This window comes from Sinohyriopsis cumingii, unplaced genomic scaffold (assembly GCF_028554795.1).
Source record: "Sinohyriopsis cumingii isolate HCF-2022 unplaced genomic scaffold, ASM2855479v2 utg001176l, whole genome shotgun sequence".
NCBI lineage: Eukaryota > Metazoa > Mollusca > Bivalvia > Unionida > Unionidae > Sinohyriopsis > Sinohyriopsis cumingii.
In genome coordinates this window covers 244928-389106 of record NW_028315968.1, presented here as the reverse complement: position 1 = coordinate 389106, position 144179 = coordinate 244928, and the positions used below count along the sequence as shown (strand labels likewise).

The 144179-nt window shown below is 35.7% G+C and overlaps 1 protein-coding gene across 2 annotated transcripts; it reads left to right on the top strand.

Moving 5' to 3' along the window:
- Positions 1-32591: 32591 nt before the first annotated feature.
- LOC149772749 (caspase-3-like) lies at positions 32592-126809 on the top strand. Of its 2 annotated transcripts, none has more exons than XM_089947288.1 (9): positions 32592-32863; positions 46698-46863; positions 52743-52905; positions 66059-66153; positions 79108-79314; positions 93323-93542; positions 106838-107002; positions 108856-108965; positions 121108-126809. In XM_089947288.1, exons 2-9 carry the CDS (start codon positions 46729-46731, stop codon positions 121231-121233), a joined length of 1221 nt encoding a protein of 406 aa, XP_089803414.1. In that variant the 5' UTR covers positions 32592-32863; positions 46698-46728; the 3' UTR covers positions 121234-126809. The 2 variants fall into 2 exon arrangements, with proteins under 2 accessions (XP_089803414.1, XP_089803413.1); XM_089947287.1 differs by having other exon boundaries at positions 32593-32863; positions 46725-46863.
- Positions 126810-144179: the final 17370 nt, after the last annotated feature.

Genomic DNA, 144179 nt, shown 5'->3' with positions numbered 1-144179 from the left:
AGGGCGGCCACCTGGGGCTGCCACTACTTGTATTAGGACTGTAATTAGTTTTTTCATTGTTCTTGAAGACAGCAATAAAAATAACAGCTATGGATTAGGTGCTAAAAGAAAGGTATCAGCAGCAAACAAGGCTATTGTTTTTCAAAGCTTTTGTCTTTTCCCAAAACTGAGTTTCACCCTCTCCACCATCACCATGCCACTGAGACAGTGGTCAAAAGCAGGAAACTTGAAAAGAAGTAGCACTCTTTGATGTTTTCAAAGCACATGGTGAGGAGAAGGTGCCATCTCATTTAAGAGAAAATTTCATCATACCACTGCATCATGCAGTTAGATATCAGATGCATGCCTGTTCTTGATTTATATCACATGACTTAAATTATTGCTCAGGTAATTGAATAGTGGACAGCATAGATGTACTATAAGATAGGGTGACAATCAATACATGCAAAGTAAAGAGGATCTGATGGCAAAGTGTAACCCCTAGACATACATGACTAAGATGATCTTTGGGAAAAGGGACTATTGCACAGATTGTTTAGTCAGCAGTTAGTTGTATCTGTGTAATGTGTCAGTAATAAAAATGTGCACTATTGTTTCATATGTACAGTAGAAATGTGAATAATTCCTGTGATCAAAGAAATTAAAGCTGTACTGAAAACATTTATTCACAAAATGACTGATATTTGAATCACACATGGTGTAGTAGTTGCTTACACACACATACATACATACATGCATACATAAATACATTCATACATATATGGAAAAGGAGATAAAACAGTGTACATGAGCTATTCATTATGTGTGATATATTCACAGATTAACAGGGACAAAAGGCACAAATACTGACATTTAATTTATTAGCCATAATCTAATTAGCTCTATATACCACTCAGCTGTTCTTGGCAGTAATAATCAACAGATATTCCACACTGGATTAGAACTGGTATGTAGCAGGTTTATGTTGTGCCTCGGGTTTAAGTTCTGTGAGAACAATACTGTCAGGTGGCAGTCTTGTCTTACCATCACAACTGTAATGATGACTTGTTATTAAGAAAAAGTTTAGATTGCCAATCGTGTAATGCTGCAATAAGAAATAACATTACCTGGTGTTGGTATTAAAAGAATCACACAAATTAGTGAATGCTTTACTTTCAGATATTGGATTCAGCCAATGTGTGTATGTGAGAAAGCTTGCTAGGAGCTTCTCATGGGTTGGTGGTTCTTTGCAGGGTTTTCCCGTCTTCCTCCACCATTTATACTGGCCACCATGTATAGCATATCTTGTGCTGAAAATGGTATTAATCCCTGCAACAACAACAACAAGAGCCTTCAAATATAGTAGCAGTGTGGGGGTGAAAGGGCACCATTAGTATTCGCTTGCAAATATCTTATTGTAACTTTAAATTCATTATCTAGTTTAAATATGAAAACCACAAGAAATTAATAATAATAATGATAATAATAATAGTAATTGTGTATGTGTGAAGATGCATGTTATTGAGTCATCCTGGTTCAAGGCTATTGGGTTTGGACGTTCTTGGCTGGCAGATCTAGTAGGTTTCTTTTACAATCCTAGCTTCTTGACTTAATTTGAGGTTGTAAGCAATTCCAATGAAAATGATGTCACTGAAAGTGCCTCCACTGAACAAGAAATATTCTGCCAACAGAATTTTCCAATTTTTTGGTAATCCAGTCAGATTGGTTCAAGATCATTCTTTTTTGAAGTTTTTCCTCTCCATCATACTAGAAGGGAAAAAAATAACTCAACAGGTGCGCCTGGTTACTCTAGTCACATCTCTAATTAATTATATAGACCTATCACAACCACATTTTTATCCTTGAATGTCCATGTGCTACTGAAGGTCTTGCTCTTAATATCATAAGTCTGGTTTACTACAAAAGTTGGACATACTGTAACTACGTGATCGAAAAAAACTTTTTATTCAGTTGCGAACAAATTTAGTCCAAATATTTTCTAACATGTTATAGGGTTCATTCAACTGCATTATTGATAGCTGAAGAAGTAAAATAACCCATTGATTTGGGTTGATTGTTTTGTACATGGTTCATTCAACTGCATTTATAAATGCCTGAAGAAGAAGAAAATATCGGGTTGATTACTTTGTATGTGGTTTGTTCAAACTATATTTATTGATGTCTGAAGAAGAAAAGAAAATGCTTTGGATTGATTGTTTTGTATGTGGGTCATTAAGCTACATTTATTGATGCCTGAAGAGCAAAAAAGAAATGAATTGGTTATTTTGTTTTGATTATTAACCAGACCATTTCAAAAGTAGTTGTATGATATTAGCAGTTTTGTATTTTCTTATTGCTCTAGATAAGAGTCTTCTACCCCAACACCCCATCTTTGTCCTCAGTAATTGTGCATACCCACATGGGAGTACCCACAGGTGTCCCTGCAAGAGAAAACTCATTGGGAGATGGCAGAAGGCTGTGACCTAGATCATTGAACAACATGACCACTATTATCATACTACTACATAGATGGTCTACAAGCCCACAGTTTTTGACCAGAACAAGTACATACATGATTTGCATCAATGCTAGCATGGTACACCATCTTGGGATAAGAGTATGAAAATTTATCACAGACACAATCTTTGAACATGTGTAGTTTTTTGTGCAGACTGATCAATATTTGCACACAGTGTTTTTTTTTTAGTATAGTGGGACTTGGTCTTGTATAAGGCTGTATTACCGGTACATTCTGGGTTTTTCCCCATGTGTTACAACTCTATGGTCTTAAACTAAGTAGCAGAAAAGAGTGAAAACCAACAAGTTTTGTAAACATTCAACTAATTTATTTTCATAGAAGACAAAGTGAAAAATTAAAATAACTTAGTATGGTGAATGAAATCCTAAATTTCTATCACAAGTCCAAAAGTATCGAGTATTCCAAATGAGTTGGGTTCCAAATGATGTCCAATTTATTGTGCTGATTTGTCAGTGGTCTGGAATAGGTTGATGAGATAAACAGTTTTGATGTATCACAATGAAATTTTCAAAAATGTTTTTAAATGAATTCACAGAAATTCCAAATAGTTTCTTTTTCCTTAGATTTATGAACACATTGTAATTAAAATGAATAATTTAAGCTATTACTCTCAAATAAAAATTGAATGCAACTAAAATAACTTATTCTTCCTTGGATGTTAGACAAGGAATAAATAATTATATGGTAAATAACTTTTTTTTTATAAAATGCTACAACACAGTTTTAGAACCAGGATGAGAGCCAAATATTCATTTACAAATCGGGGCCTCGGGTGGCCCAGTGGTCTAAAGTGCTTGCCTTTACCATTCTCTGCCATTTCACCTCTGTCCTCACGAGTCTTGGGCTTGGCCAATGTTAGTATGAGAGAAAGCTGGCAGTAGATTCACATGGATTGGTCATTTTTACTGGGGTTTCCCAGGTGCTTCTTCCACCAATTATAATGGCCGCCATGTATAGTCTGTCTTATGCTGAGAAATGGCATTAAACCCAGCAATAACAATATTTCCAAATCATTATAATGTGATAGCAAGGACATGTCCTTTAACAGGCAATGAATCAGAAATCAGGTGAGATAGAATTTCCAATGGGAAGACCAATGATCTAAACTCAAATTGCATCACTTTCGGTCAACAAGATTACTTCGACACCTTCCAAGGTCAAAAGGCCACAGTAACATGTGTACCAAACAAAATGATATTAATTATCCTATAGAACAAACCCACAATGGACCGAAGTAGCCATATTTAAAAAAAATTGGGGGGGGGGGGTAACTTACAAACAGACCCTTACAATATATAATCATAAAATTATCATATTATATATGGATATAGATATATGCCACTCAATTCTCAAAGAAAAATAAACTTATTCAAGAAATATATTATTTTTTGGTGTGCCAATATATCACAGCAAAATTATAAAATATTTTGGTCCGTATATAAGAGACAGTCAAATCAATAATTAGCAGTTTTGAAAGCTACTCAAATTATTGGCTGTGTCAAGTGCTAGCAATTATATACTTACCATAATACGGGGCCATGTTTGAGTGTGTGTGTGTATATATATATATATATATATATATATATATATATATATATATATGACCTTTGGGATGTTTCTAACTTTACAGAAAAGGATAAATGACTAATTCTCTAAAATGTATCGTACATATTTGTCACAGATGCTCAATAAATGTACGATTTTTTAAATGTGTATCCGGGACATCTTGATAAATTAATTACTTTACGAATTATATTTGAAGCTCATTTATGTAAATTTGGCGCAGAATATAATAAAACACTGTAAAAGTCATTATTTTATATTGTGCAAGAAACCTAAAAACTGTTGACGCTAGCCGAGTCACCACTGAGTGAATCTTTCGAGCAAGACACTAAGTATGCCACCAGTGATAATGAATATAGCAATGATCATCACATTTGAAAGATACTTTCAGTGTTACTATAATGATATATTTCATTGGGGGAGATTTTTTAAACCTCTTTTTCAAATCCAGAGTAGCATGATGTTATACAGTCAATCCAAAACGTGTATAATTAATGGATTTGACGCTGCTAACGGCATTATGAGGATTGGTGCAGTGCCAAATGATGAATCAGTTGAGTTGATATTGGACCAACATCGACTTAAGGCACATTTTACACAAGTTTAATGATTCGTTTATTACACATTATTCAGACAGTGTTCCTGTATATTTACATGACTCTCGTATAGTATATTGCAGACTACTATAAATAAAGATAACGGCACTGTTAAATCAAAACACACACACACACACACACACACACATATATATATACATATATATATATATATATATATATATATATATATATATATATATATATATATATATATATATATATATATATATATATGAATGGCATTAGGACGCAATTACAGTAATGTTGTATGCCTTGAAAAACGTAAACTATGCGGCAGAACCTTCCACCATGAATACTGTAAAGCACATTTGCTAGCATTTCATGTTGGACATGTATTAAATGTGATATCCAAGTAAAGTCACAAATTCAGATTGCGCTCCATATGGCACTATTTGCGACTATTATCTCGGAGGCACACCTAGCTTAAATAATATAAACCTGTGAAATATTTAATTCTTATGGATGTCATAATGACATCTTGTAATTCGTTTTGTAAAATGCGCAAGTTGTTCATTAGAATAATGTTGCTGTACAATGAAGTTGGCATGGGAATTACATTAAAAAAAATCATTTGAAATCTGAGCAGCTGTTTTCTAATCATTGTTTTCCAACTCTTTGTAGTCCAGTTTTTACCGGTTATCTCTTTATATGTTCCGTTTGTAATTGTTATGTTCAATTCCTGTTTGTATTCATCAAGTTTAGGTACCGTTTCAGGATACATGTAACTATTTTAGTCCACGGTGAATACCTATTTTTTCCGAATGTGATTTATCCATAATCTTTATTGTTTAAATCCACCAAAAATTACCGGAATGGTGGAATGTAAAAATGTTTGCATATCAGAAATATACGTATTTGAATTTATGTTGTTGTCATTTGATTTGATCGCATCGTCATCTGACATTGGTATCTTACAGTTGTGCACCCCTGGTTTAGGGTGATTTTGCCATACTTGCTTGTCAGACTGTGATCTTTATCGTTTCATTGATTCATCACTGTTAAATTTTAGTGTGAAATTTTCAAAAATGTTCAATGGTCTATACGTGATTTGTGTTTTGTTTAATGTTTTCGAAATATCCTGGTTCACCGGAGAGTTAAACTGAGTTGCGGGACAAGGGTATGGTGCTCTACTGGGTTTGTATTAAATCTGAAAACCCTAACATAAAAAATTGAATGTTGAATTGGCTTCTATTATGAAAATACATTCATCAACTATTTAATCTTTCTCCTTGTTCTTGTGTAATATCTCATGGTATATTCTTTATTATTTTCATTTGCTTCATCGTAATACCATCTTAATTTTGTATGATTTATGCAATCTCTTGTAAGCTGTATTTCCTCTGTCCATTTCATCCAGCAACCTTTCTGTGTGAATACCTGTACCATTTTACAATTTTGATACTTATAACTGTTCCTTTCACTACTGGTTATCTATGAAAACTTCAGCTTCCAATTATGTGCATGAGCACACTATGAAACTTGTACTGGATTTGATTGCACGATGTGACAGTTCTTGAGTTTGGTCAACTTCGGGGTAATTATTTTTGATTGAAGGTATGATAAATAATCTAAAATTGTTCGTGGCAAACATGTTCTTCAGAAAAATGCATAGTTGATTTAGCGATTTAACGAGTCTCTGCTATTCCTTCCTTGAATGAATTTGAAAGATGTTTGAATGCCCTGATGACTGTTTGAGCGTCTGTTCGAATTCCACTTCTTCTACTTGGTTCAAAATCTCGTAGGCCAACTTGTAATCTTTCAAGCTGCATTTGTCTTGAAGATTTGTTTAATTAAAAAATGCAGCTTGAATTATACGCTCGAATTTTTATTATTTTAATATCTTCTGTTTTGCTTTTAACTTAATTAACTACTTTCTTAGGATATTACATACATTGTATTCGCCTTATCAAAACTTTATGTGTATAATTTTCTTCTTTAACTGCAATATTTTTGGACATAGTTTATTTTCCAATATGATCCTGTGATCAATAGAAATCTGTTTACCATGCAGGTTTTATCTCATTCATTTTCTAACACGCCGTTCTTACCACATACGTCACACTCGTTAGGTTGATTTTAAGAAAAACTAATAAATAAAAAATCATATTACTGTTATTACCATTCTTCAAAATGGCTGACTGGCATGGATATGATAATATAATGGTATTATATATAAAACTAATAATATTTTTGTTAGCTAACTATATATGGTATTGTTTAAAATTTACATGATATCACTTGATAATCATCGTTTAATATACTATCATTAATTATAGTTTTACACGCATATTACTGAACCATTTTAAACGTGTATAGTTTATGCTATATTCATATACAAGTGTTGTTGCTTTAACATATTATAACGGTGCATGCATGATACAGAATACTGATAAAACTATAAGGTCTGCATAATTAGGTCATAAAGCAATAACAGAGACATGTCAAACAGTGGTATATGCTGTAGAGCTTGGCTGTCGCGGACAAATTAAAAAGTCACAAACAGGACGATCAGAATTGTATACCTATTAAACATAATTTATATATGCTGTATATGTGATATTTTAAGGTCGATTGTGGAACATAGTAATTGACCGTGGTAAATCATGATGCCCAAATTGTTTTACATTCATAAATTTAAATCAGATCTTATATGCCAGAGTTGCAGTAGAGCCATTAAATATTTACGATGTACGATTTTTTTAAATGTTATATTACATGGAATATTTATAGTTAACCCAAACCACTGCAAACGTAAATTGTATGCCAAATGTTCTGAAAGTACCCTTTTTTTAATTTAAAGGTATGACAGGTCTATAACATGCTTTTATGCTGTTAATCTAAGAACACGCACTGAAACGAAACACACAAGGTGCATTACACCTTAATGCGTCCCCAGCAAGGTACGTAATATTCTTTTTATCGACGAGTGTAAGTCAACAGTTCTGGATGTATTGTCTAAATTGTGAAACGGACGATTTCTTGACATTATGCTCGGCACTATTATATGAATGAAGAGTACAAAATAGTGATTGGGTTTGGATATGGTGAGAATGGAATTAGATCACTTACTTAAATGTGTGCATGTAAGGGAAGTTATTTTTTATTTTTAAAAAAAGGAATCAAATATATCTTTCAACTGTCAATTTAGACGGCTATGTGAACTACTTAAGAACAGGTTTACACCTTCAACGACTATTAGATTTTAAAATGTGCGCAAGATCGTGTTGTTTGTTGCTCAACATAATTACAAATAACAACTCGTCAATGGTTAATACCATATAGTATTTGTTCACACTTATTTTACATGTTCACTTCCACTATACTGGTTTTACAGCTACAATAAAACGCATCTCAAAATAAATAATTACTTTTCCCAATTATTCTATGGTAAAAGTCAGACCCGGTCATGAACATTGCACAGTGAATGACACAGTCAAACAAACTTCTAACTTTAAATATGAACTCAATAGCTCCATCAACCCGGAAGCATTTTTTTCTGGTATGACCCCTTTCAGCCGTATGAAATGTGACAAGTTACACTGATAGCACACCATTACAATGCACATTATCAACAAGGGAACATTTTCAGTTACGTCAGTCCATATATTCTTCGGTTACAAACCAAGCTTTAATCGTACACGAAGATGAACCATGAATGTTTCGGTGTCAGCTATGAGAGCACAGTATTTCAAATTGTAATGGAAATAAATCAATTAAAGATTTTCATCGCAAATAAGAAAGTTATATATTTGAGTTATCTTAGTCATAAACCAAACATATATGCCAAGTATGTTGCCACTTACGTATTTCATAAAATTTTAGCAAACAATTTGAAGTTTAAAGGTATTATCTGAAGTCATTTCAAATTGTAATTTGCCAAACGTTATGCAAGAAGAAACTAACTTAAGTCACCTAGACAACTCTAGCATAGATCTCTCTCAAATGTGCACGTACATTGTACTTGAAATACATATATGTAGCCTATGGGGAGTAAGTCAGAAACTGGAATCCCCCACCCCACCCCGTTACTTAGGACTCCACATTCCGATTCTCGGTCTGACTGATCTGGACATCGATAGTTGAATGTAGAGAAATCTAGAGTTTCTAACTAAATTACAAATTGAACCCGACACATATAATTTTGTCCGTAGGCTTACAAAATGGAGTCCCAAACCCATCAGAAACACAACCATTTTTGTTTTATCCGCTACCATGAAAGGTGCAACAAAAAAAAACTACACGCTTCTAGAAGAAACACGTCCTATATAAGAATGTGTGAAAAGTTCTGAAGTCCAAGACTCTAAAATAAATCATGTAAAGTTAACGGCATCATCACTCCGACCTGTTACATGCAAAAACGGATAGCAATATGATGACAGGCAATCCTCATTCTGATACAGAGGAGCTCGGCTTAACATCTAGATGCAATTATTCGAATATTTTCTTCCTCATTTTACAGGGAATGCGACTATTACACCACACAAAAGTGGTAAATATGATCAACTAGATGTCTAAACAATATCACGAGGGAGCTACAAATGCACGAATGGAGGTATACTACGTACACCATGAAGTTAAGTGGGGCTTGGGCGGGATGATGATCTTAAAATGTTTGAAACGTGGTTTCATCTCACCTAAATTCAAGTTCTATAAAGAGGTTCCATCCAGACAACCAGGATCCAGTGCTGCTTCATTCAACTTGGGATTCAGAGTGGGATCTCCGGAGATATCAATGGGAAAAACAAAGGATATATTCTTTACTTACAGCAATAGGCATTCCTCCTCCTCCTCCTCTTCCAGCTCGAAGCAGCATGCAAATAACTGAAAATAGAGTACCAAAAGTTACAACTTGACTAAATAAGGACATGTTTAAACTAACACTGGCAACTAAGATCGTGGAAGCACAGACGCTCAGAATATCAACTTTGCGTTTGATGCACGTTACAATTCCATTCACATCGTTAATGCAGAAAACCAGGACAAGCATATTCACAAGGTGGTGGAATAACTTATGAAACAATGACTGATCGTAAGTACTTCACTGCGGCTGTGTAAGAAAACAATATTTGACTGGAGCTTGGTATAATGTTTTATGTTACCTAAAGTTCTAGATGCAACAGTGCGTTGGTATGATGATGACTGCGTTTGATGCCGAAGATAATCTGTGGTCTGTGGTGGTGATCATAAAATAACTGGAAGCTTAATTCCAAATATTTCGGCGGAAGCAAAGTCACTAATCTGCAAATGGATGAGAACGAGAAGCACTGTAAGAAATCTGAAAATGAAGTTGGTTGAGAAATATAACAACAACAACAACTATATTTTATATCGGGGAAATGTCTATCATGTGTCATGTACTGTGACATTCGCTATCACCACCTGGATCAAAATACTTCGGATGTCTTTAATATACATATATAGAAGTACACTGCAAGAAACCTTACCATAACATAGATAAATTATGTTTCTGAAATCATCATTACTGGTACATTCTAATTTAAAAATGAATTGAATTTGTACAATGAGTAAAACATTTCTTTTCACTAAGAGAACAATTTCTAGAACATTTGCCTAGTTTCTTTCCAAACATAAATGGATGTACTAATGAATAACATATTATGGCACAGATGGCTATATTATGTGTACATGTATCTTTTTCCATTGTTGTGTACTGGATCTTTAGATGAAAGTAAGCTACATTTCACATTGGTGTTTGGCCACCATTTAATAGTAAGGCATTTCCAATTGGAGCCAGGACAAAAGTTTCATTACGGTTCCATGTCAGAATCTGAAAAATCCCCCATGCTAACTTTTGCATCAGGAAATCGGTTTCTTAATACAATGAAACCACAAGTAGCAGTAAATGGTGGCTGTGGACAGTGGTTACTGATATAGGTCACGGCGTTCTACCAATCATGAATTTGTGCCTATATCGTGTATGCATATGAATTCATGGATAGTAATCCGTGAAATGTATGAGCAGAGTCCAATACAAGAGGATAGTCATGGAATAACCGACAAACCGACCATTTCACTAGTACTATGTAAAACGTCTTTTGGATTGTGACATAAGAAATACATTGCTTGTTTTTGTATTGATATACTTTTTGTCTTTAAAGGAACTTGCTCGACTTTTAACAAACTAGTCAGCAGCAGAATGGATAATAACCCTTGATGAGCTTATATGCAAAATCTCTTGATAAAAAGACACGAAGAACAAACCTCTCGATATCACCTTAGTAATACAATCGATTCCAATTCCATCAATGACGAAAAGCTGACGGAAACCGACAATTTTCATTGTTCAGAAATAATAGATATTTTGAGAACACAATGGATACCTGGGAGATTCATTAACTTCTGACTCAGGTATAAACAGGTTCTTGGAGTCCAGTGGTCTATGCTAAAGATGAATTTCCACATTGAGAACCTAAAGATGTTCCAGCCTATGTCATCATTAAAGACCATTGTCACTCAGCGGAGAACCAATTGGGTAGCTGTCTACTTTCCCAACGGACTACAGTATGGAATATTTTGATTCGCATGGATTACCTCCTCTGAAAGACAATATTATCAACTTTATTAGAAGAAATGTTGTTTCGACTCGATTCAATAATGTGAGATTCCAGGATCAAATTCCAAAGCGTGTAGACAATATTGTGCGTAATTTCTTCATCAACATAGTCTTGGATTTCCCTTAGAACATTTATTGACTTGTTTTGCTCGTTACAAGTCATCTACTTTCCTAATGAACATAGTATGGAATATTTTTATTTCCTATTGATTACTTCCTCTGGAAGATGACATCATTGGTTTTATGAGAACAAAAATACGGTGCCTATCGATTCATTAATGTGAGATTACGAAGATCAGAATCGATTATGTGAAGACGATATTGTAGGTATTTTCTAAATAAATGCAGTATTGGATTTCCATTCTAATAATTAGTGACTTGCTTCAATTGCAAATACTCAAGAAATGATGATAAAATAGAAAGATGGTCTGTGAACATTATGGCTATCTTTTTTTATAGTTCAGAAGCGTAGTGTGTATTGATCGCAAAATTACATCGTATTAGATCATTCATAGTCAAGTCTGACTCCACAGTGTTAACTTTGCTAATACATTGAAGCTTAATTTGTTAGTTTATATAGTTTTTTATGTTTGAGTCAGAGAAGCGTATTGTTTTTATTATGTTCATTTTGAGATAAATGTTTTGTTTATTTTCACCCAAAACGTGTGTTAACATACTCAATCACATTCTCTCTATTGATGGCTGTAAACGAAATAATGTCGTTTATCACATTCAAGTATCATACTTAAGCATTGGTGTGAAAAGATGATATGTTTGTGTGGGATCATCCTTTTCTTTTTAGATCCAACCCTTTTTAATAGATAGTAGATGTTTGGGTTTTGGTCACGAAACAAGGTGTTTTGGATAGTGATCAAAAAGTTGGTGTTGGATATTAGGGTGTTGGGGCCAAGAGTGGCCGAGTGGTCTAAAGCGCTCTCCGTTACGGATAACTGCCATCTCACCTCTGTCTGCGTGGGTTCGAATCTAGGACTCGGCCATTGTGGGTATGTGAGAAAGCTGGCATTAACTTCTCGTTGGTCGGTGGTTCTTCCGGGTTTTTTCCCGGGTTCGTTCTTCACCATTAATACTGGCCGCCGTGCCTAGCCTATCGTGTGCTGAAAAATGGCGTTAAACCCGACAACAACAACATATTAGGATGTTGCATAGCACTCAGAAAGGTTGTGTTAGGTAGTAGGAGCTTTGATGTGTATCTGGAATATGCCTTGATGTATAATACAAAGTGTTCTGGTGTACTGTGTAATTCTTGCATGGATGTTGCTATTAGTGGTAACAGGAACTACATCATATATTTTGTGAAAATCCTATTCAGGATATTAAATTGTTCTCAGCAAGTGTTTTATCGGTTTGTAGTTCACACGAAGAAGCATTACATGTTCATAATGCTCACCTCCATCACTGGTGTCAGTATAGGCTGGCAATTGTTTGCCATTTATTTGAACCAATATTACCAACTAAAATTAAAGAATTTCAGATCACTTTGAAAGTTTTATGATGCATTGCAACATACCATTAGAGCATATTTGCAGACTAGGTAACCCCTATCTACACCTTGGCGTATCGGTCAGATATTTCTGTGCTTCGGGTCTGTGAATTTCATTGCCGCAGCATCTAATGAAAAATAAGTTGTCAAATTTGAACATTGTTCCTACACGATCGAGACAATGGGAGCACATCACTTGAATGAACTAATAAATAAGACATTTTCCACTGCCGGTCTGTGTTTATACAAATACTTTGCACTCACATATACCTGTAATGGCTTGCCAGTGGCATGTAGAGATACGTTCGATGTTAAAGTTAGCAAAGTATCCTTTTTAAGTCAATTGTCTTCACCATTTTTGGCCGATTGCAATGCACCGCTGGTACACGCTATTGGTTAGTTGTCATTATTTCCTAAGGGAGGCAACGGATGAAATGCAATATATGTCGCTAGGACAAAGCACTAAAATATCTGTTCGATCTGCCAATGTGTAGATAGGGTTATCGTATCGGAACCTTGGCTAGCGATGATGACCATTAGAGGTAATTCATCAAATTAAAGTTAGCATCTTCCCAGTTTCGTTACAGATTGGTCTAAGCTTTGCCAAACCACTTTATAAATGTTCGCTTTGTCATTATTGAAGCACCTATCTCACACACAATTAAATTCATGTCAAAGAGAGTCAGGAATGAACTTTTAAATTAATACAAATTAAAAACAAACTGGTTTTAATAAAAACTAATCTGAATTCTTAATAGTATGCGGTATGTTGGTGAGACAGCATGTGACAGATGTAATAAGATGGGCTAGCAGACACTTGCAAATGTAATACTAGTATATATATATATATATATATATATATATATATATATATATATATATATATATATATATATATATATATATATAAAGAATAGATTAAATTATGTTATGAATATAATATACAACAATGAAACAGTCTATATTTTGTGACAGATTAAACACAAAAGGTGGGTCATTCTATTTAGATGCAGCATTTCATAGTTCATTCTCTCCTGTGAAGGGATTGGCCCCCACTACTACTTACAGAACAACCATGTGGTGATGTTGAATTGTTCTACCTTAAATTGATTATTTTATTGCTAATTATAGTTTGTGATTTATTATAATACCTTAACTGTGCTCAATTTCTTATTATTTGTCACCTGGCAATTTCCAATGCTTCTTTTCGGAAACTTTTAAAAAAAAGATCTTTTCTCAGCGTTGTTGTTAAGAGATATTACCTAGAAAAAACAAGATCGTAATACCCACCTCTTCCAAAAATTTAAATATCATTTTATTCCAAAATTCTATAGAACACAAAACATGTTTTAAAGCAAATTTTACAGTTCTCTATCAAGGAGAGGCAGTATAATTCGAATTGATACACCCACCCCATTCTACAGTCCACAACAAGACCATCGCACTCTGGAACGCCGGTGGGGTTTTGCTGCCTGCTCAAAATAATATATTACTGAGTGTAACATGTCAGAAATAAATGGACAACTTACAATTTGTCCTAATTAAATCTATTAAGTCCATAATGCTTGACTTTTTCAATGCATTGTAATATTAAATCCATGAATTCAGTTATAGGTTACATACATGTACCTGCATAAAAATAGTAGTTCCGAATGATTTGACTCGGATTATCTTTTTAATGTGTTAATTCCACACATCTTGCAAACAAACAATGCATGTTATATCCATATTTTTGTGTGATTCACAGTATCTTATAAATGTTACTAACAAATGTCAAAGTTGAAAAATTTCTGATAAAGTTCTTAAATCTAGTCATTTTGATTTTGACCGATCCGTTTCCTCGACTTCGGTGTTACATACAGGTCCTGATAAAGAGACTGATCTTGGTCTCTGTAAGTAATCCTTTGATCGTGCAGTCTGTGAAATATATTAAAAGTTGAAACAGAACATGTGTCATTTGCATAGGAAGATGACAGGGAGTTAAAAGACACCGTCTGTTACTTGGCAATGAGCAAATACCAAAATTGTGGCTCGATCAAAGAAAAGTCACATGGATACACAGTGTGCTGCCAATACAACCTGAAGGAGTAAGGTCCAACATAACACAGACAGTTATAGAACTTTACTTGTCACTGAGCAAGTACATGTATTCATTTCACGGATTGATCGAAAAGATTGTCAGCTAGAAAACAATGCGAATGCTGCCTTCACAAGCAATGACCTATCGAGCTACACGCACTGGCAGAAAACTTGTGAAACATCGCTTGGGAATTAAACATATGGAAAAGGAAAATATAAAGGAAATAAAACTTTTTATTGCATGAAACACGGTGATTATACAGCGAAACACAAATGATAAGACAAACAGATTGTTAGGACAAAAATTGAAGCAATATACTTGTAAGTTAACACATATGGTACACACCATTGACAGACACTTCACTTTACAGCAGACAATATTTAACTTACCATGAAATGGATAAACACACTGCATAACGTTTACACATTTCTCAGTGGGAATGGTGACATGAAAACGTAAAAAATATTTGAATTGAAAGTAATTATGTGTACTGCAAACATCTTGAGTTTCCATCATTACTCTAGATTTACGAAAAAGATTTTTGTTTGTCATGCTTATAAGATGGCCTCTGCTCTGCTTGAATCAAATTTCTAGCAACAGAAATGTTGACTTTTAGACAAGTATATATAATAACTGGGCTATGCTGTTATGTACATCTATAATGTGTGCTTAATTTTTGTCCATGGTTGAGGGTTGGGGTTATGCCTACCCGACTTTTGTCATACTTGTAAGAAGTAAACAATATGTTTACCTGAATTTAGGTTCAAGACCTGGACTTGTTTACAGATTAGTGGGTTTTTACATAGGAAATCAATTACATTACAGGTCAAGTGAAGCTTGTACATAAAGTGGTTTAGTAAACAATTATTCATTCCTGTTTCATATCAGTGTTTCAGAATATATGATCTGAGTTTGTATTTTTTTATAGACAGAATTAGAGAAGAATTCTTTAAATTATTTATTGGAATCACAAAGTGCTATTGACATTTTGGACAAAACACAACTTTGGAATTATTGAGAACTCATTCAAAAACATTGTATATTATATCAATATGTTAAACCAGGACATTCAAGACTCTTGGTACATCAGGACATTCAAGATGATTGTAATTGATTCTGAATATTCCATGCTTTTGGACTTGTGACAAAGCATTTGGGGTTGTTTGTGATTTAATCACAAGACTGTGTCTTTTTGAATTTTCGTTTTGTATTCTAGGGAAATAATTATTAGTTAATTTTTATAAACTTGTAGGTTTTCTCTTTTTTCTGTTGCATAATTTAAGACCTTGCATCATAACAGAAATTAGGGGCTCCTCCGAAATAAGAAGTTCTTTGAAACATTAAAGACTTTAAAAATTGTCCTTATAATTTAATTGACCTTTTTCTGAATTTTCATTATCCCTAGTAAAGATTTTAATTTCACACATTTGAGAAATCATCGTGAAACCAGAAACCATTCACAATGTCATCTAAAGTAGAGAAATTCATTTTAAATCCTACCTAATAGCGATCAGAATCTATCAAATTGGAAGAGTTCATCAAGATTGCCAGACAATATGATCTTTCTGAAATGAAAGCATCTTTAACAAAGAATAGATAAAAAATATCTTGACTCCGTATTTGGTAGAACAGAAATTGCAAATGGAGAGAGAGAGAGAGAGAGAGAGAGAGAGAGAGAGAGAGAGAGAAATGCACATTTAAAGAGAGGAAAAGCAAGTGCAAATGCAGAGAGAGAGAGAGAGAGAGAGAGAACTGGCAGGCAGAGTGCGCTTCTCCCCTATACACAAAAGCTCCAGTTTTGATGTCAGCAGAACTTTCAGGTTAGTACCCCCTTTTTGAAAGAATCAGAAGCAGATCCAATATTTTACTCATTTTGAAAAATGGCTGAAAATTTTAAATAACCAAGAGACTATTGGACTTTATTATTACAAAGTGTAATTATTGACAAATACTTCATTGTCGGTACAACAAAGTGCTGATTCGGGTCTGGTTAGGGAATGTATTTTGAAAGGTGATGAGTTGATACCTGATGTATATCAACAGACGTTTAGGAATTTTAGGAAAGAAAGAGGACAAACCCATGTTGAATTTGCAGTTGAAAAAGAACAACTATTTGATAGGGACTGCTCCGGTGGTCTAGTGGTTAGATCGTCCACCTCGGATGTGGAAGGTTGTCATGATAATGTGACTGGGTGGAACATCATGCTACATGTGTGTTGCATGATGTCCCAGTGCTAGACATCACTATAAACTGCCACACTGCAGACATCCTAGCAATACGTCTGAAAAAAGCTTCATTAAAAAAATCCAAATCGCACAAATCACACAGGCTTTTTTTTATAATTTTGTTAATTTGAACACTGAATACAATAAGCGGAGAAGGAGCTGAACTAACCTGCACTTCAAAATGTTGAAAAACTAATATTAAACCAAACATTCCTTCTTCATTGTGGAATAATGTATCTGGTGCTTGTTTAGTTGTTTCAAAAAGAACATAGTGAATGATCCACCCCATTTTTATCTTCTTTATGCAATATTCCACCAACCACTACATCATTTGCATTAATAGACGTTTAAAAAGATTGAATGAAATTTGAAGCTGCTGAAAAATACTAATGCACTCTTAAGATAGGCCTTTAAGTTGCCAAAAGATTCCTGACATTTATCAGACCAATTAAACTTTCTTACTCAAAAAAAGTTTGTCAGAGGCTCTTCAGTTATGGAACAATTTGAACAAAAGTTCTGATAATATTTAAACATATGCATGACGACTGTTACTGTATTATTGAACAAGCTTTGGTAAGACGGCAACTTATTTTCTGGTTTCATTTAGAGTGAATTACGTCTGCAATTCTAGTCTTCAGATTTTTCTTGATCTTCTCCACTACAGATACGTAATGGAGTTAGTTGACAAACTCGCATTATTTTCCTATCGAAATAATATGCAACTCTTTAGTTGTAAGCTCTTTCTCCTCATGAAACTTTATCTTGTCAGACGTTCCTCTGTTGAGGCAGTCTTTGAAAACTTCGTCTTTTGTCATATCCCTTCGTTGCATTTACTTTCTCGGTCCAGGTATATTTTAAAGAAGACACAACAACAACAACAAAATTTAAAAAAAAAAATAAAATAAAATTCAAATTAAAAAAAAAATACCAATATTTCTGTCAAGCCGAATTTTTATCTGTTGTCGTATGTTAATATTCTTACATGTAAACACTGTCCGCCACCACTGGTAATTTGTGTAACATAGGCTTATGTGGATGAGAACGTGTAACGTGTATGTATATTGCGCAGTTAATCATTCTTTCAGTTATCATATTTTATTCAATTTGTGTAAGCGATTGTTCTTTCATGATCTTAATAAGGGTGTGTTAAAATTGTTCACTGTCTTACTCTAAAAGATCAGCTTTTGGCTAGTCTGCGACGTCTCAGTGCTTTACGCTTGGCAAACTGTCCTTTTGACGTGATCAACAAGCCAATAGAACTTGCATGGGCAACGGATACTTTTAGTTTCAACAATTTGCAACATTTTCTCCACATCCTTTCAAACATATGAATGATTTCAGGTCGATTTTAAATCTTTACATTTCTATGGTTGATTAAAAAACCCAGCAACTTTATACACAAATTTATCATAATCTGGTTTGAACCTCTTTTCCCCACAAATTGTATTTCTGTTTTCAGGAATCGTGTTATATTAACCTGGCAGTGCTGATGAATTATGTAAGTTGTGCCGTAAATTTAGCAGAACACAAATTTTGGTTAAATTTTCACATGAAATATGTAAGGGGCCATCCATTTAGTACGTACGCCAAAATCTGGCAAAGCTTTACCCCTCCCTGTACACATGCGTACTCTTCTACACACCCCCCACCTGCGTACGTACGCTTGACGCACCCCCACCCCGATTCTATAGAACTGCCTATACTTACTCCATGCAGAAACCTTAAAGAATTAATAATATTAACGTGTTTAATAAAACCGATAGTCCACCGATGTTGAATGTGTGGCTGCATAAAAAAAAAAGCTACGTAACTTTAAACAGTTTGTCTAATGTTTGCTAAAATTCAAACGCCGACTGAACCCAGTCGAACAGGTTACGTATCAGACAAATCATTAGACAGCTCAACTGGATTCGTATTTAGTGAACACTGGATGTTTCCTAAATTCGTCACTGTCTAGGTCAACTGAATCACTGTCCTGATTAACTGAATCACAAACTTGTTCAACAGATTTCTCATAAATTTTATTATTTTATTTTTTTTTACACAACGGTCAATATAAACTTGCTCATTTTTTATTTTTACATCATCTGAAGCATCTGTTATATCAAAATATCGCTCGATTGATTTATATTTTTTCCTCCACACACTACACATAACTGGGTCTTGCCTTTAATCCCAACTCCACCAACCAAGCAAGGTCTCGGTCCAGCGTTTCTTCGTCGAATACTATATGCGTGAATTCGACAATAATCACCACGACAGGACTTTTCACATGATGTTGCTGATCCAATCATCAACCATTTACAAGTGATTTTTGTTGGAGACATTTACATAGCATCAACTATTGTTTAAATGAAAACGTTCTTTTCAAGGAATTGGAATTGCATAGTATGGGCCAGTGTGACGAAGCTAGAATACTACAGCAACAATAACAGGATCACACAGGGAACAAGATCATATTACCAAAATCGAAAACATATTTAAATCTCATCAAAATATATACAATATCACTAGAAGCACCAGAGTTTGTAAGGTTGTCTATGACTGAGCCGTCAACATAAATATTTGAATCAAAGAGATTAACCGAGGATAAGAAATAAATACCATTTATAGAACCAACAATGAATAAAACATTTGCTCATAAAATAATACATCATCTGCAGGGCAAGAAGATGTATTTGTTCAGGATAAAAGTTATAGCTGAGCCACAAACACCATATGGATCACAGTGGATCATACGTGATAAACTGGATCCGGTAAAACAATCAACACCAGCATCAGTAGTCATACTGGACAAAAATACCAAACCAGGCACATTTATCAAGATAGATAACACCTACAACACGAACGTTTATCCTGCTACAGCTGTTGTTTATGCAATTTATCGTTTGAATGAACCAGACATAGCTGCTCTTGCTTCGATGAAAACAGGCTCGCTAAATTGCGTGGCTGAACGTGTCAGAGAACATTTTGTAAACTCCAAACGTGAAAATGGACTTACAGAAAGAAGAATTAAAATAATAGCACAGTGGGGAAAACTATATTATCAACGAACTTAAGATAGACGATGTGGTTATTTTAGAGAAAAAACATTGAGTTTCCAATAATTATAAAAACAATCATAAACAAGATTTTGTGCAATTATGATGAATACCGGAGTAAGGGTGTTCCAATAATTTTATATTATCACAGTTTATATGCTAGGACCGGCTCGGTGACAAAATTTCCAAGGAAGAGGATTTTATGACGATGATATCTACGAAGACATCTATAACATAAGTAAGCTTGACCCTGTATCAGTCTGGTCATTTCAGGGGGATTATTCTGAGTCTGCTGAATCAACATTTGATATGTTTATGTTACCGTCTGAAGTTATTTATCGAAATGAATCACTCCAACAAAATATGAAATAAATTTTTGTAAAAAGATATAACAATAACAACGATGAATTACCTAAAAACTGTTTTTCTACGTCGTCTGTTGCTGTGCATATACGTACTCCCCCGAAAAAAATCAGGCCGACCAACTCCAAAAGAATTTCTTGATGTATCAAAATCTTACTTAGCGCTTTGCAGTGGTTGTCTCTGGAACACAAACTATAATCCATTCGATATGATTTCTGTTGACAACATCGCTGCTTATCCGAAGGTTTTTCTTGGACTTGGCAAGTGTCATCGTTATTTTGAACGATTCGTCTACCCAACACACGGAATGACTAGAGTTGCAATAAACAGTCCGATACCAAATTTCGATCCTACTGAATTTTCCGAGATTGAATAATTCGAGTGTGCAGCGAGTATTTGTCCGGTTATACCAATTTGGTTTGGTAGACACTTTAATAAACCGGATACAAATGCGAATCTCAACGACTTTTGCGCAAAATATCAGCGTGGTTGGGCTCCAATAGTGTTATTACGATACGTGCTCGATGCTAAGATTCTCACATCGTTAACGGTAACCTCTGCGATAATTTCGTACAAACGTTAGAAACAAGTTTGGTTACATCAAGACAATAAATATATTTGCAGAATTTTTTTGGGGGGGATAAATTTACTCAGTGTTCATCACGTCGTTGTACAAGATTAATCAAGGGGCCCCGAGTGGCCGAGTGGTCTAAAGCGCTGTCCGTTACGGATCACTGCCATCTCACCTCTGTCTGCGTGGGTTCGAGTCTCGGTGGGTATGTGAGAAAGCTTGCCAGTAGCTTCTCGTGGGTCGGTGGTTCTTTCCGGGGTTTTCCTGGGTTCTTCCTCCACTATTAATACTGGCCGCCATGTATAGCCTATCGTGTGCTGAAAAAATGGCGTTAAACCCTACAACAACAACAACAACAAGATTAATCATGGATTTAGCATATTTAGATTTTGTCATCAAGGACACAGTGGCAGAAGGTATATTGATGTCACGGTGAAATTCAACAATAGACGATGGTATATGTATTGGCACGATCATTAGCTACTGCGACGGGAATTCTCCTCAGTTTACTCATTTGAGAAAATCAATGCTCGCATACTCATCAATAAACCTATTATCGATAATAAACATATTTCCGAATGACGTTGTTAGAGTCGCCACGGATTCTTTTTATAATAGTCGTTGTAAAATGGAGCTTCTTGAGTCATTTATCAAAGAATACACCTGTGGTGGCAACTGGGGATCTTGACGAATAAAAGTCCAACAAATGAGTAAACATTCTGCATCCGCTGACGTAAAACACCTACAGTTTATTATCGCATCGATAATTTATCACAGATTTCATCGGCTCCGTCACTAAACGATCCAATCATGAGACATCGTACAGTCTACCTGAATGCTCCAGGTGATTCTGTTATAGGCATCGTCGAGTGCGTTATTAGATTTACAGAAATCGTCTACGTGATATTGACAATACACTGTGATACATGACGACCACCACCTGTTGGATTGTTATTATGTCGGAGAATATATATAGGGCTTTTATTTTTTCTCATGCCTCAACAATCTTCGGAAGATATTCGTCAGCTATATCAATGATAGCTTGCTTCATCTTATTAGAATCATGCCCGGATATTCTGAGAATACTCTCATCTTCTAAGGTAATCTTAAACTGATCATAAAATATTTTTGAGGAGCGAGGTTGTTCTCAAATATGGTTGCTTCATGAATATAGGTTGCTAACTGTAAAGCATTGACACTCACACTTCTTAGACAATTCATTTCAAAATCGATCCTTGATCAAGGAGATTATTTAGGATTGTGCCAGTGCAATTTCAAGTGACCGACCTTTCAGAGCTGGAAAACCAATACCAAATTCTGGCTGTGTTGATGTTGCTGATATTGTAGTAGTCAACGGTGTTGTGTTAACGATGATCTGTGTCATTCATGTGGTTATTTCTTCGGTCATTATTATCTATACGGCGGATTCTAAATGTGACGTTGGCATCGTTGGCAACGGTGTGTTGTGGTTCTTGTGATACCGATAATAAATAACCCTTATCTTAGCAAATTCATTGTCTGATATTGCACCGTCGTTTAACCCCACTGGCTGTATCGATGGTATATTTATACACGCATATGTCGCAGTATAAGTTATTTCCGTGTGCTCGTTCAATTTTTTTTTACTGGCACCTGTAGATATTTTTTCGCGATAATATTGAGTATAACAGCTACACCGACAACAACAGCGACGCCGATTCCAACCAAGGGCGATATCATGTGGTCGCTGATAACGTACCGATTAATGTCGTTGTTACAGCGACTGACGTGGAAACGACATATACAATATTGTTCATGATGATGATTCGTCTGCGATACTATTTTTTGTTTTTGTTTTATCATGTGCTCGTCTATGATTTCTTGCAGCAATTCCATGCACACGCTTGATAATACCGAAAGGATTGTGTGGAATTCAGTATGTGTTACACTAAGAATCAATTTAGATGTCTTCGCGATGAATTTCAGACAGTAGTAGTATACCTCTGGCTCAAAGATATTATCCTTTGGTCCCAATATGAATATTGCCTCATTATTCTGTTCTGTCATGAATGTCATATTTCCGGAAGAAGGTTCGGAGCCATAACTCAAAGAAAAGTTTGGAACTACCATAAATTGCTTAGGGCTAAGCAGGGTTAACCTGTACATCCCAGAAACATCAGTAGTATGTTTGATGGATTTGTTATCTTTTGTCCATATTCCTGATCCAGACGCCACTGTGTCTTCCACGTTGATGATCGGAGTCGGGTGAATTACACCATCGGCAATGTTTTTGATTTTTTCGAGTTAGTATTAAACGAAATGATTCTTGAGTTGATGTTGGTGAGCTTATTATTAATAATTTCGACTGTTGTTTTAACGTTAACTTGATGAACAAGTTGTGTGTGAATTTCAGAGAACTTGAAGTTGATGACCGTTGGATTTCCAAAGAAATTATCTAAGGTTCAATTTATGTTTCTACGAAAATTTGCAAAAGCTGTTACAAGATTAGTATAAGCAGATCTGAACAGTGTCATTCCATCATTGATTGTCATTAAAAGGTCATTATCGGGATGCTGCTGTTGTCTACGTATTTCTTCATTGCAGCGTCATCGTTTGATTCTGGATCTCTCCAATAAGCAATTACATTTCCGCTCATGTTGAGATTGCCAGTCATTGCATCGCCGGCTTTAGCAACGCATCTCCTGATCTCAGTTCTGATCTGGCGTTGTTGTTTCCATGTTTTGTTTTTTTTTTTGTTTGTTGCCACGTCATCGTTTGATTTTGGTTCTCTCACATTGATAATTGTATTTCTCCTCATATTGAGATCGCCATACATTGTCTCCAATTCGTCGAATACGTCAAGAAATCTCTCCAAAGATTGGTAATACTGAATTCCTCGATTCTTGAATTTTACCGGTTTTAGTAAACACTATTAAATTATCTTCGGTCGCGCCTGGAACTCGGAAAATGATATCTGTCAACGGGATATTGCTCATCTTTAACCGTCTTTGCTGATCCTGATAAACAACAACGTCATTTGTGTCAACATCGGCGAGACGTAAAGAACAGCAAGTTCCTCTCGTGTTCCGATTTGGATACATCAATGTCATCCTTGGACATGGTTTTAGCAGATCTTCTGTAAATATCTACCATTATTAACCATTAACCTGTTTGAAACTACGTGAGGTATACTTATGCACAACTTTATGCGCCAGTGCTGATGACATCTGACATGGTGTTAAGTACAGCAAGTATTTCTGGACCGCATATTGTTGGATCCATTATTGTCTGTGTTGGTAATGTTGACTAAAAGATTGATATGTCACCGGCCGTGCCACTATAGCGTAATAATTCTGTTGGTGGTGCCAATATATACGAATCAAATTAAACAGCTTCACGTGGGTCAGCTGCGTATGCAACCTAGTGAGTACCAGGGATGAATCTTCCATCGAAATTTATGATACCTGTTTCAACACGATTTGGTTTTACAGGTAATTGATCATGCATGAAAACACCTCTGAACAGCATCAAGTAAATCCATATTGGACATGGGAAACTTTAGTGAAACATTCCCGGCTGTCTCAGACTTTGCCCATATCGCGTTCCTGGTAATCTTAGGCGGCTTTCCTTCTTTGGAGGTGTTTATGCCGTGTCTTGTTGATTGTTTCACTGCGATACCGTTAGCTGTCCCAACGGCACCTAGCGCAGCTGCTTTTGCAACAACTTAAGCAGCTTCTGAAATTAACGCTGTTACTGCCGCTTGAAACGGAAATATACCCCCGGTTTTTGTTGTGTGGTTGATTGTATTCGCATAAAAATCAACTCTCACACCAGTGATTGATTTCTTGGTGTTGTTGTAGTGTTTAAGTTGACCTTCAGTCAACGATAATGTATTTATGCCCTGTAACACCGCTGATTTCTGAATTATTTTTGCCCCAGAATTCTTCTTCGATGTTGACTGAAGTTTCTTTAATATGACCATATGTCAGAGTAACACTGGCTTTATATGACATTATAACATCATTAATGATCTAATTACATCTTTTCTACGGGCACATCAATGACTCTCATTCGTCCACCTTCAAGCAACATTGTTTTGTCTGACAGTAAAACAGCGATTGCTTTGTAACCATGAGGATCAGCAGGTATATCATTAACACTTGCTCGCACTTGAATATCAACGATATATTGACTGAACAAATCCAGATATTCCAGTGAGAAATAATAGATTGGATATAGCTTTGAGAAATCACGCTGAGATATCTGCAAACCAGAATCAACATTCTGATAAAGCCCCATAAATCACATCAATGATATGCCTGTGCTACTTTGTTTTGCTTAAAATTCAGTATTCATTCTTCGGATGGTTCCTGATGTCCATTTATCCTCAGAGAAATCGTAGACACAGCTAATCTATCAAACATCATCGGGTTTCTTTTTCGATTTTCTAATCTTATGTTACCTTGTTACCTTGCTTCGGCGGGCAGGAAATACCTGGATGTGTATTGGACTTGTTCGATTCGCCCTTGGTTTAGACCAACGAGCAAAGACAATTATTAAATATCTCGACGAACAAAGACATGTTCTTATAATAAAAGTTATCGTTGAGGTAGACGACGGTGACGTAACCTGGATTATCCGTGACAAAAACGACCCTGTTCGAGAATCACATCACGCTGGAGCTGTTGTAAGTTAAGTAAAAATTCCAAACCAGGAATACTGACTGGTATTGACAAACCCTATTATAAATGAGCATATCCTCTGACAGCAGTTACTTATGCGATATATCTAGTGAATGATAATCCTAGCATTAATAATCTTTTACCAATGAAAATTTCTCGTTTAAATTGTGTAGATGAAAGAGTTACAGAACAGTTCACAAATGCGAAACGTAGAAATGGTTTAACTGATCTGAGACACACAAAAAATAAATGAGTGGGCGGATTGTGTCCTTAAAAATGGAGCTACGATGAGTTGGAAAAGAAATTTAAATTTCCAATAAGGTTGAAGACACTAACCGGAGAGATTTTGTACGAATCAAAATATAAATCAAATGTAGCTTCGATATAGATCATTGATCATAACGCACAGACGTGGACTTCGGACATAACAATATATCCACGAAATCGAACTGTTCAATTTTATGACGATTATAATGATCGATTTTATCAAAATATCAATAAGAGCGACCATGTATCTGTGCGGTTGTTTCAAAGTTCCAAATATGATTATTATGATCAGTTTGTACTACCTAATGGAGATATTTATCCTGTAGAATCTTTTCATGACGAAATGAAAAATCTTGCGTTGAAATATACCGATGATGTTGAACGATTCCTTGGTAATTGTTTTACTGTTCCATTAGTTGCTCGTCAGTTTGCTCAGGAGAAAAATTCATGGAAACCGACAAGATCGGAATTTCTTGAAGATATACAACGCAGTTGTGTCGAATACGGACACGGCGGGTTGTGGAATACTAAATACGATTATAGGGATGTTATCTCCGTTGATATGGTTGCTATTATCTTGGAAGCTTTCTTGGAATGGGAGAGCGTTCTGAGTATTTTAAGCGATTTGGATATCCAACACAAGAAAGGACCAGAGTTGCAATAAATAGATCTTAACCAAATTTCGATTTAACTGGATTTGAATCTATTGAATCGTTGAAATTTGCATTGTGCCTTCATCCGATTGTCTTTGTTTGGTTTGGTCGTCATTTTGGCGAACGCGGTTGGGCTCCATTGATGGCTCCAATAAGCGCAATCCTGATGCGGAAATTTTAACATCGTTAACCGTAAGTGAAGCAATAATATTGTATCGTCCACAGAAACAAGTCTGGTTGCTTGCCGTTGAGAGATATATTCTCGGTGAGATCTTTGAGCGCAATCCTGATGCTGTAGAATACGAAACTAAACTTGCAAAAGATCTTGGCAGAAACATAATTGGTAAATTTACCCAAGGAGGTTCATGTGATCACAAACTACATTGCACAAGATTAATCATCGATGATGCTGCACTTGATTTCATAACTGCTAATACAACAGAGAAAGGCACATTTATTAAGTCGGAACAATGCTTACTTATCGGATGGAACTAAATCTGGAACAAGTGTTAGCTATGTTGATAGCGATTCACCACAGTTTGCTCATTTAAGATCTTTGATGCTCGCGTACGTTTCTATAAATTTATTATCGATGATAAACAGATTTCCTGATACCTCTATTAGAGTTACCACAGATTCATTTTATATGAATGCAAAACATGCGGATTTGTTAAAGATTGGTACCGATGCAACATGGAGCGAATGAAGAATAAAAAGAGAATAAATACTCAGTTATTATGAATCCGCCGACGTTGAATCTAAGGATATATATCATAAAAATAGTCGAATGTCACAACCATCATCAGCACCGTCGGCATATGATCCTGTGGCCAGACATAAAACCGTTTATCTTAACGGGTGTGGTCGTTGTGGTAAAACAACACGTGCAATGGAATTATTCCTAAACCATGGTTCAGGGAATCATGACATGGTTGTTTTGACGCCCACACATAGTCCCGCCAGAAAAATGAATGAGCGAAAAGTTAAATCTCATACTTTCACAGCTTCTTTAGATGGAAAGGAGATGCATGGACTCTTGAATGAATGGGTGAGAAATATATCCCTAAGATCATTATTTGGCATGAAATATGCACGGTATCTCGGGATGTATTAAAAATGTTATTTGATTGGTTATTGGCTTGAAATACTGCTGTTATCACGTGTGGCGATCATGGTCAACCACCAAATTTTGTTGGATCATCTCCGCATGAATGACTGAAAACATTCTTAGATTATTATAAGGAGATAATTGATGATCACCGGGCGCTTGATTCAACGCTGAAAGAGTTCAAGAAGTTAATCAGACTACAACCAGATAAAATTCAATATTAAAAAAATGCGTGAAGTAATTCCAGAAACTCAAATGAATGATTTTTGGAATATGTAGAGACCAAGTGATGTGATGGTTGCAAGTAGAAAGATAGCTCGTGATACACTTCAACAGTAATTATTTATGTTACATAAAGAAATGTTTTCAGATTTACCTGTGCCATTTTGTTATCGCCCAGCAGATACACATAAATAAAATATTGATGTTGAGATTTCTGGAATTAATGAGAAACAAAAACTTGTATTAAATGATATTGTTTTAATTCTGATTGATGCTGTTGAGAAAGCATTTGACGCCAAACAATCGTGCTTAACTTTAGGATATGCAAAAATGATTGATTCATTGCAAGGATTAACAATCAGCCATACAAATATTTGGATTGTCGATGATCGTATTGAATGGTCGAACCTAGCTTATTTAGCAGTATCGAGAGTCAGGAGAATGTCCCAGCTACGGAATTTTTTTTCTGAAGTTATTCACGATAACTGCGATATTGTAGATAATAATCCAATTACAAAAAATTTGGCTAATTATCAGCGGTGTGATAGAAAAAAATAATCGCAAATTCGATATTGATGTTGAATTTATCATGACGGTGAAACAACGACAAAATAATCATTGTGCGAGCTGCAACAGAATAACGTTGTGGAAGTATTCTCCTAGTGACGTAAACAATTGACCGTGGATAGAATTATTAGCAGTCTCGGCCACACACGAGAAAATGTGATGCTGACCTGTCTTGTGTGTAATCGACGTAGAGGCTCTGGAGACCTTCTAGTGAATCATCCTTCACAAAGTGAAGGCGGCGGTAGTTGAGTATCTTCAGGGATTACTTGTAGCTGTTCACGTACAAATCGACGTTGAGGAGCGGTTGAATCTAATCTGTAGATTTCAGGTCTATCCGTGGATCTTTTCTGGGTTACCGGTTCAAGAAGGTCATTGAGCGGGTCTTCATGTTTACATTTAGAAATCACATTTTGATGCGCATTTCGAGTCGAAATGTGGGATATTATTGTACACTTTATGAATATCACTTTCCTTGATTAAAATGCACATGAAAATGTGATTTTTAAATGTCAACATTAAGACCCACTACTTAACCTTCTTGTACCAGTAACCCAGAAAATCCGATTTACCATGTATCTTATAGAATCATACAAATACATACATCATATAAAAGATGGAAATGTATACTTTAAAACAATACAGCATTTTAATCCAAGTTTCCAATTTTGCAAGCAGTTGTCCCACACATACAAAATCGTCTAAGAACATAAATTCTCAATAAATTCCCCGGCGTATAGTCCATTTCTAAATTCATCATCAACAAAACGTTGTAAACACATTACATCCAATTCATTGTTGTTTCTCTTCCACGTATTAGCTTTTTTTTAAAAATCAGATGTTGAACTTCACTCTTTTACAAGATCGGTTTAGTTTGCTTAATATCTCTTGCCATTTATTGGCAGTTTTACCTTGAAGTTTTACATCCAGTTATAAACCTGACCTAATTATTCGACTAAACTGCTGACAGAAAGTCCAAAGCAATGCGTTTCGATTCTATAGCCCGATGGATAAATATTACATCTTTTCAATGCTGTGTGCAGAATAGGCCGACATATCGCGAGTCAGGAAAACACGGGGGTGGTATCCCCTGTGTCCAAAAGTAATATTATTTTGAACAGAATATTTTGGTGGCAATTGCCTCTTTTCAAATGGTAAACATTGCTGTATTTTATTTTCGTCAATCGGTCGAATTCTGTTTGCGTTTTGCTTCAATATTGGAGAGGGAAATCTTAGGTGCGCAGAAATGCCCGACAGCATTGTATATTACATACGTAACAGTACTCCTAATAAATATAATATTGTTTTATGATTAATTAACAGATTTATCTAAGATCATGTGGTACGATTTAACCAAATACACCCAAATATAACCAAATACTGCCCAAATACACCAAAATACTGCCAAAACTACGCTCAAATACTGTCCAGAAACAAGCACGTGATACATTTACTACGAAATAATGTTTTTAATTCATTGCAAAGTTAAATTCTGGGTTAATATGATGTACGTTAAATTACTAAAGCAATTATAAATTCTTTGTACGAAACGTAAGGAACATCTCCAGTTACTATTTGCTCGGAAATTATTACCTATTTGCACCGAACACTGTAACGAATTATCTTGACTATTCAATAAAGCAGTTTGTCAAAACAGTGGAATAGGATCATTATTTGTATTTTAAAAAATTACCTCATTTAAAACATCTGCAGAAAGTTCCTTGTCATTATACATTTTATATGTTCATATGACAAGTACTAGAAAAACTAAATGCGCAAAGGCAGTGCAGAGACGTTATATATTTACAATACTGGAAACTATTTACAGCTGACACAAAAGTAAGACATAGAAATGTTTGATTTGTCTATATGTTGATCGTTATAGTTCTTTTCTTTACTTATTTAAATATTTGCAAATGGGGAAATTACTTTTCTCTTCTTTTTTCGTATTGACCATGAAATCTCCTCTTCATTCTAAACATATATAATTAAATGTTGAAAGAATGAATAGGACACACAAAGATATTGAATTTATACCAATAAAAACTGTTTACTGTTGATACAACAATAAAGGTATAGGGTAGTAAAGTGCTACTGTAATCAGATTGACACGTGTTATCGCGTGTTACAATCGCAAGTAGCCGAGTACATACGCGCTACCTCAGTTAGCATTGCGACACTTCAAAGACAGTTCAAATGATTTTCAACAATAAATATGTAAAAATGTAAGCTGTCTCATGCTGTTAGTTTGGCAAAATGGTCTTGCGAGACAGCCTAACCAATATACTCGTTGAAAAGCCACGAGGTTGACTCTAAAGCTCTTCGGACGGGGCAGCGCACATTTGTCGACTGATTTGTATATAAACTGAATATGTATCGTATTTAGATGCAAAGAAAAGAAAATTAAACTAATTCTATTATATCCTTTTTTATAATCAATTTATCTTTTATCATGTTAGTGCCATGTGTAAATGTTGAAAGAAAAGAATTAAAGAGATTTTAATTTTTTTTTTATTCACTTTGTTTATATGTAAACAATAGTTTTGATATTCTGTATCAATTTATTCATTTGTCATCTCTTTATACTTACGCATTTTAAATTATGGATTCTTGTATTAATATCTAAATAATATGCATTGGGAAATCAAAAGTACTTTCATGCATGTAAGACAGATAGGTATTAATTTCAAAATTGAGTGACTTTAAAAGTAGGGTCCACGTACCTAATCCCGGGTAGACAAACGTGTAGCAAATTCTTAACAAGCTATACTAAAGAAAATAGTCCGGTATAATACTATCCGATAACCTTTTTGAATTTTCTTTGCATGTCTTTGCATGTGTTTACTTTTATGACCAATATTGCTCTAATTGATCACATCTTTCTTTTAGAATTAGAATCAATTTTCTGCACACACACACACACACACACACACACACACACACATATATATATATATATATATATATATATATATATATATATATATATATATTCTGCTGAAGCAATTAAGCGAAACCGGTCACATTCTACGTGTTGGTGTTTTTTTAATATATTTTACTTTATCATTGAACATTATGTGTGTGTGTGTGTGTGTGTGTGATCAAATTCTAATTCTTTTTTGGAGAAATAGACATCAAAAAACTAAAATAAAAAATTTGACCACACAAACGCCAGTCTAGACACAGAAACTATATAGCAGACAAAACATAGCATATACATAGCAAACATGGAAGATCGTTGGCCACGATCACTGGAAATAGGAATCATCTAATGTAATTAACCACATACATAGTTCAAAGCATATAACAAGTTATAAATTTTACAAAACAAAGTTATCAAGTACTGGGAGAGGAGGAAATAAGGGTCCTGTATATACAGGAACCTCAGAGAACGACTCATCCAAGCAAGTAGCAAATTAAGAGAAACCATCGCAACAAAAAACGTTCATATAAATACTTTTTTTTTTCTTCAAACAACCTTTAGATTGTTTACGGGAAGAAAAAACCTACATAAATATCAGAGGGTGGGAACACGAAGAAATAAAAGTCTTTGAATGTTTCGAACAAAGAACCATGGGGGGGGGGGGGGGCACTCGAGGCCAATAGCTAATTTATCTAGATGTCGAAGCTGTGCCCACAAATAAAAATTAAAATCATTCTAGAATATAGATGTCTGTAATTAAGTATGAAATTTAAGGACATACACGTCATCCCGGACTCTGTCGATATTTTCCAGGTAAATGGCAATTAGAAATGTTCGTTACGTTTCAAATTGCTTTAGTAATTCAGCGTATTTCATTTTGATCCAGAACTTAAATTTGCAATCAATTTAAAAATCCCTTTAGTTGTAAATGTATCACGTGTTTGTTTCTGGACAGTATTTGAAAGTATTTGGGCAGTATTTGGGTATATTTGGGTGTATTTTGGTAAATCGTGCCGCCGAAGATCATGTGTTTTGGATACGGGGATATTTGGTACTGGTACGGGTTACACTTCTGTAGTCATGCAAGCAGCGGTGTAGTGTTAAATTTTGACCCTCGTTGAATTAAATAAATATGTCAATTGAATTACTACTAAAATTTAGTTAGTGTAGACTTTTTGTTCTCATAAAGTATTTGTGTCAATTTGTATCAAAGGACGATAATACCGTATATGTGTTGACTGTATATCAATTCTTTTCAAAAAGACCATCTATTCAGTTTAATTTTCGAATGTGTGGATGAAACCAGACATGGGATATATACTTCCTGTTTCGATTTAGAAGTCAAGAAAACCAAGGGGATTCACCTCCAAAGTTCCCCCTTCGTATGCGCTTCAAAAATAGATCAGTTGTAAGTGTCTTCCTAGCTATTAGCTTTTGCTATACACTGTTCTGATTAGAATAAAAAGATTTAGCTATTTGGGTATGATACATACCTGTTTACTGGCGTTTCAAACGCACTCGTTTATGAAATAAGAATAACTATTGACAACACGAGTCTCATTTATGGTGAAAGTCATGCAGATCATGTACGCGTTCGGTACAGGGGTGGATGAAGGCTCACTGGTGCCCTAAACACTAACAAATCTTGGTGCCCTCCTCCTTTCCACGTACACCTGGGAAGATAACCCTAGGGTGCACCATGATCAAGAAACAGAACATAAATCATTATGATCAATTTGCACTAGTTTTATCAATTTTTTTTTTACAAATCTTCATTCGTTTTTTTTCTTCTTTTCACCCTTTTCTCAACTTTGTGGTGCCCCCTTTGGCCCTGGTGCCCTAAGCACGTGCTTAGTCTGCTTAATGGTTAATACGCCCCTGGTTCGGTACAAGCTATTTCAGTAACGGGTGTACTTTTTAAGAATTTTATTATACATACTTTTAAATGGCGTTTATTCACTTTATTTAGATTCTTCCTTTTCCTTTCGAAGGCCATTGGTTAAACACGTACAGCAGAACTCAATAAAGTACATGGACATTTTTGGACAAAGCGAACTTAAAGGTGTGATCAGACCCGATTGAATGTCAAGCACTGTAATGCCACAATGAAAACTAAGCATTTTGAAAATAATGTCATGTTGACAGGTGTGAAACAATTCATTGATATATTGATGCATCAATACTTTTCTGTAACGATTCACGTATGGATACAAGAGACGGATAATCGATAAAAAAATGACATACCATATGCAAGTTATTTTAGTCTTCAGCAGTCTTGAATAATTATTATTAGTTTGCTTTATTAATTTTGAAAATTAGAATTTATCTGAAACAGCAACTGCAGTCACAGGCACTCATTTTTATTAATAAAAATGAAAAAAAATACTATTGAGAATACTCGCTGCCATCTATAAATTAACACAAAATGACATGGTTCATAATTAGTGCCCCCCCCATTCCAGGCTAATTATCTTAACTCAGCTGCATGTTCAGCATATACTGTACATTCCAAACTTGTTCCACATGTATAATGAAGCACTTTACAGATCATTTAATAACCAATTTTACGCGATTTTTCAGCCTTGAATTATATTATGTCTCAGATCTAGGAGATGCTTAATTACGCATATTTGGACAGAACCTTTTTTATCTGGATTGCGGAAAATCACCCATGCAGGAGTTCTCCATATGGACCTTATTTTGTTGCAACAGAAAACTTTTGCGGCACAATAAATATGTTCTAATCACTATGAAAAATGGAATGATACTTTTATTTAAGTTTGCTGCTGACTTCCTTTGATCAAAGTTCGTTGGCTTGCTTTGTTGAGGTGCATGTGTTATTGAAGGTGCTGCTAAAGGCTCTCTTTGAAGGACCAAGCAAATACTTATTTATTACTGCTGTGGCAACATTAAATAATTAAACAACATTGAGACAGACTTTGTTTTTATTTGCTTGTTTTATTTATCAGTGCTTCAAAGTTAATCGGTTTTCTTTGAAGTTGCAAGAAAACTATTTTTTCTGGTACATTTGTTTATAAAACTGCAGTCGTCTGGTTGACTGTAGTCATTTCCTATTCCCACCGTCAGAGATGGTTGATTATAGCTAGTCAGTTACATGGCTATTTTGGTTGTATTACAGCATACAGTACGAAGGCTAAACATTAGCACAGGCAGATTATGATATAACAGTGCAATGTTATGGTGGTTTGTCAATATGAAGCAAGGATTTGTTTATGCAACAATTAATTCCAGTGCATTTTTATATCCAAGTTTGCGGGTACCTTTCATTGTACCTTTGCATTTCTCCACTCCAAATCCAAGGCTGTATATACAGGTTTTATCAGCCAAAAATGTTGTCACCAAAACTATCACCAGCTAGTATATTTGTTGCTAAAAAGGAAAAAAATCACAATTTGTGACATTGGCAAAGCCCGGCGCAATCCCTGTTATTGTGTTCATTTCTGATTGTAGCCAAATAAATATTGCATGTGACCTCAAAATCAAGACATGTCGAGAATTGGACAAAATGCCTTTTGCAAATTTGGATAATAATTTGGAGTTCAAAGAAAAGCTGATGAAGATTTTAATGAGATTCATAACTGTGCTAAAGTTGATAGAACTGATATTTTGGATGGGATAGTAACCAAGCGTAAGAAAGTGCATGACGCCTGGCTTAGTGTTTGGAATAAAAACTTTACATGGATTTACAAAATTCATTCTGATGGACAAACAAGAGTTAAATGCCAGTGGTGTAAAGAATGTGGAAAATTAAACTCAATGGCAACCACTGGTTCTTCTGATCTGCAAAGTTCCACATTTTCTAGGCATGAGACATCTTGAGACCACCTATTTGCTAGGTAGTTATAAAATCATTGAAATTCACACTGACAGATGCCTGTACAACTCTGCTTCAAGAGTATATAGATTTCCAGACTTTGCAGTCCAGGCTGTGATTGTGTTGGTGTCACCAGTGACATCCATGGCATGCAGGAGAGGCTTCAGTCTGCAGAACAAAATCAAGATGAAGGGAAGGTCCAGAATAAAACATGAGACTTTAACACAAATGATGCGAGTCAAAGAAGAGGGACCCGGTGTGGAGGAATATGATCCAAAGCCAAGCATCAGAAAATTTTGTGAAATGTGACATAGACAAAAGCGAACTTTATTGTAGTTAAAGAATATGATAATTGTACATGATATAAATTTTAATATATATTTTTTGTATAGAATAATAAATAATTGCAAATAAATAAAACTGACAAAGTTGGTCTATTTATTCCTGGCATTTTAATGGACATTTAGCCATTTCAACATGCTTCTGGGAGGGGACTGCAACTTTTGCTGGTGGGACTCCTATTTTTACCAAGTTAGGAGTCCTGGACTCCTAGTTTTAAAATCCTAGTGAGACCTCTGATGTCTGCTTGGGCTGATTTGAAAGCTGCACTACCTGTGTGTCGCAAAGTGAAATCTGTCACAGTGAATTCTCATTGGTGGTTATTGCTTGTTCCAGTTTAAGTTAAACAATAACCACCAATCAGAAATTAGTGTAGCTTATTCCCTGTGTGACAAATGGGAAGTATTGGTAAAGCGACAGAAACTTTGTGCAGAAGTCATTAATTGATATGTAAAGTACTTTAAACAGAGATGGTGTCATGTGTGTGAATAGGTGAATCATGCAAAATTTGAAAGAATTTGCAAACTTGGAGAACATTGATGTTTGAGAACTCCCACAAATTAATTGAAAGCCCTGCATATGAAAATGTGCTCAGAGAAGTATACAACATTTTTTTAGGCTAACCATTCTTGTTGGGACATCTATTTTTCAGGTAGGCAACTGTTTATACATCTGGGTTCTTCAAGCATGACATTAATGGTTGTTACACTAAATTTGATTGGCACATGGTCAGCCCAGGAATAAGCATTATTATGGAGTAGTGTGAACCTTTCATGAAGGCTGTTTAACAAATGTGTGTTGGAAAATACAGGCTACCTAGAAAACCCAAAATGTCTGATTCCTGGTGTGGTTCATTATGATTTCGTTTGGCAGATACTGGCTGATGGTAGGGATGAAAGCAATAATTTTAAAGTTATGAGGCATATCAGATTATTGGAGCTGAGAAAGTGTTAATGGAGATACCAGAGAGTGATTTTTAACCTGAAAATGGTATTAAATACAAGTCAGATTTACATGTTTGATGGACAAAAAAAACTGGCATGATGGTCATTCTCTCTTTCAGCAGCATTTCGAAATGTAGAAAGGGCAGAATACTGAGCCTAATTAAAATACAAACAATTTGAAAGTATAAAAATCAGTTTTTACTTTTTATCAATAAATTTAGCCCTGAAGAGCATATGCTACAAAACCATTTGTTAATATGAAGGTTAAAATAAACCGAATAAATAAGGGTAAAAAAATGAAATTAACAAGTAAAGATATTTGAATACCTCTGTCTGCACAAGCATTGACTATGGCTTTGAAAGACTAAAAACCCAAATAGATCATTATGGAATAGATAAGAAATCTGGCATAACAGTCATTAAACTACTGATTCAACAAAGTTTATGTTAGTGAAAAATCCTACTTTGGAGCAGATCTATGCACAATAATATCTATGAGCACTGGAAAATTGTACATAACAGTTATAAACTCACACAATTCATTCAGGGGTCCCTCAAGGCTCAGTTTTGGGCCCTCTCATCTTCCTTATCTATATCAATGATCTACCATTAAATAATAAATCCACAAATGCAGATTTGTTTGCAGATGATGTAACCTTGTATACATCTAGTTCTGATACTGAAGTTATCCAAATGAGATTGAACTCAGACCTTATTAGAGTCCAAAACTGGGCACCACAAAATAGGATGGTAATTAATGAAGGTGAAACAAAATGTATGACGTTGGGGATGTCACAAAAGCTACACAAGTCAGGGAAACCAGAACTATCTCTTGCAATAAATAATCATCCATTAGAAAATGTCAAACATGAAAAGCTGTATGTGTGTCTGTAGAAAATAATTTATTATGGGATGATGATATTGATAAACTTTGTAAAACACTGTCATCCAAAATTACCCTACTCAGCTGAATCAAGAAATATTTACCTATGGAAACTCAAAATCTATACTACAGGTCATATATTCTTCCAACAATGGATTATTGCTCAAATGTATGGGAAAACTGTGCTAAATCTGAGCTTGACAGGATTTATGAACTTCAGAAACGAGCAGCACGTGTAATTTTAGATGCATCTATTGATCATCCCTCAAAAGCATTATTTACAGAACTCAAATGCTTCACACTATATGACAGGATAGATTTTCACAGGGCAGTTCTTTTATATAAATGTCTACATGGAACTGCACCAGGGTATCTTTAGGACTTATTCAGGCCTTTTTCAACACAATACCAGTTGAGATCAATATCACATGGAAACCTTCTAGCACCAGAACTAAGAACAGAGCAATTTAAAAAGAGCTTCCAATACCCTGGTACAGTTCAGTGGAACAAGTTTCCACTACATGTAAAATCTGCTGACAGTATTAGAGTATTTAAGAAGAGATATCATGAGCATGTATGTGTTTCTAATAGATAATGGAATTTATTATTTTAATATTAAACATGTTAAAATAAAGAGTAATTATTGCTATCTTCATATAATGTACATTGTTATACTCTCCTTAAGAGGGCTCAAGGGAGAATAGTCCTTGACTAATAAGTCACCCTCTATAAATAAAGCATTATGATTATTATTATTATATAAATCCAGCTGTTGTTAGTCCACATTGGAAAATGTTACACAATGATGTTATTTAGGCAGGATGACCTCAACTCCTAAAACAAATATCAGGGTTGATATCTTACATTGTAGGACTAACAAAGTTGCAGCATGTTTATAATTTCACAATGTAGCATTGTCCCATATGTTTCTGACCTACATGATTACATTACATTACATTTTTAAGCTAAATCTATTATCACACAATATTTAGACTTTGCTTTCTAAGAATTGTATTTTTTCGTTAATCTGTTTGCCAAATTTTTTATGAAAACAGACAGTCTATTGAAGTTTTATTTCCTAGACACATCAATGTCTGTCTTTATATGTTTACTTACAGTTTCAAACTGATTTTATAAAGAAAATAACACAAACACATCAGTTAAAATCTGTCACAACTTCTTGGCTACAGTGAGGGAGCAGCTGAAAAGTCATAAACTACTGTCACTAATTGTACATCTAAAAAAAAATCACATGGCAAAGTTGTGTTTGCTTTTCTAACAGAAAAAGGTGAAGTTTACATTTTTTAGGCAACTTGGTCACTCACCTAGCCTGGTAGTGCCACCCCTGAGAAAGAATGTTCTATGTAAGTAATTGGTAAATTTCCCATGGGGGATATTTAGCAGCTACCTATATAGTAACCAAATTTACCCTGCCAAGTTCACTATACCTATCACATGTACTTTGTTCCAAATTCTTATTTTTAGAACTTCACCTCCAAAATTTTAAAAAAATCTCATTTTTTAATATGGACTGCCCTACAAAGAAACCCTTTTCCCAGAAAAATTTCCCTTTGTATGAACTATATTTTTCTATGCAGAAAGAATGTTCTGTATAGGTAATTGGAAATATTTACCAAGTACCTGTATTGTACCTTCTGTCTCCATATATGAACTTGATAGTCAGCTTAAAAGGAAGTTTTTTCTGGGTATAGACATTTTCCAGGAAGTTGAATCTGGGTTTTTCCACTCCAATATTTAACGCATGCGCAATCAACGTAGGGCAACTTTTAATAATAATGACCTTATTTAAAGAGGGTAACACAATTAGCTAAGAACTATCTACCTTGAGGCCCTCATACAAAGGAATTTATTTATTTTAGCGATTGTCATGAACATAGTGTATGTCATGAAGAAAGTTTCAAATAAATTTTTTAAGGTTTGACATCTGTTGTTGTTGTTGTTGGGCTTAATGCCATTTTTCAGCACATGATAGGCAGCCAGTATTAATGGTGGAGGAAGAACCAGGGAAAACCCTGGAAAGAACCACCGACCCACAAGAAGCTACTGGCAAGCTTTCTCACATACCCACATTGGCTGAATCCGAGACTTGAAACACCGCAGACAGAGGTGAGATGGCAGTGATCCGTAATGGAGAGCGCTTTAGACCACTCAGCCACTTGGGGCCCCTTCGACATCTGTACACCCTTCACAGAAATAGTGTTTAAAAATCATGAATAAATAGTTCAGTAACCTGCCTAAAACAGAAAAGTAGACATGAGCACAAAAAGCATCACAGAGGACCAGGGCAGCGAAAAGGATTTGTGGGCCCTAGGAAAAATTATCCAATAGGCCCCAATGAATCATAAATATAAACAACGGTGGACCCCCTGACCATTGTGGTCTTGAGGAATTTGTTCTACTCTGTCCGTGGTCCTGGATAGGACTTACAAAGTTGTATGACCATTTCTGAAAGGAAAGGGGTTGGTGGACAAATTTTTGCATGTGACCAGAATTACAATTTGTACAAATCTACGTGTATTTAGATGACTCTTCAAGACCATATACTTGCGAAAACATGAGGACTTACAACTCTCTTTGTTACATATAATTAATTTCATAGCGAATGCATACAGGTGAACACAGCATTATCAATGCTAGCATAATCAGATCCCAAGCCCAATCCGGGAAGCGACACGAGTTACACATAGCTGATAGTACTGTAGGAACTGGCCATTGCAAATGTATCGCAGGATGAGTTAACTCATCATTATCATCCATATTTTTTCACGGAATTAGCAAACTAAGGAAAGAGAGAGAGAGAAAAAATAAATTTCTTAGCCAGTCGAATGTATCATAAGCAGTTTTGGGATTCACATTCATTCCCATTTAATTTATTAACTAAACGGCAAATCTTTGAGGAATCGGCTTAATATGTGATGTGCTGCCTTTGGTGTTCATTGTTTGCTGCTAATTAGACAAGTTAACTTGTTTATTTTGGGATTATTCGTTACCATGCATTCATATGAGGGGGGGACGGAGTTTAGATGAGAATCACGATGCAGTAACATAAAGCAATAGATACTCATTCATTGTTAAAAATACTTGATGAAAACATGCAGTTCAACTCTTATACTTGTGTACTGGCACATTATTGTTTACTACTATTTGTGGCGATCTATAATGACAAATGTTCTATTCATGCAAGAAGTGTTGGTCACTCAAGTTGCCCTACGTCAAATGTGCATGACCGTTCCGGATGTGGCTATTGGATAGGTTTGGCCAGCTAAAAATAGTATTTGAAAATGATCTATAAGGTTTTTTTGGTTGGGAGGAATGGGTGGTACATAAGAATATGAGGCTTGGTATTTAGGGGGGTGGGGGAGGTTCTAACAATTTTGGACTTTTAACTAACTGACTGATTTCAGTTACAATTAGCTCATGGATGAATCTCCAGATATACATGTCAGCACTGTACATATGGTGGTCTCCAAGCAATGCAGTGATTTTCTTGTAATAGCCATTGGCCTTGCTGATGAGAATAATTTTACCTGGCACTATCCATAAAACTAAAAAAAACAAACAAAAATCAAGTGTTAATCAGAATAATCAGTATATCAGTGCATGGATACTTTTTCTATATTGATGTCCATATCAATGCAAAAAGTGAAGAATCAATACAAAGTCACTTACCCCTCTGTTGAAGTTACTTTAATCTCAATCAGTCATGAATGATTATTAGTTGTTTGTTCTTTTTATCCTTTAAGCTGAGAATTCATCTGAGACAGCTGTCACAGGCATATGCATTCATTTTTGTTGAATAAAAAAAAACAAAAGCAATTGATTATACCCACTTGCCTTCTACAATAAAAACAGGTCATTATTTGCTCCCCCTGCCAATTGCATGCTAATTATTTCATTCTATCAACATAGCAGGTAATAACATTTCAATATAATCAAGACAATGCTGATTTGTTCTTCATGTATTATTTGCATATTTTGCTGATCATTTGATAGCCAGTTTTATGCAAAGCTTCTTACTTGCTTCATATCTTGTCTACTTGGAGTGAATGTCATGGCTACACTTTCTGTGTGTGATGCAGTGAAACATGTTAATTTCAATTCTGATTGGTGGTTACTCTTTGATTAATTCCAGAGAATAACAATAACCATCAAGGAGAACTAAGTGTAGCTTATTCACTGCGTGATACAATGGAAGCATTGCATCAAAACTAGACTCAAATAGATGCAAAGCAACAGATACTCTTCACACAAAAGTGGCTATTAAAGGGTCTGTAAAGTACTTAAGTTGTCAATGGCAGCAAGTTGGAATTTCTCCTTTAAGATTGATATATGTAATAAGGTGGAGCTCTACAGTTTTGTATTTTGCATAGGGTTAGGATTTTAAAGAAAAGAATTTCCCCAGCTTTCTTCACTGGTTATACTTGTTATTTAAAAAAGACCTTGTATATCTTAGGTATAATGCAAAGAACCTTTAATTCCCTTTATTTTGGTGTATGATTGATGGGTGTACTATGGGTTATAGAGTATACAGCTTGGCCTTACTTCAGATGTGCACCTTTCAAAAAAGTGCTAGCTCTACTTGGTCATTTTCACTTCCTGAACTTCAGAGGTAAATTGTATAAAAAAGAGAAGATAACATTTTTTTACATTTTATATATTTGGTAATTCATTCATTGCACTTTCAGCAGCTGGTATTGTCTGGTCTGGCAAAATTCATTTTCCCTATTTTAATAGCTGCTATGTATAGTGTACTTTAGACTAATTCAGGCTGATTTTTTAACACAAGGGAGCAGTCATTTTAGTTAGCAGTGTGCTTAAATCATGTAAAATTTCCAAAAGTACAGTATCCAGAAGAAATATCATCCACATTACATTAATGTAGCATAGAGGTATGCCAACATTCTCTCCACTGTGCATGTTTTAAATGCGAACTACTTCACCTTACATACGTCACTCTCTCAAAAGTACATATTATCTGGTGAGTGCCCCCTAAGCAACTTGCCATGTTGATGAGATAAAACAAAATAGCAAGGGAGCCGATTCCAAACAGCATGAGCTATTGTCACCTTGTCAATTTGTAGAAGACAAGTGGGTATAGTCAATAAATTCCTTTTTCACTGAGAAATGAGTTCCTATGGCCATGGTATTTGATTGGCATCTACAATGTGAAAGACCTGGTTGTTAGACACCTCGGTTCCTACTCATGGATTTGGTCTAGATAAGAGTTTCCTTGCACAAAGAAATTGTACTGTTTCTTCTGTTTTGATTCGATAAGACTGTAATGCCTTCCAGATTTAAGTCAAGACATGAACAATAAGATGTTTTTAAAGCATTCATGCAGTGCAAAGCAATGGGCATGATGACCCAGAGAAGTCATGCATCTGATCAAATGGAGTAGCCTGATGTATTACCTAAAAGGTTGAATTAAAGCCACGGACAAAAAACGGGTAGTCTGTATTGAAGTACTATTTTCTGCTTGTCAGTGATGAGTATGGCTTAAATATAGATAAGTCTTTGCCAGTAATTTGCATATTTGCAATACAGCCAAGGTGTCAACGCATATAAAACAGCAACACCCTACAACTGACAGACCTTCATAAGATGAATGACTCTGAGTCTGGAAACACAACTTTAACAAGTTTATTAAAAAGATCTGTCATGAGGAATTGTAAATTGTGCACTGCCACTAAAGTTAACCAAGTCTCTGCAAGTGCCACTCATCCATTTTTGATCCAGTCTCAGACAAGGCCTGCAAAGTGGGAGTGTTTACTATAGAAGTATGCAATGGTGTCTACATGTACGAGGTGATATATTTTTTTAAAATCCACTTTGCATGAAAATCAGGTTCTTTGCTACTTGTTTACACACACTTAAACACAAATTTCCAAGCATTGCTGAACTTGTAATTTTTCGTAGCCAGATGGGTTTTTTTAAATTGAGAGGAAGCACCTGTTTCTGTGTTTTGATATAAATTGATCAAAACAACATAAATCTGCCCTCAAAATATTCCTCTTAAAAAATCATTACAGAGTACCTAAGTGTTTCTGCTAAAATCATATTTTGGTTGGTCTCTCTTTCTTATCTGTCCTCCACCAATGGTCACTCAAGTTTTAATCACGGATTCAAAAGGCATCATGGACTATTTTTTTTACAACAGTAGGCTGATCAATTTACAGCTTGTTATTTAAATTTTTTAAATTGATGACGCAGCTTCATTGATGCACCAGTCACTGCTATGGTGGAATAATTTGTCAGTCCACAGTAGACTTGTTTTTGCTGGATTCTGTAAAGTGTGGATATAATGTATAAAAATAAAAATAAATTCTTCTTCTCTTTTTCAGTTTTGAAAAATCTTTTAATTTTTGACATTGTAGATTTCAACTATAAAATGATACATGCAGTAGATGACCTTTACAACAGTATTTTTTTCCTACCACCAGTAGAATCACATGTAAAGACATACCTAATTCATTACACAGGCTGCTTGTATTAAGATGTGATTTCCTGGATAAAACGAACAGTACAGTAAAAACTGTTATGAGCAACCTCTGCTATGAGCGACCACCTGTCATTTTTGACCACAATCGTGTGGCACAGATCGATTTTATTATTTAAACACTCTTGTGAGTGACCACCTGCTGAACGCCACCAGCAACCACAATGTCTTGGCAAAATATGCATTTTGACACTGCTATGAATGACTGCATTGCAAAAACCTTTATTTAATCTCTGTAACAATGACCAGTCATACCATTCTAAAAAAATTAGCTGGCTACCAGTATCTAAAATTGTGTACTAGGTATTTCTTATAGGGTTTTATAGTTTCATTTGTAAACCAGACCAAAGTACATGCAGATTATTCCCTTGTCTGATTCCATGCTTCATGTGCTCCTCCTATTGTTCTCCGCTATTCGTATATGTTTCTGGATGAGATAATTGTTTCTTTTTATTTCATTAATTGTTAGAATATGCTGAAGCGGTCAATCGGTCATGGGTTTGAACCCCAGCAGAGTCATACCAAAGACTTACAAAAATGGTACTAACAGCTACCTTGCTTGGCACTCAGCATTAAGAGGTTAGTGTTAGGACTGGTTGGCCTGGAGTCATGATAATGTTACTGGGTGGGACATCATGCTACGTGTCTGCGGCATGATGCCCCAGTGCTAGACATCACTATAAACTGCCACACTACAGACATCGTAGCGATATGACTGAATTTTTTTTAAAAGCTATGTTAAAAATCCTAATCACACACACACACACACACACACACACACACACACACACACACACATGTTCTATTATGATAATTATGTTCAACATAATACATATCATGATAGTATTGCATCTTTTATCATGATAATTGTTTTCTATATGTTTCATAAGGATTGAATTCTGTATATGTATCACAATAATTGATTTCAGTGTGATATCTATCACCATAATTGCATTCAATGTCATATCCATCACCAGAGTTGCATTCTATGTAGTATCTATCACCATAATTACATTCTGTGTGATATCTATGACCATAATTGCATTCTATGTGATATCTATCACCATAATTGCATTCAATGTCATATCCATCACCAGAGTTGCATTCTATGTAGTATCTATCACCATAATTGCATTCTGTGTGATATCTGTGACCATAATTGCATTTCTGTGTGATATCTATGACCATAATTGCATTCTGTGTGATATCTATGACCATAATTGCATTTCTGTGTGATATCTATGACCATAATTGCATTCTATGTGATATATATGACCATAATTGCATTCTGTGTGATGTCTATGACCATAATTGCATTCTATGTGATATTGATTATTGTGTTCTAGATGGTATGTATCACAATAAAAGTGTTCAATATGATATAGTCTAGCACTGGGGCATCATACTAGAGACATGAAGCATCATGTCCCACCCATTCATATTATTCTCACACTAGGCCGACCAGTCCTAACACTAACCTCTAATTGGTGAGCACCAAGCAAAGCAGCTGCTAGTACCATTATTATAAGTCTTTGGTATGACTCGGTCAGGGTTCGAAACCAGGACCTTCCGCATCTGAGGTGGATGCTCTATCCACTTAGGCCACTGGAGCAGTGTGTCACATATATAAACAAAAAAATGTGTCCATTTTTGCACAGTAAGCTACACTTGCATCAGTTTGTAAATCCATTGTTGGATATGCTTGATGTCTGGAACAAATGAAAACTTATGTATTTTCCAATTCTTTCTGTCTTTATTTTAAATGTTTACTAGATACTGATTAGAAAATAAAATGCTTTAAAAACACATTTATTATTACAATGCATTAAAAAGGTGTACCCAGCACATGGTAACAAGAAGTGAAACTGGACCCTAAGTATAAGCCCCAGTATTCTGTCATCATAATATTTAACAATTAAAAAATTATTTATGACAGTTTTCTGTCAATATAAAAAATGTGAGCCATTCTGATGATTATATTTAGTATCTGTTACTTACTTTATTTAATGTAATCTTGTTGTATTACGGAGGAAATGTAATCTTGTTGTATTACAGAGGAAATGTAATCTTGTATTACAGAGGACATGTAATCTTGTTGTATTAAAGAGGAAATGTAATCTTCTTGTATTGCAGAGGAAATGTAATCTTGTCATATTACAGAGGAAATGTAATCTTCTCATATTACAGAGGAAATGTAATCTTGTTGTATTACAGAGGAAATGTAATCTTTTTGTATTACAGAGGAAATGTAATCTTGTTGTGTTACAGAGGAAATTTAATCTTTTTGTATTAAAGAGATGTAATCTTGTTGTATTACAGAGGAAATGTAATCTTGTCATATTACAGAGGAAATGTAAGATTGTTGTATTACAGAGGAAATGTAATCTTGTCATATTACAGAGGAAATGTAAGATTATTGTATTACAGAGGAAATGTAATCTTGTTGTATTACAGAGGAAACGTAATATTGTTGTATTAGAGAGGAAATGTAATCTTGTTGTATTACAGAGGAAATGTAATATTGTTGTATTACAGAGGAAACATAATATTGTTGTATTACAGAGGAAATGCAATCTTGTTGTATTACAGAGGAAATGTAATATTGTTGTATTACAGAGGAAATGTAATCTTGTCATATTACAGAGGAAATGTAATCTTGTTGTATTACAGAGGAAATGTAATCTTGTTGTATTACAGAGGAAATGTAATATTGTTGTATTACAGAGGAAACGTAATCTTGTCATATTACAGAGGAATGAATGAACAGGACAGAGAGACCTTAAGGAAGAACAGAGTCAACTTGAGAGATAACATAGCAGATCCAGATTCGGTCAATGAACTTCTTTTTGAGCGAGATGTATTTACAGAGGCCATGAAACAAGAAGTTGAGGTAAGACTGTAATTTTTGCTCTACTTTGCATAGACTAGAAGACCATATGAGATGGCCTATTGTCCATCATCTGTCAGCCATCTATCCATGGGCACAAGTTTGTTATTGCTACTACTCCTAAATTATTGGGAGGATTGCCGTAAATCTTTACAAACACATTCCTGAAAATGTTGCCACTAGGAAATACAATATGGCCACTTCCTTTTTAATGCTACTTCTCCCATATGAGTTGTTTTATTAACATGAGATGTTTTGTTAAAGTCTTCTTGCAATTTAAAATGGTAAACTTGTCTGCATTTGCAACAAGCACAATGAAGGAAATAAAGGCATACCGCTGTGTAACTTGTATGTACTGTGACTGGCGTTGCATTATAAGGGGAAAAGCACACTGTCTAAAAGAAACAGCTGATCTAAATGGCTGCTTCCATGAGCATAAGAAATGAGCTTGAACTAGTCCAAAGCACACTCATTTAAGCAGTTATTAAGACAGGGAAATTAATTTATCTAGAGTAAATGATACTAGCTTCCAAATGTGCAATAAATGAGTTATAAAATATATATAAAATAAATAGAAGAAAAGATACAGGCTAGTGATTATTTTTCCCAATTTACCTCAGATCTCTAGGTAGTGGAGAGAACAACACAGCTAGCAGTCTTTGAAAGGTGCACATCCGAAGTGATGCAAATCTGTATACTCTCCAACCCAAATTGAATCATATACCAGAATAAAGGGGATTAACAACACTTATATACATGGTCCGTGTGTTATTTTTTAAAAGATAACAGGAATACCAGTGGGGAAATTTAGGGAAATTCTTTCTTTTTGTAAATTCAGACCCAGTGCAAATTATGAAACTGTTGAGCATAACCTATTGCTACCCACCCCCAAATGGATGGTCATATCAACATGGGGTTTTCACCAATATGATATCTAATAGGTCCTAAATGAAAGTAGTGCCAATCCTACACACTGGCAGCCATGGGTTCTCAAGCTGTGGTATGCAGACCACGGATGGTCCACAAGCTCCATTCAGGTGGTCCATGGAAAGGCTGCAGTAGTTACCTATCGGGTACACGCAACATTACAGTAGATCATTAAGTAGTCCACCAAGTCTCTAAGCAATGTTAAAATGATCAGCGAAAATAAAAAACTTAACAACCACTGATCTAGAAAACCATTTTTTCTCTTAAGAATATCAGAGATGGTTTCGAAATACAGTATTTAGAATAAAAACATTTTGGATTCTTGCAAATTCTTTGCAGTCAGTAGAGCGTCAGCCAGAGTTATTTTCCCAGAAATTTTGTATCTTATCAGGACAAGCACCTGGCTGGTATGATCGTGATATTTCTTCAGAAACACGTGTTATCATCATAGAGTTAAAGATTTCTAACAACGATGTATAAAAGAAGTACATACATTTATATTAGTGGTTAAGGCAAAGTTTTGTCGCAAAGTATTCGAGATGACTCTGTGTCCATGTTTCTTGACAAACTCTCAATCCTGTTCATTGTAGAAAATTACCTGAAGGTGACCCCAGAAAATTGTAGATAATTTATTACTGGATGTTCAAACAGATGTAAAACTACCCGAATCCTATAATTAGGTAGATTATTGAGGATAGATATTTAATGAGTCAAAACAGTGATGTGTTTTCAATTAATCTTGATGTAATAACTAATATAGTAAATCCATTAAAAATAATATATCAATGTGTTTATAATTTTATTTCTTCATCGAATCAATGTACGAGAGCAAAAGGTTTCTTCAGAAGTTTAAAGTGGTTTTTTTACCTCCTGTAAACACAGTTGACATCAGTGCAGCTTGTCTGTAGGTTGACTGATGAGGGTACAATTCTTCATTGTGGGCTTAATTTTAGTGGGAAATAATAAAAACAATCTAGGCTACAGCTGCCCATGTAGTAATATTACTCTATTTTTAGGTGACATTGTAAAACTGCTTTTGTGATAACCAAAACCTGATGTAATAACTATACTGCATTGCTAATTACCAAACCCATGTAAAACAAATTACTATATTCCCAGAGAACAATTCTTCACTGAGTTTGTGATCTCCAAACCCTGCTGTAATAAGAGCACTACATAATGGTAAACACAAAAATCATGTAGTAATGTTTCCCTATTTCCATGTGAAAATGTACCACTCATTTTGTGACCTCCAAAATCCTGTAGTAACAACACTACATTGGTAATCACAGAACCCATGTAGTAATATTACCCTGTTTCCAAGGTAACAGTGTATTGCTGATTATGCAATCTCCAAACCTGATGTAGTAATAATACTACATTGCCTCAAATCCATGTAGTAGCATGAGTCCTATAATTTTCCAGGCGAGAGTGGAACACTGATTTTGTCTTCACAAAAACCCAATGGAGTAATTTTGCTACAAGGATAAAGTTTAATGATATGCATTAATGATTTTTGTTAATATAGTAACATGATGACATTGTTACTCCTGAAACCCATCTTGTAGTGATATTTCTTGCTGCTTTACTTCTTTGTTAATATCTAACACTTGCAGTAATACTACCGGATTTCAAACGTAATAGTTCAGTACCATTGTTTTGATCTTCAAAACCATTAGTTGGTACTAGATGTATTACTACAAGTCCAAAATTTACTGCTTTGCCATAATATTACTTGTTAAGGAAGCATTTCTACACTGTAGACCTATCCGATCTGCTGTCAAATTTTAAGTTCACACATAAAAGGCATTGGCTTTGTGCCCAAGGTGGATTCTATCAAGGGTGCTGACATGGTTGTGTAGGACACTTTTTTGAACTGCTCTAGAGGGCTTCATTGGTTCACCTCTCATGTAAGACCCGCTTCCTACTCGCATTATTGAAGGCAGGCAGAATTAGCAAGCTGACCTGATCTACCTGCAGTACCAACAGGATCTGACAGCATAAATCATGACTGCCATTGCTTTCATTGCCAAGAACAGGCTTACGTTGAATGGAGTCGGACTTTTGTTGTGAAATCCCTGTCTGCTTTGGACTCTTCATCTCAGGGTTGTCTACTGGACCCTAGTGTGATTTTGAAGTGGTACCTAAAAAGGACTGAGCTGGTGCATCAAGGGATATCATGCCTCTTCTTACCCTACATAGGGAAAGGATGATATATCAGCATAATCAGACACTTTAAAATGGATGACTCATTCTGCATATCGGGAAATAATCTTAAATCAAATGAATTTGCCACTCATTGAGGCCATTGTAGTTTGCAGTTGCCACATGTGTTGCATTTGAGTGGCGCTGTCTAACTGACATTATCCATGCAATCCAGGGATGGAGTTCACTTCCTCCAGCTTTTATTTCAGAGATCTTTCATCCCAAAAGGTTCAGCTCAACCTGTTAGGACCTATAGCTGTGGTCATTTGACAGCTTCATAAGGACATGGCTTCACAACTTAAGCTGGATTTGCAGAAGAGAAAATTTATCCCTTTCAAAGTCACTCACTGACTGATGGAGTCTATTCTATTGTCAGGTTATCTAGAAACTGTCTTACATACTGCAGGGACCAGAGATGGTATGTCTCTCCGGGGTAGGGGCATGTGACTCCCAACACCTTTAACCTATTTCTCCTAAGGTATATTGATCATATAATGATTTTGAAGAAGAAACCAATTATGTTTGCAAAATATGTTTCTTTAGTAATGCTTGCCCGATCATAATACATACACCCTTCCTGCCTAACTGCAGTTATATCCATATGGCAAGATTGCCTGACACTCCAATAGTAACTGAAGTAGTCACAGGATTTGATGCCATGTATGAAGGGTAGATCACCCTAACTCTTACCAATGTGGATAGATAGCTTTTAGCTTTTTACCTAAAATGGCATCGCTTGGGAAGGCTGGATTTCAAGGTAGTAGTAGTTTTTCTAAGGTATTTTCATCAGGTAAGTATTACATGTATTTACTGAACATATTTTACTGGGAAAAAATTGGTTTCTTATAATGTTTTGAAACTAAACTAAAATGGTGCTGATTTGACGGCCAACGTATAGCTGTCTTGAAAATCACATTTTCACTGCTCTTCTTAAATGGAAAGTCATTTTGACATGAAGGTTTTCATCAGAAGAGTTTTATGGTGTCTGCTTGGTCCTAAAAAGAAAATGACTAACCCACAGTATGGTTAGCGTAGTGGTTATCTTGAAAATATTTTGTATCTGTCTCTGTTCCTTTAAAATGAATGGCTGTATCAACATATTTTAGTAGATCCTAAATGAAAATGGTGCTGGTTGTACAACCATTTTGGCCACCACAATAGTTCATCTTGAAAATCTTTTTGTCATTACTCCTGCTGAATGGATGATCAGTTTTCACCAAAAGACTTCTAGTGATGCCTGCAGTATCCTAATTATATGAAAATGGTACCAAGCTGTATCCTAATTATATGAAAATGGTACCAAGCTGTATCCTAATTATATGAAAATGGTACCAAGCTGTATCCTAATTATATAAAAATGGTACCAAGCTGTATCCTAAATATATGAAAATGGTACCAAGCTGTATCCTAAATATATGAAAATGGTACCAAGCTGTATCCTTAATATATGCAAATGGTACCAAGCTGTATCCTAAATATATGAAAATGGTACCAAGCTGTATCCTAAATATATGAAAATGGTACCAAGCTGTATCCTAATTATATGAAAATGGTACCAAGCTGATCAGATACAGTATGTGCACTAAAGCAGCTAGTATGAAAATCTTGTTATTGCTGAAGAGATGGTTTCAACACTCAGCAGTAAAAAGGAAGAAATGGTCTTATCTTGATTTCCTGGAAATTCCTATTGCCAAGTAGAACATCAGTCCATTTGAGGCACTCATGTTTTTGCATTCAGGGCAAATTTGCCCTAAATAATGCCAGTTCTACAATATTGTCTGTTATAGAAACAAGAGCAATACACTGGCTTGTATTGTAAATCTTCTCCTTGTAGTTCTTCAGAAATTACCAGTCTTGTTTGTCTTGCCAGACAATACATGACAGACATTATAGCAGTAACTTTCTTGACAGTAGCATATCTATCACAGCTATCATAGCAGTCACTTTATTGACAGTAGCATATCTATCACAGGCATTAAAGCAGTCACTTTATTGACAGTAGCATATCTATCACAGACATTATAGCAGTCACTTTATTGACAGTAGCATATCTATCACAGCTATCATAGCAGTAACTTTCTTGACAGTAGCATATCTATCACAGCTATCATAGCAGTCACTTTATTGACAGTAGCATATCTATCACAGGCATTATATCAGTCACTTTATTGACAGTAGCATATCTATTACACAGGCATTATAGCAGTCACTTTATTGACAGTAGCATCCTTGGTGCCAAAGGAAATTAAGTTTTGGTCATTCTTTCAAATTTCTAGAGAAATGGGACTTGGAGGGAAACAGTAGTAACAATTAGGGTTGAATCTGGATGATAATACATGTAGCAAAAGTTTTTTTTTACTGCACACAAGGGTCTTGTATATATGATTCAGTAACAAGATGGAGGCACAAGAGTGAAATTGACGTGCATTGAATTAACCTTCATATGATAATGTCTGTTTCAGTGAAAAATTAAATTGCTTCAAATGACATTCAAGAATTTTAGGATGTTCATTGGAAAATGATAGGATTTTTCATGGTTGATCATTCATTTTCCTTCTTCTTCATAAATGAGACTTCTTCCAGACTGGAATATCATGAACTTGAAACATTTACACATAACATGATTGCATGTAAATATCTTATTTGTGTCTAGATATTGTGATTGCATCAGGCATTATTTGTTCATGGTATTGTTTAGCTATAACTTTTTTTTCCATTTTAATATTATCTGATTTTTCTTGCTTCATTAGGCAGAGACAACTAATATTAAGAAGATACAGAAAATACTGGATATTGTTCCCAGGCGAGGCAGACAAGCCTTTGAAAAGTTTTACCAGATTTTAATAGACACAACAAATTATGATGCAGCTGCTTTTCTGAGACCAACCCCAACTGTTGAGGAACTTCCACATGGTAGATTGATTTCTAAATTGTATACACTCACCATAAGGCAGAATATATTTTGTTATGATATTGTTCACCTGTTCACTACTAATTTTGTTTCTTAACATCAGTCTGAGTTGTCTGAACCTTTAGTATTCTCACACCATCCTGTTTCTTTGTACCCCAAATGGATTTGAACAACAGAAGGCATCATGGATATAAATGATGCACAGAACTTTGTCATTTTATTCATTGATTTATAAGTTCTAACCTGATTGTTGCCAGTGGGTCCCAGACTCTGTCAACTTCTTGGTATTCTGAATCCAATGGGAGATGTTTAGCAACAGTCATCATATTTGCATGGGTCAGTCTGTGTTTTCAAGCAACAGATGTGATGTAATTCACCATCTTTGAAAATCTCAATAATTCCATAAATTTTGGATTTATATTTCTTTGAATGCATGTACACAAGAGTTCATCCTATTTATCTGTTCAATTTGTTTAAGAAGTATTAAAACTTGACATTGCAAATATTGGACACAGACAACACCCTTTTAACCGAAATAGGCTATTCTAGAAACAAGAAGTAAACAGTCTGTTTGCTTGTTTACTTCAGGAGCTTCTGTTTGTGTTGAAAGTCCAATAATATGACATTGTTAGGGACCCCTTGACGATAATCTGGTTAGAAATTATAAACCAGTGAATGAAAGGACTAAGTTTTATGCATTTTTGTAGCCTTGATGCTTTCCTTTTTAAAATTGGTAGAGGGGTACAAACAAACAGGAGGTGTGGGAATACTACTCCAAAATTTGTATATGGCATGCACTTGGTGTAAGGAAGAATCCTAAAATTTGTGAAGTCAAAAGGTCAGTGATCAAAGTCACCTTGGCTGAAAAAAGAAAAACTGTTTCCAGACAATAACGTGAGTTGTTCATAACCTATAGTTACCAATCTCTGAGTAAGAAGAAAGCTGTTAATTTGGGGGTTCTGAAGGTTAAAGGACAAACTGAAAGAATGTTCTCACAACAACTCAAGTTCTCCACCAGTGTTTCACCTGGGAACAGCAAACTATGAACAGTGTCTCCCCTTGTCCACAAATAAGGTATGCAAAAACATTTAAAGAAATAAATCATTTTTTCCATTACAAGTAATGATAAAAAAGTGCAATTTGAGGAACATACCAACCTCATGTTGATACAACCTTAGCTGGAAACCATGTTCCACCATTTACATATACCATACTCTGTGGATGACTTACCACATGGATTAATAAGGAACCCTATCAGTTCTGGGTGAAAATGTCAAAGGTCAAATTCATTGTCGCAGAAAGAAGAACTGTTCTGCACAGTAACTTGGGTAAGGTACCATTGAAAGTTACCAGAATTCAAAAGTCAAGAAAGAAAAAAAATGGTTTCTGTCCAAAATTTTCAGTAATTCAGTAATTGACCATGTCCCATCACTGATGTTTGTGGATGACTTGTTCACTTTTTTCAAAATGAAGCCTATTGATTTTGGGTTCAAAAGGTCATGGTCACAATGATTGAAAGATACTCAATCTTGTAACTTAATAGCTTTGGTTTAAGACCATGTACATTGATCAAAATATTTGGGAACAGCATGTACTTAAGGTGTGGAAGATGACTATTGATTTTATGGTCAAAGGTCCAGGCCATTTTGGCTCCAAGAACAATTGATTTTGAAGAATGAATTTTGCTCTGGAGTAAGTTCCTTGGCCAAATTTGTTGTTGATGGCTTGAAATTAGAGTAACAAAGAGTGATAACAAACTAGATTCTGTGGCCAAAGGTCAGAGTTCATGATCATCATAAGTGAAATACAAAAATAATGGATTCTGCACATTGAGTTTAGTTCAAGACCATATACCTTGACCAAATATCATGATCCATGAGACCAACTGGTCAGTAATTTCCAGAGTCAACCGTGCTCTGAGCATGCGGGTATAAAGGACCATTAAACACCATATTTGGGTATATAATGTGCCATTGACAGTGCTCCTGATTAATTTTAACCAACTTTTGACATAGAATCAGATTAGTTTAATTTTGTATGCTAGCCATAAAGGAGAGGATATTATGCTGTCCATCCTTCTGTCCAGGTGTATGTCTATTACCAATTTTGTTTTCACACATTATCTCGGGTTGTCCACCATTCGTAACTTCTAAACAGTGTGGATAGCTAGCACTTGCATTAAGGAAGAACCCAGGTCAAAGGTTATTGTAACTGAAATAAGAAATGTGGTTTTTTCTCAGAAGCATAAGTTCATGCATAACATAACCGTACCAGATATTATGGATAGCTTGAAAAATGGGGTAAGGAAGAAAGTTATTGAATTTGGTATCCTATGGTCTGATTTAAAGGCCAGTGCAAGTAAAACTTGAAAAATATTCTCTGCACAATTATTGACCATTTACCCTATTAATTTTAGAGTATAAAGGTCAATCATTATTGTAGCCCATAGAAAAATTGGTTTTGCAGAAACACCTTTGTTCCAGAGTAAGTTCCTTGAGCAAACTTTGTAAATGGTTTCCACTTATAGTAATAAAGAAATTTATGGATTCTAGGTTTTAGGGTCAGATTTCTTAATCATCACAAGTCAGATCAGAAAATAATTTTTCAATACATTAAGTTTAGTTTAAGTCTCTATACCTTAATCAAATGTCAAGGTCATTGAGACCCACTGGTCAGTGATCTCCAGAATCAACCATATGCTACAAGTACCTACACAGAGGACAGTATAAGCATATATTGTGCCATTCACAATCTTCTTGATTATTTTCTAGTTGAATAAATGGCAGGCTCAGCAAATAAGGAAGTCTCTTGTTTCCATGTCAGAAACATTTTTAATCAGATTTAGATGCTAGATCAGTTTTGTTTTAAAATATGGGTTGTTTTTTATATGCCTTCCATAAGACAGATCATATTATGGTAAGATGCCCTCCTTCATTCATCTGTCAGTTACCAATTTAATTTTTGCACCATTTTTCTGGCAGCCATCTTGAAAATCTTGTTATCGTTTCTTTTCCTGAATAGATTATCTTATCAGTATGGAGTTTTCACTCAGAGACTTCTTATAATGTCTAGCTGATCCTAAATAAAAATGATGCCAATGTGACATACGGTATGGCTACCATGGCAGCCATCTTAAAAATCTTGTTATCACAACTCTACTTGAACAGACAGTTATATTGATAAGGGGTTTCCGCCAGATTTTTCTTATATTGTTCAGTTGATCTTAAATGATAATGGTGCCAGTCTGATGTACAGCAAGACCACTACAGCAGTCATCTATTGTTATTGAATGGAAAGTCATAGCTAGAAAATATTGTTATCTCTGTGCCATTCCAAATGGATGGATATGTCAACATGGGGTTTTAACCAATAGACTTTTTACAATACCTACTTGGTCATTAATGAAAATGGTGCCAGTTGTTCACTTAATATGGCTGCCATGACAACTGTCTTAAAAATCTTGTTGCTACTACTTACCCTGAATGGATGATCATTATGATGGGTTTTTTGCCTATTCCTAAGTGAAAATGGAACTGGCCATTGATCCAGTATGGATCTCATGATGATTGTCTTAAAAATCTTACTACTCTCCTTGAACAGATAATGATTGTGACATTGGAGTTTTCACCAAAAGACTTATAATGATGTCTGCCTAATCTGAAATGAAAATCTTACCAAGCTGATATCCAATATGAGTACCATTTCAGCTAATTTGAAAATCTTGTTATTGCTGAAGAATATTAGAGATGGTTTCAACACTCAACAGTTAAAAGGATGATATAGTCACTTTTTGAATTCTATGAAATTCTTTTCACCCTGTGGAGCATCAGTCCCTTCTAGGTACTCTTGTTTGGAATGTTGAATTATGGTAAAGCAGCTACTAAAGCTCATGGCAGTATTTAAATGTGATCTGAACAGTTAAAACAGGTATTGTTAATATTATTGATGGCAGTACTATTTCCATGGTAATAATATTTGATCAATTGATATTTCAGTCCATTGTTACACCACTGGTCACTGTGACCTACATTTCAAATTTTATTAGCTTTTCTTGAGCTCATGACCATTTTTTTAGCCTACAGTAAACATAATTTTACACAAGAAATCTTTAACTCAATGAGGATATGCATCCTGATGAGTACTACACCCTCACCTCAAAAGTAAGTCACTGTGACCCAATTTCACACTTCACTTACCAATGTTACATTCGTGTTTCAACTGTACATATTTGAATCATTAAACCAAATCATTATATGCAGAAGTCTTTGGTACCACATCAGTACTAAAAACATGTGACCTTTGCACGCATTGGGGTGGGGTTCTTCCAATATAATTTAATTAAATTATGATGAAAGTTCCACCCTGGCTTGTGAGATTAGAAAGTTAAATTAGTGACGAGGTAGATTTACAGCTCTGAGCCCCCAGTCAGCAATGCCGATGGTTAAATTATAGAGAGCATGAAGATGAAATTCAATCAATAACAATTTAATAAATTTGATAATTTAAAACGATAACTTCCAATCACTCGTCTTTCCCTCGACCAAGTGACAGCCTAATTCATCACTTGATTTACAGTGTGAGTTCGATTTTCCCCCTGTCCTTGCATCTACTCATCTCTTTCTTTCCCACTAATTCCTTCCTTCTTTCCATTTCTCTAACTCCTCCTTTGTCTCTGTTTCCCTCTCTACTATCTCCTCCAATTCCGCTCCCAGACTGCAACTTCTCCTGACTTCTCTCCTTTCTTCTCCTTTCCTCTGTCTCTCTATCTGAGACTACGGGACCAAACTGTAACTGGTCTGTCCCTCAAAGCTTCCTGTGAAAAACCACAAGGCGTTAACATACGTTTTATCAAATCTCACCTCACACTATATCAACCATTAATCATCAGATAAGCTATCACGGTTTCGGTCATGCATGTGTACACATCGAAATTCCCACACACTTCTTGCAGGTTAAACAATGGCGTAATAACACAATATCAGCGAATTGTCATACAGACATCAATACATTGCGTCAGACAGTATATACACATATATTTAATCTCATCGTACTACAGTCTGACAACAATCAGATGCATGTCTCTACATTACACAAATATTCAACAATGGCAAAATCTATAATCACATGAACACATGTGTTAGTCTACTATAAAATACCCACATAGCGAATTACAATATTAACTCTTATGATGGCTAGCAAGCTATATAATTCTTTACAAATATCAACTCATTTCTTCAAAATATGCAAACATATTAACAAAACAAAGTAATTCTTCATACTACGATTCTAGTAATAATAAAGTATACATACGACCTACAATTAAAATGCAGTCGCATTCCACAAAGACCGAACAAATATCCCACTGACCTTATTTGAAGCTCTCTGTACTTAGAATTTCCCGCTCTAAGATTTTCATGCCAATAATGAATGGCTATTCGGAGTTACGCTAACCTCTCCTCTGGGTAATTTCTCTCAGCGAACTAATTCTTGCCAGAAGACGCAGAGATATCATTCTACCCAAATCAAGGTCTCTCCCCTATCTCGATTCTGATTGGATGGCGCTGTGACCCTGTCCAATTGTCTTAGCGGCCAGTTCAACCTGTCTGTCTGTCTGCAGGGAAAAGAAGTTAAGACACTCCCACTTCTTCGGGCAACTTTTTTTTATCTTGGAAAAACATTTCCACACCTAGGTGATAATTGGCTATCTGTGACTTCGCAACTCCGAGGTCCGGTTCTCCACTTCTAGCCACAACAATCTTTCGTAATGGATTAGTGGTAGTCTGCGGCAATGTTTAACATCAAACAATGGCTTGTCAGAATTACCTTGATTATACATGTTTCAACTGGGGCTACTCTGAGTCGGGGTAAACATGACAAAACATGTCAGTGATTTACATCTAACTTTTTCTGGCTTAAGTTAAAAGATTTTGCATTTATCTCATTACCAAAAGTGTTTTGCCTGCTATGTACCTGCCTTTATAGAATCATGAAATTTGATCAAGGGATGCATTTTGATGAGCACTACTCCTTCTTTCAGAAGTTGTTTATTATGACCCATATTTTACATTTCAGTGACTTATGTGAATTTTTTGGGGGTGTTCATTTTTGCAGGCACCATTCATACTAGAATCACAAGTTGAGGATGGTATGTATCTCTGTTAGTACCAAATCCCTGCAACAAAAGAGGCCTCACTCGCATGCCAGTATTTAATCTTTTATTGGCTTAGGATGAGTTCTTTAGTACAAAAAAGTGGTCCCTCTGACATATATTTGATACTTCACTGACTTTGTTGAAATTATATATTCAATTGAATTTTTGAGGCATTGTTTATGATAAAATAGATGCATATCTGTTCCTTTCAACCAAAGAAGGTCACTGTGACCTTCATGTTATGTTTTTCTAATAAGGGTTAAGTATTTAACTCAAAATCACATATATTTTTTCATGCTGTATTCAGACTATTCAGATGACCTTTCATGACCAGTACAGTTGGAAGTAGAAATAAATATGTGTATTCAGTGGTGACCATATATTGTATTGTATATAAGGTTACCTTCAACAGTTTATGGTTTCTGTACCCAAATAAGTCATTACACCATTTAGCAAGACCATGTGACTTCAAATGAGCAGAGTTAAAAGTATACATTGTAATTAATTCTGACTACTAATAATACCATTAATTCTAATTCATTTGTTGCTGTTGTTGTTTTAGGGTTTAACGCCATTTTCAGCACATGATAGGCTATACATGGCGGCCAGTATTAATGGTGGAGGAAGAACCCGGGAAATTCCCAGAAAGAACCACCGACCCTCGAGAAGCTACTGGCAAGCATTCTCACATACCCACTTTGGCCGAATCTGAGACTCGAACCTACGCAGACAGAGGTGAGATGGCAGTGATCCATAACAGAGAGTGCTTTAGACCACTCGGCCACTCGGGGCCCCACTCTAATTCATTTGTAAAATCTACTTATTTCAGTATGATCACTTTTGATAAATATCTTAGAAAATATATAAATGAAATATGTGACTCAAGAACAAAATTTATAATGCAAGATATGTGTCTAAATATGAATAAAATACAGGAAATAACTTGACTAACTCATATGGTAGGTAGATTGTCAACAAATTTTTACAGTCTGAGAATTCATATTTCTTTTATTGTGTAAATTTTGGATGACAATAAACATGTATAGTAAGTATCATATGTAAAAATTAGGATGTTAATACAGTGTGTATCGACATAGATACAGGAGTATTTGATGTGTGTTTGATTGTGTGTGTGGATGTGTATGCTTATGTAGGTGTATAAGTAACTGCGGTGTTAGGCAGCCTGTGAGTTTTTGGATTTTTGAATATTGCCTTTATTGAGAGGAACTTGAAGGATAAGTACTGTTTAAATTTGAGACCTTCACCTCATAGATGCTAACACAATTAAAATATTCATGAGCATTTGAGGGGACTTAGTTTAATGGGAGGGGACTTAATATAATGGGAGAGGTTTTAGTATAATGGGAGGAGGCTTAGTATAATGGGAGGGGACTTCGTATAATGGGAGGGGACTTAGTATAATGAGAGGGGACTGTTAATATAATGGGAGGGGACTGTTAATAGAATGGGAGGGGACTTAGTATAATGGAGGTGACTGTTAATATAATTATTTTCATTGGGAGACCTGTACTTTGTGCTTATGTGTATGTTGTGGTGGGGGGACCAGAACATTAAAAATAAAAAGTTACTGTAAAATAAATAAAACAATAGATTTTAGAGCAGTGTGAGTATGGCATGAAAGATAAGCTCTATTTCTTTTGTTTTGTCATAGATTTTTTCCTTAAAAGCTATATCCAGGTATAAACCCTGTGTAGTATTGGAGTTAGTCTTAATTGAAAATATTATCTCCCAGAATTTTACAAATTGCATAATTGCTAATTCTTCTAAGTAGATGGACAGGCCAACATTTAGCAGTGTATAGTTATTCCGTTATTTAAATGACACTGGTCTAACTGTTTAAATGGTTGGCATGATGCCTTTCAGAAAATCTGTGTATAACTACTTCTTTTGAATAAATGGTCTTATTGACTAGGATATTTTCACTGAAAATCTTCATAAATTGCAGTAATATATAGCAGGTTCTAAATGAAACTGGTGGTAATCTTACTCCCAGCATGGCATGATAATGGCAATCAAAAAGTTTGCTATAATGCTGTTCCTCTTGTCAGTAAAAAATTCTTTGCAATATTTAATTGGTTCTGAAATGAAGATGGTACACACCTAACCACTACCCTATCTGCACTTTTGTGAGTGATTTTCAAAAACCAGACATAGTTGACCTTGGGGTCAAGTCAGATGTCATTGATTACATTTTTGTACTTCGCTGAGCTTATGAATACTGACTTATATATATTTAAGTGTGTTTTGACATAACTTTGTATATACTTGCATCCCACGGAACAACTTGATAGTCTGTGTTCTGATATTGATATGAGGTCAAAGGTCTTGACTTAGATATTTTTCTTTTAGATGTACTGGCTTGTGAGTATGATAACAAATGGATTTTTATAAGACCGTTTTGTGGATCTGAATGATGCCAGATAAATAATTTTGTTTTTCCCATCAAATTATTAATAATAGATTTAGTCCAACTTAGCATGCAGGTATATTGTGATATTGCATGAAGCATGTTCAGTGATATAATTTTCAGGGTCAAGGGCCATGTCAAAGAATCTTATACTACACTTACGGGGTTTTTCTTCTGATACATTTACAAACCATAATATATTAAGAGTACATCCACTACCTGACAAATTCAGTCCTTCATGTTTGCTTGTAGCAAGAGGAGTACTAAATGTCATCTGTCCATCTAGGTGGAAGTCAGACAAGACTTGGATAGAAGGATTGGTGCCAAATCCCATTTATACTTAACTTACTACATTTGTGCTAAGAAGCAGACTTCAATTTAGACTTGGCAAAACCAATTTCCACTTCTTCTTTTCATTCAAACACTTTAGTTCAGAATGTACACGCTAAGACAGGTTCACAGCATCATTCAAGTGAGAGATTTCACAATTGGTTTAGACTTTACAATGTTTACCTTCATATTCGAGTCCACAGGTCTTCCAGGAAATTCCTAAGATTCACAATCAATGATAGACCACTCTGGTGGCCAGGTGGTTAGAGCGTCCACGTCGGATGTGGGAGGTTGTGGGTTCAAACCCCGGCTGAGTCATACCAAAGACTTAATAAATTGGTAGTAACAGCAGCCTTGCTGGGCGCTCTACATTAAGAGGTTAGTGTTATGACTGGTCGGCCTGGTGTCAGATAATGTGGCTAGGTGGGACATCATGTTGCATGTCTGCAGCATGATGCCCCAGTGCTAGACATCCCTATAAACTGTCACTTTGCAGAGATCAAAGCGATATGACTAAAAAGTTGTTAAAGCTATGTTAAAAATCCAAATCGCACACAATCAATGATATGTTATACCATTGAGTTCAGGGCATTCCATTTTGGTCTGTACAGCAGTTATGGAAAGAGTTGATGTACATCAGAATCACCTCTAAGACCATGAATCCCAACAATGTGGACAGCAATATGCAAAATCATCATTTTTAAGTTATATTCTAGATCAAGACATGAAATTGTTTTATTTCTGCTCCATCTTGGATTCCTTGTCAATAAAGATACATCTGGTATTGTCCCATTCCAAAATTTTACCCATTTTTTATGAAGATCAGAACACGCATAGATGAGGTCTCTCTGCCTTGAAATCATTTAACTGTTGTCTGCTATTTCTGAAAAAATCATACCTCAACCCAATAATCTTTAATCTGTTTGGTATCAATGCAGCAGCTGATTTCATCATTTTGTGCTGCCTGTTTATGAGACCATTTAAGATGGTTCTCTTGTCCTATTGGCAACCAAAGTATTGCTTACCGGATCAAGTGATCCCAGTTATTCAGGGTCCAATCAGTAAATGGGAGAACCTGACCTGGCTTGCAGTTGATCTAAACTTGCAGATTGAGCCAACAGGAATTATGATATGCATGCATGCCAGCAAGGCAGACTGAGGTGTCCACCTCCTGCCTCATTTTGGGAAGTCAGCCTTGAGTGGCCCCATCAGGAATGTTCATTACACATTAGTCTCTTGGAGATGAAGTCCATAGCAAATGCATTTCAGTTGTGGTAGAAGACATATGAAGAGGCTGTTCTCACCCTATCTAACAATTCTACTTTGTTAGGATGTATCAGAAGGCAAGTGGGAACCAAAATCCCCAGTCCTCTGATTTCTGTTTTGGGATTTTCCCAGATGGTGTCATTAACAAAGCCACATCTAACTCTGCTACATCCAGCAGAATCATTTTTTTAGTAGACTCAGTGTCCCAAGAAAATCAGCTGATTCAAATTTAATGGTCTTTTTGCCTTCTGTATTCAGACAAATATCTGCGCCTCCTAGGATGGTTGACCAATTGTGGATCTATTTGCATCAAGGTGGAATGCTTGGCTACATGCTTTTATCTCTGCAAAAGTCCAGGCATCTTTCACACTTTCCATGAACTGGAATGGTCTAAATGTATGTCTTCCCTCCAACTCTGTTTCCAGCATCTAGGAGAAGGAAAGAAAATCATCATGCCATCTGGTTCTGATTGCTCCATGCAAGTGGGAATAAAAGCATGGTTACATGATCTCTGAAATTTAGCAACAGAAATTCCTAGGAAAATCTTGGTCTTTCTTTACCTTCTTAAGCAACTGCAAATGCAGTTTTATCTAAACATGGAATAGTTCGATCTGTCTGCCATGCTCATGTCAAGAAAGCCATCAGGGGATACAGTTCCTAGAGGTGGACAGTATTGCTGGGGAAAGAAAGGCCACCAGATTGAAAGCTCCAGTGGTACTATTGGCAACATGCCACACATTTATGGGTCTAGAATCCCTAAAGAACTAACTCTGTCATTTGAAGAAAATTTATCCTCCATCAGTTTTATAGCCTGCCATTTCATGATCTCATGGATATTTCATCATCTTGGAGTGGATAATGTAGACCATAATAAAGACCTCTCTAAACTTTTTTGATCTTTAATTTGTCTCAACCAAAGGTTTTGACTCTGTGTCTGTAATGGAATCTGCCATAATATTTGATATGGCTGAATACAGAACCTTTTGAAAGTGTCTAGAACCTCCTTGACTCATGTCTCATACAAAACCTGCTCCCTGGTCATTCTGTGTATAACAGATAGTATCGGTGAGATATACACTTTGTCACTTAATCTGAGATGCAGTTATTTCATGATTGTTCAATTCCACTGATGTTGACTCCTGCTTTACTAATTTTGCTCACAGAGCAAATTGGTTCTTTGTTGTGAAATCTCTCAAGGAAAACAGGACCCCAATAGAGCAAAAGATAATCAAACTGATGAGAAGAAAGAGATCTGATCTATTTCTTTTATTGAAAGAAAGGAAAATATCTGAACATAAACTCTGTTGTCATGGTTTATTCACCTTATGTATGAAGAACTTACCCTACATGAAACGAGTTTCATATGTATGTTGACTTATGAGGTTACAGCAGTTCTCATTAGCATTCAGGCATAGCTGTTCCCGAATTGATATTATTCAGGCTATGGAATGTAGGTCAGAGATGACGTTCTGTAGGTTTTATATTAGAGGTCTTTCATCACAAAGGGCTTCGTTTGACCTAGTGGGACCTATAGCAGTTGCACAGTAAGCTACATTCAGCAGCTTTATAATCATGCAGCTACTTAACTTCCTTTGGAAGTGCATCTTGGGGGTGAGGGGCTTTTCCCTAGAAGCCTTGTCCAAACAAATCTATATGCTATCTTTAGCCTGTGCCTCTCAGCCCTCTGACAAGATTTGAAGCAGCTTCATGCACATAATTGAATCAGAGATTGGAACTTGTCTATTTTAAAGAGATATAATTCTCTTCACCTCTTGCCTATTCTAGTTTATTATGAACAGGTAATATATTTGAAAACAAAACCAATTTTTGGAGTAAGTTTTATTTATATGAGACCATTGTACAGTCACACCTGCCCAGCTTTCCCACATTTACACTTTAAAACCTGACAGCATGCATATCTGCTGAAGTATAAATATGAACTAGCACCAGTCTATCCAAGAGGAGATCAATCTTGTTTGACCTCCACCTTAGGGGGCAGATGACTTTTAGTCCTTTTGTTACTAAATACTTGCTTGGGAGGGTTGGAGTTTGGGAGGTAATGATTGTATTCATAATGTGATTGAGTACTTTTATTAAACAAACAAATTTGCAAAAATTAGTGTCTTGTGAACATAATAACTTGGACATAAGGAAATACTTTTTTGTGCAAAATATGATATCTTGGAGTTTCTCAAGATATTAGAGGTTGTTTCAGTCTTTTCTTAGATTGATGGAAATTGTTCATCAGTAGAGCATTTGTCCCTTTGAGGGACTCTTGTTATCAATTCATTATAGTATCACCACTTATTATATCAGATGAAAGTGTGTGTGTGATTTGGATTTTTAACGTAGCTTTAACAGTTTCTCAGTCATATTGCTATGAATTGTCTGCAATGTGGTAGTTTATAGTGATGTCTAGCACTGGGGCATCGTGCTGCAGACATGTAGCATGACATCCCACCCAGTCACATTATCCTGACACCAGGCTGACCAGTCCTAACATTAACCTCTTAATGCTGAGCGCCAGACAAGGTAGCTGTTAGTACCATTATTGTAAGTCTTTGGTATGACTTGGCCGGGGGATCTAACCCATGACCTCCCGCATCCGAGGCGGACAAATCAGAGGAAAGAATGTTCTTTCTTATTGTTTTATTGTATATGCCAGGTCACAGGATGTGTGTATATATGCATATATTTATCTGATGTAATGCTATTTCAGCACAATTCTGGCTATGTGTTGGTAATTTAAAGTTAAGATTTTAAATTTTTTAAAGATTTTATTGTCAAGATCACTACATTTTTTGCTGTTTGATCATATTTACAATGACCACATAAGACTACTACAAGCTGTATAGAGGTGAGCCACGTATTGTATTCTGAGTTGTTTAACTTTCAATTGCTGAAAACTTAGATGCGTTGTGTGATGAATTGCTAAATAAAATAGAAAGTTATCAGTTCATATTTTTAAATTCATTTTCAGACTGGCCAGATGTGGACGCAATGACAGAGGAAATAAAAGTAAGACATTGTAGTCAGTCATCAGAGGTCTACAGAGAAAAATGGAATGATTCAATGGTAAAATCCTAAACATTTTCATCATATTCACTGGTCAAAATAATTTCAGTTGTAATGATGGAATGGTAAAAATCTCTAAATTTTGCAAAATCATGGAATGGTGAAAATCTCTCAATTTTAATCATACAATAATCAAAATCTCTCAATTGTAATCATGCAGTGGTAAAATACTATCACTTAAATCATCTAGTGCTAACGGTCTATAAAATGTAGTCATCAAATGGTCACAATCTACAATCACATGGTAGTTAAAATCTATCAAATGTAGTCATCAAATGGTCACAATCTACAATCACACGGTAGTTAAAATCTATCAAATGTAGTCATCAATGGTCACAGTATGCAATCATACGGTAGTTAAAATCTATCAAATGTAGTCATCAAATGGTTACAATCTACAATCACACGGTAGTTAAAATCTATCAAATGTAGTCATCAGTGGTCATAGTATGCAATCATATGGTAGTTAAAATCTATAAAATGTAATCATCAATGGTTACGATCTACAATCATATGGTAGTTAAAATCTATAAAATGTAATCATCAATGGTCACGATCTACAGTCATATGGTAGTTAAAATCTATAAAATGTAATCATCAATGGTCACGATCTACAATCATACAGTAGTTAAAATCTATCAAATGTAGTCATCAATGGTCACAATCTACAATCATACGGTAGTTAAAATCTATCAAATGTAGTCATCAATGGTCACAATCTACAATCATACAGTAGTTAAAATCTATCAAATGTAGTCATCAATGGTCACAATCTACAATCATACGGTAGTTAAAATCAATCAAATGTAGTCATCAATGGTCACAATCTACAATCATACCGTAGTTAAAATCAATCAAATGTAGTCATCAATGGTCACAATCTACAATCATACGGTAGTTAAAATCTTTCAAATGTAGTTATCAGTGGTCACAATCTACAATCATACAGTAGTTAAAATCTATCAAATGTAGTCATCAATGGTCACGAACTACAATCATACGGTAGTTAAAATCTATAAAATGTAATCATCAATGGTCACAATCTACAATCATACAGTAGTTAAAATCAATAAAATGTAGTCATCAATGGTCACAATCTACAATCATACAGTAGTTAAAATCAGTCAAATGTAATCATCAATGGTCACAATCTACAATCATACAGTAGTTAAAATCTATCAAATGTAGTCATCAATGGTCACAATCTACAATCATACGGTAGTTAAAATCAATCAAATGTAGTCATCAATGGTCATGATCTACGATCATACGGTAGTTAAAATCAGTCATGTGGTAGTTAAAATCAGTCAAATGTAATCATCAATGGTCATGATCTACAATCACACGGTAGTTAAAATCTTTCAAATGTAGTCATTAATGGTCACAATCTACAATCATACAGTAGTTAAAATCTATCAAATGTAGTCATCAAATGGTCACAATCTACAATCATACAGTAGTTAAAATCTATAAAATGTAATCATCAATGGTCACGATCTAGAATCATGCAGTAGTTAAAATCTATAAAATGTAATCATCAATCGTCACGATCTACAATCATACAGTAGTTAAAATCTATCAAATGTAGTCATCAATGGTCACAATCTACAATCATACGGTAGTTAAAATCAATCATGCAGTAGTTACAATCATTCAAATGTAATCATCAGTGGTCATGATCTACAATCACACGATAGTTAAAATCTTTCAAATGTAGTCATCAATGGTCACAATCTACAATCATACAGTAGTTAAAATCTATCATGCGGTAGTTAAATCAGTCAAATGTAATCATCAATGGTCACGATCTACAATCATACGGTAGTTAAAATCAATCAAATGTAATCATCAATGGTCACGATCTACAATCATACGGTAGTTAAAATCAATCATGCGGTAGTTAAAATCAGTCAAATGTAGTCATCAATGGTCACGATCTACGATCATACGGTAGTTAAAATCAATCAAATGTAGTCATCAATGGTCACGATCTACGATCATACGGTAGTTAAAATCTATCAAATGTAGTCATCAATGGTCACAATCTACGATCATATGGTAGTTAAAATCAATCAAACTTAATCATCAATGGTCACAATCTACAATCACACGGTAGTTAAAATCTGTCAAACGTAATCATCAAATGGTCACAGTAAGCAATCATATGGTAGTTAAAATCTATCAAATGTAGTCATCAATGGTTACAATCTACAATCACACGGTAGTTAAAATCTATCAAATGTAGTCATCAATGGTCACAATCTACAATCATACGGTAGTTGAAATCAATCAAATGTAGTCATCAGTGGTCACAGTCTACAATCATACGGTAGTTGAAATCAATCAAATGTAGTCATCAATGGTCACAATCTACAATCATACGGTAGCTAAAATCAATCAAATGTAGTCATCAGTGGTCACAGTCTACAATCATACGGTAGTTGAAATCAATCAAATATAGTCATCAATGGTCACAATCTACAATCATACGGTAGTTGAAATCAATCAAATGTAGTCATCAGTGGTCACAGTCTACAATCATACGGTAGTTGAAATCAATCAAATGTAGTCATCAATGGTCACAATCTACAATCATACGGTAGTTGAAATCAATCAAATGTAGTCATCAGTGGTCACAGTCTACAATAATACGGTAGTTGAAATCAATCAAATGTAGTCATCAGTGGTCACAATCTACAATCATACTGTAGTTAAAATCTATCAAATGTAGTCATCATTGGTCACAATCTACAATCATACTGTAGTTAAAATCTATCAAATGTAGTCATCAGTGGTCACAGTCTACAATCATACGGTAGTTAAAATCAATCAAATGTAGTCATCAATGGTCACAATCTACAATCATACGGTAGTTAAAATCAATCAAATGTAGTCATCAATGGTCACAGTCTACAATCATACGGTAGTTGAAATCAATCAAATGTAGTCATCAATGGTCACAGTCTACAATCATACGGTAGTTGAAATCTATCAAATGTAGTCATCAATGGTCACAGTCTACAATCATACGGTAGTTAAAAGTCTGTCAGTTGTAATCATCCAGTGGTGAAGATGTATCTGTTGTTATAATGCATGTTTTAAAAAAGTCACAATTTTCCACTCATCAGAATATATAAATTGTAATAATGCAATTGTAAAATCTTGTTAACTGTAATGATCCAGTGGTTCAAATCTATAAATATATAAACTGTAATCATGCAGTTGTAAAATTCTGTCTATTGCAATCATCAGTTGGTGACAATCTTTTATTTGCAAACATTGAGTAATGACAATTTATCATTTGTAATCATTCAGTAGTTATGATCTATCAATTAGAATCATCTGGTGGATAAACTCTTTCAACTCTATTCATCCGGTGTTAAAAATCTATCAGTGAGTTGTTGACATCTGTCAGTTGTAATTATCCAGTGGTAAAAACATATAAACTGTACATCATAATCATCCTTTAGTTAAACTTATAAATTGTCATCATCCAATCATAAAAGTCTATAAATTGTAATTGTCCAATAGTTAAAACCTGTCAATTGTAAGCATCCATTGGTTAAAACATTCCTGCGATGGTCACAGTTTGAAAATTGTCATCATCCAATCAGAAAAGTCAATAAATTGTAGTTGTCCAATAGTTACAACATGTCAGTTGTAAGCATCCATTGGTTAAAGCATTCCTGTGATGGTCACAATTTGAAAATTGTCATCATCCAATGAGAAAAGTCTATAAATTGTAATTGTTCATGCGATGGTCACAGTTTGAAAATTGTCATCATCCAGTAGTAAGTCTATAAATTGTAATTGTCCAATAGTTACAACCTGTCAATTGTAAGCATCCATTGGTTAAAGCATTCCTGCGATGGTCACAGTTTGAAAATTGTCATTATCCAATCAGAAAAGTCTATAAATTGTAATTGTCCAATAGTTACAAGCTGTCAATTGTAAGCATCCATTGGTTAAAGCATTCCTGCAATGGTCACAGTTTGAAAATTGTCATCATCCAATCAGAAAAGTCTATAAATTGTAATTGTCCAATAGTTACAAGCTGTCTATTGTAAGCATCCATTGGTTAAAGCATTCCTGCGATGGTCACAGTTCGAAAATTGTCATCATCCAGTAGTAAGTCTATAAATTGTAATTGTCCAATAGTTACAAGCTGTCTATTGTAAGCATCCATTGGTTAAAACATTCATGCAATGGTCACAGTTTGAAAATTGTCATTTTCCAGTAGTAAAAGTCTATAAATTGTAATTGTCCAATAGTTACAACCTGTCAATTGTAAGCATCCATTGGTTAAAGCATTCCTGCGATGGTCAGTTTGAAAATTGTCATCATCCAATCAGAAAAGTCTATAAATTTTAATTGTCCAATAGTTACAACATGTCAGTTGTAAGCATCCATTGATTAAAGCATTCATGCGATGGTCACAGTTCGAAAATTGTCATCATCCAGTAGTAAAAGTCTATAAATTGTAATTGTCCAATAGTTACAAGCTGTCTATTGTAAGCATCCATTGGTTAAAGCATTCCTGCGATGGTCACAGTTTGAAAATTGTCATTATCTAGTAGTAAAAGTCTATAAATTGTAATTGTCCAATAGTTACAAGCTGTCAGTTGTAAACATCCATTGATTAAAGCATTCATGCGATGGTCACAGTTTGAAAATTGTCATCATCCAGTAGTAAGTCTATAAATTGTAATTGTCCAATAGTTACAACCTGTCAGTTGTAAGCATCAGTTGGTTAAAGCATTCCTGCGATGGTCACAGTTTGAAAATTGTAATCATCCAATCAGAAAAGTCTATAAATTGTAATTGTCCAATAGCTACAACCTGTCAATTGTAAGCATCCATTGGTTAAAGCATTCCTGCAATGGTCACAGTTTGAAAATTGTCATCATCCAGTAGTAAAAGTCTATAAATTGTAATTGTCCAATAGTTACAACCTGTCTATTGTAAGCATCCATTGGTTAAAGCATTCATGCGATGGTCACAGTTTGAAAATTGTCATCATCCAGTAGTAAAAGTCTATAAATTGTAATTGTCCAATAGTTACAACCTGTCTATTGTAAGCATCCATTGGTTAAAGCATTCATGCGATGGTCACAGTTTGAAAATTGTCATCATCCAGTAGTAAAAGTCTATAAATTGTAATTGTCCAATAGTTACAACCTGTCTATTGTAAGCATCCATTGGTTAAAGCATTCCTGCAATGGTCACAGTTTGAAAATTGTCATCATCCAGTAGTAAAAGTCTATAAATTGTAATTGTCCATTAGTTACAACCTGTTTATTGTAAGCATCCATTGGTTAAAGCATTCCTATGATGGTCACAGTTTGAAAATTGTCATCATCCAGTAGTAAGTCTATAAATTCTAATCAGCCAGTATTTAAAATCTGTCGGCTGTAGTATATAGTGGTTCAGATTTAGAAATTGTAATCATCTAATAATTAAAATTTGTCAGCTCTAACCATGCAGTGATTAAAATATGTAAATTAGCATCATCCAATTTAAAAAATTATCATTCAAAAATATCTGATGGTAAAAAAGATCAGTTGTAATTATCCAGTATATGTTGTTGAATCCATAAATTGTAAATGGTTTTATTTGGTGGTTTAAATCTGTAGTAATCAACCAGTGGTTAAAATCTATTATTTGCAATCATCAGGTTGTGAAAATCCATCAGTTTTAATCATTTCATTAGTTAAGATCTATCAGTTGTGGTCATCTAGTAGTTAAAATCTTTAACTTGTGATCATCCAATGGTGAAATCTGTTATAAGTATCCATTGGAATAAACCTTTCTGTTGTTATTATCCATTTGTAAAAATGTCAGTTCAGACCTGTAATTAATATAAAAAATTTCTTTGTGACCAGAAGAACTTTGAGATTGAAAAATGTACTGAGTCTTTACTATTCACTTTATCTGGCTGCCTGGTAGTGACTAAACTTGCTTGCCATCAGACAATTGAAGTAATGAAAACTACTGATCTGACAGGATATTTACCACCCATGGGATACCAGACTCCCACTAATTTCAATCCGTGCACTTGTAATCCTCCACTGACAAAAATTTATCTACTTAATATCATCCAGTGATAAAAAAAATCTTCAGTGGTAAATTATCCAGTGATTAAAAGCTATAATTTGTACTGATCCAATTGAAAATCTATAATTTGTCATCCTGACCAGTTGTTAAAATCTGTAATGAATTATTGTCAGTCACATGTGTTTTCAAGATCATAACTTTCCTTCTTTATATCCATTACCCATTTATAACTCATTACAAGTGTTACAGCTCCCATGCAAATCAACCCTTCAAGTTTTTTTTGTTTATTTTTGCAACAGAGGTGCTAAGAGTCATCTGCCCACTTGTATGGAAGTCAGACAAGACTGATCTCCCTTTCTATAGAGGGACTGGCACCAAATCCCATTGATTCTACTTCCACTTATACTAGGAAGCATTCTCTTTTTCGAGGCTTCTTAAAGTTATTTCCACTGGTGTCATTTCACCATTTGAGCAATTTTAACGAGTTTTCAAATCCAGGGAATTATACTTCATCTGTTTTTCTTTTAAATCTTTCTCTACTCTTTATTTATTGGTCTAACTTCATCATATGATAAAGATGTCAATACCATTTTAATTACCTGCGTTAAGGTCTATAGTACTTCATTTCATATCAGTACATCAGGTATATAAAATTCTATTGTATTGCATATAGTAATTCGTACAGTTATCTTAAATATGATACCTGATTGATTCACCTGTATATGCCATTATTTAGCCCTCTAATAATACAATTGTCAATACAATTTGCAGGACAGAGTGCACATGCTGCAAATTTTTTAAACTGGCAGAAGATAACCATGTTTCCTGTCTCTATTTTATGAGGTGCAATGCAGGTCATAAATGTGACATATGCACATGATGGTCAGAAATCATCTTGGTAAAGATATTAAGAGGGCAAGAAAGGGAGTAAGAAAACACCATTAGAGATGCATTCTTCATTGGTATCATTTCCAATGTTGACTCAGTTTACAGCTTCTTATTATCAAAGACCTTGAAGGTGGAGAGCTCTTCCATCCATAAAAAAATTAAGCTGGCAATATCATCATAGGCTTCACATACAGTGCGAAGTCCTGATCTTGTCTTAATGATCAAACAATTATTTCTGGCAGTACCTGTCTGCCAGAATCAGCTTGGTTTGGCAACCCATCTAGAATAGTGACATACCAATATACCCTTGTTTTGATTAATATGTTAATCTGTCCCAGGATAGCCAGTTGTTGACCTTGACATCAGATGTTAATTGGCTATGGTCAACACTAACACAGACATAGCCTCATCCTATGTCTGGGCTCCTTGGACTGGTACAGTAACATCTTTTCCTGGTATATCCAGGCCGGCTTGATGAAAGAGATAGCTCCCAACATCTAGAATTGCTACTTCCAGCACCAAGTATGATACTAACTTCTCGTATTTCAGGCACCAGTATTGAGGAATAAATAGCCTCTATCCAGTACTGTCCTTCATGAAGTATTGCATACTGATACCTACCCTGGGCCTGGCACCAGTTATGGCAATGCTGTAGTAACAGATGCTTGGTACCATTCCTTGGTTATAAATGATTTGCTCAGTGTATGTCTTGAGATAACAGTGCCATCTTTATCTGCCAAATTTGCAAGTTTCATCACAGGCATCTTATGAAATGTCTCTATTACTCCACTTTTTTCTTTTTGATAATTTATGCTTGCGGGCACTATTTTCTTACTTCATCCAATGATGTCCAGAGATCTGAGTCTTCTGAGCTATGATCTAAGTTTTCCCAGCTTCTGCCACCTAAGTTTTGACCATTTCCTCACATACCATAATTGGCAACTCACAGTTCCTGCATTCAGCAATCTATTAGGGGCCATCCATATCTTGGCAGATTCCCCCCCCACTCCCCCACATCACATTTTGACCCCCACCACCCACATCACATGTTGTCCCCTATACCTCCACATCACATTTTGTCCTAAAAACTCAGATTCTCCTCATATATGACATCACAAAGCTCTGAACCCCCCCCACAATAAAAGTTTTTAAAAAAATGAAATTGGTTTTAAATCTCATGTTTAGAAAAACACATGGCAATACATCACTGCATTCTGAATTATTTAATACCTACAAGGACATAGTTTGATCAATCTGGGTTTAGTCTTCTGGAAACCTTTGCTAAAGAGAAAAATTATGAACAGGAAAAAGACTTAAAATCCAATGAATAAAGTTTTAGACATCTCATCTCATGAATCTATTTCTCAATGTTCTCTTCCTCCCATGGTGATACTGCAGTGCTATATAGTTTACGTTTTCTTTAGTAGACAGTGCTGGTGTTGTTTTAGTGATGTCACTTTCTTTAAATAAAACCTACCCCCATCATCACACAAGTAGGCCCCCCCCCCAAGGGCATGACATCATTCATGGAGTACTCATTAGCCAAGAAAGATTGGCCAGCATTTAAACTACTACCAGTCTGGTCAAGATGCCAATGCATTGTATAGATAAGCAATAGAAATTGTTCTTCTTGGGACTTTACTCCAGACTTATATGGGCACCGGGTGGCCAAATGGTTTACGGTCCTCACCTTGACTCAGATCACTGCCATCACACTTCTGTCCGCATGGGTTTGAGTCTCTGGCTTAGCCAATGTGGGCATGTTTGAAAGCCTGTCAATAGCATCCCATTGGTTAGTTGTTCTTACTGGGTTCTTCCTCCACCAATTATACTGGTCACCATGAATAACCTATCATGCACTGTAAAAATGGTGTTAAACCCAAACAACAACAGCAACCATCACCATCAGATTATTATTGGTGCCAATGCCCAAAAAGGCACACTTTACCTGGTCATAGATCTCAGTTTTCTCAACCTTTTCATTTGTGGACCATGCTTTGGAATGAAGACATCAAAGCTGCTTCTCAAAACCATTTTGGGTGAAAGTTTCACGTTCAGGAATAAGGTGTAAATTCAGGGCACTCCTTTTTTGTCTGAACATCAGTTCTTTGGTCTTCATGAGTAATATGGACAGTCTTATCACACTTCAGAGTTAACTCTATGTCTGATTTCCATTATGTTATGTATATTTAATTTGCATTGTTTGTTAGTTTTTTTTAACTTATTTTTTAAAATTTGAGGATATACTGTGAGTAATGAAACATTGTATATAGTGGCTGACCTTGTCCAACATCAGTGACAATATTGGTTGTTGTTGTTGTTGAAGAGTTTAACACCATTTTTCAGCACAAGATAGGCTTTACATGGCAGCCAGTATAAATGGTGGAGGAAAAACCTGGGAAAACTCTGAAAAGAACCACCGACCCATGAGATCTGTTTATATCACTTCTGGTTTACCTTAAATTCCTTGTCAGTATTTGCTATTTTCTCAAAGTATAGCTTCTGAGTCTGGAAATATTATCTTGGGCCACCTGTTTATGAAACCATTGTAGATGATTCTTATTGGCCTAGTGACAAATGATGCTTTTCCTAATGGATCAAGCAATCCTAGTTACAAAAGGCTCTTGAAAAATTATAGTACCTCACCAGGCTTGCGATATGCAGATTTGACCTCAATTTGACCTCAATGAATTATGATCTCCACAAGTGCAGAATCCAGGCAGGAGTGCATACCTCCTGCCTTCATTTTGGGAAGTCATTGGGTTGTGACTTGATCAGGAACATTCATCACAAGAGATGAGGGCTATAGGTGGCTCTCTACAGTTTCTGATTTTGCATAGAGTTAGAATTTTAAAGAAAAAGAATTTTCCCGGCTTACCTCACATGTTTGTGTGTGTGTGTGATTTGGATTTTTAACGTAGCTTTAACAATTTTTCAGTCATATCGCTACGATGTCTGCAGTGTGGCAGTTTATAGTGATGCCTAGCACTGGGGCATCATGCCGCAGATATGTAGCATGATGTTCCACCTAGTCACATTATCCTGACACCAGGCCGACCAGTCCTAACACTAACCTCTTAATGCTGAGCGCCAAGCGAGGCAGCTGTTAGTACCATTTTTGTAAGTCATTGATATGACTCGGCCAGGGATCGAACCCACAACCTCCCGCATCCGAGGTGGACGCTCTAACCACTAGGCCACCGGAGCGGTCTCCTCACATGTTATACTGGCTATTTAAAAGAAAGACCTTGTATATCTATGGTATAGTTCTAGGAACCTTTACTTCCCTTTATTTTGGTGTATGATTGATGGGTGTAATATGGGTTATAGATTATACAGCTTGGCCTTACTCCAGATGTGCATGTTTCAAAAAACGTGCTAGCTCTACTTGGTCATTTTCAATTTCTGAACTTGAGATAACTTAAAAAAAGATGTGATAACTTTTTTTACATTTTATATATTTGATAATTCATTCATTGCACTTTCAGAAGCTGGTATTTTCTAGTCTGGCAAAATTCATTTTCCCTGTATTTATAGCTGCTATGGATAATGTATTTTAGACTAATTCAGGCTGATTTTTTTTAGCACAAAGAAGCAGTCATTTTAGTTAGCAGTGTGCTTAGATCATGTACAGATTCCAAAAGTACAATATTCAAAGAAATGTCAGCCACATTTCATTAAAGTAGCATAGAGGTATGCCAACATTCTCTCCACTGTGCATGTTTTAAATGCAAACAACTTCACCTTACATACGTCACTCTCTCAAAAGTTACATATTAAATGGTGAGTGCCCCCATAATGAATGCATTTCAATCATGGCAGGAGATGCTGTCTGGAAATGGTATTCTGATCCCATCAGACAACTCTGTTGTGGTAAAAATTACATCAAAAGGCAAAGAGTTGGATCCAATCCCTAGAACTGTGCCTTCTGGTTTGTCATTTTATCTGTCATCATTGACATTTCCACATCAAAGTCTGGCACAAACTGTTCAGTCGAATTGTTCTAGCTGATTCATTGATCCATGATGGAGTCAATTAATTAAAACTAATTAGTTAGTTCACCTCTTGGTATTAAGATGAATCCATGTCAACTGGCATCATCCACTTGTGGGTATAATTCATGGATAATTGATTTGTTTGTGGCAAAAATCATGGATGAATTATCTATTAAATTTTTTGGCTGAAATTTCCAGGAAAATTGTCTTTCATCAAGCAAATGCAAATGCAGGTATTTCATCTGAATCTGGAATTGTTGAACCTCACACCTGACACATGTCAATCAAGCCCTCAAGGGGAAATAATTTTCAGAAAAAAACAATGAAGTTGGCCCACAGCTTTGAAAGCATACAAAGGGAAGTGGAGTTTTCTGTAATAGTTGCAAGTGAAATATATCATTCTCTTGAAAGCCTGCTCCTCTAGTTAACTTTCTCCTTCGAAGAGAAGAATAGTAAAATGTGTTTCTTATAATACTGGTATACCCTTTTAGCCTTCCTACTGTTACATTTTAAAACCTGACATGGTGCATATCTGAGGTTCTGTTATACCAGTATATGCTGGTTTTTACCAATAAAATTTGCCTCTGTATTGGCAAAAGATGAGGCTGTTGGTATTCATGTACAGACAAACTGTAAAACGTGTTTTAAGTTTTGAAAGTTAATGCCTCAACATCAAAGTCTGTAAGAGGCCAACTTAGTCTTTTCATACAGTTGTAGTTCCATATTCTTGCTGACTTTGACCAGTGAATGTTGGCAAGAACACAGCACCAGAAGGAGAGTCAGCTTGTCTCTTTGATGGATCACAGGTGATTGATTCAAGATGAAACAAACAATACAAATCAAAGCACACCTCTTTCTGTTTTGTAGATGTTAATCCATGCAGTCACTTTCTTCTTCATTCTGTTTGTGTTGAAGAATCTGTAATCATGGCACAGTGATCAATAAGTTTCTGAGTTTTGAAATAAATGCTTGAATATCAGGATATTGTTTGTTATGGAGTTTAATTCTTTTGTATACCACTGGTGCTTTAATTTAGTCTTGTTCAAAACAAATTAATAACCATGTGTTTATTTGCTTGGGGACTGGTTTGGTGTGGATTTTGGTGGTTTCTATTTATAATGACTGTAAGTCATGTGATCTAGCCATGATGAAGTTGAAAGCTTTCACTTACACCAAGCCACTAAAACTAAACATGTTATGTGGCACATGGAAACACTTTAACTATTTACTTTATTAGTGAACTCTGTACCAAAGTTGTTAAATGTGTGTGGATTAAGTTGGTGTCACTATTGGAATTGGGCTGCACTATATTGTGTTCCACACATCATCAAAATTTGTATCCTATTTGCAACTTGGTAAATTTTCAGGTTTGCATCATTAAATGTAGCTAAAAGTACTTAATTGATATTAAATACTTTGTATGAAATGAATTAGGTACCTTTAGCTACATTTAATGATGCTGACCTGAAAATTTACTGAGTTACAGATAGGATAAAGTTCATGATGCTGTGTGGAACGAATTGTAGTGTCATGATGTTGATTTGTTGACACTGTCCATTGCAAACACAGCTTCTCTGAAGATCAGAAACTCATTCATTTCATTTTCTTACCTAAAGTATTGTTTACAACATAATTTTCTCAACTCTGTGCAAGAGATAAACCATGCATTGATTGGTTGATTAGCTTTTGACTGGTAAAATTTGTCATGTATGAGAGTACCTGTAGTTAGCACAGCAACCCTAGTGGCAATGCTGATGTACCTACAGATGGTATTTTGTGCCAGTCCCTTTATCCAAAAGGGAGATCACTCTTGTCTGACTTCCAGCGATGTATGCAGATGATGTTTAGCAATTTACTGCTAAAAACAAGCTTGGGAGGGATGGAGTTGTGAGGTAGTGGACGTATTCATAATGTTTTATGATTCGTAATATCAAAGAAATGTGTTTTACTCTAAAAGTTATTTTGTCAGATTTAACCACGATATTATATTAAACTATACACACTGTTATTTTTACAGACATACAGCATGAAAAAGAAAAGAAGAGGAAGGGCAGTCATTATCAATAACAATGATTTTTATGGACCAATGGACAAAAATGAAAAGGGGGTCCTTCGTTGTGTGCTGTCCCCTAGAAGTGGCACAGAAATGGATAGAGACAGGTTGAAAGTACTGTTTGAACAGCTTTTCTTTGAGGTTATTGTGTATGAGGAACAAAAAGGACAGGTTGGTATTAGCTGTTGTTAATGTTACTCCTGCATTTTAATTATTTTTAAAACTTCAAAAGGATCTGTTTTGCTCTTAGAAAAATCTGTTTATTATCAGAAATCCTACCCCAGCATATTATCAAATCTAATATATCCATTTTTAGTAGTGAATCCCCTCAAAAATATACTGTTTTACAGTTTTTGTGATTTGTTTTGTAATGCCTATATCATTAATATGTGTTTTAGTTCTTACAGTTGTTGAAATTTGTTAATGTAGTAAAATATGAACAGCTTAAAACTGACTGTCATGAACACCCAGGATCACTCACAGTGCTTGTATAGCTTTGTCTAAATCTCTGTAATTTATATAGAAAATGCTCAAATAGTTCACCCGCAAAATTTGTAACTGAATTAAAGGTCAGTTGACTTGGCTATCATCAGAATTTACTAATCCAGCCTGAAACTACTGAGTTATCATGCAAATAAAGTCTGCAATAGCTGTTGCTGGCATGATGCCCACATATCTCTCCCCTGCAATAGCTGTTGCTGGCATGATGCCCACATATCTCTCACCTGCAATAACTGTCGATGACATGATGCCCACATATCTCTCACCTGCAATAGCTGTTGATTACACGATGCCCACATATCTCTCACCAGCAATAGCTGTTGCTGGCATGATGCCCACAAATCTCACCTGCAATAGCTGTCACTGACATGATGCCCACATATCTCTGACTTGCAATAGCTGTCGCTGGTATGATGCCCACATATCTCTCACCTGCAGTAGCTGTTGCTGGCATGATGCCCACATATCTCTCACCAGCAATAGCTGTTGCTGGCATGATGCCCACAAATTTCACCTGCAATAGCTGTCACTGACATGATGCCCACATATCTCTGACTTGCAATAGCTGTCGCTGGTATGATGCCCACATATCTCTCACCTGCAGTAGCTGTTGCTGGCATGATGCCCACATATCTCTCACCTGCAATAGCTGTCACTGACATGATGCCCGCATATCTCTCACCTGCAATAACTGTTGATGGCATGATGCCCACATATCTCTCACCTGCAATAGCTGTTGATTACACGATGCCCACATATCTCTCACCTGCATATTAAGTGGTGTTTTAAGTTGTTAAGCAGAACAAAGTTCATATGACAGTGTTGGTCCTTGTAATTAGTTACTTTGAGATCAAAGCTTTAATTAAAGTTTTTATGATGTGTGTTAAATATAAATGTTGTAAGATCAGTATGAAGTTTTTATTCAACAACCAAGCAAAAATTACACAGTTGCATGACATTATATTACTATCTCTCTGTACATGATATTCATGGCCTGGTTCTTTAGGCATCAAACATCAACAATTTACCTCCAAACATTAAAATTGCTTGCTCAAAACTATAAATTACGTAACACTGTACTGTGCATTCATGCCTATCAGTACCAGACCCAATGCTGTATAATAATTACTTTTTATGCCTTTCACGACTGACCCAAATATGAACCAATACTACCAAAAACAGTTGTTACATCCATAACTATCACTTATACCACTGACAAAATGAAACTGGAGAGTAAACGTGAAGTAATTCTTAAATTGACAATCCAGAATTGAAACAACAGAGCATGTCAGTCTGCTCATCTATTAGTGTCATCCCATGTCAGTCACTCATCTATTAGTGTCATACCATGTCAGCCACTTTGTTGTTGTTGTTGTTGTTGTGGGGTTTAACGCCATTTTTCAGCATGATGGGCTATACATGGCGGCCAGTATTAATGGTGGAGGAAGAACCCGGAAAACCCCGGAAAGAACCACCGACCCACGAGAAGCTACTGGCAAGCTTTCTCACATGCCCACATTGTCAGCCACTTTGTAAATATGTGCTTAGTCTGCTGCAGTGGTAAGTCATTAGCATGAATTCTTGTGAAAATTGTAATATTACAGCTGAAGAATTGGTGCTAATATAAATAAAATGACATTTTACAGGAAATATGTTCCTCAATCACATTACCATTGGGGAAAAAAACTCCACTACCTCTTCAATCCAGTACGTCTCAAAAGACAAAACTTTAGTATTTCCCATCTATTTGACATATTGACAAAAGGAAGAAATGCTTACATTGTGACCTCCCCTTTCCACTCCTAGGTGACTTACCCATTTACTGGAGCCAAGAGTGATATACCATGGATAGAGGGCTTGGTGCCAGATCCCTTCATTTATTCAGTTACTTCTTCTCATCATGCTTGGTAGCAAAAGACCTTTCAAAACCAGTTTTCACTGGTGCAATTCTAAGGAGTCCTGTACATTTTTTTGGGCGTATGGTGGCCCCTCTGGATCAATGCTAGACATGACAACACATACCAGTACTAGTCACAGTGATCTGACCTCAGATAGCCAGTACTGGACCTTGGTATTAAATGTTAAATGTCTACAGACAAAACCAGTACTGTCATAGCCGCAACCCATGCCTGGGTTTCCCAGGACTAGGTACAGTGATATTTTTCTCGTATACCAAGTACCAGCTTCATGAGAGAGTTAGCTCCCAACATCTCAAATTGCTAGCCCCATTACCAGTGGCTGACTGACATTTTTGTATTCCTAGTACCATGATCAAAGAATAAATGGCCCCTAATTGCACTAGCACCTTGGAAGTATTGTAAACTCACACAGAAAAATTCCAGCCCTAACCACAAGCTCTGTACTAACCTATCACTTTCTATAGCAATGTTCCAGTCCTGGATGTTCAGTACCAGCAGCAGGAGGACTTGGACCGACCCCCCAAAAATGGCGGCCAACAAACTTTTGTTACCGATCAATAAACACTCCATTGTGGAATCAGGCACTTTTACGAACAAGAGACAATTTTTTTTGCAAATGACCTAAATTTATATGAAACTCACAGAGTCACAATGTCACAATATTGTAGTCTGACCTATTTAAAAAAATGCAAAAAATGGGGGGGTCAACCAACCTAAGGGGTGCCAGAAGATGGGTGTGAAGGAAAAAAAAAACCATAAAAATAATACATGGAACTGTTGGATTGACCAACAAACAGTAACATAAACTATATGTGACACATCGTGATGTTTTATTATGTGCCATAAAATTTGAATATTTTCATCTGATATGAGCAAAAGGTGGGGGGGGGGGACAGAGGAATATGGTGATCAGACCAAGTGAAAATGATTTAAAAATTTACATTTCTGATAGACCGAATAGTATGTGGGCCCTGTAGCAGAGATGTTTATTGTGTGATATACTCAACTTTTATTTTCTGGTTAAGTCTCTTTGACATGGCTGAATATTATATATTGCCTGCTGTAAATTGTATTAATTTGTAACTTGCATCAGAATATTTTCCAGCGGAATATAATGATGAAAATTTTTTTATCTCTCGTCTTGAAATTTATTGACGTAACTGGTTGTGGTTTTTTTTTTTGTATTTGCCGGGTTTTTTCACATTTACTATTCTCACTTTGTGTGACAACTTGTAAGTTTTCTAATCTATTATCTTGTTTTTCAGAATAAATATGGTCAATAATATATTATTGGATAAAGTCCAGTTGAAGAAAATACTTCTCTTATATATAAGAATAACTAATTCTAGTGTTGCAAAACAACTGCAAAAACAGTATTTTAGTCAAACTGGGATAAAACCAGCTTTCCAAAGGTAAAAAATTGCACAAGAAAAATTGCAAAATGAGATAAAATTGTTATTATTAACCACAAGTGACATTGAGAGATTAACAAAAATAGAACCAGAGAATTGCACAAGAAAAATTGCAAAAAGACTATGTTTATGAGTCCATGTGAATGTGAATGAAAAACGATTATTTGAGAATGAGTTACAACACACTACTAGATTTGATTTTGACAGATTACCAGGTGACAGATTACCAGGTGACAAAACAAATAACATTTGAGTTACATTTGCATGATTTTATCAAACAAGCAAATAATGAGTTTTACAACAATGGTGCATCTCATGTTTTTTCAACATTTAAGATAGATGGCAATAGAACATTTATTGATTCCACAATGGATGATAAATGAGTAACTACTATTATTAATAATCTTGTCGACAATGAGAAGTATTTTTTCAGGATAACATTTTTAGCTGAGCATCAAACACCAGATGGATCAGATTGGATCATACATGATAAACTCAACTCCGTTACAGAATCACAGCTACATAACAATGTCGTCATAATATATAAAAATACCAAACGAGGAACATTTATTGGGATAGACAACACCTACTACAAGAACGCTTATCCTGCTACAGCTGTTGTTTAGCCCCGACACTGCAGAGACAAATATTTTTAAATATTTAAATTAAGTATGTTATTTTAGTTACGAGTTTGATGAATCAGATGTAGAATATTGGTAATAATGAATAGTGGCATGTTGAGAGAAAGGGAGAGAGTGAGTAAGAGAGAGAGACAAATGCATATACATGTACTCATATATCCTATATTTCTTACAATGCATGTATTAAATCTTTTCCCGTATTATTCAGTATTGTTTTGTTGTGCATAAAACAAGATATCTGCCTGATGAACTTCGTTGGGTGTACTGACATTAAACCGTCCATGTTGAATTGTTTTGGGATGTGAAAGATAAATTTGCTATATCGCCTGTCATGATGACCAATCTGCAGCTTCAGCACATGTGAAACCTGCTGCATTGGCGAGTTTTTTAATTGCTGCTTTACCTCTGCAGCATTCGATTGGACTATAGTAAATTGACTCCATTATGTATTGTTGGCACTTCATTACCCACTCCCAACACTATTTTACCTTTCATTGCCAGTCTTATCAACCAATTTGCAAGTGATTCTCATATGTTTTAATTTTTATCGAATTCAGTGTGTGAATCAACTTGACATACATGATATGTCATTGTTGTAGATCTGGATTTTTATACACGATATCATGAACATGACATGCTTGACCAGTCGCATTTACTGGAATTTCACCTGGTTTTGGCCGATTTTTTCCATCAAATCTAATATCAAGGCGAGTTCTAGGACCACAATAATTATATCCTGGAAGATGTTTTTTTCCCCCAGGATACTTAGCCCCTAGTGCTTCAGGTATTTTGCCAAGTGCCTTGGTGATGCTGCCGTATTTTTTTGGTAACAAAAATATTCACAAACTTATATTTTTGTGTGCCGCATTTTTTACATTTACCTGTAAGTGCTGGTGTGTTATTTTTCAATACAGTTGCTCTCAGAAATTTTGTACTAGTGAATCAAACATCAAACACAATATAAACTCATGACTATAGATATTGCTGTATTTGTATAATATGAACATGATTGACTTTTTCATCAACACGTGAGCAAGCATCAGTCAAGCATCACCCACTACATGTATTACCAAATCCAATTCGAGCTATTATAATTGGGCCATATGGATTGGGTAAAACTCAGTTGCTGCTCAACCTGATAATTAGGTGTCTCAAATGGGACAAACTTTATTTAGTAGTGCCATATGTGAATGACCAAGGATGCTGCAATGCTATTAAGGAATTTAATGAATCTGCAGCACCTGAGGGCATTTTATTTTGAATGTATCACAGACATCGATGAAGCGTCATGTGTCGAAGATCTTAATGGAGATATCAACAATCTAGTGGTTTACAATGATGTCATGCTTGACAAACAAGTAAATCCAGCAAAAATATTTTCATGGGACAGATATATAAACACTGTTGTCATTTAATTCACCCAGCGATATACTCAGATTCCCAAGGTAATTAGAGATAATTGCAATTTTTCGGTTATTTTTAATGGGGTTGACATATGCTTCGAAATATTCATCACACATGGAGTCCCGGTGACGTAGACATAGGTAAGTTTAAAATCTTCACACATGCTCAGGAAACCCCACATGGATTCATCATGATAAGTTTACTTGATCCAGCAACATGTTATCAAATTGGTCTACATAAAAAATGTTATTAAAGAAATGCATTTGTTGTATAATGAGCCAGGAAAATATTAATCAGATTATCTCTACGATCGAACAATTACAGCAAGATGGTCTCGCGGTTCAAATCGATGTTGAAAAAATCAACTGTGATTTTGAGATGATACAGCAGCAACATGATGAGGGCAGATATACACTTGTGGCTAAGTATAGATTTATCAAATTACTCCAGTGCGAAATGGAATTGTCGTTGGTGGATTTACACGAACAACCTGATTAGCTAAATTTGTTCCATTGGCAAGCACTATTGAGAGAATATGATCAGATTTGTCTCGAAAATATGAAACTCAAGTGGCTGTAAGTGCTTGTGCGAGACAGCTAAAAAAAACTTGTATTGGAGTCTATTAAGATACCCGCAGAATGAGAAGAGTATCCCGGAGAAAAAAAAATGAACACAAAAAAATTAACCACAAAAAATATATATATATTTTTTTCTCATCATAGTGTACTGTTATGGTATTCTGGGCTGATCCCATACAAACTAACAAACAAGTCTTCACCATGTGTGTCCAATAAATTACCATCTTGGTGGGTAAGAAGAAAACTTATTCATGACAGCGATGGATTATGACATCATAAATAAACAGGATTAATGGGCACTGACACAATCAAATGGAACATCTGGAGAAAAGCTGTAAAGAACATATCCCTGCTGGGCCTGCCCTTGTAATGTTTGCCCAGATGCAGTATACCTAACATTGACAGTGTCACAAATTAGATTTACAGAAATTTTCGACATGATGTTGACAGTACCTGGTGAGACATGATGTTGACAGTACCTGGTGAGACATGATGTTGACAGTACCTGGTGAGACATGATGTTGACAGTACCTGGCGATACATGATGACCACCACCTGTTGGATCATTAATACGTCAGAGAATATATGTAGGGCCCTGTAACTTGCCCCATGCCGCAGTAATTTTTGGAAGATATTAGTTATGTCTTCAAGTTCGTGCTTCATTTTATCGATATCCAGCCTAGGTAGTTTGAGTGTCGATATTTGTTCTGCAGTAAAATTAAAATAATCAAGAAATAAGTTTTTGTATATCTATGACTCTGTCCAATTGCTGTTTCTAACAGAATTTTGCATCAAATTTTACCAATCTCATGTATGATACTACATTAATGATTTCCAGATTAAGATCATCATTTGGATATTCAATTACATACTGCACAAAAAGCCCTGCTCTCAGATTGCTCTGTGCATTTTTAGGTTCCTGTGTTATTTCAACAATAAACGATTTGCTAGAAAACCCCAATATGTGTTTTTTCTCTTATTTTGATTCCATCATTGCTACTTCTTTATAAAGCCACTCTGGGTATATTTAACCTTTTCTAACATAGTCTGCCTCATCTTCCACTATTTTACTCTCTTCCAGAACTTTCCTAATATTTTTGTTTGTCTCTAAAAGAAAGATATCACTATATTGTTGTATTAATTAATTTTGTTCTTTATGTTTTTCTACCTGACCAATTCACTGAAAGTGTTGTCTAAGCCCTGGAATTTTTACTCCAGTATGTTTGTCAAAATCATAATAGGATCATTGTGGTTGTGGTGGTCTAGTATAAATCGGCGCTTCTAACAGCTATCCCAGCATATGTCAGTGGACTAAACTGGTGTTGATATTTCAATGGCAGCACTCGGCATTGGTTTGTATACTTTGATAGCAATCTTTGATTCTTTTCCTGTCATTGATTTGATTTTAAGTTCGTCGTTGATTTGTTTGATTTGATATGATCCTATTGGGATGGTAACGACATCCCTGAGTGGGTCTTGCCCACCAGCTACATCAGCAGTAGTTTTATTTGAAAATACCAGCAAATTATTAGCGTCTAATCGACCAAAAATTATTTTTTTCTGATATTTGGCTAACTATAATAAAGTCATAATTGTGATAGTGCGATTTAAAGTGACCGACCATTAGGAGCTTTTATCCGAGTTGGAAAACCAATATTGAATTCTGGCCATGTTGATGTCAGTGATATTATGGTCGTCGGCAGTGTTGTGTTAGCGATGATCTGTTCCAGTCTTGGGGTTATTTCTGTGGTCATTATTATCTATACTTCAGATTCTAAATGTGGCACTGGCAAAGTAGACATTGGTATGTTGGTGTTCTTACAGTACCAATAATAAATATCCCTCATTGCATTAAATTCATTATCTGATATTGCACTATCATTTAACCCCTCTGACAGTATCAGTGATATATTTATGCATGCATATGTTGCAGCATAAGTTATTTCTATGCGCTCATGCAGTTTTTACTGGTACACGCAGATTTTTTTTTCACGATAATATTGAGTATACCATCAACACCACCAACAACAGAAACACTGATTCCAACCACAGGTGATATCACATATGTTGCTGATAATGTACCAATTAACATTGTTGTTCCAGCAACAAACAAGGAAACCACATATAGAACATTGTCAATGACAATGATTCATCGGCGATATTTTTTTTGTTTTGTCATATGCTCATCAATGATTTCTTCCAACGACAATTTCCAAGTGCATGCTTGATTATACCAAAACGATTGCATGGGATTCATTATGGTTTATACTAAGTTACCAATTGTGAGATTCTTTCAAGATGAATTCCAGAAACCACCCTTACTTCACTGAGACTTGGAGTTTGCCTTTTGGAACCATCTGTTTGTGAAAGGACCAAAATAATTTCATACATGTATCTCAAATTTAGCGGCACCAAAAAAGGACAGCCTATATACCCTGGTAACCTCAATGGTACATTTGAGTATTAAGTTGTTTCCCGGTTTCCATGTTGCCATTCCAGATGCTACTGTGTATGCCATGTTGAGGAGCAGAATAGTGTGAATTACACCATCGGCAATCTTTTTGATTTTATCAAGTTCATTGTTTATCAGATTGATTCATGAGTTGATGTTGGTGAACTCATTATTAATAATTTCAATTTTTGTTTTAACATTGACTAGATCAACAAGATGTTATTAATTTCAGCAAGCTTAATGCTGATGACCATTGGATTTCCAAAGAAATTATCTAAAGTTTTATTTATGTTTCGACAAAAATTCTTAAATGCAGATATATGATTAATATATTCAGATCTGAACGTGGTCATGCCATCATTGATTGTCATTAACAAGGTCATCATCGGGATGTTGCTGTTGTCCATGTATTTCTCTAGCTTTAGCAACATACTGATCTCAGTTCTGATTGTAGCGTTGTTGTTGTCCACCAATTATTTTGTTGCCACGTCATCATCTGATTTTGTTTCTCTCACATTGATAATTGTATTTCTGCTCATACTGAGATCGCCATGCATTATATCTTCAATTCTTCTAATACATCCAGTAATCACTCCCATGGTTGTTAGAATTAAATCCCTTGATTCTTTAATTTTACTGATTTTAGTAAACACCACTAAGTTATCTTTTGTTACACCTGGAACTCATAGAATAATATGTCAATGGGATATTGCTTGTCCTAACCATCATTGCTGATCCTATAATAAAAAAAACTTCATTTGTGTCAGCATTGGCAAGACACAAAAAATCTTGCAAGTTCATTTTGTGTTGCATATTTGGATAATCAGTGTCACCTTGGGGCTTGTTTTTAGTAGCTCTTCCATAAATATTTACCATTATAAATTATTAACCTGTTTAAAATTATGGGTTGTATACTCATGCACGCCTTTTTGATGCAGCACTGATGACCTTCACACAACATTAAGCACAGCAAGTACTTCTGGACTGCATATAGGTGGATCTGTTATTGTCTCTGATGGTAATGTTAAATACCAGATTGGTATGTCACTGGCTAAGCCACTATACCATAAAAATTCTCTCAGTGGTGCCAATCCATATGAATCAAAATAAACCACTCCACATGGATCAACCACGTATGCAACCCAGTGAGTACATGGACAAGAACGTCCATCAAGATTAATGATACCGGTTTCAACATGGATTGGTTTTTCTGGTAATGGATTAGGCATGAAAACACCTGAAGTTTTTTTTAGGTTTAATTGCCAGGCAGCATCAAGTTAATCAAAATTGGACATGGGAACCTTTATTGATCTTGACCATACAGAGTTTCTGGTAATTGTAAACCATGTCCCTTTTTTTAGAGGTCTTCAATCCTTTTCCTGTTGATTTTTTTATGTGCCATACTGGCAGTTGTTCCAACAGCACCAAGTGCGGCTGCTATAATTATTGCTGGTAATGCTGCTAAAAACAGAAATATACCATTGTTTTTTATTATTTTGCTGATTGCATTTGCAGAAAGATAAGTCAAATGCCAGTTCTTGATTTCTTGGTGTCATTGTAGTGTTTGAGTTGACGTCACTCAACAATAATTTATTTAGGCCCTGCAACGCTGCTGATTTTTATTATTTTTGCTTCAGATTTCATCTTTGATACAGATTGCTGGCTTTTAATCTGACCAGGTGTCAGAGTCACATTGACGTGATGATATGCCATTACAACATCATGAATGATCTAATCACATGTTTTCTATGGGTGCATTGAAGACTCTCATTTGTCCACCATCACCCTCAAGCAACTTTGTTTTGTCTGACAGTATAACAGTAATTGCACTGTAACCACCTGAGCTAGTAATCATGCTACACAAGCTCAGAAGTATATGTTAATGACAGATTGTCTAAGCAAATCCAAGTGTTCCAGTGAGAAATAATAGATTGGATACAGCTTTGAGAAATCATGCTGAGATATCTACGAACCAGAATCAACATTCTGATCACACCCCATGAATGACATCAACCGATGATACGCATGTGCAACACGATTATTTTCAAAATTCAATAACACTTCGTTGGATGGTTCTCGATGTCCATTTATTCTCAGAGAAACTTCACTTACCGCGAATATGTTAGACACCATTGGGTTTTGCTCTTGTGAATCTACTCAGGTGCTTTCCTGAAATTCTATAAATATATGTTGTGGTGCTGACACTTGCTGCTGCGATGCTATCTGCCACGTAAGTAACCCAGCAATGTTACTCTGGACACAATTCTTACAGGAATTCATGAGAATCTCATCCAGAATTATGGCATGCCAATTCAGGACACTTTCTTTTAGTCTGAACATTAGTCCCTGTCATACGTTAGAGCTACCTCAACAATAGTGAATTTCAACTATATGGACAACATTCTGAAAAGTACCAGATGAGCTGTATTCTTGATCATGATTTTTACATACATTACTTCATGTATGCTTCACCTTGGATTCCTTTTCCACAAGCACAAATTCAATATCATCCCATCCCGGCATTTTATCTATTTGGGTATAGAATATGATGTGTATAAAGAGTTTTTTGTAAACAGTCTTCATTTCTGTTTAATATCAGTCTTTGGGATTCTGTGATCAGAGTTTATAGTTGTGTTCAGATATAAATTGAGAAGAATTATTTATTTAAATTATTCGTTGGAATTACAAAGTACTTATTGACATTTTGGACTAAAACACTACTTGGGGATAATTGAGGACTAATTTAAAGACATTCTGGATTAGGTTATAATGATATATCAAGACATACAAGACTATTGTAAATCATTAGGAACATAGTATACTTTTAGACTTGCAATAGAACAATTAGGATTATTTGGGATTTTAAGTCACAGTACTGTAAGTGTCTTTTGAATAATTAATTTTGTATGTTAGGGAAATAAATTATTTGATGATTTGTTGGTTTTACTTATTTCAGTTACATAGAGTAAGATTGTAGAGCTGTAACATTCAGATTTGCTGGTAATCACAATTTTTAAGAATTTATATCAGATTTAAAAGAAGAGCACACAGAGTTTGCTGATTCTTGAATGAATTTAAATCTGTTTTTATTTGTAAACTTTTGGAAAGCCATCATAAAATATGTATACTTCCATGGCATAAGACAATAAATCTGATTACCTACCGTAAATACTCACTTACTAGTCGATTCTAACTGCAAACAGCATAGACCCATATCTACTATCACATAAGATACTGGCAGATCTGGGTCAATGCAGTTTGTTAGGAGTAACAAGTAGAACAAACAACACCTACCCTGATCTGCCAGCACATTACTAGGCAAATCAGGGTCAATATTGTTTGCAGTTGGAGTTGACTTATTAGCAAGTTGAATGGTACAGTAACAGTTTCCACTTATTTAAAGTTTGAATCAATAGGAAAATCTTGTAACACATTTTAAAACTTGTGTTTGAAGATAGTTGTCTAATTCTGATCCTTTGGTATATTAAGAGAGCTTGGTTCATAATTAGTGGCATCATATTATATTTCAGTTGTCTGATCAAATTAATATAGTACCTTTAAGTGAATACAGCATGAAATTTTGTATGTGGGAGACTAGTTAAAACATAAACTTCTGTACCTTACTATTATTGCTGCATTTTGACACTGTTACTATAGTAACTAATCTTTTTTGTAAGAAATTTAAATTAATTTAATGTTCAGACCAAAGTACTGTTTCTATTTTAGATGTTTCATACCATATGAGTATATGAAAGAAAAATGCAAACACAGAAAATTCATTTAAGAAAATGTATTTACTTGAGCTGTTTGGTTTTGGCACTTTACTCAAAATGAACACCTGCTATGTGTATATGAACTGTTATACTTATAGTAAGTGGTATACTTATATTAAGTGGCTTATTTATAAGTTGTATATGTATGTAAAGTGAAATTTGAACAGTAAGGGTCAGACTATTAGAAAATCATAAATTGAAAACATTCAGACCATGAGTGATTTTGGACAGAAAGAAGAAAGCTCAGCATTAAGATTATTTTAAGATTTTACAAAATTATTGGGAGGATTTGGTTGCCATGGCAGTAAACAATGTCATCCCTTGCATGCTGAAAAAAGCCATACCCAGTACCCATCCAGTGTTTACTAGCACCTTGAAAGAAACGTATTATTGTACAAGAATTAAACTCACAAGGGATGCTAAATTACTGACTTAATTCTGTACAAATTAAACAGTTTAGCATCTAGAATGATAAACAGTAGAGGGCTAAAAGATGTACATGTACTAGTTTTCTTTGTATCTGAGTTATCATATATAGATTGTGACCCCGCTATAACACGGTAGTTGGGAGCCATAGAACCCGACCATGTTATAGACTGAACCATGTTATAAGTAACCAGGTCAGTTACCTGAAGAAGATTATACATGTACCCCAAAAAATGGGCGGGGGGTAGGTAATAAATGTGGGCGGTAAAATATGTGCTTCATTGGCACAGTTACCATCTTAAATTGATGCATATTAAATGAGAAATACGCCTGTATGGAAACAGAGAAGGCATATATAATATTTTACTTTATTTAGAGAACCATGGATTGTTACATACATGTTGTTGTTGTTGTTCTAGGGTTTAACGCCATTTTTCAGCACAAGATAGGACCAGTCAAATAGTATGTGTAAGAGATAATGTATTAGTATACTGTAATAGTATACTGTACGAGATAATGTATTAGTATGCTGTAAGAGATGATGTATTAGTATACTGTAATAGTATCTTGTTGTTGTTGTAGGGTTTAAAGCCATTTTTCAGCACACGATAGGCTATACATGGCGGCTAGTATTAATGGTGGAGGAAGAGCCCTGGAAAACCCAGGGAAGAACCATCGACCCATGAGAAGCTACTGGCAGGCTTTACCACATACCTACGCTAGCAGAGCCTTGGATTCAAACCCATGCAGACAGAGTTGAGATGGCAGTGATCCGGAACGGTGAGCTCTTGAGACCACTCGGCCACTCAAGGCCCCGTTACATATATGTGTATGCTGTTTATATATACATGTTTAATGTATAGCATGAATAGAGTATCAACACAGTGTACTCACCTGCGAATCTCATCACATACATTGAATCCACAATACAAGCAATTCCATCAAAAATATGCACACATCGAGATTTAAAACATTCAATAACACACACACACACACACACACACACACACACACACACACACACACATATATATATATACAGAGTTGTGAAATGTGATTGTTCATTTTTTCAGGACATCAGAAATGCACTTGAAAAGGAGAAAATGGATCCATATCATAAAACAGCGGACTGCTTCATCCTGACAATTCTTAGTCATGGGACTGAGGCTGGAATATATGGTGTTGATGGAGATGTTGTGTCTGTGGAAGCCATTACTGGGTTTTTTAGATCCAATTCATGTCCAAACCTGGCAGGAAAACCCAAGATCTTCTTCATACAAGCCTGTCAAGGAGGTACTGAACAAAGAATTAACTGACTTGAGAACTAGTATATAATTATTGTGGGGTGCGTGTCCCATATGTTTGCTGAGAGTGTATAATTGTTGCGGCGTGCATGTCCCATATGTTTGCTGAGAGTGTAGTCATTATAGTGTACAGTTTTTTATTGCTTATGTATGTGTGTTCTGCAATGATGCATATTGTTGGAGACATAGAGTTGAAGATCTTTAGTCACTGCAAAAATTAATTTGTATTATGCAGTTCATTTTTGTTATTACTTGATAATATTCTGGAGAGGTCTTGCTCTTTTCTAAATTCTAAGCCAAAAATAGCATTCCCCAGAAGTTCTGACTTAATGTGTTTTGCCTATTCTACAGACTGGTATCCTATAAAAATATTTGTATTTTAGATGTGTGATATTGGTCATGTGCTGTGTTTCAATTCCCCCAGTCATGAGTATTGATCAATTTTAGAGGGTGTGTGTTCATGGCTTCATTAGAGTTCAGTATAGGCTATGGGCATTTTTTGCTAGTAGTGCACAAAAAACACAATTCATGGCCCTCTCAGATATGAAAGACGTGTCCACATGAAGCAATTTCAAAATAATCTCTAACAGTTTTGTATGTCTCCATGTCCGACATCTTCCTGGTTTGAATTCAGCCCAGTAACTTGATTGTATAGATGTACATCTAACTAACAGACACTAAAGCCATTTTAGAAAAAAAGGCCACACCAAATGGAGTCTGAATTAAGTATGATGCAATTATCAGCTAAAGCATTTGGTTTCCTATATGTGACGTGTCATCAAATTTATAGCTTTATGCCATTAGTGTTATTATACCAGAGGGAGGTAACTGTGTGGATTATATGGCTACAACTGTCATGTTATGTGTTTCGTATTTAACACAGTTATAAATGATAACCATTCTCACTATATTGTTGTTGTTGTGGGGTTTATCGCCATTTTTCAGCACACGATAGGCTATACATGGCGGCCAGCATTAATGGTGGAGGAAGAACCCAGGAAAACCCTGGAAAGAACCACCTATCCACGTGAAGCTACTGATGATCTTTCTCACATAACCACATTGGCTGAATCCAAGACTCGAACCGCCACAGACAGAGGTGAGATGGCAGTGATCCATAATGGAGAGTGCTTTAGACCACTCGACCACTCGGCGCCTCTATTCTCACTATATAGAAATATCTGTCTTTACAAGGCATGTTGCACAGACATGCTGGCAACATTTTTGCAGAAATTCACCCAAATTAGAATAAATCGAAGTGATACTTTCAAATGGAAATTGTCTTCAGATGCTTCCCTCTGTGCGATCCATCATCATAATCAAATGAAATGAGCATTGGGTAATAAAAGTCAGTAGCATAGGTGACAACCATGGTGAGATTTTTGTAGATGTAAAAATCAGTATTGGTCTCATACAGGATGAAAACAGTACTGAAATCCAGGTTTGTTTTCAAAAAATGCTAGCACTCTAGAGATATACATGTACTTATTTATATACTGATTCTTATTTATGTGTCATGAAATATCGTGACTGAGATTGCTAGTCAAAACAATTTTTTCAAAGGAAATATAACATTAGCAATGAGAATGATAGCAAGAAACTGACAGACACAAGAGTAAAGCACACAGAGTAAATTTAATTCACTGTAAAAGTGGTAGAAACTGTTATAACTTTCTCTGCATTAAATCTGACTAACCTCGCAAGCAGGCAACGATAAACTTCTAATTTTGCTGTGAATTAAATGCTGTAAAACCCTTCATTTGAACGTGGGGAACATGCAGATCATCAATGACGCAAGTGAGGAAATGATTTCTGATCTTAAATTATTTACATTCAGTATCAAAAACTACTTTGGGTGAAATTGTTTAAAAGTGAAAGTCATATTTGTATTATAGAAGAATAGAAACTATGCAAAGTACTGGCCTGTCAAATCCTTATCTGGCCTTTTTTAAAAATATCATGTGTGTCTCTTGATCCACATCCCTGAATCGTAGACTGAACCTTGTTCATGCAAGACTAACTTGCAATGAGTGAGCAACAGTTTGAAATCTGTCAGTCATTATATTATGAAGTATTTGAAAAGATTTTAGGTGGTGTTTCTTAACATGGGTAGAGAAAAATAAAATTATTACATGGTGATATTTCTCAGAGCTTGTCAAAATTGTTGGATTTACTTTTGTAAGCAGTTTCTATTAATTTTGATTGTTTCACATTTGCAGCAGAAAAGCAATCAGTTTTTATTGCTTAGTGATATAAATGGAAAGAAATTGTCACCATTTCTTCTTCAGATATATAACCTGATCATGCCGGTAATACGATTAGAAATACTACAACTGCCATGCAAATCCATCCCTCCCAAGCTTTTTTTCGCAACAAATGTGCTCCAAGACATTTACGTAGCTATGTTTAAGTCAGACAAGAGTGATCGAGCATTAGATAAAGGAATTGACACTAGTTGCTTCAGTAACTACTTCCACTTATGCTAGGAAGCACACTCTTTCAAGAGACTTCACAAAACCAGTTTACCTCTTGTGGTTTTTCTTGATTAGAGTCAATCAAAGGAGATTTCTCACCCACGGAAGTATTCTCAAGCTATATTTCTGTCTGTTCTTACTCTACTCTATGATAAATGAAGAATTCAAAAAATTTATTTGACTTCCTTCATCCTACAATATATTTGTTAACACATTTTTAATTATCTATCCTAGCATCTATAGTACTTATAAGTTCATCTCAGTAATCAACATGGCATATTATCTCAAGTAATTGTCTAGTAATTATCTCAAGTAATTGTCAAGTAATTATCTCAAGTAATTGTCTAGTATACATGCCGTAAGGTCACTCATGTAATTATTTCAACATATGTTTTTGTCATTACTATCCTTGATGGATATCATCTGCATATTCCATTGTTTTAGCTCTCTGTAGTATTTCTCATCAAAATGGGTAGGACAGAGTTAAAAGATTATAAGCATTTTAAAGCTGTCAAATGATTACCATGTTACCTGTCTCAGTTGTATGGGGTGCAAGTCAGGTCAGTATGGGTAGCCATCTTGGCTACTAAGGTGATCATACCTCCTAACCCTCCATAAGGTGTTGGGAGGTTTTTGAGACTCAAAAAGTGCCAAGGATGGTCAGAGCACTTGAATCTAAAAGGCATCTTTGGAAAATGAGACTATACAGGATTTGCACAGTACCTTGAAAAGTGCTTGAATTTTTATTCATCCTTGAAAAGTACTTGATAATCATTTTTACCTGGAAAAGTACTTGAAAATAAGCCTCAGTCCTTGAAAAATATAAAATTAATCGACAAATGAATGTGTGAAAGTTTCTTTTCATACCATTATGTCATATAATTGGAATAAAAAGCTGTTTGCTATTGGGTGGTTTACAGCACATGATCAATCAGATATTTATAACTGGGCATTGTCCTGATTGTAGAGAGCATTAAAAAGTGAATGAATCTTTTCCAATGATCATTCTTCTTTTTGATTTATTTTCTGCTGCAACGGTACATCTTGGTACTTTAAATCATGGTGAATCAGCTGTTCAAACTCTTGAAACAAAAGGTAATGAAAAATATACACAAAAATTGTCACAATTTGGTCTTATTGTACATCCAAGCTTCTGATTTTCGGCATATGATCTAACATTTGGAAGTCTGCTGAAAGTCTATTATTGACTTTTTTGGCATCGTGACCAAACTTTGGGTATAAATTATGGCCATATGTCTTTTAACAGAAAGGCTGCTTTGTACACACTGTTCTTACATCTATGTGTAAACATACCTGTAAAATTTCAATGAGCGATCACGGGACAGCAAGTATAAAAAAAATCAGATGTGGCAAGACACAACATGCTTTTGTGGCAAATGATTTTAAGATGCCACATGAATGCATGATATCATGCATCAAAGTTATTCCAGAAATCGATTTTGTCCATCGCAGACAACTTCAGATACACATAAACTATACAAATCACTATATACAAGGTTGGCCGATGTGTTTTCATGAAGTGTGTCGGAGAGAGAAGGTGGGCTTCAGCAATCTTGGTAAACTCCAATCGCTACCAAATATTCAGGAGGCTGCATTCACACCTGCCAAAGGATAAACACGTGTATGTGGCATTGAGAATATGGAAGATTTTTCTGGGTATTTTTTTGTGAGAGTTTACCCATTTCACTTGGAGCAAAAAAATTGGTTTCAGAAACAAAAATACAAGACCTGGTAATTAATTTCCCATATACTTGAGAGTGAAATAATGGTGAATTATACCTCCATCATGAAACATTCTACAAATTTTGCCTTTACCAAATAACAGGTGAATTTTCATCCGACAATGACCTATTGCAGAAAAATGGGAATAATTTTACACTGAAGCTACAAATAAAAACAAACTAATGATTTTTGTAGAAAGCATGCATGTGAGATTTTGTCTGTGGCAATCAGGTTAATTCCTTATACAACTGGTAGCTTTTATAATGAACCAATAATGCCACCAGCCCCTCTTTTTACATTCATTTTTGACAGCAAAGAGCTAGTTTGAATATTTTCCTGTGACCAGGCAGCTAAAAGAATCAGTGTGTGTCTTATGCATGAATAAAGTTCACTAATACTATAACAAATTAGCATATTTTTCATCACCCCTCAGCCATCTCAATATTTAGATATTTACCTCTGTAGCAGACATACATAAATATGTGTGCCAAGTCAGCTGTTCATTTGCAGCCTAAGTTATGCATTTGATCTCCAATGCTAGTCTAACTGTGTCAGGCAGTCACCAAACAAGCCAACCCATTTTCAAGCCTAACTCAGAGTAAATCTAAACCGCATTACAGATTTAGCCTCTATGTAAATTCTTAAATGCTAGGCTTGTGATAATTAGATTCATGCCTTTTACCTTCAAAATTAGGGAGGTGTCAAAAAACGAAACTAGCCAGTGAGACCTTAATTTTAAAACAAATAGAGAAAGAATGAGACTTTTCTTGACCACCATATGCCTGTAACCTGTATAGACTGTAAACAGTCCTACATAGTTTAATGTATCCTGGGGCAGTTTATGCAGCTGATTATCATACAAGCAGTTAAAACATAGGGTTCAACAACCACCATTTCATCAATTACCTAATTTTTATTCCTTGTCCTGTTGCTTTCTTTAATGCCATCCCAGCAGCAGTTCCAACAGCACCTAACATGGCCACTTTTGCAACAGCTGGAGCTGCAGCAGCTATTAACACTGGTATAGCCACAAGAAGTTGAAATATACCGCCTCTTTAATGGCACCCGCAGAAAGATTAAGTCTAACACCGATTTTTGATTGTTTGGCAGTATTGAAATGCTTGAGTTGACTTTCGGTCAGTGATAGTTTATTTTCACCACCTGTGATCTGATCTCACTTTAGTGATATTTTCATTCCACAGTTCTTTGCTGAATTTGATTGAAGCTGTTTAATCTGACCAGGAGTCAGACTGACGCTAACATGATGATATAACATTATAATATCATGAGCGATTTAATTACACTGGAGCAACAATAACTCGCATTCGTCCACCAGCACCTTCGAGTAACATTGATTTGTCACTGAGTATAACAGTGGTTACTCTGTAATTAACACCAGCACCTGGATTCACACGAGCTTGAAAATGAATGTCAACAACAGGCTGTCTACTTAAATCAAGATGTTCCAAAGAGAAGTAATAGATTGGATACCGATTTATAAAATCTATGTGTGATATTTGCAAACCAGTATCTATTTTGATCATGTCCCATAAATGTCATCAAATGATGATATACACGTGCTACATGATTATTTTCAAAATTCAGTAATATATGGTTCTTGATGTCCATTTATTTTTAATAAAACCTCACTAACTCCAAGATCATCAAATATCATATGACTATGATTCTGTGAGTTTAATCGCTCAGAATTCTGAAAAGCAATAAAGATATGTCTTGGTGCAGAAACACCTTGCTGGGATGCTATATGCCATGTAAACAAATTATTAATGTTGCTATGAACACTGTCCATGGTTACTGTTAACCATGACAACAATGATTTACCACCTGAATCCATAAAAGAAAGTAATCATTGTTCTTCAGCAATTGATGGAGTCATTATTGGCATCCACAATGAAAGTTTTGTCATCATTACTTTACCAGCATCAGTTCCTGCTCGCCAGATAGCATCATTATCATCGCCCTATCTGACAAGCACAACCATGTGTTTAGCCCCAAAGATAACTTTTCTAACATTTCTACAAAATCCAAAGATGTGGGATAGTGGAATTGCGCATGAAAATCTTCTATGATCACCTTTCAACGCAAATCAAAGTTTTGCAAATCCTGCATTAAAATCCAGGTTAGAAGAAATAATCATAGTTTCTACATCAGCATCTGCATTTCGAGCAAAGTTTTTGGGTCATACTATTATAAATTGATTATGATCAGATTCGTTAGGATCATCTTTGGCGAACATCAGTGACGGACCAGCTGATGTTGTATAGTCATCGGTGTATCTTGTTAAACCTATTATTGTTGTGGCAACATCAACGTCCTTCTGAATCGTTTCAGTATTTTTCCCATCAATCATATACATAGCACTGTCAAACAGCACCATAATACCATTATTGACAAAACCAATCCTATAATTAGCATCGTATACAGTATCATCTGTTTTTATAATATCACCTTCTACCTCAATAAAAGCCTCAGTTGGTAGAAAGTATCTACTTGTATCTTGAACTTGTAATTCAATTCATCCATGCTGATTTGGTTGTCGTGCATCATAAGAATGAAATTGATAATCACGTACCGATTTATCTTTAAGGACTTGTGCATCCAAATCGAATGCTGGATCAGATACATGCTTAAACATCTTATTATATTTATTATTGTCTAAAATGAAGATGACCTCCCAAAATAAAACTTGTATTAATTTTTTTCTCTTTCTTTGGTATGGATATTCCTGCTTCACCAGTCATATCTGTTAGTTTTTGATTTGCGGCTTGATTTATTATTTTACTGCCATTTGCAGGCATAACTTCAGTGCTGGGTAATTTTACTGGTTGTGGTTTTCATCGTATTAATCATGCTAGTCTATCCTTGAATGCCAAGAATGCTTCTCTGGCAACATCACCAATCATGCCAGGAATATTTTCACAAATAACTCGATAGATTTCATTCCTAGTTGTTTTGCATTTGGTGTTTTTTTGGGGGCTATTCTGTTAAATAAACTTTGAACAACATCACTGAGCTCATCACTGCAAATTGCTTCGTAAGTTGGCAGTCGCAAATTTATCACCCTGACCATTACAGGTCCACATTGAGCATTATGTACGATCATTTTATTTATTATTTATTTATCTAATCACTGTGATAATCATCAATGATTTCATGGATAAGAGACTGATAAACATCAATGTCCATGATACCGCCTGTAAATAATCTTGACAAATATCAGCCACTTCATTAATAATTCCTGGAGAAATATTTCCGTCACGTTTCCCTCCAATGAGGATTTCTAGTCGTTCTACATCAGAAAGAACATTCTTAGGACAAGCAATAAGACCACTTCCCTTAGGTGTGGTCGGGGAAGAAAAACCACTTCCAGTAGCGCCAAAAGATTCATTGTCAGGATCTCTTTCCTTGCTTAGTGAAAAACGCAATTTCTCCTACCGTCTGATTTCTGTAAATCTCATTTTTTCTTTTCTCTGTTTCTTTTCTTCTTTTTTTGCTTCATTTATTTTTCTCTGTTTTCTTTCTTCTCTAGACTATTCAAGTTCCACCTTCATCTCTTTTGCTGCACTGAAGAAAATTGTTGTCATTCTATTTGTTGCTGTGGTGGAGGAAGTTGATATGAAGGCTTTTGCATGGGGAAATGCGGCAGAAGAGGTTTTTGTTTCAGTACCTCATTATAAAGTCTTTGTACTTCTTTAACAAGACTTGTATATCTTAAATCATCATCTCTGGCTTGTTTTTGGTTGCTAAATAAGATTATGATCATTTACATTTTCATAACCGGGTTTTAAAATACTAGATTTATTAAACATACTAATTAATATTTTCTCAGGTAATTTTTCTTCTTTAGTATTTTTAAGTTCTTCAATAAAATCATCTCTGAATTTATTTATCAATTCAATATTTTCTTTTCTTACTTTAGGTTTAGGTGCAAGTTCTTTTTTCACATTGGCTATTTCAGTACAAACTTTGCCAATACCTTTAAGTATTTCTTCATTTACAGGGGGAGGTAAAATCTTGTAAAATCTGTTTTGTTTGTTTAGTTCTTTTTGCTTTTTTGCTCAGCAGTTTGTCTTACTGATGGAAGAAAACATTCAGCAGCCTCTGCAACTCTTTCAGTAACTTTTGTAACAGGTCTAAATAACTGTTCTGTGCCTTCTGCAAATTCAACCTGAGATTCTTGATGTTCTTGTAGTTTTTGTCTAACAAAATCACAGACGGGAAGACATTTTTTGATTGCTTCTAATCTCTCTCTCAAGCTAATCTTGCTGTATAAGACTCCATAGCTGGTGCCATTATTGATATAACAATGATTTAATTACAGCAGCAGAGGGAGTGCAACCTCATTGAAGTATCACAGTGGGTAAACACACATGTATACTTTCTAAAAAACACTTACGACAACAATAAAGTAACAAGACAAACTAACTCAATTAGAGAAACTCTTGGTTAGTTAGAGGCTTTGGTTTGGTATTATTGACCTTGTATTTTCATTTTCATAGGAAGCCTTATTTTTCCAAAAATGACAATCCAGCAAATGGTCTGTTCACTTCCTCTGCTGCTCCATTGTCTTTGTGCTTAACTCTGTCAAGCAGGAGTTCTAAATTTTGGATTTTCTTTGCTTACTTCACAGATGATATTTTCCCATAAAAAATGAATCACACTTTCACCTATTACAACTACAAAAATTTTCATGTCTTACATTTTATATAACCAGTGAAATCTGACTTCAATGAAATGTTACTGCAGGTCATGATGAGACCAATAATCTTGAATAAAGATGGCTTAAGTGTTATTAACTTTTGTTTTATAACACACATCTTTCTGATTTACATAACTTAAAACAAATTGGTTTGTTCCATTACCTATGCATATTAATCTAATGGTCTTACCCACAGCAGTGCTCAACACAAAACAACCTTAACTATTGTCAGTCAATTTAATAATCTGTGCAATGTTAGTTGTTTGTCTCTGACTGCCTTTATCTTTTGTTTGTTTTTATGAAAGCCAACAGTATAGACTGTCATGTGCTGATAGTTTGTCTTTATGAAAGCCAACAGTATAGGCTGTCATGTGCTGATAGTTTGTCTTTATGAAAGCCAACAGTATAGGCTGTCATGTGCTGATAGTTTGTCTTTATGAAAGCCAACAGTATAGGCTGTCATGTGCTGATAGTTTGTCTTTATGAAAGCCAACAGTATAGGCTGTCATGTGCTGATAGTTTGTCTTTATGAAAGCCAACAGTATAGGCTGTCATGTGCTGATAGTTTGTCTTTATGAAAGCCAACAGTATAGGCTGTCGTGTGCTGATAGTTTGTCTTTATGAAAGCCAACAGTATAGGCTGTCGTGTGCTGATAGTTTGTCTTTATGAAAGCCAACAGTATAGACTGTCATGTGCTGATAGTTTGTCTTTATGAAAGCCACAGTATAGTCTGTCATGTGCTGATAGTTTGTCTTTATGAAAGCCAACAGTATAGTCTGTCATGTGCTGATAGTTTGTCTTTATGAAAGCCAACAGTATAGTCTGTCATGTGCTGATAGTTTGTCTTTATGAAAGCCAACAGTATAGTCTGTCATGTGCTAATAGTTTGTCTTTATGAAAGCCAACAGTATAGGCTGTCATGTGCTGATAGTTTGTCTTTATGAAAGCCAACAGTATAGGCTGTCATGTGCTGATAGTTTGTCTTTATGAAAGCCAACAGTATAGACTGTCATGTGCTGATAGTTTGTCTTTATGAAAGCCAACAGTATAGGCTGTCATGTGCTGATAGTTTGTCTTTATGAAAGCCAACAGTATAGACTGTCATGTGCTGATAGTTTGTCTTTATGAAAGCCAACAGTATAGACTGTCATGTGCTGATAGTTTGTCTTTATGAAAGCCAACAGTATAGTCTGTCATGTGCTGATAGTTTGTCTTTATGAAAGCCAACAGTATAGTCTGTCATGTGCTGATAGTTTGTCTTTATGAAAGCCAACAGTATAGTCTGTCATGTACTGACAGTTTGTCTTTATGAAAGCCAACAGTATAGTCTGTCTGTGCTGACAGTTTGTCTTTATGAAAGCCAACAGTATAGTCTGTCTGTGCTGACAGTTTGTCTTTATGAAAGCCAACAGTATAGACTGTCATGTGCTGATAGTTTGTCTTTATGAAAGCCAACAGTATAGGCTGTCATGTGCTGATAGTTTGTCTTTATGAAAGCCAACAGTATAGGCTGTCATGTGCTGATAGTTTGTCTTTATGAAAGCCAACAGTATAGACTGTCATGTGCTGATAGTTTGTCTTTATGAAAGCCAACAGTATAGGCTGTCATGTGCTGATAGTTTGTCTTTATGAAAGCCAACAGTATAGGCTGTCATGTGCTGATAGTTTGTCTTTATGAAAGCCAACAGTATAGGCTGTCATGTGCTGATAGTTTGTCTTTATGAAAGCCAACAGTATAGGCTGTCATGTGCTGATAGTTTGTCTTTATGAAAGCCAACAGTATAGGCTGTCATGTGCTGATAGTTTGTCTTTATGAAAGCCAACAGTATAGGCTGTCATGTGCTGATAGTTTGTCTTTATGAAAGCCAACAGTATAGTCTGTCATGTGCTGATAGTTTGTCTTTATGAAAGCCAACAGTATAGACTGTCATGTGCTGACAGTTTGTCTTTATGAAAGCCACAGTATAGGCTGTCATGTGCTGACAGTTTGTCTTTATGAAAGCCAACAGTATAGGCTGTCATGTGCTGACAGTTTGTCTTTATGAAAGCCAACAGTATAGGCTGTCATGTGCTGACAGTTTGTCTTTATGAAAGCCAACAGTATAGGCTGTCATGTGCTGATAGTTTGTCTTTATGAAAGCCAACAGTATAGACTGTCATGTGCTGATAGTTTGTCTTTATGAAAGCCAACAGTATAGTCTGTCATGTGCTGATAGTTTGTCTTTATGAAAGCCAACAGTATAGTCTGTCATGTGCTGATAGTTTGTCTTTATGAAAGCCAACAGTATAGTCTGTCTGTGCTGATAGTTTGTCTTTATGAAAGCCAACAGTATAGACTGTCATGTGCTGATAGTTTGTCTTTATGAAAGCCAACAGTATAGGCTGTCATGTGCTGATAGTTTGTCTTTATGAAAGCCAACAGTATAGGCTGTCATGTGAAAGCCAGCAGTATGGACTGTCATGTACTGATAGTTTGTCTTTATGAAAGCCAACAGTATAGACTGTCATGTGCTGATAGTTTGTCTTTATGAAAGCCAACAGTATAGTCTGTCATGTGCTGATAGTTTGTCTTTATGAAAGCCAACAGTATAGTCTGTCATGTGCTGATAGTTTTCCATGAGCATTACACACAAATTGACCTCTTGGCCACATGACTTCAGTTGAGTTGTTCAGTGGAGAAAATGGTCCCTACAAACCATATTCAGACATATTTTGGTTCAAGGCCATATCTTATAGGAGATTTGAAGATGCTTTATATATATATTAGATGACCAGGATTTGGGCCATCTCTGAGAGATAGGATTTAATTCCCTCCACTTCTTTCCAATATTTATGCAAACTCAAGTCCATAGCTCTCATTAGAGGACCAGAGTTTGGGCCTTCTCAGGTTAACTTATTAAGGCCTGGTGCTGCTGTACTGGAGAGAGGCTGGTAATTGCTTTCTCCCCAAGCCATGGTATAGATATACACATTCTCTGCTGCTCCTCCCAAGAGTAGATTTGGAACTACAGCAAAATCATATTCTTTCATTACATATTACTTGTAAATATTTTATTGTGTTGATAATGTCACTCTTATCTTTTATTACTTATTGCCATATCAAAATTAAAAGGCTTCCTATAATCCATAAATAAGAAATACATATAATTGTTATAAATGTTTTACAGATTTTTTAAAACTATATTCATCCCCAAGATGGATAGATCCCAGTTATTGCATTGCCTTGTGGTGAGGTTCAAAGCAGTCAAAGCAACGATTTATTCCACATGTTGAACATTTGACTTTTGTTTCTCTCTTCACTTTTGCCTTAGAACACTGATGATGCCTACTCCATCAACCGTCTTTTTCTCCTCAATTCTCTAAATGTACCCCAAAACTGCTGTGCTAATTTGATCTGAAAATCTAGCATGATTCACATTCTTCTTCTCCTTTGTCAATCCAACTTCTGATGGTTTGGGCTCAACTTTATCATGATGAATGCATTTGCATTTGAAAAATTTGAACCAAAACAGAGCCACTGCTTCCTGCTTGTGCATTATGCAAGGAGCTGTATTCAAATTAGATCTGCTGTATCCACTCCACTCATGTGGTCATTGTAAAGTGTCACAAATTGAAGGATATGGCACTTGAACAATTCTCTCATCACACTGCTTTCTGGGTATCATATTGTGAAATTTGGCTGGATAATCACCTGTTGAAAATAAATGCACCACTCTTTTGTCTTTCCATGCCACTGCCACTTTGCTGACCTTTTTGCATTATTTTCATTTGTCCCTGGTTTCTTGCATGATTCCTTTGGATAATGTCCCAATTTTATGCTGCTTTTCCCCATTATTTTTTAAAAAGTAGCCTTACATTATCCCTACCTTTTTCACAAAGGGCTGCTGAAAAGATGAAAAATTCTACCTGGTAGAGGAGATTACTGGATGTTGGCATCTGGTTTTGGAAAATTCACCAGCATTTCTTTTAACCTCCAGCATTTTTCTTCAGGGCTTATAAAATGTGTGCTAGATGAACATCCTACTTTATCTAGTGTAACAAAATGCATAGTGATGTAAAATTTTCTTTGTAGATGACAGACCATATATATGTCCAGTTATTATATCATCATTAATTAATCCTTAAGTTTGTTCCAGTAAAATATACATTAGACCCATGGTAGCACTTTTTATTTTTTTCGAGTAGTCGCCCAAACAAGCAGGTTAGACCTTGTATCATTTTATGAACCCTCTGAGTAATCGGAGTACCCTAACATATATTGTTTAAAAAGTGTCTTCCCAAGGTGCCATGTATGTTTAACTGGATTGGTTCCAACTATTTCTTGGTTTCTTTCTTTCCTTTACAAGAGGGCAAAGATTCAGGAGGAGCAGCAAGCACTGGACGAGATACTTCAGATGTCCTGGACAGCATGATGGGTATGAGCTTAAATCAACCTGATGCAAAAACAGAATCAAGTGAAGCTAAAATTGCGACAAATCGGGACATACTGACTGCCTTCGCTACACATCCAGGTATATGATGTAGTCAGAGTTATCTCTTCAGTATATTCTGTGTTTATACACATTAGAAAATAACCTCCACCAAGATAATGTAATTTAATGAATAAAACCAAGATGTAATTCATCTCTTCTCAGGATTCAGAATTTATAGAATATCGAGATCACAATTTTTCTTAGCTCAGACATTTGTTAGCATACAAGGGAAGGTTTTGAGACCGAAAGATATGCACTACTGCAGGGTTCAGATTCTGTCCAGAGTATTTTAAGGAACATTTGAACTATTGATAGAATGCAGAAAATGAGTTGAAAGGCTGTGCCCTACTGCAGTGTTCAGATTTTGTCTTGAGTGTTCCAAAAATATTTCGAACTGTTGCTCAGACACGAGGAAAATGTTTGAGATTTTGTCTTACTGTACAGTTGAGCATCTGTCTAGAGTGTTCCGACAAAAATTTGAACTATTGTTTGAACACGACGAAAGAATTTGAGACCATGTGTCTAAAGTATTGAAGCAAGCAATTGAAGTTTTGTAAGAACTAAAGGTGGAGTTTGAGACCAAAGGTAAAGTCCCAAGGATTAGATTCTTTTTAAAGTGTTCCAATAAACAATTAAACTTAGTGAGCCTGGTGTGAATGTTGTTCTTGCATAACAAATTACCCAAAAAGATATTTATGAAATACTTATAGCAAAAAAGTCCCTCAAAACAAGACCCAAAAATGGGACTTTGCTCATTTGGCTTGTATAATAATAATATTTTATATTTATCAAGTTGGACATTTTATTAGTGGGTGTTCTTTATCTTTATTGTTCTGCAAGTTGCACTCCTGTGCAGTACTCTCCAATAAATTAAGTATAAACAGGAAGAGTGCGAAAAAGGTGATCCACAATTGTGATGCTACAATTTACTGTAATAACAGGTTATGTGACAAGTGGCACTTTATTCATTATACTGTACAAAAACATTGGAAGCTATATTCAGAAATAATGATTGCATAATGAACATTTTTAGAATATAAAGTTATATGTAAATCATAAAGAAAATGCCAAATTTTGTGGCCAATTACCAATACATGTATAATACTCTTTAATATAATCTAGGTGTTATTTAAATGCTGAGTTTTTATATTTTATCCTTAATTAAGATAACATGAAAGAGAAGTTTATGAATATTTACCTATGGAAACTCAAAATCTATACTACAAGTCATATATTCTTCCAACAATGGATTATTGTTCAAACGTATGGGGAAACTGCTAAATCTGAGCTTGACAGGATTTATAAACTTCAGAAATGAGCAGCATACGTAATTTTAGATGCATCTATTGATCATCCCTCATAAGCATTATTTACAGAACTCAAATGATTCACAATATATGACAGGATAGATTTTCACAAGGCATTTCTTTTATATAAATGTCTACATGGAACTGCACCAGAGTATCTTCAGGACTTATTCAGGCCTTTTTCAAAACAATACCAGTTGAGATCAATATAACATGGAAACCTTCTACCACCAAAACCAAGAACAGAACAATTTAAAAAAAGCTTACAATACTCTGGTACTGTTATGTGGAACAAGCTTCCACTACATGTAAAATCTGCTGAAAATAATAGAGTATTTAAGAAGAGATATCATGAGCATGTATGTGCTTATAATAGATAATGGAATTTAGTATTTTAATAGTAATTTTGGTAATTATTGCTATCTTCAATGTGCATATCAATGTGCATTGTTATATTCTCCTTAGAAGGCCAGGGAGAATTGTCCTTGACTAATGAGTCACCCTCTATAAATAAAGCATTATTATTATTATTATTGTTATTATTATTATTATTATTATTAATATTTAACACTCTTGTACATGTAGGTTTCATTTCACTGCGGAATAAAAAATATGGCACCTGGTTTATTCAAGCTGTGATATGGGTGTTTCAAAGACACGCTCATAAGGAAGAATTATCCAGTCTCTTGAAAATGGTCAGTAAAGTTATGTAAAAACAGGATAACAGGCATACACATTAAAATAAATCTATGAAAAATAAGTGTATGTATGTGTGTGTGTTAAGAAAACAGACACACAGAACACTCTTTTGATAATTATTCTGTTTCTTGTTAAGTATATATATATATATATATATATATATATATATATATATATATATATATATATATATATATATTATATATATACAGTAATACCTCAAACATTCGCAAGGTTAGGTTCCAGAACCAGTCGCGGATCAGGAGGAATCGCGAATGTTTGGTATGAATCACTCAAAATGCTAATAATTGCTTATTTCTAGGGTTTAAACCCTAAATATGACCCAAATCATGCTCCCAATGCACTTTAATTTCATTTAAAAGTTAGCCTAATACATTACCCTTAAAAAGAGAAATAAATGGTTGACGTAAAAATAGACTACAGTATCGCCTAATGAGTATTTGCCACACTAGCACATTTACAGTACGGTACATGTATACTAATATTACCCCTATACTAATTCATTGGCTGCCGTTTTCTTTTGCACTCACAGTAAGGTAAAACCAAGTAACGAATGGGACTGTAAACTTAATGACTGATGTTTTCTTTGTCATTGTCAGGAAGGTAAACTAGGTAAATTTCATATGTCACAGAAGTCATATAACAAAGGTACAATTGAATAAAATAAAGAAAACATGTACGTAGAGGGTACCAATGAAAATTTCGCGAATCCGTGAATTTGCGAATCCAGAAACGCGAATGCACGAGGTATTACTGTATATATGCATTTACACATATGTATATATGTTCCAGTATCTATATTCTGTTGTCTTTCTTGCTTGTTTTTTGTCTTTCCTGTCTTTAATGGATTATCTTTATGCAAATGCTTATAATTGGTTGAGAAGTCGTACTATTGACACCTTACAATTTTCGTAGATTGCATGTTTGCTAGAAACCATTAATTTAAAAACCTAACAAAATATGATCCAGAGGTCTCGCTAGGATTTTAAAACTAGGAGTCCAGGACTACCATTTTGGTAAAAATAGGAGTCCCACCATCAAAAGTTGCAGTCCCTTCTTTCCCACAGAATCAACACAGACGTGATTGCATCTATTTTTAGATGGAGAGGTTTTCATAATGTAATCACTCACTTTAATATAGTTTCATTACAACAGTCCATTGACAGAATTGCAAATTTATGGTTTATTTATTTGTCTACATCCTTGTAGTAATTTTAGACAATGGTTAAATAGTATTTGATTTGCTGTTTTTTCCCCGTATTTTTGCAAATACGTGTCAAGTCGGAAAACAGCTTAGACCTTAAAGCGCATCTCACGAATTCCACAACATAGCATTGTCCCATACATTTCTGGCCTACATAATTTGCATTTTAAAGTTAAATCTTTTATAAAATAATACCTTGGCTTTGCTTTCAATGATATGTCTATTTTTCTGAAAATATTCACCCGATGATTTACGAAAACAGACAATCTAATAAACTGGTACATCCCAGACTTAGCAAAGTCCGCCTTTATTTCCAATAGGCCTACTGGTTCACTTACAGTTTCAAACTAATTTTATGACGAAATAGTGTATAAAAGGCAGTTAATAAATATATATCCAGATCACCGATTCTGATCTTAAAATACATATTTGTATATTTTATCATCAAAGGATATCATGCAGGAAATTGATAGTTGCTACCTTATTCGGAAAAGGGTTAATGGTTAATCAGCTATCAAAACATATGCTTGTGAATGGGCAATAGTTTGTTTGTCAATGTAATTGATATCAAAACTAGGCCTAGCTACTGATGTATTGATGAATACATTTCGCTACAACACTAGAACTAACCTTGCAAAGGCGAGGGGCATTTAAAAAAACTATGGTCAGTCAATGTGCCTCTTAAATAGCGCTTGTTCTTCCATCAGAGCAATATTGAATTTTGTCAATCCAAGTAAGGACTTATTCCAAGCACTAAGCTAGGCATCACACGCTTTCTTACACTTAGCTACTGTCCTATCCGAACTATCAATTCTAGCAGCTTTAGCACTCTTCTGGATCTCATTACAATCTTTGTAAGTTTGCTGTTTAACCCAAAAATACTTATCCAAATTTACAAATGGCATTTTGTCTGAGTCTCAACATGTCTTGATTCTGGTGCACTACTTATTCCAATACATTCAGAAATGAACACAATAACGAAAGCTAAAGGTGTTTATTTGATGTACTTTTATAAATGACAGCATGTACATCTCTGGGTCTTTCTGCCGCTGAATTCAATCGCTGTGAATATCGGTACATTTTACCATGCAGCCGCCAGTTAAAGCCTTTGAACTTGCCACCCACCTATTGCATCATGTTTTTTTTTATGTACTCTTATAATGGCAACATGTATGTACATCAAAGGGTCTTTCAGTCACTGAATTCTGTCATTGTAAATATCAGCACAGCTAATTGATCAACACATTTTCCCACAAAGCAGGTGGCTGAAGCAGGACTGGCAAGTCTTTGAAATTTGCCCCACACCTATTACATGCGTACAGATGACTCCCGCCTCAGTGATTTTCTGCGTCCTAGATCAAAAATTGGCATCCAAAAACACATAATTAAGCGTTTCCGAGATCTCTGTGATCTTTATGTGGACACTTTGCCACTACTTCTTCAGTCCGTGAATCAGGGTTGGACAAGTGTACTTGCCTGACAAACAGGACTCAAATTCAAACTTAAGATTGCCAAGTGCAATAAATCATCACAAAATTGAAAGAGACAGACAGACAGGTATTGTTGAGTTCCTAATGCCTTTTCTTCTGATAAATGAGATTCATTTGACAGATTCTGGGCAATTTGGTTACAATAAAATTAATCCACCCATTTTGTAATCTAATACATTAAAATCTGCTAATGGTCACATCACCTTTGCTTTTGGCTTACTGAGGTTTTGATCTTGGGACTTTTCAATATATCAATTAAAAGCATAAAACTGCAAAAAACTGGATGAAAATTATTCAGTTCTTTTGAATATTTTGCATTTCCAAAGAAACCAATTGTATCTCAATAAACACCAATGTATGCATTTTCATTTGAAGTGATGGCCATTCCAATGATAATCCCACAGCATTAAATTGGAACCGTCTTGCTCTTGGTGATCATGACTGACTTCTCCAAAATGCAAGCTGTTAGATGAGTCCATTTTAAAAATAAAGTGATTCCTATAACAAAGATTTGATATAATTTAATTGCCTAATTTAAACATTTGTTAACTTGCATTATTCATAAAAAAGCCCATTCCATGCAGAGCAGGCTTTATGCAGGTCTTGTTTAAGAAAGTACAAATTAGGCCATGTCTGCGGCTTTGTATCATGCTGAGTATTCCACTGGGCATTTAGTTTTCATTTCCTTCAACTCCACTAAATCCTGAAAATATAATGACAATGTTTTAATGTGATTAGCTCCACAGGCTCAAGACCAGAAAAGCTATTGTGATGGGCCCATGTCCCTTTATCCATGAGCAAATCCTCATAAAATACTTGGAAGAAAGTCATGAAGCTTAGCATTCTCTTCTATCCTGAGGTCTAGTTGGTCCTAAAAGACAAATAGCCCCCCTCCAAAATTCAGCATGGCTGCCTTGGTGGTGAGCATGAAAATCTTGTTATTGCTACTTCTTCATGGTAATCATGCCTATCTTATCTGTATGCATGCTGTGATGCTGTATGAGTCCATTTTGTTATATGAGATGACTGCTATAGGAAAGATCCAGTTACCTCTCAAAAGTGGAGTTGCTGGATGAGTCCATTTTGTTATATGAGATGACTGCTATAGGAAAGATCCAATTACATCTCAAAAGTGGAGTTGCTGGATGAGTCCATTTTGTTATATGAGATGACTGCTATAGGAAAGATCCAATTGCCTCTCAAAAGTGAAGTTGCTGGACAAGTCCATTTTGTTATATGAGATGGCTGCTATAGGAAAGAAACAATTACCTCTCAAAAGTGAAGTTGCTGGATGAGTCCATTTTGTTATATGAGATGACTGCTATGGGAAAGATCCAATTACCTCTCTAAGGAGAAGTTGCTGGATGAGTCCATTTTGTTATATGAGATGACTGCTATAGGAAAGATCCAATTACCTCTCTGAGGTGAAATTGGCCTTTCAGTATGAAACTGTTCCCTTCGGCATGCAAAAGCTGATTCATTAGAAAACATGAGAGTTTTCTACCGTCAACAAATGTCAAAGTTACTCAGATTCTTATGGGGCAGGATTAATATATTAGCAAAGCCAATAACTTTGAATCAAAATTAATTTGATTCTTGTCATGGAAGGTTACTTTGAAAATTGAAAATACTTAAAAATTTGAATAATTTTGATCCATTCTTATAGCAATATCTTGCTTGAATTTAATTTAGGTATGAGAACACAAATTTTACAAATTTAAAAGAATTATTTTATAAAGGCTTTACAAATTTTATAGAAGTCCACTTGCCCAGGGCAAGCTGACAGGAAAATTGAACTTGTGCTTTTGAGAGCATGGCCAAAAAATATAACAAGTACCGTTGAAACATTAGGTAAAATAAAATATAGGATGGTTTAAAGAAATTGCATTATTTATTTAACGGATCAAGAATTTGTTTTGTTTTTACCTTTATCAAGTACCAAATTTAAGACTGCTCCAGGATTGGGTAAATGGATTAGTATAGCCCTGTGTGTAGAAACTGTGAAGGTTGTTTATGGAAGTGTCTAAACTCCCTCCTAGACTTGAGATATATATTTTTGAGGATTTAAATTAAGATGCCTCTATTCACTGAGTACAAAATTAGGTGACTCCATCAAGAGCCCTCTGAAGAAATTCAACTTAGCCATGCTGAAGTCACTCCTCATATTGCATGTGAATATCACAGTCTGTGGTTATACATGGACCAGCATCACAATGCTGACACGGATCTGCAAATTCCCCAACAAGACTTTTGTATGTTGTATTCGATTCATTATTTCACACTGGAATGACTGGAGTTGTTCAGACAGTACATTGTTGACATGTATTTTCATGCTTCAGACAGTCCATTGTTGACATGTATTTTCATGCTTGTGTCAGCAATGCTGGTTTTGGATATTGATCCTATGCTGTGATGCTTTCTGACAAAACACTATTGTTAGTGGTTGAAAAAGGGAGATTGATGCACCTGTGGAAAATTCATAATTAAACCTGTTACATATTTTAGATATATAATGTCCTATCATGATTTGAAGTTCATCTTTACTCAAAATCAACTTGCAAAAATAAAAAATGCAATAAAAAATAATCATGGGGTCATACTAAAACTTTTTTCGGCAAAATTGACCAGAAATGTGTGGTTGACCCAAACACAGCTCACCTGACTTAATATGGCAAAACATAATAACACCTCAGTGACATTAAAATTATCCAAGTTGGAGATTACACAAATGAAAAGACTGAATATTTCCATTCCTTGCAGTGATTCCAGCATTGTTGGAAGCAGTGGCTCCAGCAGTTGCAAAAGCTGCGGAATTAGAGTATATCAAAACGGCATCAGGAATAGCTTTGAAAAAGGTGGTTGATGGACACATAAAAAAATGGATGAGCCTTTGATTGCCAGGCACAAGCCATGGAATACCCTTGGGTAAAGGTCTTGATTAGCCAGTCACAGAAGATTGCACCGTTATGGTGTTTATCAATGATGTCATGCACACATGAACCTAGCATTGTCAATCTGGATTCAACAACAGGTCCTGGCACTCATTGGGTTGCACATGTGGTAACACCTCAACATAGATTGTATTTTGACTCATATGTTCTTTCACCGTCAGTTGAAGTTGTTATTATTTATCCCATGACACTGGTTGACAAAGCATTGTATTCAAATACCAATACAAACTCAGTTGGATGGTCCCATATGCAGTCATCTTGTCATTGAAGCATTACATGCACTGTAGCATTGACCGACCCTGCAAACACTTACTGATTTCACATTAAAGTACATGTGATATTATATAACAATGTCTATTGACATTTATGGACGTTATTCTGCTCAATGACACAGTGCTGATTTGGATCTGAGCTTATTTGCTACTAAAGCAGATTCGAATGAGTTTGCCTTCAAGGTTGTTTGCATCAGTCCAGATGACCTTATGATTTTTGACGATCACTTTTGAACATTTAACGTGGACATTCAAGATATTATTATCAAGTTGAAAAGAGACTTTGTGGTAAAGAATCTGGTTGAGCTCACTGACAATGGTGAAATTAGGGACAGCGGCTTGTAGGTTGCATTTTTCAAAAACTAGGTTGATACAGTTAATATTCCAGCAAGAAGAAATTGCTCAGGTACTCACACCACCATGCATAGTAACTTCACAGAGCTCAGTTGCAGGAATCAGAGAAGGAGAGGAAAACACTAACTTCCCAAACCTTAGCTTATGGTCAATTTAATTTTTCTTAATGATAATGACTTTGATAGATCTAAACATCACTTCTTAAAAGTGCACAGGTCTGGATCATAATTGTTTATTTCAACTGGGTGTAAATGTGGGTGGGGTACAAAGGTAATGTTGATAAATAATCAGTGACATCTTGGATTTCTATCACCTATATCACATCTCGACAAATCTGGTCATGTTGAAGATTTTTTTCACAAATGCAGTTCGGTTCAAAGCACAGGTACTTAACCATCTTTGGCATTTGTGTTTAAGATTAGATCTTATCACTATTATATATGTAATGGAATCTGATTATGGTGATGTAATATCCAACATTTACTGACAGGGTCTTGGATCAGCTGGCAGCGGATGTTAACAACAATAGCAATATTCTTCCAATGGTCTCTGAATATCTAATTCAGAGTGGGGTTACCAAACCTTCATATGAATAGCTATGTAATTTTGTTAAGGATCAAGTATAAATTGCCATTTGGACACTCCACAACCAACTTGAAGCCAGTTTAGAATCATCGCATGTGCATTTAAAAATGCCAGATCACTAACTGCAGCAACGGATGCAAACACACTGCAGGATTGTTTCAATAATGGTGAAGTGGCATTCACCAATGTATTCACCCCAGTTTCATTCACTATCAGATATTTTAGACCAATATTGACTCAACTGAGGAATGAAAAATCTTGATCGTTATTCAACTAGGATGCACTTGTTTGGGTAACAGTCTTTGTGCAAAGACGATCGTTACTTATCAAAAGTGTTGGCATAATTGGTGTTTTTATATGAGATGGGCACTAAACCAACAGAATACACAATCACTGAAGATGTGAGTGTTCATGGGGAAGAGGTTTTTTATATCTGCATGACATTAGTGCCAGTAAAAATGAATCATTGGTTAGAATTGCGTTTGCACATTCCATGTGCCCATGATGATAAGACTGGACAAGCTCTGCCTGTCATGCAATTAAAATATGCGATTGTATTATTAATAGATGAACTGTGATGGACCTTCAGTCTTATTGACCTGAAAAAATAATCAATGCAGAATAACAGCTGCAAAATGAAATTACCAAAAGAACTGTGTAGGTCATAAAATAGATATGTTCATTTAGTTACATATGTTACTAGTATTCTTGCTGCAGCATCAGCTGTTGATCTGGTGTGACTGGAATCATGACATCAATCAATGTTGGTGCACTAATCAGTAATGTTGTTGGAGCTATATCAATAGTAAAATGGTGTCTCTGGTGGTGCAATCAAATTAATTTTGATGCGACTACATTCCTGAGTACACATCTATTTCAGATTGCTTGCAGATGAACAGAGCAGTGTCAATACAATCCATAAATTATACTTTATATACTATATATAGCAATCGTGGATAAAATAATCAGTGCAGCTGAGTTTGAGACTGTGCTGGCAGAAATGGAAAATCACAGACAATTACAAGTACAAATGTGAAACTGCTTGGATTTAAGGAAAGAAAAAGTCCAATAAAAAACAATCTTCATCCATCGTGTGTATATTGATCATTACCATAGACTGCAAGATTGTTGTCATTTCTATAATCACTGCAGACTTGAGTAAGTAGTACAAAAGACCAATGTTTTGCCCCACTGGCCCTCTTTGCAGACATTTCCATCCAGATGAGACTCTACCCACCAAAGATTGAATTGATTGAATCACATGGGTGCCTGCATGTATGTAGTCAAATTAAAAGTGAACAACAGACAATGCTTACATAGGGGCTAAATTGTTATGGTGGGTAGAAACAAATCTGCAAGAGGGGCCAGTGGTGCAAAACCCCCAGTTTCATACTACTAGTTACCATCTAATATTGGTCACCATCTTGTTATTTCTACTGCTTTTACATCAACAGTCCTTTTTACTCCATGGTTTGACTGAAAGACTCTTGATGTTCCTAAACGAACATGAAGTTCATCTGACTTCCAGCATGGTTAACATGTTGGTCATTTTTAAAATCTTGTTTTTGCAAATTGTTCTGAAGGGCAGGCTTGTCATATCCACATGGAGTCTTCATGAAAGACTTCTGATCATATTTTGTTGGTCCTAAAAAACCCAGATATGACCTCCCATTATGGCTGATACAGTAATTATTAACTATGACTATTCCACTTGATTGGATGATCATATCAACATAGAGTTTTCAATTAAAGACATTTGTACCCCATGTTCCATATGGGGGCACTCACCAATTAATTTGAACTTTTGAGAGAGTGACATAGGTAAGGTGAAGTTGTTTGCATTTGTAAGATGCACAGTGGAGATAATGTTGGCATACCTCTATGTTACTTTTATGTAATGTGGCTGACATTTCTTTGGATACTGTACTTGTGGAAATTGTACATGATCTAAGCACACGGTAATACAAAATGGATGCTCCCCTGTGCTTGACAAATTAACCAGAATTAATCAAAAGTACACTAACTTTAGCAATTATTAAAGTAGGGAAAACGAATTTTGCTGAAGTAGGCAATAGCATTTACTGAAAGTGCAATGAACCAAGTACAAAATATCTGAAAGTAAAAAAAAGTTATCGGCTCTTTTTTATACAATTTACCTCTGAAGTCCAGGAAGTGAAAATGACCATGCGGAGGTAGCAGGTTTTTTTAAACGAGCACATCTTAAGTGAGCCCAAGCTGTATACCCTAGAACCCATAGTACACCCATCAATCATATATCAAAATAAAGGGAATTAAAAGTTATTTTAATAGCACCTAAGATATACAAAGTCTTTATTATATAGCCAGTATAACCAGTGAAGAAATCATGGGAAATTCTTTTTCCTTAAAATTCTAACCCTATGCAAAATACTAAACTGTAGAGCGCCACCTATCCTGTATTAATGTTGATCTATCTGCCAAAATGGCTGCCTTTGTGACCATCTTGAAAATCTTCATATGGCTCTTTCTTCTAAAGGTATACCTGCCATCCTCTCAAAGTCTTATGGAGTATTACAAGACTCAAAAGGTGTGTTTAGTGGTCTGAAAGGAGATCTGTGTGTGACAAAAAAATGATGTCATACAATTATTAAGTTGATTTACTCGTATAAGCATACAGAAAATGTCAGGAAATTCATATATGAATTAAAAATATATTTTTTTTGGGATCATTTAATAGACTTACAGACCAAAAATAATTGGTAGACTAAGGATTGTCAGTTATTATCACCACACAGATATATAATCACAACCACACAGACAGTAAATTAAAATATTGCACAAAGTTTCTGTCTTGAAAACCCATTGGACAGTGGAATACAGTTTTAATTAGATTCAGTCGTTTTTGCTATCAGAAGTTCATTGGTAGGTTTGAAGCAAATGCTAGTGTTGTTGTTTTAGGGTTTAATGCCATTTTTCAGCACAAGACAGGCTATACATGGTGGCCAGTATTAATGGTGGACGAAGAACCCTGGAAACCCCCGGAAAGAACCACCGACCCACAAGAAGCTACCGGCAAGCTTTCTCACATATCCACATTGGCCGAGTCCGAGACTCAAACCCACACAGATAGCGGTGACGGAGAGCGCTTTAGACCACTCGGCCACTTGGGGCCCCTGAAGCAAATGTTAGTGTCATTTTGTTTATCATTGCACTCATTAGAGACTGGATGGTACTATTGTTCAAACATCCCCAAAGATCTGGTTGAATTTTCTCAGTATAGAAAACTATCTTTCTGCATTTGCATTGGGAGTGTCAAACATGCTGGTCTGAAAAATGGCTTGTTGATGATTGTTTAAACATGTTAGTTTCTCTATGGATTGAGCTCTGCATTCATTCATCCTCCCAATACTGGATGGTGTTGCTATGTCAACAGATATTGCACACTCCAGAATGACTTACGTTGAAATAGTGTTTGGTATTAGCAGTAAGAATAAAATGCTCCACTTGCCATTGTGCATCACAAAGTCAAACTGTGTCAACTTAAGAGTTCTGACATTTGGTTTTGAAAGACTTTGTTAGCTTCAAATAAGGCTCATCCTTCACTGAAACAGCTGCATTTTGACATTTTGCATTAAAAACTTAATGACACTAGTAAAACCTGTCTTGAGAGACCATTATGTTTTGGCAGAGGAGGTGGTCTTTCAAGACAGGTTCCACTGTAGTAAACTATTTCAGCTACTGTTTTGCCTCTAATAAATGGAGCAAAAGCAAACTTTGAAGAAATGTTGCCACTGGTCACAAACTTGCCAATAATCATTACTTGTGATGGCTCATGTGTGATAACACTTTTCCTTCAAAATTAATCTCATTGATTTACTTCCCTTCAGTCAAATTAATTTATTCCACTTAGGGTATTTTGCCTTTGCAAGTAAGACTAATGGGGCTCCCCACAGCAATGCTTAAATGACCTAACAATTGGCTATTTTCAGCCCAGTAAGTAGTCTGTGTCTTTGACAAGATGGTTGTTTATTTTTGCCATACATATTAATGAAATCTATGACAATCAAATGTTTAAACTGTTTAGCAATAAGCAGAACTATTTACTGTCTGTACAGGCTACAAGACACATATCATGGTGGTCAATAAAGGTCCCTTTATCTCTTCCTTCTTTGGGAGGGGTTGTGTGGCTAAGATTACTGAAAATATGACAATTTCACACTGTGTGAGTTGGTTGAAAATAAATCCTCATGTGGTTGCATTGACATGGCTTTACATTAAAACAGTATGTAGCAGACCCAGACAAAAATGTTGCTGATCTGACCTTTGAATTTGTAACCATTATGATAGTAGCCATCCAAAAAGTCATCTTTTTTTAGCTTTTATGGAACAGCTGGTGGTATTGACATAAGGTGAAGTATGTAATGGATCTGAATGAAAATGGTGCAGATCTATAACCAACATCTCTATGCTGTTGTTGACAAATTTGAAAATCAAACCTATTTGACCTTGTGTCCAGGCAGAGGTCACTGCTTTTTTGTACTTCAATGTGACCATGCTTACAGTGACTTGAATATAAAAATTTAACCAGACATATACTTTGTGTGTAATTGTATTACTTTTTTTTTAGTAAACAAGTTGATGATCAGCATAGAGACATTGATTTCAAGGTCAAATGTCTTGACCCGAGTTTTTATGAAATGGCTTACAAGCATAATATACAGACAAGTTTGAATGAACTTTTATTGAATATGTGGATATATCTAAAGCCAGTTCAATAACTTGGGGCTTTTTTTATTGTTAAAAACATATTACTTGTGGATTAAACTAAACTTAGCACGTGGGTAATTCTTGACACTGTTTGAGATGAGTTGATATATGTCAAGTTCAAGGTCAAAGGCACTGACAGAGTTTGTTTTCCTAACTTATATGTGAAACAATCAAATAAAAAAAAAAATTCTTATAAAATTTGGTTTATTGGATATTGGAGTATCCATAGAATTTCTGAGATAATTACTTGGCAGTTAAAAAGATGAAAGGAGGGAAGGAACAGACTTCTCATTAAAACCTACAACTTTATGTATTTTTTCTTTTCAGTCCCTTAAAGAAATACTTGATAAATGGTAATTTTATGAATTCAGCTTATTTGCAGTCTGTCTATTTCTGCCAGTTGTAATACAATTTTCACAAATTTAATTTAATTGTCCCAAAAAAGTTTTACAAATTGTATTATTATGTAGACTGTGATTCCAGTAAATACTTTGTTCTCTCCTCTGTTCTTGCAGGTAAATCATATTGTGTCTCGAGGAAAGACATTAGATCCAGAAACCAACTCACATATCCTTCAGGCAGCACGTTACACAGACTCTTTTATCAGGAAGTTCTACTTTTTCCCTGGATGCCATGAATAAATGTATGCATGCAATATCTTGATGGGAATGTTGTAAAGATCTGTGACAGAATTTATCTTTATATTGTTGAGCTAAGAATATTGTCTTTTTATAATGGTAAGTACGGTAATTGTCTCCAAGGAGTGTCAACAGTTCGTCAAATGCATAGAAAGTATTTCCCATGGTTATATGACCTGCTTTGTCATAAAAAACTAATCAATTTATGAACATTTCCAACGGTTACTGAATCAGATGATAATGATCATTAGAGTATATCAGAGTTCCAAAATTGACTGTATTTGGCAGACAAGACTCCTCATTGGACATATTAGTTACCATAACTATTCCATGTAATCAACACTATATAGCAACAAAACACAAGGCAATAGAGGTGTATCTTCTGCACTTAACTATTGCTTGGAATTGAACAATTGCCCTAGGGTCTGTACTACAGACATTATATGGGTCTCTCACTCCTTGTGATTTTTAACTATATTGTGTGGCAGTGTTTCAGTACATGTCAAACCCATACACCAAAAATTTGACTAGCCTATGTTTAGCCTACACTTGAAAATTAAGATTTACATATTATTGCTGACAATAAGAAATAACCTTTTTGCTATCCTGTGGCACTTATTAAGGACCTGATTTGATAAACCTTGATCATTGGATATGGCCAGAAAAGTCTATCAGTTTTTACAGTGTCATTTGATATCTTGATATTAAGACTGCTTGATGTCAATTAATACTAAATTTTATAAAGCTGCAAAGTGGTATAAGAGATTGTTGTTGGAACAAATTCTAAAGCATAGTTTTCTCAAATAAAAAATCAGCTTTAAAAAAAACAATTAGTTTCAGAAAAAACTGGTTGAGTATAAAATAATATTACTAAAACTGAAGCAATATCAAATCAGATGCAGAAAACGACAGCATATTTTCTATTACATTATTAATAATTAAATATTTCAGAATTGTCTTATTTATTATAGCACTGAAGGTATCCCATGAATACTTTTATGTTAAATTCTATATGTGTCTGGCGGCTGCCACATTGATATAGCAAGAGCCAATAGAACATTGGCCCCCTGTAATGAATGTATATATATATATATATATATATATATATATATATATATATATATATATATATATATACCACTCCCTCTATAACTACATAACAGGGTCCAGAATTATAGACCACACAATAAATGAGGTTGCAAGTTACCAAGGAATCTCAAAATAATTAAGAAGGAGGTACCATCCCCACTAGACATCTAGATTAAACCATGGTGGGTGGGAGTAATGATGCTGTTCCATGGCTGAATATTCATTTTACAGTCTCATTGGTTATAATTGTCAGTAGAGAGCTTTTTCTAATGAAGTTCGAATTTTGGTATTTTGTTTTCAAGATACCCAATCTCTGAAAGGTCATTGACCACATTTTCTTCTAGATTTCAATAGCTATCATGTGTATGCAAAACATTGTGTATTTTGTCACTGCTTTTCATTGTTGATTCACAACCAAACAAGATTCTTTTTTCAAAAAAAAACTAGAGACATTTATTTCATATAAAAAGCTGTCTATATTGAGACTATTTTTTAAATGTTCTATTCGTCAAATATTGATGCCACGAATCATTGCAAGTAATAATGAAGCTTCTCACTTTATAAAAAATCTCAGAGCGCTTATTCATGAATTTTAAGTTGACTACATACTCTGGAACTCACCTCCCCATAATTAACTGTATTTTGAAAGAAAGCTTTTTATTCACCAAGTAATTATTTAACTTCTTTGCTATCTTTGATCACATTCATGAATGGGTTGGCTAATTTGAGATAGTTTAATTAACTTATTTGCATAATAATATTTATAAAAGTTCACTTGTTCAATTAAAACAAGTTGACAAAAGATGATCACTGCAAGCTCTTACACAGGTAGGATTTGCATTGCTTTTCACTTTTCTTTTATTCCAGTCATTTTATTTCATTTGATACAAAAGACATAGCAGGTCTGCTTGGTGTTGAGTGTAACAATACAACAAACACTTCTGCAAGTTGGAGATGAAAACATGGTTGGCATCTTAATTAGTTTGTTTTCCTTCAGTACACATTTATTTGATTAACCTAACTTGAAACAAATTGGCCTGCCCTCTTAGTGTAAAATGTTATCTATGCAAATTAGCCTAATGAGATTTCAGACAAGAGTACTCAAGGAACTGAACAGTGGCCCATTCTCAGTCTGTTAATTAATATATGAATTGATGATTGTTCATCACTGACTCCCTTATATTTCATTTACTCAATAACAATCTTCTATATAAACTGCCAGGAGAATGGGTTTGCAAAAATACTAAGAAGATTAATGGCATATTTTGTGGTGTTTAAAGGAAGTTGTCTCAATCTCTCATTAGTTTTAGTTGTGAAGCATACTGAAACTCGTGTTTCTTCAAACAACCTCTTCTGCGGGTTTATAACTACCATGAATTTCATGTGACACATTGTGTTACGGCAAGAACGAATCTGTGCTAAATATTAATAAGGAAGTGATTTTCTGCTAAGTGGTTATTTGCATATTTTTCTGGGGAAGCTCTTCACAAATTGCATTCATGGATATTTCAATGTGTTGTACTTGTTCTCTTCTGTTTTAGAATGAATTACATTTATCTGTGCATTACATTGTTTTTATGTAATTTTTACAATAATTCACATAGACATGCTAAATAGTTTGACAGATTTATGTGCAAACATCAGGATAATCATATCTACTTTAGAATTACAAAGACTAAACATGTCTTGGGAAATTTCTGTCCCTAATTTACCATCATAAATTTTCGCAGAAAAGAAATGATCTTTAGTATTTGCTAGTTATGTAGAAAATTACTTCACTCCTTTTATTTTTTTAAAAGATATTTCAGTGAATAATGATTATTATATACAGTGTAAAATATTGTCAATGTCAAATACAATTTCTGTTTTCTTAAATCATGCCAAAACGTCTATAGAATGTTTATATTAACATCATCATGTTATCATCATACTTAAACAGAATTGTTGGGGCCCAGAGTGGCCGAGTGGTCTAAACCGCTCACCATTTTGGATCGCTGCCATCTCACTTCTGTCTGCATGGGTTTGAGTCCAAGGTTCGGCTAGTGTGGATACGTGAGAAAGCCTGCCAGTAGCTTCTCATGGGTCGGTGGTTATTCCCTGGGTTTTCCAGGGTTCTTCCTCCTCCAGTTATGCTGGCCACCATGTACAGCCTATCGTGCTGAAAAATGGCGTTAAACCCTTGAACAACATAACAGAATTGTTGCGGGTGGGAGGGCAACTTTTTATTACATGATTCTTTCAATATTTCCATGACCTACTAGGGTAAGATTGAAACCAGTTGGTTCATAGTAAGGGGTCATATGAGTTATAACTTGTTCAAGCATGTAGAACTTAATTATGCAACAGTTTCAAACAAGATGTAATAAGAAAAAAGCTCACTTGTCTGTCACTGTATGGGGGCCCCAAGTGGCCGAGTGGTCTAAAGCGCTCACTGTTCCGGATCACTGCCATCTCACCTCTGTCTGCGTGTGTTCGAGTCCAAGGCTTGGCTAGCATGGGTACGTGGGAAAGCCTGCCAGTAGCTTCTCATGGGTCGGTGGTTCTTCCCTGGGCTTTCCAGAGTTCTTCCTCCACCAGTTATGCTGGCCGCCATGTATAGCCTATCTTGTACTGAAAAATGGCGTTCAACCCTAGAACAGCAACAACAGCTGTCACTGTATCAGATTCAAATGTCTTACAGTCAGCGAGTTCAAATAAAGAGTAACTATTATTTTCTGGACAGCCAAATTCAGACTTGGGGAAGGAGATATCCGGCTCTAATTTTCAGTACTGCCTTCACCTTTGAAGATAATAGTTCCAGCAATATTCCACCAAACATGATATTTCTTGTATCATGCTTGCCAAATTACAATTATCCATTTTTATAATAAGTACTGTATCATTTGTAACTGAGAAGTACTAAATTCAAACTCTGAATTTAATGTTGTTAGTTATAACCTGCTGAGTTGTCAGTGATTTGTTTTTTTATGTTTGTAGAGAAAAAATTTCATGAGTTTGCAGTGAATTCTCTATTGTTTTATTTGCTTCTCACTAATACTGCATTATGGGTACTTTTACTTACTAATGTATATATTATAATTTAATTGATTAAATGTAGTTTAAGTAATGCTCAATGCATCCTTCTCTGGCCCCTTGTTGGGCCCTTCTTTTTCTACTATGGTTTCTCTGCACAGACATGATGTCATTGCAGTCAGTATATGTTAACAAGCTTGGAACTAAATTTAGATATGTTGTCATGTTGAACCAATCAGATGACTGAGTTGGAGCATGTGATCAAACATTGTGTCAACTGGTTGGGCATTGATACTGCAACTGGGATGCCAGTAGAGATGTGTGCTTTTTAGTGTATATGCTGCATTTAACTTACCGGTAACATTATTTGTAAAAAGAACCATCCACTACCCCTCCTTCCTTCTGCCTTGTCGTACATTTGGGATAACATGCCATTCAAACTCTGTTCGGGGGTGGGTGGGGAACATTCCTAAGTTTTATGCATTCACAACTTTGCTTTTGAACCCCAACTTGTGTCAGTTCATGTACTTAAATGTACTCGACTATTATGCCCATATCCTTCATACCCGCTTCCTATGGTGCATGTATGAAGTATCGACTGATGTATGTTATCATAGTAATCCTCAGGATCAGACTTATTGAGTTTCGGTTATCAATGTCCCTATATACCTCATATCAGCCCATTGCGGCTCCACATGTAGGTGTCAGACATTTTTCACAACCCTACAAACTCTGCCAAGTCTCTCTACCTGAGGTATTCATATAGAAAAAATTCAGAGATAGGCTGGTGCTGTGTGCTGTGACAAGATTTGCCCCCGTTTTGCCAAAGATTATTTTATATGTACAATAAAATGTCTGTTGAACCTATGCATTGTGTGTTATTTAAACTCTTTTATAAGTCAAGTCTAACTGCAAACATCATAGACCAAGATCTGTCAATACATATGCAATGGCAAATTTGGGTCTGTGCAGTTTGGAGTTAGAATAAAGATATAAATATGTGTGTGTGTGTGTGTGTGTGTGTGTATACACTTTTACTTTTTCTCTATTGATATTTACGTGTTTTATTAAACACTTTTACATTTTGCTCATGTATGTAACATATAAACTCGTTAAAACTGTACAAGATTAAATAATTGTATCATATATTTGACAGTTTTTGGATTTCTGAGTTGACTCATTTATTTATGTACGAAATTCATGCATGTAGATTAGTTTTAAGGTATTTTTATTAATCACATACTTGATTTCCGATTCCATTTAAAATAGTCTCAAAGATGTAATGAATTCAATACCAGTTGCACTCATAGATGTACAATCCCATCTTTTCCTGTACTAGACACTAATCTTGGTTTCTGACAATATTTTATGTCATCTGTGTTTTAATGTTTCACATAATTTCTAACCAATGCTCAGACTGCGATGCAGTCATTCATTACTAATACAATGTACTCATTAAAAGTGATTTTTCATTTGCATGTACTTTGTTTGATTTTCCTAAATTTCACACATGAGTGAAAGTCACCTAAAAGTACACTATGGTTCTGCATCCATTAGCATCATTTGTAAGACATCCTTTATCAGCTTACAGTCTTATAACATTTAAAATATTTTAAACAAGTTTTTTTATAATTTAAAAAATGCAGTTAGGTTAAAAAAATTGAAAAATTATTAATCATTGAATTTATTAATTATTTATTTTTCTTTCATTTTTTTAAAATATAAGTTATCAGGATTTTATATACTCCATTTCCTCACCAACTGACCAAGTTTTGGAGGGATTACTGTAAACTATTTAGCTGTTTGACTGTTGCACACACACACACACACACACACACACACACACACTGGATGGTGTTATTAAATTGCTTATTTTCTTGAAATATGACATTTTCATTCTTTTTAATAATTCGTGAACAAGTAAAACATCTTAGGATAAAAAATTAAAACATTACAAAGGCTATTGTTGGTAATATACTTTCCTTTTTCTAAAAATCATCAATTCTGTTTTTCACTTTGGCCACATATTATTCCAGCCTTTTATGTCATAAAACAAGCATTTTTTATTAGGTGAGATTTGGAATTATTAGCTAAAAATGCTCTGTATGAAATATCAAAAAAATTAATAAGCTTATTAAAATTGTTATTTCTTGTTGAAACATCTTTTCATGCAGTTCTAAAATTCTAGTTATAAGTTCAGATCTATTCTATAAGTGATTTCCAAGCCGATGTGCTATGACTCTATGGACTTGAACTAAATGACAGAAAATGCGAAAACCAACAAGTTTATTAAAATTCAATGTGTTGCCCTAGGATAAAAAAGTGAAAATTTAAAGGGAACTTACAGTGTTGTGAATTACATCCAAAATAGTCCCAAAAGTGTTATCACAAGTCAAAAGTAGTGTTCTGAATCAATGCCAGTCGTGTTATGAATGAATTCTAGTGTTGAATGTGCTGATGTGCCAGTAACCTCAAATTTGCTTATGTGCCAACAGTCTTGATGCATCACAATGATAACATCAAATATGTTCTTGAATGAATTCACAATAATTCACAAAATCTTGATTTGGGGATCGGTAGATTATCATTAGATAAATGCGTTTATATTTTTTATATCTTTTTCATTACAAAGATTTCAGTACAGAATGTCACAGTGTCAACATATTTCCAAAGCAAGACCAAAATGATTAGCGCAAAGAATTGATAAGAAAATGTGGATCATACTAGCAGGGAAAGAAGCCCCCATCTAGTTTCTATATATCCGAAATATAATCTACGGTTGCAAATTCACTTAGGCCCAACGTTGAACATTTTCAAACAATACTTCAATCATACACAAAACATGTAAACTTGTGTAATTTCAACACTTTCTTTTGTGTTTACTGTTTATGCCTGTTTGCAATTGCCTCTGACAAGAACCTAAAACCAAGTTTTTCACTGTACTTTGTCAGAGTTTTGCTTTTATCAATAAAACCCAGACATACAGCGATACCTTGCTGGTACAAATGCACTAAATAAGAGTTATATATATATATATATATATATATATATATATATATATATATATATATATATATATATATATATATATACATAGATAGATATCCATACAACAATAGATCACGTTACTAAACGTTACTAAACGGACCATGTTTTCAGGGGGTTTTCCCCAGTAATTTGTATACAAATAAATGCGTCAACATGAATTCACAGATAACAAAACAAAACTATGTGCTTCAAACAAAGATTTTTAGAATCTTACTACATGAACCCCGTTTCATATTTGTTATTTTGTGTCATAGTTCCAAATTTCATTATTTCTCGATTTAAAAAAAAAAAACTATTTAAAGTTTGTACACAGTTGAATGAGCTGCTTTAAAAAATATTTCACTACTAAATTGCCGATGCAAAATAAACCGTTTTATGTTATTTCATTTCATTCTGTACAACAACTCCATTATCACGGGGGTTTGATGCCTTCCAATGCACATCTGAATTGCTCAACTTGATTCGGAAATAATGAGAAATATCATCATTAGAAACAAATTTAGGTGTTGCATTTAAATCCCGGATGAAACTTAATAATATTTCACATGGTCCAAATCAGCCCGGAATTTTGGCCAAATCAGCCAGAAATCTGTCCAAATCAGTCAGCAATTTGGGCTGAATCAGCCTGCTACCATATTACGTCACCCATTGTGACGCTTCTAACAGAAGTCGTCTTCCTGTGACACCAATGTACACATGCTGCGAAGAAAGTACAATATTGCAGAGCAACGTCAATATCACATACAAAACTAAAGTTAACAGGGAAATATACGTTAAAAATTCATTTAGCATTCTTAACGTTTTCTTGTATTTATCATAATCTTCACTTTGGAACATATTTTGTTGCAGAAGCTAAAAGGATGAAATTGGTGACAAGTTATCTTCGTATAATGATAGAAATGTTTACTTATGAGTTACAAACACATTATTTAGTGTAGGGCTGTTTTCCAATACTTAATTGGCATTGTAAATATACAGTTCATCACTATTTTTGAATGTGCTGTTTTGGAAGTTTAAATCTGGTTTGCATCCTTCGTAAGTCATACCTCTTAAAGTGCCAATAATCAGAGACACAAGACATAATGTTACAGACAAGGTTTTTTCATGCATTGTATTTCTTACTAGTATCAATTCAATTTATAGATTATAAATTGGTCAAAATAAGTTACATATTACTCATGCAGTTATCAGCTGTGAGAAACGTGGCTAACAGACGTTGATTAGCATACTGGATATTTATTATGGCAGGACGTTTATGCCGTGTCAGAATAGTTGATAGACAATTTTATGAGGACTTACTGACTGGAAAAAAAAATAATTAGTTAAACGCATGTTTAATTTCACAAATAATAATAGGTTTTGCAACAAATGTTTTTGTCTTTGTGACAGGTTGTCTTTGTAAACAAATGTAGTTGTGACGTCAAGTAGAGAGGCGTTCTCTCGAGAAATGTGAGTTTATGACAATGCCTTAAAATAGGGTAGCGTCAAATTCAGGTGTGGGACGATACGGTTTAACTAACAGTTTCGATCAGTATTTCTATTTCACGAATGAAATTAGTTTGTGCATTATCTCATTTAACATAACGTTCAATATTTCTTTAAATCTTGGCTCAAATTTGGTCATGATGTGATAAATTTAGGTAAATATAATCTATCAAACGGCATGCCCGCGGTAGATGGAAAACCGTTCCAAGTATTCTGGTTTTCAAGCTCAAAAATGAACAGTGAAAAGCAATGTTTATCAATAAATATATTGAAATGTAAGCAAGCGATTATGCATAAAGAAATTAAGCCAATTATCCAATAAAGACATAACATCAAGTAGGTCTGCGCTTTTCTGTTTATTTTTTCTGACATCACAGCTACAAGTAATGTCAGAAAGAAAAATGCCTTTTCACTATACTGAACAAAATTGCATATAGGATATTGTTGGAAAATTAATTTTAATTCGAATATAATTTAAAACTTTAGCTAGTTGTCGAGTCTTTTTTTCCCGTAGAGGTCGAGAAGTATCCAGATGAAAACGCAAAGCATTGAGCAAAATGAGTCTCTCGTGGTCATTTAAAGGAACCACTTTCATGTTTTATTGGATGGTAAGTATTGCTGGTAAAGAGTCCACAAGGAATCGGCTGGTAAACGAAATCCCAGAAAACAAGTCAATAAGACATACACCACACGTCGACCCCAATTGAATGGATACAGTTTTGTAATAAGTATTGGTAATCTTCCACTGTTTGAATAGTGTAATTGATTTCCTTCCACGAAATCTGTTGAATCACTTCTGATAAACGTTGTGGTACGGTAGCCTGTTTTTATACCTCTTTATTCTGAGACAATAAGTGTACTTTCTGCACAGAGATGATTGTACTCCAGTAGCGAATCTAAATAGTTTAGTCACTAACTTGCACATCAAAAGACACCGTTCAGAAGTTTCCTCTTTCACTAAGTTGACATTGTGTGAAAGATTTTGGTAACTCTCTAACTCTTCCTCTGGAATTCGTTGCAGTAAGTCCACCTTGTAGCAAACAGAATCATCACTAACAAACCAATCCTTTGAACCAGTGGGTAGTTGATGAATGTCTGACCACTGAAACACTTTCATTTAAATCAGTGCTCTTATAGAATTCAGATGCCAGTGGTTTAAACATCGGTGACGTAACGGATGCAATTGTTCTTTACGTTTCACTTGAATTTTGACCAGTTCTAGCTAAATCCGTTCTCTCAACTCCTCAGTCAAGCCCAAGATGTTCTCTTGCAAAGTATCCATAAGTATATACACTTTTTTGGAATCACTGGGTCGTGGCTAATAACCTCGTTTACCTTTGTGACTGAAGTAATATCCACTCATAATCAGTCTTCTTTTACTTAGGAAAAGAGCATAATTTGAAATTGGGGAAATGATTTTGAGTTTGCATTTCACTTGTATTTTGACCAGTTCTCGGTAAATGCGTTCTGTCAGCTCCACAGGCAAACCACGAATGTTCTCTTGTAAAATATCCATTCAGGTATTACTGATATCGTCCCACTAAAGGTAAATAGTGACAATTCGGGGACCATCGAGCATGTTCCAGGTATGCTGAATTTTGTTGTTCCCACTGGTAAAGTAACACACCGCAACTGAAGCACTTGACTTTATCCCCTTCGCCCAAGTAGAAACATCTGGCTCTGGCTAATTCTTCAGGGATCGGTCTCCCAAATATTTAGGCCATTTTCCTTTGAACGATTGAAAACGATTTTCAAAGTTGCAGTATTCAGGCAAACGCACAGGGAACCAATATTCGTCTTTCACAGGTTCGTTTCGATGAGGGTAGGGTGACATCGACAGGAGTTTGCTCAGGGCTGGATGACATCCGTAGGATCGTAGACGTGAAGGTTGACATCCACAATGAAAACCAGCAAAGAGTCCACGATCACAAGTGGCATCGCTTTCGCATCCGTCAGGTTTGACACGCACAGCATCACTTTCCATGATAGGTGTAGTGGCTGTAGTAGTGAGAACAAAGTTCCCATGATGCTTTACTGCATCGCTCTCATTGTACGGTATAGCATCGCACTCCACTTGAGAATCACCGGACTTGAATTGTGCCTGTCTGAACTTGGTTTGTGTTTCTCTGAAGGTATTCATCTTTCTCGCTTGGTCTTGGTAGTCACAATGAACTATCGATCTTGGACATTGTCCCTTTTTGTACTAATCGCAATGAAGTCTCAAGCTTGTACATCGTTCCATTTTTATGTCTTGTTTTGGAAGTCTTCCTTTTTTTTCTTCCTGGACAACGGTACTACCTTCTCTAAGGTACCGTCATAATTGTACCGTAGTGTAAGTTTATTCGGGATGCTAAAAAAGAATTTCCCGACGATGGGGCATCAGTAGTATATGGGGTCACCTTAGCGTCAATGGACTTTAACGTTAAAATAGGGGTTTGCACTTTGGCGTCAATGGGACTTTAACATGGGAATTTAACATGGGAATGTCACTTTGCACTTTGGCGTCAGTGGGAATTTAACATGGGAATGTCACCTGGATGTCAATGGGAATTGAACTTTGGGTGACGTCATGAGGTTTAATGGGTCAAAACATTTTATAGGGATTTTAATGTATTTGTAAAGACAAAGGGTAGATAGGGACAAACATACAAATACACATTTAAACACACAGAAAAGACGACAGAAATGTTCTAAAAAAAACTCACAGAGAGAATAGAGGCTCTAAAAAGAAAAGTCTATTGCATGGGTTCAAAACATTTATTCAAGTATATACATGGGCTCTCTGGCCTGTGCTTTGGTCTAAGCACTATCTATTTAATACATAAGCATTTCTACATCAAACAAACATATTTACTAGTTATTTAGTTCTTGGCTCTAGTAAACCTGTTTACATTTAATGTTCATTTATAAGAAAAAGCTAACACAAAACAAGTAACATGCAATCAAATAGGACAAAGTTCATGTTTCTCTCTCTCTATTCGCCTCACACGTTGTTAAAAATCTGGTCAACTAGCACTTGTCTCCCAGCGTAGATGTTTCCCATCACTTAATCCGTTTCATTCGTAAATCGGCTGTTATATCCATCGTGCTATGTACACTTGTAAGTAAGCAGATCAAGTGCAGTCATCGTCTTCTTCTCATGGAGGTACAACGTATACCATATGAATGGTTACTTTTCCTTCGGTGATGTCAAATTTTCCTCTCATCGACTGCACGTCTTCAATAGCCCTCAAAAGTTTGGAAGAAGTTATTTCTGCACGTGTGCTAAATCCGAGACATACAGGTGAGTTCAAACTGTCGTGATACATAGATAGGCTCAAACGACCTCGATCTTTGACTTGGCAATGACATTTGAGTTCCTCTAACAGTGAGTCAAGTAGGTCCGTAATGAAACCTGCTACTTCCTCGGCTGAAATGTCAGACGCGAAGTCTCTAAATTTCACCGTGTAGGTGTAAGTTGTCGTTCTAAATTTTCTTGAGGTCGCTGTCTGAGTCATTTGGATGCTAAAATACTCCTGTAGGTCTACTAAATCCTTTCCCTTTTTGGACGCACCTTGCTGTGACGGTATGGTAGTGAAAGAGGTCAGTGATGTTTGTTCCTTCTCTTTTTTCATCTGCGTAGAGTGATTCATCTTTCTCGTTGCTTGTCCTCGCAATGAAGTGTCGTTCTTGGAAGTCGTCCCTTTTTATACTGGGTGATATCAGTATGTCCATAAGGTAAAGTTTTGTGGTCTGGAAGTTTCACTGGTTGCACGTAGTTTGTCATGGCGTTAGTACATAAATAATTAAGATGTGTTACTGCATTGGTGATGTGATAGTGAGGCAAAGAATCACACCCGAGTTTCTCGTTGGATTTGAGTCTTACGGTCTATACTTGCTGTTTGAAGGGATTCATTTTTTCTCGATTGGTCTTGGTAGTGACAATGAACTGTTGGTCTTGGACGTTGTCCTCTTTTATATGCTGACCAATATTGATGTGACCGTACGGCAAAGTAAAGTGGTTGGGAAGTCGCACACGCTTCTGGTACACGATTTGATAGACTTTTTCCAAGGGTCGACTGACGATCTGGTGAGTGGGTAAACGTACAATCTTGTTCGGCTGGTAGGTGGCCACTTTAAAGGTTTTATCCTCCCCAGACTGCAAGGCTTCTTTCAATACGCTAAAGTTGACCACACGACTGGTACGATAATTCAGAGTCAATCCTTTCACTTTACACTCTGTGTGCACTTCTCCTTGTGGGTCGCTGTATTCGTAGCCGTAATTTTTAGGACCGCCACTCGCGAAACTTAGAATCTTGTTGTCAGGATGTTCGTCTGTCCAGGCTCCTAAACGGTCTCCTTCGATGTTAGGGTGTTGCTGACCCGGTCGATCGATGTAGATGCAACTGTCCGTGTCAAAGTACAGGACGCGATCCCCTAACAGTTCTAAAGCTTCGTGCAGTTCTAAGCGAGCATGAGCTGTCACGTAAGCCGCAATGATGACATTTCCAAATGAGTTGGCTTGTACAAAGTCCAGATCTTCTTCGTAATTGACCAAGATCAAATCCTCGCGAACGACGTCCACGTGTTTGATGAATCTGGTTTTGTCGTGAATCATTTGGAAGTAGCGGGAAGGTTCTGTCAAATATTCCGTCTTGGGTAAACACGGTCGTTGTGCCATTTTTCCCCACAAGCAAGTTGACATCACTTTGGCAAACGATCGCCTGCCTTCGTTTTTCTCGATGTGGTCTAAAGTGATGCCTTCTTGTTCCCGGTATTTCTCTTTGAATTTTATTTGGTCTTCGGGAGTGTGACACCAGGACGGATAGCCGCTGGCTTCTTGCTTCAGTTTCAAAAAGGCATCCACGTAGTCGGCGAAAATGCCTTTCTGCGTGGGGTCACCTTTGAGGTATTGTTCTGTCTTGGGAAAGTGGCAAAGTTCGTACACTTCTAACAGTTGGTATCCCATGTCCACAACTTTGAACAATTCAACGCTGACCCAGGTTCCCGTCAAGGCCCGTTCTTCCTGGGTGTGCTGACAAGGCTGATCTTGGTTGCACGTTTCGGCACAAGTACGGCACAAGGGAAACATCAGTTTGCCTTGACAATGGTGAGGTAAGTCGGGGTGGTATAGGTTCGTGGGAGGCAAAACTTTTCACTTGATCAAGCCTTCATATTGTCGAATGTTGACCAGGTCGATGTGTTCCGTCAGCAATCGCGGGTGCCCTGTAGGAAAGTGACAATATTTGCACACGTAAGGATACATCGAACACACATTAAAGTATTTCATTTCTTCTCCTTGATTGGCTTCCGTATTAAAAAAGTGAGGAAAATAACCTTTAGCCATTTCTGTCATTCCAAACGTTTTAGGCATTTGACTCAAAGGCATGGCCAAGTAAATCATCGAATCTTTAAACTGCACTTGTCCCACTTGCATGAAAATGATTTTGGCTCCGTTCAAAGTGACTTTAGGACGTTCGGTGCCATGTTCCGTATAGTACCTCAAAAGAAACTGTCCATCGTATCCGGAGAAATTGTGAGCCATCACTGTGGCATAGCGATGACAATCTCGGTAACGTTCGATGTCCTCTTTGCTCCATGTCTTGTCGATGGGGTCTAAGACCCATTTGGCAAAATCGTCTAGCGTCTTTGGTCCTCGAAAGATTTTTTTCACGCCCTCCAGGAATTTTGCTGCAGTGAGGGCAATAACTGAAGATAGGTTCTTGAATACACTTCTCGCACGCTCGATGAGCCACGCAGAAATTAGGAATGTGAATGCCAGTCTCTTGCATGCATTCGAAATCGAAAAAGATGAAATTGCCTTTATTCTTCTTCTTGTGACCGTCATCTTCCTCTTGTTAGGGTTGGTATTTTTGCATGTAACATTGATGTTCCAAGTCCACGATGTGGTGACAAATGTGACATTTTTTCTTTCCTGAACATACGTGTGCCTTGGCGGTAACAGGTAGGACTGACAAACTTGCGCTGACAAGCTGGACAATGCACTCGTCCTTCGTCCAGACAGGGTTGAGAGGCCAAACATCCTGAGCATTTCGATCCACAATGTTTGTGTTGTTCTCGATTTTTATAAACATAGTCACATTTCTCACAATAATAAACATATCCCAGGAATCCAGTGATACTGGTAATGGTATCGAAATGTTCATCGTGATGATAAAGGTGAATGTGTTTTCCATCCTTAAAATCTTGGCCTCGAAACAACAGAGGCCCACGCACTTCTTGAGAGTGCACTTTCAAGGTGTAGCGTGGAGCTAGGACATCTTGCAAGTTTTGCATTTCAGGAATGCCACAGGGTGTGTCTTTGGACAGGCCAGCTTGTTGTAACAGGAGTTCTGCTTCGTTTCGTTGTTTGTCTCGGTCCGATTGTTGAATAGTTTTCAAGGCTCTTTTCCATTCTGCCGTGTCGTTCTTGTTGGCATAGGTTCGTCCCACCACGATGGCTCGGGCTAAGCACATCTGGTGTTGAGGGTTGTTAATTTGGACGAGACCCTTTTTGGTGCTGGAAAGGTCGTTCACCAATAGGACCTTTTTGCGTCCTGTCCCTTGAGGAAGAGAGATCTGGGCCATTTTCAGTGTGGCTTTACCATCGGTGATGTCAAACTTGTCATTGGATTGTTGCACCTGTTGTATCTTGTCCATGACTTTGGAAGGGGTCAGTTCTGCCGGCCTGCTGAACTCGATCCAAACAGGGGATTTCAAGCTGTCGTGTTGTATGGATAGTGTCAAGCGATCGTCTTCTTTGGGTTGACATTGTCGCTTGAGTGTGGTGAGCAAAGAATCCCACATCTCGGTGATGAACCCTTCTGCTTTCTCCAACGGTACGTCGGACTTGAAATCTTTAAACTTCACCGTGTAGGTGTAAGCCGTGGTTCTAAATTTTCTAGAGGAGCGCTTTTCCGTCTCTCGAATGTGATAGTCCTTTTCAGGGTTGACTGGTGAACTTTGGTTTGGAGTAGACTCTCTCTGTCTGGTCGCAGACGTGGAAGGTGTTGGTTCAGGTTCGCTCATGTCTTCTATTTGAGCGAACACTTCTTTTCGTGTGTGAGGCGATACGTCACTTCGCTGCCTCTTACGTTCTTCTTCTCTCTCACTGAAATCGTGCGATCGTTTGATCTCGATTGCTGATTCAGAAATGATTTAACCAAGTTCATTCTTTCATATATACCCTCTCCTCTCTACCTCTTGTTTTGACCATGACTTGGTATATTTCACAAGGCAAGTGAAAGCCAAGCATATAGGAACCCAACGACAGCGGTGCGTCTTAAACACCTCATGCATCTTGACGACCCTTCGATTCAAACCCTACCACGAAAGAAAATAGTTGCAAGAAAAATAAAACAGACAGTTGGTGTCTTCAAGAGAGCTAGAGACGGCACTGTGTCTCTGGGACACGTACGTACTCCAGAAAACTACGCTACTTGACAACGTGAGTGTGCTTGTCAAAATGTTTGAGTAAGATTAAAAATGTTTGTCAGTTTCAAAACGCGAACCAGTACTGTGGCTGTTGAATATTTGATGTGGCAAGAAGAAATGGTACAATACGCAACAAAGGGTTTGTACGTTTACACTCCAATCTGTCTGTACTGTAATGGTAACAGCGCTCTTGCGTGGGCATTATTTTGCCACACTACCTTTAAAAAAACAATGCATCACTCATCATAAACGATTTCATTGGCTATACTTATTTTCTTACCGCTTTCGCTTCGAATTGACTTCAGTACCTTTTCGCACAGTGACAAGATCGGACGTGTTTTTTGTATTCTGCGGCTGATCGCTACTCTACTTGCCCTGAATTTACAACCAAACAATGTGTTACACAACAATATTCAATGAAAATTGGCTTGTGTCCATCTCTTAGTACATTTTACCGTATCCTGGCAGCTAGGATGAGCATTGGCATCGACAATATAAAAGAGACACGGGTTTTAAATTTAACTCTACTTCGCTATAGACTAGGAACGTCCCAACAAGAAAGCAGACAAAAAACAACCACGACCATGTGACAGAAATAATATTCTCGCAATGCCAGTACCGGATTTTGCAGTAAAACAAGCTTCTTTCATATGTTCAACGCAACAATATAATTCAAACAGTGATATTGTCAAAACACTTCGTTCCATTATGAAGAGGCAATATAAATCAGAGGTTTCGTGTTCAAGGGAGAATTTAAGTTCGAGAGCCATATTCAAAATAATTCTTCTGCAAATCACCACAAACACCTGTGTCACCAATTAAGAAGTCTAGTTGCATTTCTACACCTCAGAGCAATGTTCCATAATCTCCGAAAAGTTACCGTCATCGCTGCCTCCAGAAATCGCCAGTTTATGTACAGAAATCTACCGTTATCTCAACACTGCTCAAAATTACTTCAGTTACAAAATCTTCAAGAAGTTCTCCTTTTCAATGTTTCTTGAACACACCTTCATTCATTTCGAATTAAAGCAAAACAATATGGATCAGTCTTCAAAAGTGTGTGCTGTTTTTTAAACATGAAAGTGACATTTTACTTGAACAACCCCCCCCCCCAAAAAAAAAAAAAACAACTGCCAAGCGATAAATTTTGCTCAAGGCATGTTACAACTTCAGTTTCCCACCAAAAGGGGGTTTTAGTATACTGGATACGCACAAATTAAGCGAATAACAAGTGGGAATATTCGTTACAACTTAAACCAGTACAGTCATATTGTGTACAGATCCATCATTCATGTCACGAGGACTGGGTCACTTCAGAAGAAGACAAAAACAAAAACATTTATATTTTGAATAGTACAAAATACAAGTAAAACTTTGTTCTTCTAAACAGATTCAGATATATCACGCATTTTCCTTAATTGAAATAACAGTTTAGATATTAAAATTCAGCACATCCAACAGCAGTCCAGTAGAGCAGTAGGTAGGGTGAACACTACAACTCTTTAGAGAAGTCTATTTGTGAAAATAAACCTTCCATAGAAAATGACACATAAACGTCAAAAACACTAAACCGAGGCATCTAACCGGGTTGCGCTAAATCGAGGTCTCTAACCGGGTTAGCATATTTTTGTTATTTTTTTCTCTTGATGCTTGCGTGCCAAATTTATTGGCGTCCTCGTTTACCAAACCCGACACTCACAGTTGGACGCCACCCTTCCTGCTGTTGATGATGTAATTAAATCACTATTATATAAATAATAACGTTAACCGTGGAATCTCGCATAGCTAAAGTAACTCGACAGCGACTAGACGCAAATAAGAAATGTCTTCCCGTCCGAGATTCTGTCAAGAAACAACTACAATCGCGTCAGTAGTCTCAGATGGAATTTACAGAAGGTCCAGAAAAGTTATTTAAACCAATTGTCAAACCAACAAAAAAATTGTTACAGCAACTAAGGTAGCACAAAGAGTTCTTGAGACATTGTCTGTTGATATTGCTGGCCTTCTTCGAGCAACCCGACCACCACCCGGCAACCTCCTCAACCACAACCTGAACAGCCAAAAGCTAAAACCAGGATAAGAGATAAAATGTACGGCAGAAGGAAGGTACTATCGCTATCCATGACTCAGACCAAATAATTAATATTGTCGCCTTTGGATATTGTGATATAGATAGGTATATAAAACCCGATTATGTCAAAAGTCTAAAAGCTGGCGCTTGGGTTAGGAATGTAAATCGCGTCCTTGCTGATACACTGCAGATCAGATCTGCGGAAGATGTTAATCAGTTTAACATTTTCAAATATGCAGTAGATGAGTATATTGGACGAGTAAAACAAGAAAGGAACCAAAAATACGCGAAGAAATGAAGCAGCATCTTGAAAAAGGAAAAGCAGAGAGGAAATCATTCTTAAAAGCAGGGAAGGAAAACAGCAGACGAAACAACAAATAAGGAAGAAGAAGAATGGTATGATACAGATCCTAGTTCAGTTGCAACTGGAAGTGGTATTGTCACTCCTGGTACCAGGGGAAGTAGCCTCACTTCCCCATGCCTCAGCAACATCCTTGCCGACGTTGATAGACTAGAAATTCTGATTGGTGGAAAATGAGCCGGCAACAATTCCTCAGAAATCATTAATGAAGCAGCTGCTATTTGCCAGAGATTATTTTTACAGGCTGTATCGTGGAATTAAAGTTTATCGGTCCGTCATTGATGAAATCGTTTATAATTATCGCCATGGTTGATGCAATTAGATCAGTGACAAGAAAATAAGATGATCATACATAATGCTGAACGTGGACCTGTAATGGTCATGGTGATAAATTCGCGATTACCAACATATAAAGCAATCTACGGGGATGGACTCGGTGATGCTGTTCAGGGTCTATTCAGAATGATAGCCCTAAAGGCAATACCAACTGTAAAGCAACTGGGAATGAAAGCTATTAACGTTGTTCGTGATAAAGGTGCTGTTGGTGATGTTGCTAGTAAAGCATTCTCAGCATCAAGGACATAGACTACCACGATTAATACGCAGACCACCACCAGTAAACTAGAACCAGTAAAATTGCCCCGCACTAAAGTTATGCCAGCAAATGTCAGTGAAATAATATATCAAGCTACAAATAAAAAATTAGCAGAGTTGGCTGGTGTACACCTGTCAGAAGAAGTATAGAAAATAACTGTTAGACTAAAGCGGGAAGCGGTTTTCGTGTCAGATGATAACAAATATAAATAATGTTTAAACGTGTATCTGATCCAGCATTTGACAAGGACGCACCAGTCCTTAAGGATGAATCGGTGCTTGATTATTAGTACTATGACGCACGTGTACCTAACGACCGAGGAAGAATTGATTTCCAAGTTCAGGATACAAGTATTTATTTCTTGCCTGCTGAGTTATTTATTGAGATCGAAGGTAGACTTTTGAAAGCAGATGATGAAGCATACGGAATTAGTGATCGAGTTGTTTTTTGTTAATAATGGCGTCATGGCATTTTTTAACAGTGCCACATACACGATTGATGAAAAGAATATCGAATCATGTCTCGAAAATGTTAAAGTTGACACAATGATACTTGACCTTGCAAGAAACAGCGATGATTACTTGAGATCAGCTGGTCCGTCGATGATGCTTGCAAAAAATGCCACTGATCAACCAGAAAGCAGCAACATAGGACTGACTGCAGCTGGAACTGAAGTTTAATCAATGACTGAAAATTTCAACTTGGGATTCGCTGCACGCAGATCAATGTTAAATATCAATGACGAATTTTCATGTCTAATTCCGCTGTCACATATCTTTGGATGCTGCAGACATGATAGAAAAGTTATATTTGGCGCCAAAAACAACATGGTACTTGTGAGAAAAGCCACCGACGATGATGCTATATGGCGTGTTGATGGGGTTAATGCAGCTAAAGTAATACTAACAAAACTTTCGTTCTGGATGCCAGTAATGAATCCATCGCTGAATGAAGAACAACAGCTGCTCTCTGTCATGGACTCAGTAAATCAACGTTTTCATGGTTACAATGACCACAGACAGTATTCAAAGCGATATTAATGGTTTATTTACATGGAATATAACATCAGAGCAGGGGGTGTCAGCACCAATTTATATATTTATTGCTTTCCAAAAAATACTGATTCGCATGAACGAAATCCAATGGTGTTTGACAGGCTTGGGTTAGTGAAGTTTATTTGAGGATAAATGAACACTAACAACCGTCTGAAGAAGTGTTGCTGAATTTTGATAATAATCATGTTGAACGTGCTTATCATCGGTTGATGACATTTATGGGGCGTGATCAGAATGCTGATTCTGGTTTGCAAATATCTTAGCAGATTTCACAAAATTATATCCGAGCTATTATTTCTCACTGGAACATTTGGATTTGTCTAGACAATCTGTTCTTGTTATACATTTTAGAGCTCGTGTGGCAAGAGTAATTATTCCTAGTTATAGTGCAATCCCTGTTATACTCTCAGATAAAACAATGCTGCTTGAAGGTGTTGGTGGACGAATAAGAATCACTGATGCCCCAGTATAAATCATGTAATTAAATCGTCTATGATATCATAATGTCATATCATTACGTTAATGTTACTCTGACCCCTGGTTAGATTAAAAAGCTACAATCAGGATAAAAAAGAATTCTGGAATAAAAATATTGCTAAAATCAGATCAGATCGCAGGTGGATCAAATAAACTATCACTGACAGAACGTCAAATCAAGCACCTCAATGACGCCAAACGATTAAAGACAGGTGTTAGACTAGAGCTTTCTGCGGGTGCCTTTAAAGACATTGCCAAGATTGGTGGTATATTTCCACTTCTTGCAGTTGTACCACCGTTGATAGCCGCTGCAGCCCCAGATGTTGCAAAAGCAGGTGCTGTTGGAACTGCCGCTCCGATGCCATTAAAAAAAGCTACAGGCCAAGGACAAAAGACTCCCAAAAAAGGACGGGGTCTAAGACTGCCAGGAACACTTCGCTAAATATGCTTTCCTTGTCCAATTTTGATTTACTTGATGCTGCTAAGAAATTAAACATAAAAAACTTCAGAGGTGTTTTTGTGCGTGATCAGTTACCAAAACAACCAAACCGTGTTGAAATCGGTATTATTAATCTCGATCGATGTTCTGGTCCAGGTACTCTTTTGGTTGCATATGCGGTTGACCCAGGTGGAATTGTTTATTTTTTATTCGTATGGGTTGGCGCCATCAAAATGTTTTTTTAAAAGATATCATTAGCAGAGTGCGAAACACTCCGCCGATCTGGTATTCACCATTACCAACACAGACAATAACTGATCCGCCAATTAATGATTCTTTTGGGAATCCACCACTCATCGACATTAAGCTCTCTGAAATCAAAAAGGTTACCGATGGTGTAGTTCATCGTACAACCCCAATCAACGCTATACATACAGTAGCGTCTGGATCAGCATTATGGTCCCCACTTAGTAACTCCATCAAATACACCGCTGATGTTACCGGTGTGTACAGATTCTCAATACTCGGCGTTAGAACATTTACAATATCTACCACAATTTCAAGGCGTTACCCGGTTAATGGATCTTCTTGATTTATGTTAGTGATATTGGATCGAAACGACGAGGAAACATTCGTGGTGGAACCCGAAGAGAAAGGCCTCGACGTGTTGTACTAGTGGTGTATTGAATTCGTCGCCAACATACCACCGACTTAGAGTGTTAGTAATCTATATTATGAACCACTGGATTGACTTTCAACGTGTTAGATACGAGCAAGCGCCATCTGAAAAATATCATTGATAAGTATACAGTAAAACAAAACAAATACCGTAGACGTATCGTTGTTACTGCGATAATTGTATATTCTGCATCTGCCCTAGTCGCTAGAACCGTAACTATAATCGGACTATTATCAGCCACATACATAATAGCACCAGTAATAAGAATTGGTGTTGCCGTTATAACCGGTGTTGCTGGTATTCTTAATATCATTGCAAAAAGATATCTACTTGCACGGCTGATAAATTACACGAATATACAACGTTGCTATCTACGGCAACACGAGCACACACCAAATTATCATCACTGATATCATCAGGTCTGAACGATGGGATATTATCAGATCGAGAATTCTAAGAAATGATTAAGATTTACTAAGAAGCAACTGGAACCCGAAACCCTTTGTTTCTTGACTATGTCAGGGACAAAGATTCTATCAAGGACTCTGCCCCTGACAAAGTCAAGGATTTAGATCTCTGATTTAAATCAGGAAGCAAATAATAATGTCACAAGAATTGCTAGAATAAATCGTCGCTAATATAACACCACCAACAACCATGATGATATCGGCGAGCTCAACCAAGCCTGAGTTCGACGTTAGCTTTCAACGGTTATTCCAGCTAAGGAAATAGTCCTAGCACAATTGCGAATATATTTTACAGCTCTCCAAATATTAAATCAAGTCATTCGGTGGGTTGCAAGCAAATAATTCATTGGTATTTGCATTTAAAAATAAGCCTCCCAGTGACCCCGCTGATGGAACAACAGACTGGAATGTTGTGAGTATACCTACGTGTAATTATTAAATGGAACCGATCAACAGTGAATTCCAGCACAGAATCAAATCTGCCAGGAAAAGAAACCAAGATCGCTATCACGGTTCATAAGCCAACTTTATCAGTGGTGATAGAATTATCAACGCCAGATTATGCCGTAGATATATATCAGTCGAAGATCCGAACAGTGTTAGGATGGCCTGAAGTACCACCTCGAGCACACGCAGCGATACCACAACCTCAACGATCTGATTACGTTTCAGATAAATGAGTATTTTCTTCCCTTCCTGAGTATCAAAAATAATCCATGGAGATGGTTGAATCGATCCGAAAGAATTAGTCTTGACCG

What these genes read in the sequence shown, in the direction of transcription:
- LOC149772749 (XM_089947288.1), top strand. Translation starts at nt 46,729, where the DNA reads ATGAATGAACAGGACAGAGAGACCTTAAGGAAGAACAGAGTCAACTTG. An exon ending in CCATGAAACAAGAAGTTGAG is followed by an intron (nt 46,864 to 52,742) that starts GTAAGACTGTAA and finishes TTGCTTCATTAG; the next exon opens with GCAGAGACAACTAATATTAA. An exon ending in AAAAATGGAATGATTCAATG is followed by an intron (nt 66,154 to 79,107) that starts GTAAAATCCTAA and finishes TTATTTTTACAG; the next exon opens with ACATACAGCATGAAAAAGAA.